Source organism: Vicia villosa, linkage group LG6 (assembly GCF_029867415.1).
Source record: "Vicia villosa cultivar HV-30 ecotype Madison, WI linkage group LG6, Vvil1.0, whole genome shotgun sequence".
Lineage (NCBI taxonomy): Eukaryota > Viridiplantae > Streptophyta > Magnoliopsida > Fabales > Fabaceae > Vicia > Vicia villosa.
The window spans coordinates 151,859,973-152,004,151 of record NC_081185.1 but is presented as its reverse complement, the minus strand read 5'-3'; the positions used below and the strand labels follow the sequence as shown (position 1 = coordinate 152,004,151).

The window sequence follows — 144,179 nt, the reverse complement described above, 5'->3', positions numbered from 1 at the left end:
TGTGGTTTAATGCCACAATATTTCTTATTTTTTACTTCTTAATAATAGCCAAAAAATACACAGAATATAATTGATGTGTTCCGACAGTTCTTGAATTGTCAATTTAATTCTTTTGATGTCAAGATAACACGAGCACGAGCTTGTGATAGTTGTTCAAGTTTCCAGGTTTACAAATGGCTGTGCTGATATGTTAGCTACTCAGGGATGCATTGACAAAAACTTCACCCTTTATAAAGAAGTTCCAGAGTTTCTTGAACCGTTTGTAGTGGCGGATTCAATGACTATTAGTAGTTTCTTTTTTGATAAGTTGTAGTTTGTGCTTCTTTTGGGCTTAGGCCCTCTCTTATACCAAAAAAAAAAGATCGAAGTGAGAAATTAATAAAGCCAAATCATTAGAAATTAATATTTTATTTTAATCATCAATGACACGACACGTATTCAAAAAGTATTGGAAGATCAATCAAATATCAAAGAGGGTAAAGCAAAGGCATCAAAAGCTGATTTTTAAAATGAAGATTAAAAATTAAAAATAATCAAATTAATAGACCAAAAGGGCATTTTAAGCCGCATAAAATTTATCCGCTTCAATTATCCCTTGAGCAGAGTTGGCAACACAAGTTCTTTTGTATCTTTTATCAGGAGAAGAAAAATTACAAATTACGTTCTACATTTACTAATATATGTATACAAATTACAAATGAGACATAAAACACAAGAATCATAAGCAGCAGTAGCATAGGTCATTTGATATGTTATTTGGACAGTGCAAGCCCTTAATAATCAAGCTTTGTGCTTCCGTATTCAATTGTAGATATTCATTTATTTATGACCGCGAGAATACCATTAGGAAACCGAACAATATGTATCCTTGTACACCGGTATACCTTGATAACGAATGTCAGCAACTCTATGACAGTGATTGTCTTCACCTGCGCAAAACTGTTCAAAATGCCAAACGCGTCCATTTGAGCACAAACATGCATAGTGCCAACTTAATCTGGCAATTTAATACATTTAAGCATCGTCTTCATTTTTATCCAAAGAAGCCGATAGATAACTCATGATGAAACCGTCTAGATCTCCCTCAAGGACAGAGTCAGCATCTGAAACCTCGTAGTTAGTTCTAAGATCTTTCACCATACGGTAAGGCTGTATCGTACATAAAATAGTTAATGTCAATGATCAGATAGTTAAAATTCATCAACAAAAATATGGAAATGTAAAAATCTCAAACCTACATGAAGCACATAACTACGTATCTGACTACCCCAAGTTATGTCAGTGAGAGATTGTGTATGCTGTGAATTCAACTGCGCCTGGCGTGCCATCTCCAGCTGGTTTAGTCTTGACTGAAGCACAGCCATTGCTGAAGCCTTATTCTGATGTTGCGATCTGTTTCAAATAATAACCAAACAGAACATTTAAGAAAATGAGAACCAAGCCAATGCATGAATTTGTTCACATATTTCATACCTTTCGTTCTGACAAGTTGCAGTAACTCCTGTAGGAATATGAGTTATTTTTACAGCACTTTCAGTAGTATTAACATGCTGTCCACCAGCACCACTAGCGCGGAATCGTTCAATTCGAAGATCAGATTCATTAATCTGTACGCTGGAAGATTGATCACCAAGATTTGGAATAACTGCTACAGCAGCAAATGAAGTATGTCGGCGCTTGTTACTGTCAAAAGGTGATATGCGCACCAGCCTGTGGACTCCTATTTCTGATTTGGCATATCCAAATGCAAATTCACCGTCTACTTTAATTGTAGCTCGCTGAAAAAATATACAGATTTTTGTTCAGAAACAAGCAGTTCCTATAATAGAGAATAAATTTAATCTATAGGAAAGAGCGACAGCCGACAAACCTTGATTCCTGCAACCTCACCAGGCATTTCTTCCATTGCAGTAACTTTATATCCACGTTGTTGGGCCCATGATTTATACATCTGCATGATCATAGAAGCCCAGTCCATGCTCTCAGTACCCCCGGCCCCAGCCTGAACCTACATAAAATAATAAAGCAAGCAGCGTCATGAGCAAGATATTCTTGTTTAGAGCACGCGAAAACCAAGTTCATAGACTTATATCGGGGTTATAGATATAAGGATACTTTTCAAGAAAAACACTACTGCAATGCAACATTAGCTACTTTTAAATATCTATGACTACAAATAACCTCAATGTAGCAAGATAAAGAATCGTGCTCCTCAGACAACAATGCCTCTATCTCTTTCTCTTTTGCATTTCTTCTCATATTAAGCAATGCTTTCATTGATTCCTGAAAAGGAAGACAGTTTCTGCATGAATATGAGTCGGCATATATCAGTAAAAAAGGACAGCTTATCTATCACTGCGAACATTGAAAGAGAAGAAACTACAATGAAACATGCTTTCAATATTTAGTGCTGCAATCTGTATGACAAAATGATGAATATGTCCTCTAAATTAGATTTATCTCGCAGTATGTTGAGCTCTAACAAATTATCAAACATTTCAATACAAAACTAAATAATCCACAATCATTTTAAACTTTCTTACTAGCTCTACTGTTCAGTCATATTATTTTCTACTTCACTCTACTTTGTAATTTAGTGCTGAATTATAAGATGAGTTAGATTACTATAGGCCTATTTGGATACTAATTTGAGCTTACCTACTAGCATAAACAATTGTAAGACTGTCTAGGAGAGCTCATAAAAACAGCTAATTACACGACCATAAGTTGTTTTCAGCTTATTTATATAAGTTCTCCGAGATAACTTATCTATGAAAAATAGCTCATAAAACCAACTAATTACATTACACTACCATAAGTTGTTTTTAGTTTATTTAGATAAGCTCTCCGGGATAACTTATCTATCATAAAACAGGTAATTACACGACAATAAGTTGCTTTCTGCTCATCTATATAAGCTCTCCGGGATAACTTATTTATTATAAAAACAGCTAATTACACTACCATAAGTTGTTTTCTGCTTACCTACATAAGCTCTCTGGGGTAACTTATCGATGAAAAATAACTTATATCTTATTTATATAAAATCAGTTTCCCTTTGTTTTATCTTTTGTTACGGAAATAGCTTATATGTAATCCCTTATATGAAGGGGAAAAAACTCATGCTACAATCTCTTAAACACAACACCCTTTTTTATGAAATTCAAACCCTAAGATGAAAAAATAAAATAGATAAATACATGCCTAGATGATGAATGAAGTCCCCACCAATTCCAATTCCTCATCATTCTCTTCCCGAGCAAGCTTTATCATTTCAATATGCTCAAGTAACTCTCTCTCCAACCCATTCACCTCTTTCATTTTCCCAAGCAAGGAACCATGTTCCCTGTTAATTTTACCGGCTCGAACAGGATCATCCCAAAGATCTTCCTTATTCAGCTGAACAGATAACATACTCAACCTAACCTTCAATTTCTTCCACTGCCACCACAAACACAAACACGGTCTAATCAATTTCTAAGATGATCATGAATTCAAGATTAATTGAATGAATGTTTGATTTACCTGTAATCGGCGTTTAATCAAATTGATAGATTGAGCTATAGCTGCTGCGTGACTCTTCCAATCGCCGTCGTTTTCATCGAGAATGGTCCAGTTATTGGCTAGAACTCCTTCGACGGTGAGCCCGTCGGAGGTTGAGGGTTCGGCGGCCGCGGAGGCGGGCTGAGAGGCCCAAAAGCGGGCTTGAGTGAGAGATAAACCGTTTGTGTAACTGTTTCTTGAAAGCGAAGTGGAAGAGAATAAAGAAGTGGTGTTGTGGGGATGGGAATGTGATAGGTGGCGACAACAGAACAACGTTGGTGAAGCAGTTTTGACAATATTGTACAGAAACGAGGAAAGGGATTTTCGTAGGAAATGAGACATACTAGGAAGGAAATGATTCTATGAAGAAGAACAGAGAATAACTTGAAGTGTTTGCTTCTCTCAGGTTTTTAATGGAAAGAGAAAAGTAAAAACGAACAAGAAGCATATGATACTGCAAGGGAAGTGAACAAGTTGACGTGTCCAACGGGCCTGGCCGTTGCTTGTTATGGGCCTAATTCTAATATACAAGTATTTGAGAATTTAACCGGCCACCGACTTTATACTTCACACCCCTACAATATGTGTGCTTTTATTGTTATAAACTTGTCTATTTTGTATTGTATTAGTGTATGAAATATTCGATTTCTTGTCGGAAATTCGGAGTCATCCAATTAGACCGGAAAATTTTCATAAAGTGTTAATTAGATAATCATAAGCTAAAAAGATTATGAATTCTATGCGTAAATATATTGTCGTACCCCAAATTTGTCCTACCCTTTAACTTGTAACTGGCTTAAGCTTCCCATTTCATCTGCATACCCTCATTAGGGCATTTGCACGGCTTTGCATTCATTCATTAAATAAAGCATATGAAAGCATGGGATCAAAGGTCATAAAGCAAGTTGAGGTTTCACTTAGGTCTTTGCTAAGTTATTTATCTCCTCAAGGATGGCGTCTTGCACATGATCGAGACTATGACTAGTTCAGATCTTGAAAGGCACTTGATGAGAGGAATTCTACTCACATGGAATGTTGTGACCCAGGGTTTATTTTCCTAGGCATTTGATGGTCTCGACATGCTTAAGAATGTCTTGCAAGTCAATCAAAGATGTTGATTTATTGAGGAAAAAAGACATGTGGAGATTATTTTGCAAGGTTGTTGACTACATCAAACAAAGTTGACCTTTCGACTAAATTCATGTTGATCCATATCTTTGGTTACTATTCCACTTGGATTGCTTCACTAAGTTTGCAAAGATGGAAATCTAAGAAAGTATATGTTTTGAATTTAAAATTCAAATGAGTATGAGAAAAGATGCAAGAATCATATACTACTTAAAGCACAAGAGTGAAGTCATGTATTCAAATCCATTACAAGTACAAGGAAAAGTCAAGGTTTATTTGAAAAGGTCAACATTCAAATCAAAAGTCAACACTCCACTATTCCAAGGTTCAAAGGTCAAATTACATTTCCAAAGTCCAATCCATCTTACAAAGCCCTTCCAAATTTCTATCCAATATTCATTACAAAAAGAGCCATTTTCATTACTCCCATTCAACCAAATCCATCACAAGTTCATTACAAGTTCAAGTATATTACATTACACCATTCAAACAATTCATGATTCAAATAAGTCAAGTTGTCACAATCCGAACACAAACTTCCCTCATTATCCAAATCATGTTCATTACAAAAAGACCAATTATTCATACATTTGAGTCCATGCATTACATCATAAACTCATTACAAAAATCATACAATACAAAAATCCATTACAAAATATCCAAACATCGAGTTTTGGTGCTTTTATCCTAATCTCGAATCTTCAATTCAAGTCCAATAGACCTTTGCTTCTTCATCTTCCAGCTCAGCACCAGAATTCAGCTTCATTCTCTTTCTTTCATTCTCTTCCTTTATGAACCTGTCAACAAAAAAATAAATACAATCAGTCCCTGCACATACAATTCAAAGAAAAAAGCCTAACATCTTCTTCTAACTATTTTCCTAGCAGTCCATATACCATTAACTAATTACATTCAAGCTTATCTTCATTTGACAGAACCGAACCGCACCGTATTAACCAACCTGCCCTGCATATTAACACTAGTCTAAACTCAGCTCAATCCGAGGTATCATGCGACATTACAATGACAAATTTCAGCATGCATATGAGCTCAATTAATATCACTCAATCCCAAAACTTTCCATATCCAATTATCAACACACTTCTAATTTCCAACCTGTTTCCAACCTCTAAACATCACACATTTACACATCACTAACATACCTGCCATATTCAATACAGGACATACACATTCAGGTTCAAACATTATCCTATCCAAACCATACTCAAGCTAATTTCAAACAGCACCACTTTCACCCTTTTAACCCATTCAAACTAACCTAACATCCATCAATCACTAATACAAAACAGGTTCAGAACTAAGCCTAAACAATCATACACCAAATAAGCATAGCAAATCATCATTCATCATAATCATACACATCCCATTTAATTCATGAAACAAATACCAAATACCCTACATACATCATTATGTTCAAGCCATATCAACATTTAAACTCCCCAGTGTACATACATCGCATACATGTTCATTCAATGCAAATCAGTCACAAGGATACTTCAATTTCTGAACTAGTTCAATGCACACACATACATACTGTAACAAGGAAAGATACATATAGGCTTGAGGGCATACCATCTAAAGTCACAGGTACAGGAGCAAGATCATCATCCATGTCAAAAAGGAAAAAAACTCTGTCGAGTAGAAGATGTGCCTCACTGGGCTCGAACGCAGAATCGGCTTTGTCGCTAAAACTCAAAATCTCTCGAAGACGCTGCTGCTCCGCTGGGTGCTCTTCTCCAGAATATTGCTGCCGAGTCAAAAGCAAATCAAACAACATCAGTGTCCAACCATCAAACCAGGGCAGTTTATCATCCATGTTCTTAACTAATAATTTAGTTTTGCAGTTAACAAGAAATTCAGGAAAATACTTTCAGTTACAAACCTAACTAACTTTCATTTCCCAATGTAACTAACAGTTATCAAACAAAAATAACTAACTGAAACAAAAAAAACAGAATTGCAACTAACCAAAAATCAGTCTTAATCCTCACCATTCAATTCTCCAACCAAAACTTCAATCTAACGGCCCTCAATCCTCACTCTCTAACTGATTCTCAGAATCTCAATCTATATATTCTCTTTCCCTCCACAATTCAACTTCTTCAACCATTTTTTTGCTCCTCCACCATTTCTCACTCTCTTCCCCATTCATCTTCACACGCCTCATTCACCACCGTAACAGAATCCATCAATTCTCTCTTCATCTTCAACGGCCTTCTCAGAAAATCTCCAGCTTCCCTCTTCGATCTTCAACCTTCATACATCACCAGAAAACTCCTTGAACTTCTCAAATGAATCTTCTCCTCAGCAGAAAGATCGGAAAATCTCCAAAATAGGATTCTTCTCCAACCTGCAGAATTCGCCGCTTCATCCTCACATCATCGCTGCAAACCATCAATCTTCACCATCGTTATTCAATCATCGGCCTTCATCTTTCTCCTCCACTCTGAAAATCACCGCTCTTCATCTTTCTCAACATCAACTTCAATCGCCGATCATCAACTCAGCTTCGACGCCGCCATAACCTTCGATACAACAAGAATCCTCAAGAAATGAGCAAAAGATCGAATCGGAGACGGTGAGCGGAGGAAACCGGGAAGTTCAAATCGGGGCTAAGAGTGAGAGTTACACGGAGGAAGCGAGTCCGAGAGAACTGAGAGATGAAATCAGAGACGGATGTTTGAATGGAGAGAGTAGATCGGTGAGGTCTTAGTGTGGTTCATGGCGGCGAACAGAGGCTCGCCGGAAAAGGAGGCACGGCCGCTGAGTTCGCGAGAGAAAGAGAAGGAGTCTGAGAGCGATGAAGTTGAGAGGTCACAAATAATCTAACCCTAATCCCCTTTCAATTTTTTGTTTTGATTAACTTAGCCTTTGATTTGATTAATTGAAATTAGTTGCATCAGTGGAGGTTAATCATGCTTAGTCTAAGATTTGAATCATAATTAACATAAAATCTGAATAATGAAAATTGGATCAATACACACTTGGGCTAAACGAAATCGCTACACCCTCCTGAGCCCAATCATGTTATTTCTGTTCTTGTGCTGCAAACAGTAAAGAATGACCACGGGCCCATCCACGAATTGCTATGCCTCTGGCCCGTTACACCCCAGTCAAAAATCTGAAACAAAAAAGTGTATTGGGCCATTACCAGAGGGCCTGCGCCCATACTGATAATCTCACCACCGATTTTAACATTCACCCCCTGACTCCATTATTCCATGTGTAGAATTAGTCTTTGTACATAGTTTTTTCCTACTATTTTTAGATAATAAAAACATGATAAAAATCACTTACTTTTGTTAGATTTTAGGGAGTAAAAACGACACATAAAAATCAATTTTCTTTGTTAGTTTTTTTCATAAAAGAATAAATAATCACCATTAAAATTTGTTAGATTTTTAGGTAATAAAAATGACTTAGAAAACAATAAAATCAATTTTCTCCTTAGTTTTTTTATTTAGATCACAATTTAATTGTTAGATTTTTAGGATTTGTTAACAATAAAAACTCATAAAAAATAATAGTATTTTTAGGCTAATTTTGCACTATTTTTGAATCCTTTTATTCCATGCTTTTATACTATATTCCAAGCCATTTCAATTCAAGTTTTGTACTAATATTGTATCACTTTTGACCTATAATTTTGTGATGTCTTCTGTATGCTTCTTTTAGAATCTATCCCATGTTAACATTAGGAATTAGAACAACTTAGACTAGAATTTAAGATTAGTTCCCGTTTGCATTCTTTTTCTTTTCAACCTCTTTTAAAATACTTAATAAAAGGAAGATGCGAATCACATTAAGAAAGTGATGGAGAAATGAGTGGGATTCATTCCCTAATCTATTTCTCAATCGCTTAGTGGCATAGAAACGAGTGGGATTCATTCCCTAATCTGTTTCTCGGTCACTACTTAATGGGAGAGAAACGAGTGGGATTCATTCCCTAATCTGTTTCTCAAACATTAATTAATGGGAGAGAAATGAGTGAGATTCATTCTCTAATCTGTTTCTCAAACATTACATAATGGGATGGAAGTGAGTGGGATTCATTCCCTAATCTGCTTCTCGATCATTATACATTTTATGTGATTCGAGTCGTGAAGTAAATTCCCTTAAAAAATACACAACCAAAAACACTTTAAAACATCTAACAATGATTCAGACTAAAGCAAAGTAGAGAAAGTGGTGAGTGGCCCGGTATTGGGTACTGTTCATCACTCATCTACCCTAAAAGACACAAACCAATCTCTTTCTTCTTCTTAAGGGCATCGTTATCTCCGTTCCATTGCATCCTAGGCTGTCCCCTTGTGCAAGAACGCGAGCGTTGACTCCGCCCAATTAAAAAACACAAAAACAAACAGAAAATCTTTAGCCGAGCTACGGTAACTCTGATTCCTGAAAAGGATACGTAGGCAGCGGGGTAGGGCCCGTGCGAGTACAATTCTTTCTTTTCCCTACATTCTGCATTCATTTCGCATATAGACATAGACATTAGACACACCCTTTAGATAGAAACAAACATAGGTGGATACCATCGAGTACGATGGGCGCGAGGGGTGCTAATACCTTCCCCTTGCGTAACCGACTCCCGTACCTTGATTCTCTGGTCGCAAGACCCTGTTCCTTCCTTTGTTAGGTTTTCTGATGTTCCTTTCCCTTATGGGATAAATATATTGGTGGCGACTCTGTTCATTTTTTCGCGAGCGTGCGACAGCTGGCGACTCTGCTGGGGATGTTGCTAAACCTGTTGCTGGTCCATCCATAGCGAGTCGATCCTAGCCTGCGTTTGTTTGTTTATTTACTGGGTGTTTATTTGTTTTTATGTCTATACCTTGTATATATGTTTGCATGTTTATTTTTCTGCTTGCATATCATGTTTATTTCTGTTTGCACATCATGCATATGGATTATATTCTGTGTTCCTTGGGGTCTTCTGTTCTGTTTTGCAGGTTGGGCGGGATGTTCTATGAGGTAAAAGGCCCAATACCCAGGCTATGAGTGCACTTTAGGTACCCTAGGATAGAGTGGGAGCATGGTTTGTCTCGAGGTGTACGTCTCGGGATGGATCATGTGACTACGAGCAGAGTAGTGGTTTCAAACGGAGGTATTATCGTCACCCGCATCCGCGCTGTGATGATGCTTACCTTCGGGCGGACCGTATACTGCGTTTCATGACCTACCCTGACCTAGATTCACCTGTGAGTGGGGAGGGATATACATGACAGGTACCGTTGGTGACTATTCTGTTCTGTTGGTGACTATTGGTTTTCCTGGTATTCAAAAAGGTGTCGGACCTTTGACATTTGACCTGTATCAGTTATTCAGAGGATTGTACAGTGGTTACTAAGATTATATGGACCGTGGATCCCATGCTTTTGCATTGCATAACATCATTGCTTTGTCCACTCCATTTATGAAAGATCCTAAAGTCTATTTCCAAAAAAAAAAGGAGAAAAGAAAAGAAAAGAAAATATATGTAAAAGAAAAGGAAATAGAAAAGCAAAAAAGAAAGAAAATATATTCTATACAAAAAAAGAAGCTTTAATTCCAAAAAAGAAGAATTAAAGTGTGAGAAAAGACTTTAGGATCTCTCATAAATGAAACATGCATTCATACTATCATGCATTTCATGGTTCTTTCAAAGACTTATGGGACCATTTCTATTCAGATTCCAAGATCAACAACAAATTTGACTTCTCACCGCCACAACTCCAAAATCAACTATGGAACAACTCCGTGAGGAAATGGATGAGATGAAGGAACAAATGGGTCATCTTATATTGGAGATGCGAGACTTGGTCCATAATCAGGATGCACTAAAAGAGGAGAATAGTCAGTTGAAGACTCAATTGAGCTTGGTCATGGAAGTTCTGAAGACGGTATTAAGGAAGGAAGGTGATGTTGTTCCTACTGCTGCAATAGAAGTTGTTGATCCCTTCTCTTCAGTAGGATCCCTTCCCACTCATGGAATGCCTCAGGAAGTTCCTCCTCAACTCCATGCGCCACTACCTCCATGCCAATCTGTTCTCCAAGGAGGCCAAATGTGTGGGAAAAAGCCTAAGAAACCTCAGAGAATTCTCAATCCTATCCCGATGCCTTACGCTCAGTTACTTCCCCGTTTGCTGGAGCTTCAGTTGGTTGAGCTACGAGAATTGGCTACGCCTGAAAAGCTTCCCCCCACCTTTGATGCCAATGCTCGATGTGAGTTCCATTCTGGGGCACCTGGTCATGATATTGAGAATTGTAGGGCGCTGAAGCAGCAAATTCAAGATCTCATTGATTCAAAAGTGATTTTGTTCACCCCCGAGGGTATGTTTGTTCAAGGAAATGGGGTTCCAACTGTGGTAGAAGAAAAGGTTGAGTCATACTTCTATGTCAGATCTACTTCAAATCAGAAGCATAATGCACCATCTTGGGTTCCAGGTTTCCCACCTCATCAGTCTCCATTTGTTTCACAGCCAGATCAAAAGAGGAAGACACCTGAACAGAATGGGTACTGAATCATTGCCATCAGCAGGGTCCACAAATGCCAAGGAGACCACCAAGAAGAATTGACCCAATTCCTATGACCTATAGTCAATTGCTTTCTCATTTACTCAAGGATTCTTTGGTCCAACTAAGAGAGTTTAAGCCCCCTCCAACACCGATTCCTCAAGGATATGACTTAAATGCAAAGTGTGAGTACCATTCTGGGACATCTGGACATTCAACTGAGGATTGTAATGTTTTGAAACATAAAGTCCAAGATCTCATTGACTCCAAAGCAATATCATTCACCCCAAATGATCTGCACATAAAACGAAGAGTTCATGCACAAGTGAATGTCCGTATTCCGTAAAGTATCACCAAAAAAACAATAAGCCCAGAAGGAGTCAAGTCTCCTCAACTATGGCAATCATCATTTCATTTCTGCATTCTCATTTCAAGTATTTCCTGTTTTGTAGAAGGCTACTTCCTTGTTTGAACTCGTTGGTATGATAATAATGAAAGCACCACAAATTCTCGAGCAACTTTGTCAGAATCTTCTTTCCAAGGGGTAATCAAGAATGTTTTGTAGAAGCACCTCTCATTCTCAAGGTTCTTGTACTCAGTTGTATCCGTGGAGGTTGGTGTTTCAGTTGGTGTTTTGGTCTTTCCTTACAACATATAGCATCTCTAAGTTTGATGACCACGCAAGGTTCCTCCATGTTTGATGGCAAATACTTCTTCAATGAATATGCTTGGGGCTCCCGCACGAGGGATAAGCAAGACGTACTCTTATCTTGAGCATTGCGCCATTTGCATTGCTCGAATCCCTAAAAGCATTACGAATTCCTATGTGACTTCGTCAGAATCTTCTTCCGTGTGGTAATCAAGAGTGTTCTTCATAATGCTTCTCATCCTCAAGGTTCTACTTCATATCTCAGTTGCCTTTTCTCATGATTTTCTTCTCAGTGGCCCTTGCTTGTTAACAGAGAGAAAAATATAAGAAACAAATTGATGGCCTTATGCCCAGTTGCTTCCTCGTTTGTCAGAATTTCAGTTGGTTAAGATTCGTGTTTTGGGTCTTCTTCACCACAAATAGATCTCCTCAATCTGATGACGATACAAGGCTATTCCATTTTATGAAGGCGAATACTTCTTCAACATCTATGCTTGGGGCTCCCGCACGAGGGATAAGCAAGACGCACTCTTATCTTGAGCATTGCATCATTCGCATTGCTCGAATCCCTAAAGCAAGGCAAAAGTTTACAACTCTTGGGTGACTTTGTTGGAGTTCTCTTTTGAAGTAATCTGAAGTGTTTGGAAGGAACTGCAGAAAGTATTCAAGCTCAACAAGTCCAGACGGAGTCAAGTCTCCTCAACAACGACACCCATTTAGTTTCTTACTGCATTCTCATTGTAATTTTTCATTTGTGTGTTTAAGCATCAATAGCATGTAAAAACTTGTTAATTTCTGAATGAAAATCATAATACATTGTTTATGTTTGTCTTGAAGTAACCCATTCGTTTTCACTCATAAAATGTTTTGGCATTACGATACCAACTTTACTAATTGCTTGCTTATGCAAAAAGCTGAGGGAGAATGATGAAAGATAAAAATGAAAAATCTCTAATCATGTGTTTTTGAATAAAAACCCTACTGAGGATGTACAGGCATTGTTTCAAATCCCCAAACACCGGAGATATAAGGGAGATAGACCCTCGTTAACCCCTTTGAGCCTTGGAGAAGGAGTTTCTTTTCTAATCATAAAAACCCTTATTTTAACCTTGGGGCAGGGTAGTGTTCATTTAACTTGACCGAGTGTTCAGAACTCACCAAAAAGGTATGAATCTAAGGATACAACAAGGGTTATCCTTCAAAGGGATGAGGAATGTCAAAACCGCAATGATTATCCTTATTCCATCAAGAGGTCAAAAGAGGACGATGCCACAATGGTTATCCCTCATCAATCAGAGAATGAGGCAGTCACAATATTTCAAACAAATCGAGAGCAACGCAAGATCACACGACTTGTTCAAAAAAGTGAATAAAAAAAAAAAGAAAGCCCGCTAAGTCAAAAACTTGAAATAAGTGACTTAGGCAAAAGTTAGGGCATCCCGCTGGACTCCAAAATAAAATTCAAGAGAATTTGTCCAGGCAAAAGTTAGGGAAAGAAGAAGCGGAAAACAAGAATTACAAAATAAAAATCTTTATCAAAAGAACAAAGTCGTGTGATCAGACACCAAAAATGCAAGATGAAGTGACTGCCATGTCCGAAAAACCTCATTGATTCCTCAACCATCCCAAATTCCTTATGAGGAATGAACACTCACGTCGAGTTAATGGAACCTAGGAATGGAGAACATCACGAAGGGGGTGGGTACCAAATAATTTCGAGCCTAAAAATCCTTTGTTTTTTTTTTAAAAAAAAAAAACCGTGAACCTGGCCAAGTTACAACCCTCAAAAGTCCTAATTGAAGTAGGGTTATTTTGAAAGCACACTCCAATGAGATAGCGTTTAACTGACTCCCAATGAAGCGAGACTCATATCCATGTTGGTATCGTATGTTTGCTCTATCTTTCACATGCAAAAAAATCGAGGTTGTGTCAACTAGTTATTCAATCACAAGAGGTCGCAACCTCATTTCAATAAAAAGTTTCTTTAAACTTCAAGACTAACGTACACTTTGCATTAGAATTATCATTCCTAGAATTAACATTCTTTTGCATACAAACATCTGCTTAAACATCAAAGAAGTTTCAGGATGAGAATCAGTGAGCAACTTGATCATGTCAAAGCACAAGAGACTTGAGAACTCCGTGGAGTAAAAAGCTAATCGTTTCAGAGACTGATTATCAAGGGGCAAGTTATCCAAAGAACCCCGTTGGGCATGAACAGTTAATGCTCCGTTGAGCGTGGTAAAGTTGTTTCCATGTTTGTTTAAACTTCAAAACAATGAAGGCCTAAGGGTTCTAGTAGGATGTACCCAATCAGGGGCAATTGAGTCGAGGTTTGACCTCTCAAATTCAGCATACCAGGGGCAATTGAATCGAAGTTTGACCTCTCAAATTCAGTATATCTGGGGCAATCATGTCGATAAATCTCTTCAAGCTTTGATCAATCTGGGGCAATCATGTCAAGGAATCTCTCTCAAATTCAACCAATCTGGGGAAGTTACGTCGAGATTTGACAAATCTCTCCAAGGATCCACTGGGGCAATTTCCTTCATGGGTTATGAAACTTGGGGCACGATCTTTTGAGTTTTATTGTCCTCTCCCTAATCATAGGAGTTTATTTCTCCAAGAACCTTGGTCTCTCCCCAAGCATGGAGTTTATTTCTCCCGAGAGTTTGGTCCGCTCCCCAAGCATAGGAGTTTATTTCTCCTAAGAGTCGTCCTACTTCCCTAACCAAGGCTCATTACCTGGATTTCTCATCCCCAACATGGTGAATCGAGGGAATCTCCTCAAGCTGAAAATCCTCCAAGCAGTGGCACATGGTGAGGAGTCAGAAATTATTCTTCAAGTCAAAGAAGGTGCATTTTACAAATCAAAGTCCAATATCTGTTGGCACCTCCACATGGTCCTTAACACTAGGGGGATTCTCCCTGGTGTTTACCTCATCAATGCCTTTATTTGGCACTCTGCATATAGTATTCACTGCATATAGCATTGCATCCTCAAAAGCGTAGCATATCCATCAAAATGGAGCATTGCGCCATAGAAAAGTTCAAACATGCATACAAAGCATAAGCCAGATAATACAAATCCGCACCCAGTCAAGACAATAATACATCCCCACACAAAGGGTTGTCTTTACAAATTCTGATTGATATCTGCTATTACATTTCAAATCTCTTCCAACCACGGTGCCGAGGCGAGGTATCTTCAATCTCTGATGAGTGTCTGACACAATGTCTTCTTTTCTCCTGATGTTGAGTCGATGTTGAGTCATAGATCTTAAGAGATCTTATTCTTTCAGTCCTGAAGATCATGCTTAGGTCTTCTCCTGATGTTGAGTCGATGTTGAGTCATAGATCGTAAGAGATCTTATTCTTTCAGTCCTGAAGATCATGCTTAGGTCTTCTCCTGATGTTGAGTCGATGTTGAGTCATAGATCTTAAGAGATCTTATTCTTTCAGTCCTGAAGATCATGCTTAGGTCTTCTCCTGATGTTGAGTCGATGTTGAGTCATAGATCGTAAGAGATCTTATTCTTTCAGTCCTGAAGATCATGCTTAGGTCTTCTCCTGATGTTGAGTCGATGTTGAGTCATAGATCGTAAGAGATCTTATTCTTTCAGTCCTGAAGATCATGCTTAGGTCTTCTCCTGGTGTCGAGTCGATGTTGAGTCATAGATCGTAAGAGATCTTATTCTTTCAGTCCTGAAGATCATGCTTAGGTCTTCTCCTGATGTTGAGTCGATGTTGAGTCATAGATCGTAAGAGATCTTATTCTTTCAGTCCTGAAGGTCATGCTTAGGTCTTCTCCTGGTGTCGAGTCGATGTTGAGTCATAGATCTTAAGAGATCTTATTCTTTCAGTCCTGAAGATCATGCTTAGATCCTCTCCTGATGTCGAGTCGATGTTGAGTCATAGATCGTACGAGATCTTTTTCCTTTCGGTCATTGTTTCATACAACCATTCTCTTTGAAAACCCCGTGTCGGCACCGCTACCACGTTACAAGCTATCTCCATCCAAATCCATTGTTCACTGTAAATATATCCAACAGAAAAAATAAATTTCTCTTTTCCCAGCAGATACAAAAACAAAAAATGAGGACAACAATCACACCATCTTCTCTTTAGGACAAATTTTTGGTACTTTGATATTTAATCTCCTTCTACCTCGAATGTTCGAAAGGCTAGCACCAATCTCACCTTCAGGTTTAAGACGATTAAATAGGGGCAGCTGTCGTACCCCAAATTTGTCCTACCCTTTAACTTGTAACTGGCTTAAGCTTCCCATTTCATCTGCATACCCTCATTAGGGCATTTGCACGGCTTTGCATTCATTCATTAAATAAAGCATATGAAAGCATGGGATCAAAGGTCATAAAGCAAGTTGAGGTTTCACTTAGGTCTTTGCTAAGTTATTTATCTCCTCAAGGATGGCGTCTTGCACATGATCGAGACTATGACTAGTTCAGATCTTGAAAGGCACTTGATGAGAGGAATTCTACTCACATGGAATGTTGTGACCCAGGGTTTATTTCCCTAGGCATTTGATGGTCTCGACATGCTTAAGAATGTCTTGCAAGTCAATCAAAGATGTTGATTTATTGAGGAAAAAAGACATGTGGAGATTATTTTGCAAGGTTGTTGACTACATCAAACAAAGTTGACCTTTCGACTAAATTCATGTTGATCCATATCTTTGGTTACTATTCCACTTGGATTGCTTCACTAAGTTTGCAAAGATGGAAATCTAAGAAAGTATATGTTTTGAATTTAAAATTCAAATGAGTATGAGAAAAGATGCAAGAATCATATACTACTTAAAGCACAAGAGTGAAGTCATGTATTCAAATCCATTACAAGTACAAGGAAAAGTCAAGGTTTATTTGAAAAGGTCAACATTCAAATCAAAAGTCAACACTCCACTATTCCAAGGTTCAAAGGTCAAATTACATTTCCAAAGTCCAATCCATCTTACAAAGCCCTTCCAAATTTCTATCCAATATTCATTACAAAAAGAGCCATTTTCATTACTCCCATTCAACCAAATCCATCACAAGTTCATTACAAGTTCAAGTATATTACATTACACCATTCAAACAATTCATGATTCAAATAAGTCAAGTTGTCACAATCCGAACACAAACTTCCCTCATTATCCAAATCATGTTCATTACAAAAAGACCAATTATTCATACATTTGAGTCCATGCATTACATCATAAACTCATTACAAAAATCATACAATACAAAAATCCATTACAAAATATCCAAACATCGAGTTTTGGTGCTTTTATCCTAATCTCGAATCTTCAATTCAAGTCCAATAGACCTTTGCTTCTTCATCTTCCAGCTCAGCACCAGAATTCAGCTTCATTCTCTTTCTTTCATTCTCTTCCTTTATGAACCTGTCAACAAAAAAATAAATACAATCAGTCCCTGCACATACAATTCAAAGAAAAAAGCCTAACATCTTCTTCTAACTATTTTCCTAGCAGTCCATATACCATTAACTAATTACATTCAAGCTTATCTTCATTTGACAGAACCGAACCGCACCGTATTAACCAACCTGCCCTGCATATTAACACTAGTCTAAACTCAGCTCAATCCGAGGTATCATGCGACATTACAATGACAAATTTCAGCATGCATATGAGCTCAATTAATATCACTCAATCCCAAAACTTTCCATATCCAATTATCAACACACTTCTAATTTCCAACCTGTTTCCAACCTCTAAACATCACACATTTACACATCACTAACATACCTGCCATATTCAATACAGGACATACACATTCAGGTTCAAACATTATCCTATCCAAACCATACTCAAGCTAATTTCAAACAGCACCACTTTCACCCTTTTAACCCATTCAAACTAACCTAACATCCATCAATCACTAATACAAAACAGGTTCAGAACTAAGCCTAAACAATCATACACCAAATAAGCATAGCAAATCATCATTCATCATAATCATACACATCCCATTTAATTCATGAAACAAATACCAAATACCCTACATACATCATTATGTTCAAGCCATATCAACATTTAAACTCCCCAGTGTACATACATCGCATACATGTTCATTCAATGCAAATCAGTCACAAGGATACTTCAATTTCTGAACTAGTTCAATGCACACACATACATACTGTAACAAGGAAAGATACATATAGGCTTGAGGGCATACCATCTAAAGTCACAGGTACAGGAGCAAGATCATCATCCATGTCAAAAAGGAAAAAAACTCTGTCGAGTAGAAGATGTGCCTCACTGGGCTCGAACGCAGAATCGGCTTTGTCGCTAAAACTCAAAATCTCTCGAAGACGCTGCTGCTCCGCTGGGTGCTCTTCTCCAGAATATTGCTGCCGAGTCAAAAGCAAATCAAACAACATCAGTGTCCAACCATCAAACCAGGGCAGTTTATCATCCATGTTCTTAACTAATAATTTAGTTTTGCAGTTAACAAGAAATTCAGGAAAATACTTTCAGTTACAAACCTAACTAACTTTCATTTCCCAATGTAACTAACAGTTATCAAACAAAAATAACTAACTGAAACAAAAAAAACAGAATTGCAACTAACCAAAAATCAGTCTTAATCCTCACCATTCAATTCTCCAACCAAAACTTCAATCTAACGGCCCTCAATCCTCACTCTCTAACTGATTCTCAGAATCTCAATCTATATATTCTCTTTCCCTCCACAATTCAACTTCTTCAACCATTTTTTTGCTCCTCCACCATTTCTCACTCTCTTCCCCATTCATCTTCACACGCCTCATTCACCACCGTAACAGAATCCATCAATTCTCTCTTCATCTTCAACGGCCTTCTCAGAAAATCTCCAGCTTCCCTCTTCGATCTTCAACCTTCATACATCACCAGAAAACTCCTTGAACTTCTCAAATGAATCTTCTCCTCAGCAGAAAGATCGGAAAATCTCCAAAATAGGATTCTTCTCCAACCTGCAGAATTCGCCGCTTCATCCTCACATCATCGCTGCAAACCATCAATCTTCACCATCGTTATTCAATCATCGGCCTTCATCTTTCTCCTCCACTCTGAAAATCACCGCTCTTCATCTTTCTCAACATCAACTTCAATCGCCGATCATCAACTCAGCTTCGACGCCGCCATAACCTTCGATACAACAAGAATCCTCAAGAAATGAGCAAAAGATCGAATCGGAGACGGTGAGCGGAGGAAACCGGGAAGTTCAAATCGGGGCTAAGAGTGAGAGTTACACGGAGGAAGCGAGTCCGAGAGAACTGAGAGATGAAATCAGAGACGGATGTTTGAATGGAGAGAGTAGATCGGTGAGGTCTTAGTGTGGTTCATGGCGGCGAACAGAGGCTCGCCGGAAAAGGAGGCACGGCCGCTGAGTTCGCGAGAGAAAGAGAAGGAGTCTGAGAGCGATGAAGTTGAGAGGTCACAAATAATCTAACCCTAATCCCCTTTCAATTTTTTGTTTTGATTAACTTAGCCTTTGATTTGATTAATTGAAATTAGTTGCATCAGTGGAGGTTAATCATGCTTAGTCTAAGATTTGAATCATAATTAACATAAAATCTGAATAATGAAAATTGGATCAATACACACTTGGGCTAAACGAAATCGCTACACCCTCCTGAGCCCAATCATGTTATTTCTGTTCTTGTGCTGCAAACAGTAAAGAATGACCACGGGCCCATCCACGAATTGCTATGCCTCTGGCCCGTTACACCCCAGTCAAAAATCTGAAACAAAAAAGTGTATTGGGCCATTACCAGAGGGCCTGCGCCCATACTGATAATCTCACCACCGATTTTAACATTCACCCCCTGACTCCATTATTCCATGTGTAGAATTAGTCTTTGTACATAGTTTTTTCCTACTATTTTTAGATAATAAAAACATGATAAAAATCACTTACTTTTGTTAGATTTTAGGGAGTAAAAACGACACATAAAAATCAATTTTCTTTGTTAGTTTTTTTCATAAAAGAATAAATAATCACCATTAAAATTTGTTAGATTTTTAGGTAATAAAAATGACTTAGAAAACAATAAAATCAATTTTCTCCTTAGTTTTTTTATTTAGATCACAATTTAATTGTTAGATTTTTAGGATTTGTTAACAATAAAAACTCATAAAAAATAATAGTATTTTTAGGCTAATTTTGCACTATTTTTGAATCCTTTTATTCCATGCTTTTATACTATATTCCAAGCCATTTCAATTCAAGTTTTGTACTAATATTGTATCACTTTTGACCTATAATTTTGTGATGTCTTCTGTATGCTTCTTTTAGAATCTATCCCATGTTAACATTAGGAATTAGAACAACTTAGACTAGAATTTAAGATTAGTTCCCGTTTGCATTCTTTTTCTTTTCAACCTCTTTTAAAATACTTAATAAAAGGAAGATGCGAATCACATTAAGAAAGTGATGGAGAAATGAGTGGGATTCATTCCCTAATCTATTTCTCAATCGCTTAGTGGCATAGAAACGAGTGGGATTCATTCCCTAATCTGTTTCTCGGTCACTACTTAATGGGAGAGAAACGAGTGGGATTCATTCCCTAATCTGTTTCTCAAACATTAATTAATGGGAGAGAAATGAGTGAGATTCATTCTCTAATCTGTTTCTCAAACATTACATAATGGGATGGAAGTGAGTGGGATTCATTCCCTAATCTGCTTCTCGATCATTATACATTTTATGTGATTCGAGTCGTGAAGTAAATTCCCTTAAAAAATACACAACCAAAAACACTTTAAAACATCTAACAATGATTCAGACTAAAGCAAAGTAGAGAAAGTGGTGAGTGGCCCGGTATTGGGTACTGTTCATCACTCATCTACCCTAAAAGACACAAACCAATCTCTTTCTTCTTCTTAAGGGCATCGTTATCTCCGTTCCATTGCATCCTAGGCTGTCCCCTTGTGCAAGAACGCGAGCGTTGACTCCGCCCAATTAAAAAACACAAAAACAAACAGAAAATCTTTAGCCGAGCTACGGTAACTCTGATTCCTGAAAAGGATACGTAGGCATCGGGGTAGGGCCCGTGCGAGTACAATTCTTTCTTTTCCCTACATTCTGCATTCATTTCGCATATAGACATAGACATTAGACACACCCTTTAGATAGAAACAAACATAGGTGGATACCATCGAGTACGATGGGCGCGAGGGGTGCTAATACCTTCCCCTTGCGTAACCGACTCCCGTACCTTGATTCTCTGGTCGCAAGACCCTGTTCCTTCCTTTGTTAGGTTTTCTGATGTTCCTTTCCCTTATGGGATAAATATATTGGTGGCGACTCTGTTCATTTTTTCGCGAGCGTGCGACATATATTAGGAAGGTCGGTTCAGAAAAAATCAAGTTGCTAGAAAAACTCGCCAAGATGATGAGGCTCTCCCTTATAAAGTCGAAAAGACAGGAAACAAAAGCATCAACGGGAGTGCCCCTTGATGTTTACTTGCTTTACTATTATTTGTTTACATTGCTGTTATTTTTTATTAGGTAAATATTATATCTCTTATGTTTGTAAAGATTTTTTTTTAGGATGCACTCTTTTCTCTGATGCTTCATGAGATGGAAAGAATTTTTAATAAGGCTCCTCACGCTATTATTTTTTGAATGTTTGTATTGGTGTTCTCTATTTTCTCTTTATAGGAAATCTAAGGACACTGAAGAATCATTGCTACTGTTCAAGGTGATAAAAATGTTGACAATGGATCCTTGCCGCTCATGGAGGCGATAAAAATGCTAGATCCCTACAAGGCATCCTTGTCGCCCATAGAGGCAATCGGAATACTGAATTTCTATGAAAGATCCTCGTTGCCCATAGAGGCGATTAAAATGTTGGATCGTAGGGTCCTTGTCGCTTTCATAACCGATGAAAATGTTGGATCCATACGAGGGACCCTTGTCGTCCTTACTCAAATTACTGGATCCATACGAGGGATCCTTGCCGCTTTTTATAAATTTCAAAATGATGGATCCCTGCGAATGATCCTTGCCTCCTTTTATAGGCGATTAAAATGTTTAATCCCTAAAAGGGATCCTTGTCGCCCTTTGAAACCATCATTATGCTAAATCTCTATGAGGGATCCTGGCTACCCTTCAAGGTGACCAGTATGTTGTATCCTTATGAAGGACCTTGCCCCTTTCGGAGGCGATATAACATACCACTTCCTTATAAGTGACCATTGTCGTCCCTTTTTCGACCAAAGGCCTTAGGTCCTCAAGGAGGAACCATGATCAAACCCCTTTTTAGCTTAAGGCACACCAAAATCAACATAAGGGATCCAAGTTTTCTTAAGGGGGTAATAGCAACAAACGTCCCAGATAAGACCCAAACGTAATCATATATAAGCAACTAAGAGCTAACAATGAAGGTAGTTAATGCAAAAAGCGCCCAAAGGATGCCACAATTTAAATTTCTACAAAAAGCCCTCGTAGGTGCAGGAACGCAACAAAATCCACAGAGGGAGAAATAAAACAAGAACAAAAAATCCACCCACTGACCATCTTCTAGGGTTACTCCATTCACGTGTTCTTCCCCAAGACAGGGAGTCATTGATTTACTAACCCCTATGGCAATGTTGCCATTGGTACAATATTAAGCGCTCGTTGTTAGGAGGGAAATTTTGTGTTTCGACTTAGATACCTTCTCATCATCCACCACCTAGCCATCATATATGACTATAAAAACATATAGTTTACTCAGATCCAGTTGGGTATATAAGAAGGACATTTGTTGCTTCGCACTGTCAAAATAAGTACCACAGGTCGCCAACAATTCATCCTTGGGCTCTGACACATTGTTTTCCAATTCCTTTTTTGAATGAAGGGCTTCTTCTAGAGAAAGGGAAATAAAATCCAATAAATTGAATAACACACTACTACAAATAACACTTTTTATGATGAAGCTTTCACCTCGAACATGCTAAACACCGAGAGTACAACTCTTAAGTGCACAATTTTTTTTTTTAAAGAAAACAAACAACATTTCCATCGGATTTCTAAAAAACCGAGGTAGCATAGCTATAATTGAGCATCATGTTTTATCCATAAAAAATAATAAACCTCTTATCTCGTTTTTTTTGGAAAATCGAGGGAATATAGCTTCGAGGGATCTCGCTTTGAATCCTTATTCGTTCATTTAAAGTTTTTTTCAACGATATCTCACTCAGCGTCTTTCCTTATCCCGTGTTTTTCTTTGTTAATTAATAATTCTCAAAATCGTTGTTATATAAATAAATAAGAATAGGCAATAATAGAAAAGGAAATATTTCATTGATAATTAAAAAAATAGGACAACCGATAACTATTCCACATATTCAAACTTCTGACTCCATTCAACTTCAACATTATCCCCATTAGCTATCTCTAACCGAGAGAAAATTTCAAAAATAACTCTTCCATATGGTATGAGGAAAGTCATTTCCTCCCGAGAGATGATTATCATTTCCTTTAAGAAGTTAAAAATGGTAAGAGGGAGATTAACTCTGACTCTGTGGGTAAGGAAGTACAAGAGATGTTTGTCATCTCAAGTAATAATTTTCAGTAGTTTCTATCTTGGACGGAGATTTGGAAATAGAAATTGAAACCCAACTTTTGCAATTGGGAGTAGAGTAGCATGACCGGTGGGCTTATCTCTGTTGGCATAAATTAGGTGAAGACGGGGTTGAATAGACATGGTTAAATCTATAATGTTCAACACAAATATCTTCCTCTTCACAGTTTATTGTCTGATTAATAACTGATGGAGTAATGGTGATAGGAGGGCCATTGACATAGGACTGGATTACCTCATCATCATTATCAGTTGGCACAATGGAGGCATTTAACCATAACTCTTTAACGAGATTAATGTAGATGGACCATGAAGAATGTCAAAGTAACCATTCAACTTTTGTTTGGAAATAGTTTTTATTAGATCAAAACTTTTGTCTTTTAAATCATCCAAATCAACAAACTTTTCATTGATAATGAACAAAAGATTTTCATCCATTTTTGAAGAAAAGAAAAGACTTTAAAACTAGATTTGAAGACACAAATAGTTGGAAATGAGAGGTTAAAAATAGATATATTATTTAAATAGCTCAAAAGCTTTCTTGAAAATCCAAAAGATACGTTACATTTTGAATATGGATTATCATTGCTATACTAGTGGTAAGATTCCAATGTGCGTCATGTTTTAAAAATAAAATCACATCTTACCTCAAATTTTCTTAAGATTGAGAGAAAAAAATTTGAGAAATATTTCTTTTATTATATTATTTATTTGTAAACTAAGTGATATATCACGTCGATCTTCTTAATAATTGTTGAATGCAGTATAGGGCAAGCAACAAACAAGATTTCGAAATATTGATCCGGGATTTATCGTCCTCAGAGATGGAGAGATGCCATTCAACAGTTTCTACGGTTTCGAGCTTGGGTTTGAATGAGCAAAAAGTAAACAAAGATATAGACAGGAAAAGAATAAACACATTCTTAGAAGAAAAATAACTTATCAGGAATGTAAATATATTCACTCTTCACAAACATACATTTACCAACCCATTATACTCAACCTACGATACTCATCTATGTTATCACGTATCTCTCACATAAGTGTTCATCTCTGGAGCACAAACGAGATCATCTCACAACTAAGGTTATCTCTAATGCGAAGTCACGAGAACATCCGTGTTCTCGCGTCGGCAATCTCTCACGCGCCACTCAAACACGAAAGCATTACGTACAGATACCCACAGTGAATGCTAGCTCTAAATCTATTTCTAGAGTTCAGAACCAACATATTATCATCCTAGATAAGGATTCAAAAAGTTTATCTCTAAAGCACCCCAAATCCCCAGCATAGAGCAAAAATCCAGGATAACATCAACACAGATTCGTAAAGCAAGTTAAATATAACATTATAATCGGTAAATATACATAAGATTCAAGTAAATATACAAACAAACCCAACCAAAGAGAAATACACAAAGAAGAAGAGAAATGAACCGAAAATCTCCCGGTTTGCCAGCTCCGTTCGACGCTCAATCCACCCCCGATCATCCTTATGCAACCTCCGAAGTTGTTTTCTAAGCTAATTTTGATCTAAAAATGAAAATGATGGAGTTGGGACTCAAAAATACCCAACCCATAACCTAAAAATGTGATTTTTGCCCCTTTTAACGAGCTGCTGTCTTAGCAGGTCCGCTTAGCGGACCCCCTCCGCTCAGCGGACTCAAAATTGTATCCAGACTCTGATTTGCTCCGCTGCAGCTCCGCTCAGCGGACCCCCTCCGCTCAGCGGACTGACAGCAAAAGTGAAATCTTGTTTTCGCCATAAGTTGAGAACCGTAACTCTGAATTGCGCCCGGTTCGAAGCGTTGGAAAGCTTATTCAATGCTCTATCCAATAATGAATGAATGGAAACCAAAATGATGATTTTGGTCATCCTTATTTTGATCCTTATTCTTTGATGAATTGGTAGAATTTGCATTCTTGAAGCTTAGCCTTTGGTCTTTATTACTCAATGCTCCAAAGATGCATGAATACCTATAAAATGAATGGAAAACTATTATTTGGTATAAAAATGAATCAAAAACACAAGTATGAACATATTTACACAAAATTTAGGATTTTATTACAAAAATCATAAGAATAGAATCGATAAGTGCCACAAATATATACTCAAAATATCGACATTTTGGCACTTATCAAACTCTCCCCAACTTGAAACTTTGTTTGTCCTCAAACAATGTCAAATAAATCAAAGAATCAAAAGTAATAAACCAAATAATTGTGAATCAACAAGTTTTGAAAACCAAAAACAAATGTATGGTTTAATACAAAAACGTATAAACAAAGTAAATACTTACCACTATCCTACAACGACAACATGTAAACGAAACGAATCCTAAGCACAAAAAGCATACAAAACATTCTAACACAATACATGCTCACATCATGAATCACACCTAGCAAAAATTCATTAATGGATGAAGAACACACAAAGGTGAAGGACTTTTAGCACTCATCCAACAATCTTGCAAACAAAAGATTAAATTATGCATTCATCCAAAAATCACATTGAAGATACAAAAGCAAGAATCACAAGGACTTTTCAAGGTTGTAATGTGGCTTGGTTAACAAACAAGGGATATGTCCTAAGGCTAATCGAAACAAAAACTTGCCTAAACCTAAGGGAGTGATCAATCCACCAAAGATTCAAACAACAAAACCTCGACTAAACTTCTTCCATAACCACAAGTTTCTCAAACCAATCACAATACTTATTAGCACAATTATTCACTTCTCTTTTCTTTTTCTTTTTTCAAAACTTTTTTGCTTTTTTCTTTTCTTTTCACTTTTTTTTTCTTTTTCTTTCTTTTCAACCTCATAGCAACAACCAAATAAGTACACAACCATTTCTCTCCCCAACTTGAATTCAACCACACCATTATATGAATACTCCCTACTTTCTAAGGCAAGGTAAAAATTCATACCAAAAATCATGGTTGAGGGTTCAAGAAAACAAAGATTCAATCATCCATGCAAAAATGAGAACTAAACACTTAAAGATAAGCATTTAGCAAAAACAACGTGGACATTGACAAAAAGGCTCAAAAGGGTTAACAAATGATCACACACTCACAAGGTGAATTGACTATTTGGTTTTGGTGGTTGTGCTCAAAATGAAACAAAATGCCTTGATCCTTTTCATGCTTTCATAAAATCAACATAAACAAAAGATTAAGCATAATAAAATCCAGTTAAAACAAAGATTTTGGCCTCCAGCATATGTGAATAATGGAAAGCTTCCTCACATTTATGGTTTGGGAACTAAAGTGATTCAATCAATAAGCAAGTAATGCAAAAGAATGAATGGCATGGTAATTGTACAAATCAAAAGTTTCCTAAACATGTCATGCTATAGAAAGCGATAAATGAGTACCTTGAATGATACAACTTCAAAAACAATGTCCTACCATACATCCGCAAGTTGAAACACTCAAGCTTTGGAAAATCACCTCAAAAATCTTCGAATCACCGAACAAAATTTGAGTACAAACAACCACAAAAGAATTAGAAAAATAAAACTAGTATCTATTACTAAATAGCCTTGGTGAAAGTGGGAAAAATGAGTGAACCAAGTGGAACTGAGCTCGCTTAGCGGGCACATCAGAACTCAGAAAAATCAGAATTGCACCAGTTGTTCCAATCACACACCACTTCACCTAAATTCCTCTTAAACATAAAAATAAACAAAACTTTACAACCGTTGGGGTGCCTCCCAACAAGCGCTTGTTTTACGTCGTTAGCTCGACGCCTTTATTGTTTCGGTGTTTGGAAAGTAGCCTCCTCTCGTTATGCCATGGTAACGTCTCACCGCACAAGCCTAAAGAAAGTGTCCTAACCAACCACTCAACAAACGTTACGGGTACAAATATATACAACAATTACACGAACATAAAAGAAAACACAAGTATACAATTATGTAAACAAACCAACACATATGTACAAGTATGGAACACAAACAACTATTATCATACAAAAAGAGAAAATTGGTGAATGTTGGATTCACAAGTTGAAAAGTGAAGATTTGTTATTAAATAGCTCATTCGAGATCAACATGTTTCACCAACATTCACCAATAAAAGTATACTTATATGTAACATATACAAGTAAACTTATATGGTGAACATAAACAAGTAAACATGTACAAGTAAATATATACAAGTGAAACTATACAATATATACGATATATACAAAGCTCAAAACCACGAAAACTATTGCGATGCAATTCACAACCATCCCCGGCAACGGCGCCATTTTGTTGAATGCAGTATAGGGCAAGCAACAAACAAGATTTGGAAATATTGATCCGGGATTTATCGTCCTCAGAGATGGAGAGATGCCATTCAACAGTTTCTACGGTTTCGAGCTTGGGTTTGAATGAGCAAAAAGTAAACAAAGATATAGACAGGAAAAGAATAAACACATTCTTAGAAGAGAAATAACTTATCAGGAATGTAAATATATTCACTCTTCACAAACATACATTTACCAACCCATTATACTCAACCTACGATACTCATCTATGTTATCACGTATCTCTCACATAAGTGTTCATCTCTGGAGCACAAACGAGATCATCTCACAACTAAGGTTATCTCTAATGCGAAGTCACGAGAACATCCGTGTTCTCGCGTCGGCAATCTCTCACGCGCCACTCAAACACGAAAGCATTACGTACAGATACCCACAGTGAATGCTAGCTCTAAATCTATCTCTAGAGTTCAGAACCAACAGATTATCATCCTAGATAAGGATTCAAGAAGTTTATCTCTAAAGCACCCCAAATCCCCAGCATAGAGCAAAAATCCAGGATAACATCAACACAAATTCGTAAAGCAAGTTAAATATAACATTATAATCGGTAAATATACATAAGATTCAAGTAAATATACAAACAAACCCAACCAAAGAGAAATACACAAAGAAGAAGAGAAATGAACCGAAAATCTCCCGGTTTGTCAGCTCCGTTTGACGCTCAATCCACCCCCGATCATCCTTATGCAACCTCCGAAGTTGTTTTCTAAGCTAATTTTGATCTAAGAATGAAAATGATGGAGTTGGGACTCAAAAATACCCAACCCATAACCTAAAAATGTGATTTTTGCCCCTTTTAACGAGCTGCTGTCTTAGCAGGTCCGCTTAGCGGACCCCCTCCGCTCAGCGGACTCAAAATTGCATCCAGACTCTGATTTGCTCCGCTGGAGCTCCGCTCAGCGGACCCCCTCCGCTCAGCGGACTGACAGCAAAAGTGAAATCTTGTTTTCGCCATAAGTTGAGAACCGTAACTCTGAATTGCGCCCGATTCGAAGCGTTGGAAAGCTTATTCAATGCTCTATCCAATAATGAATGAATGGAAACCAAAATGATGATTTTGGTCATCCTTATTTTGATCCTTATTCTTTGATGAATTGGTAGAATTTGCATTCTTGAAGCTTAGCCTTTGGTCTTTATTACTCAATGCTCCAAAGATGCATGAATACCTATAAAATGAATGGAAAACTATTAATTGGTATAAAAATGAATCAAAAACACAAGTATGCACATATTTACACAAAATTTAGGATTTTATTACAATAATCATAAGAATAGAATCGATAAGTGCCACAAATATATACTCAAAATATCGACATTTTGGCACTTATCAATAATCGAGGTATAAAATAATCAGATTTTATTATAAAAGCACTCCTTAAATAAATTTTACCCTAATCCTAACTCGTACACATCATTCTTTGGGATGGATTAAAAGATAATGAAATCTTGGAACTTAAGAAGCTTGATAAAGTTCTCTATGTTGGATTGCAAATGTAGAAAACGATTTTTCAATGGTTGGAAGAGATGTCTCCTTTAGAAGTTGGATACATTTAATCCATATAACATTTTCCAATGTTTTGAACAGATAACTCCTTACAACAAAGATTTGTTCTTCAAGAATCTGAATTTGTTGTAATAATATGATTTAATATTCTATGTAAACAACGTAATGTAAAAATAAGAAGCCTTCGCACCTTAGTTTATAACAAAACTGAGGGGATAATTTAGCGTTATAATTGAGGATATTGATCATCGTCTTTAAACAAATCTTTGTCGTCCATTTCATGACTATCAATGTTCAAGACACTATCATCAGTGATTCGTATGAAACATAAAAACTTCCATTATAAAAGCATTATGAATATCAAAAATTGATAATGAAACATCATGAAGTGGTTGGAACTATCTGCATCTTCCCCCCGAGGTTTGCAAGAGTATTTGTAATGAAAAGTTCTCTATGATGGATTGCAAGACCAGAAAATTATCTGGAATTAAGGTTTGTATTCTTAAATATTTATTTGAGCAGGAAATCATTTCTTTATCTAACCTTTTTTTTTTGTTTATATTATAAACAAATGCAAGAAAAAGCAATAGAAAATATATTGGCATCCATCATTTGATCTTGCTGAAAATATCAAGGATTTGAAGATCCAACATATGATCTTCATGGACAAATTAATTTTTATTTTATTATTCTATGTAAACAATGTAATATTATGGGTAAACATTGTAGTTTCTAAACAAACTATTTTATTAATTTTATGTGTAAACAATGTAACGAGTTTTAATTGAAAAAAAACAATCTAACTTACCGATCGGTTTTATTGATAAAACAAGATATATGAGGCACTATTTTTATAAATAATAAAAGTGCAATCAAACCCGTATGCAAATAAATTTATCCCTCAGTGTTTTAAAAATCGAGGTGTTAAGTCGTTACTTTTCATGACGTCCTTCGTTATTCGCTTCTGTAGTCGAGGTTAAATTCATTTTACGTTCAAGGTGAAATGTGTATTTTGTAGTAGTGGCAATGAAGCCATAATCACTCCATAAAGAAGGTTGAGGCGGTAGAGCCTTCGGGGATCTCTAAGCGGAGGTGGGCGAAACAACTCTGCCCTAACATTTTGTGAAGAACCCCTTTCATGCTTTTGAGCCTTAGCATTAGGTGAGTCAATATGTTGTTCCTTAGCTTGCCTTTTCATGCTTTTGACAACAAATTCATCATTATGACTCTAGAGGCTATCATTTTCCCCATGCGCGACCTGTATTTTGTCTTAACTCTTCTTTTTGCCCCTCTAGAGTAATCTTCGTCATATAACCCACGCAACAATACATCGGATTCTCAAACCACTTAGGGATACCCACAAAAAACACCACTGTATTTGAAGTTTACTCTAGTATTCATTAAGATAGTCACCTCCCTCTAACCACAGTTTAATCATTATGCGAGAATCTATAACCTCACACTTTCCAAACAGACGAACTATCATCGCCTCTCTAGAAGAAAGGTACTTCTCATCATATCTCATAATCGCTACGGGCTTATCCGTCAAGGTCAGTGGAAAAGAGGGGCATCATCTGCCCCCACCACGACGGGAGAACCTTCTCACCCCTCACTCAGGTGAACTTGTATTTCCGATTCTTATAATGGTTGGAATGAGGTTTGAATAAATCCTTTCTCACTAGGACACCTAGGGTTAGATCACCACAATTCAAGTGCCTAATAATGTAATATGAGAAGAATAACCCAACAGTAGATGAAACTTCCATCCCTTTGCACACCATCTTAAAAGCCCTAACAAAGCCTCAAATGTTAGGGACTGGTTAAGAAGGCACAATATTAAGAACCCTAATGATCTCTATTGCAAAAGGGGAGATGAAAGTAGAAATAGGGGAGAAAGTCGGGAGGGACAACCATGGTAACCTTCTTCGGAGATGAATAAGCCTCTAGAACGACAATTTCTTCATCTCTTGAAAAAGAGAGACACCCATATCTACTTTAAAGGATTGGATCCTCTCCTTAGTAATATAAAAGGTCCAAGTATCTCTGACTCCCTTATATACGACAAAAGAGACAATCATTGTCTCTCTGTTCCTAGGAAAATAGAAGAATAAAAAGAAATCACTACCACCATCACAATCGCGAGAAGAACTACTAACGCCCTTAAATCTCATAACTCTGCACACCTAGACTCTATTGTAAGTCTTTTTACCTAATCACAATTATAATGAAGGGGATAAAGTAGAAAGAGTGCATATCTGACAAGGTTGCGAACGAGGAGGAACAAGCTCGAGGAAAACTATGCAGATTGAAAATTAGAGAAAGCTTGCAAGAATCGTGTGAGCAAAATGGGTAAAAAAAGTGAACGAATGAATAATGAGACCTTTATATGGAAGTTGAAGCCAAAAGTGCTTAAAAACCTTTTGGGTTCCTCCATAATCCTTGAAAATAGCTCAACATGTTTCTAACACGTGTAAAGATTATTCAGCGTCTAAAAAAATAAGCCATTATTGTTTGTATTAAATGAGATTGAGCATGTGTATTTGAGTGATTAATGTTTGACATCCCCAACTGACACTCTGGCTACCCAAGAGACATCTTGCAAGGAGGTAATGACTCATCCTTAACTAAGGGATTCGCCTTCAGCTGAGGGAGTCACCTCTAACCAAAGGAGTCACCTTCAATTAAAGGACTCATCCCAATAGAGAGACCCATCTCTAACTGAGGGACACACCTCCAACCAAAGGATTCACCTGTAGCCATAAAAGTCCAACTAAGGGGACAAAAGTTTAAAACACTTCGCCATTTACAAAGCCATTGTGTTTGAGGGAATGTGTAGTGATATATTTTTAAGAGCCCCAAATAAGGGCGTTATATGTCTTTCGTTGGGTACTTGCCCACGAAGCGTCGCCCAGGGCGCGTCCATTAAGTGGCAAGGGGGCTCACCCTGAAGAGAAACATGGATAATACCATTTATCCACTCCCTAACTGTGCGTACGAAGTCATGTTCATAACTTCCTAAGAAATAGGGAGTCAACATCATCCTAGTCAAAAGAAGCAATTATCTATTCTTAGGAATTTTCTGAATTTTATACCCAGAGCCTCTATAAATCTGCCACCCATAACGCGAGAAGGGACAGATCATAATACACACGAAATATGCAAAAGCTACAGAGCTTTTCACCTCATGTGAGCTTACCCTCTCTTCACCGTAAACACCACCAAATAGGGGCTCTCGCCGCTGCATGCAAACCCTAAATCACTAGAAAAATACTAAGGTCTCTAGTCATCCATACTTGCACAAGAATACTACACAATATACACATTTTGACAAGTACATATTCTTTTTTCAAAATATCTTTCTCACCCCAAAATATTTTCGTAGAGGACGATGGCGTCAAGCTTCTATGTCTCATGTTATGCCATTAATGGTGAAAATAAAGTTTATAAGGAAGATGTCTATATAATGACATACATAGATATAGACATGCTCATGATGTACCTGTTGTTTATAGGTCTAGGACATCAAGAAAATGCATGTATAAATTCATTGATGAAGAAATCATTTTTCTCATCTATACAAGTTAGGCACAAATCTACCTGCCTTGAGGGTCTCATCTCAATTCATAAGTGGTACTCCCTCCGGCGGCCTGAATTTTAAATAAATATTCTCTTTTTAGGTTAATTGAGTAATAAATGTATTTGATCTACATAAAAGATCAGATAATTCATTATTCAATGAACCTAAAAAAAGATCAGATTGAATATTTGAGGAATAAGAAATATTACTAATATAAAATAAAAATATTTTAAAAACAAGGAGCATGTGAATATTAAAATATATGGCAAAATTGATTTGACATCTCTACAATAAACATATCAGATATATTATAATTGAAATCATACTATTCTATTGTTTTTAAAATCGTGTGATGAGATCGAACGGTCAAAAATACGGTGATGACGAGGGTATGTGGAATCCAATCCCACAATAAACCGGGCGAAGCAGTCACCAGTTCCACAAGTCCCACACATCAATACTCCCACAACTTGCAACAAAAACAAACAGAGCCTTATTATCACACAAACGCAAACACAACAAACTTCTTTTTCTCTCTCCTCTGGGGTTAGGTTAGGTCATTCAACACTCAATACATCAAATTTTGTCTCACACTTCGATACTTTTCTCCCCTTTTCAATTTCAATTCGATCGTCAAAAACAATGTTTCTGGTCGATTGGTTTTACGGCGTTCTAGCATCGCTTGGATTGTGGCAGAAAGAGGCTAAGATCTTGTTCTTAGGTCTCGATAACGCCGGTAAAACCACCTTGCTTCACATGCTCAAAGACGAGGTTCGTTTTCGATTTTGATTTCATCGTTTTGATTTTGATTTTTTGTTATTTTCGTAATTGTAAATCAATTTCGTCATTTGAATTGTTCTTTACGAATTAATTAATGTTTTTAATACCTCAACAGTGATGGATCTGTGATTAGTTGAATATTTTGTTATCATAGGGATTCGTGATTTTTTTCTACATTTATTAGTGTTTGCTGAGTTTTCTAGGATCAAAAGGATGTATTATACATGTCTCTGAATTAACAATTGATTATGTGGCGAAAATAATGGATTTTGAGTGAATTGATTATGTAAAATTGATTTTGGCTCTAAGTGATTGAAGGGAAAGTGATTTATGTTTGGATAAATTTGTGCAAAAGTGAATTGAACTGTAAATTTCAGTGTAAAAATCATGTTTAGATTAAAAAACTAGGAATCAATTTTAGAAAGTATAATCTAACTCGATAGCAACCAAACATGTCAAAATCAATTCTACGCTTCCAGAATCAATCATTCTAGAATCAGTTCTGGATGCTCCAAACGTGGAACCAAACATACACTTAGATACTCAAACTGACATTATTTATTTGCTCATTGCTTAAAATTATTTGACCACTTTTTCCAAAATATTGTTGTTTGATTTCTTCGTTTCTTGTTGATATAAACTTGCTATTCAAATTCAATTACTTTGCTTATTTACATTATTACATTGCTCTGCTATTTGCTTGTTTTTTTTTCACTTTCTATTCTTTTCTGCTATTTGATTGTTAGGTAGAGTCTTTTGTTGAGTATATAGATCATTGAAATTACAGTGGCGTTTGGGTTGTGGCTATATTTTTATCCGTTTCTTGGTGTGATGTTTCTTTTATTATGAGAATTGGTTTTGCAGAGATTAGTCCAGCATCAGCCAACACAGTATCCAACATCAGAAGAGTTGAGTATTGGGAAGATCAAGTTTAAGGCTTTTGATTTGGGAGGTCATCAGATTGCTCGAAGAGTCTGGAAAGATTACTATGCTCAGGTCTCTTTTATCTTTACCTTAAGTCTCTTGTGATTGGTGTAATCAGAGGCGGATACTATCTTAATTATGAAAAATTGATGCCAATATGCCCTCCCTAGATATATCAAGTATTGTACTTAAATCGAATTATTTTATTCTTTGATTACATGGCTAGACATGCTAATCTGTGTTAGTCATTCAATAATTTCAGTCAAATATGGAGCTGCATTAAAGGGTTGGTTTAGAAATTAGAAAGTACGAACTAGCTATAACTGTTACTGAGACTAAGCCTTATTCTCATTCTCTGTATTTAATAGGCAACACATTGAGTATGTTACTAAAAATGAAAAAGCTTCTCTTGTTGCTCAATGTTATAAGAGACTGATATCTACAAATTTGTATGACTGATGCTAAAACTGAAGTATTACGCCTTCCTATCTTATCCAAAAAAAACTAATTAATGTGATTTTTTGTGAGCCTAAATCTTAATGATTTGGTGATAGCACTTTTTCACTTTAGAGGTTATTTTTATATATAGTGTAGTATCTTTTATCAGACATATCTTCTTCTGAATTAACTTTTGATATGATAACTACTAACTTGTTCAGTGTTTTAACTTTTAACTGAGCAACAAATTTTCTTGCGAAAGGTATATTTTACTTGATTAGCTCTTGTTATTTGTTTATATTTATGATCATGAATAAGTTATTATGCAGGTAGATGCAGTGGTCTACTTGGTGGATGCTTATGACAAGGAAAGATTTGCCGAGTCAAAAAAGGAGCTGGATGCTCTCCTCTCTGATGAATCATTGGCAAATGTCCCTTTCCTTGTCCTTGGAAACAAAATAGATATTCCATATGCTGCCTCAGAAGAAGAGTTACGTTACCATTTGGGCCTGAGCAACTTCACAACTGGCAAGGGTAAGGTAAATTTGTCAGACTCAAATGTCCGTCCCATGGAGGTATTCATGTGCAGTATTGTGAAGAAGATGGGTTATGGTGAAGGTTTCAAATGGGTTTCTCAATACATCAAATAGTCCTTTAGTAAGAGATGGCTTGGTATCTCATATATCTTTTAAGTTTGTTTCTGTACTTATGAATTGGAGGTGTTGTTGGTATGAAATTGCTGTTCAAGAAATTGCAGTATATTTCGATTTTCATTTTATAAAAGTGACTGGGAACCTACAGTAAATTTCTGTTAATTTTTGGTTAATTATTTTTCATAGAGGCTCAAATCTTACCCTAGCTAAGCTCATTTTTCTACATCTTTATCTGTGAAAAGAACACACTATATTTCTTTATTTCGTCGCTGAACTATTGATTTAAGATTCGAGACAAATTACCGAATCAATGCATAACTTTTTGGTTATTGCATCATAATATTCTAGAATTTTAGTTTTCTACTAATTTACTTTTATAGTGTGGCTAATCTAGAAATGTTATGATCCAATAAAATGCAAGGGTAAAATGTTATGAAAAAGTTAATTCAAGTTCAATCTAGTTTGGTGACCACATGATATGTTCCATAAGTTGCTTTATTTAATAATTCAAAGATTTCATTGTGGAGTTATGAAATAAACAATTAAATTTATTAAAATGCTTTATAGTTTAATTTTGATGTATTTTTTCTTAAAGAGATTGACATACATTAATCATATGATGATACAAATTAAAATATATAAATATATGTTGTTTGGGTATGGAGCAGAATGAGTTTGTATCTGCACTTATACTTATTTTAACGTGTACTAAGGTATTTGTACTTGCAGTCATATTTATTTTAACGTGTCCACTCTTGTATATATTTTACGGTTTTTATTTTTCATATCCGTTGCATATTTGGGTACAATTTTTATCCCTAGTAGTGCCCAAAATTTAAAGATGCAATGGAAAGTGAAAATTTAACACTTTTGTCTAGATGCAATGGAAAGTGAAAATTTAACACTTTTGTCTTGATGCAAACTCTAACCTCTTGTGCAAATACTTACAATTGTAATTAATTATAATAAACTCTTATGCAAATACTGAGTCTATTTGGTAAGAGAAATTTTTGAACTTATGGCTTATAACTTATAAGTTCAAATGACAATTTAGACCCGTTTAGTTACGGTCTTGTCATCACGAGCTTATAGTTTATTTTGTTAGCTTATAGTTTATAACTTATCATTTTTCTTCCTTTTTTATCTTTATTATTTTAACAAAAATTCACTTTTATCTTTTATAATTTATTTTAATTTAAAATAAAATAATTATGTATTAAATAACTTTTGTGCCATTTTATATTTATAAGTTAGTTGAACTGCTAATTTTATCAAACACTTCAATTAGCTTATCAGCTATCAGTCATCAGCCATAAGCTATAAGATATCAGTCATCAACTATAAGCTATAAGTTATCAGTCATAAGCTATCAAACTGCTATTTTTACCAAATAGATCATTTGAATAAAAGTGATTGTAATATTGGTGGTAGTTTAATGTTTTCTCGATTCTTGTCCAATTCAAACTAGTTAATGGGTGATTAAACGGATCTTATGTAAGTTCAACTTATTTTTCTAGATCTTTATATGTGAAGATCACACTATTTTCGCTGCTGAACTTATTGATTGGAGATTTGAGGCTGAACTTATTGATTGGAGATTTGAGACATATTTGAATCAATGAAGAACTAATCATAAAATAGCAATGTTTAAACATTGCAAATCTTCATATAGCAGTACTTCTATACTCACAAACATTGTTGTCAGAATCGTGATCAGAATCGTGAAATCCATGGATTTTGAGATTTTGTTCACCCTAAACGATCTGAATCGTGAGTAGAATCCTAATTCAAAGCAAAATCCCAATAAAATCGCAGCAAAATCCCAATAAAATCGCAGCAAAATCTGCGATCTCATGGATTCCACAGTTCTTTTTTTGTGTGGGTAATTTTAGAATGGGTTAAGATGACCCGTTTCAGTTTTGCGACCCTGTTTTAACCCTTTTTATTTAAAAAGGGGAAAACCTTAATTTATTAATATTTATTTGACGTTAGGCTTCTACATCAACCGTGGATGGCGCATTACTGATCTAATTTAGCAAATAGGCTTTAAGTATTTTGTTTTATATTTAAGGTTTGAGACGCGGTTGTTTTATGTTTGTTTTATGATTTTAAACTTTTGAGTACTTTTATATTTAAGATTTGAGATTTGGTTGTTTTATGGTTAAGCTTTGAATCCATCGATTTTGGTTGCGATTTTCGATTATGCGATTTTGATTTCCCCTTTCGATTCAACAAAACGATTTGAGTAGAATCTAGCGATTTTGGTTGTGATTTACGATTTTTCGATCTTACTATCCTCTTTCGATTCAAAGTAAACTCTCAATTCTGACAATCTTGCTCACAAAGTTTTCTCATGCATTACAAATACACCTTTTGCCATATCTCAATTAAATGAATAACTTTAATTACAAATGATAAAATTACTGATTTTTTTATAATACAATTAATTATTTATTATTTTGTCTACCTTATATCCATCTTTGTAATAAACTACTCATAGTATTTTTGTTTTGAGTTTTAAAATGGATAACTAAATACTATCAACTGATTTTTGTAAAAACACCAATTAAAAAGAAGTAAGGTAATGATTTGAAGAGAATCAAATCAACACAAAAATTCCAACCTCTTTAATTTTTATCCCTCCGTGTCACTTGACTGCATGTCTAATTACACTTACATTGCACTTTTTGTATCATAATATTTCTAGAACTGTAATTTTCTATTAATTTACTTTAGTGAGGTTAGTCTAGAAATGATATGATCCAATAAATGCAAGAGTCCATGAAAAGTAAATTAAGGGGGTGAGAGAAGAAACAATTAATTTGTCAAGTTCAAACTCATATTGAGAATGTATTGGGCCATATTTATACAAAACTTTGTTAGCTTTGATTTTAAACGGGGTCTTCGCAAGTGGATACTGTAATTAATCCTATTAGATTAATCAGTTGCAAGGTCACATGCCAATATTTTCTTTTTATAAAAATTGTCAAGTTCAATATAGTGTGTGGCAACCATGTGATATGATCCAATAAATTACTTTATTTAATGACTTTTAATCATGATTCACTTATATTTTAGGTGAATTATATAGATGATATTCCATTATAAGGAAGCAAACCTTAAGGCGAGCACTAGCGAAAAAAGAATTTCTGATTAAGTAACTTTTTGGTGAATGAAGGGTTTGAGCGCTAAGCAAAGATGAGAGGTGCGCTTAGCGAGCTAGGGTGACTAGGGCTAGTTGTAGAGTGAGGGGACATTTCTTAACATATAAGAAATTAGGCACAGTATGCGAGGATGAGTAGTGCGCCTAACGAGCCTACCTTTCTTAAACTTATAAATAGGAGGTTCAACTTTAGTTCTAAGTAAGTTTCGATGGATTCAAGGGAGTACAAAAAAGGATTAGGTTCACCTAGGTCTTAAGAAAAGAATAGGAGTTGGAGATTAAAGACAGAAGCGCTGCTAGGGTGACCCTGGAAAATAACCCTCCAAGCTTGTCTTCTCGAATTATATGTATATCTACAATGAGTAAGTGTTGCTAGAAATCTCTATATTGGGAACATATGTAGTCATTATTTACTCATGTTTGATTAGTCATGGCGTTTTATGTAATTCTAATTCAGCATTAATATTGACGACTCTTATTATTAATGCTTATTTTAGACTAACTATCTAAAATTGGTTAATGGTGCTTATCGTTACTTGATCAAAGTCTCCATCTATTAGATGATAATGCCTAAACATTGAGTTAGGTTTAATATCTGTATAATATTGATAGTTGGTAATAAATATCTTTATATCGATATTGAAACGTAATGTTGTTGTAATTAATAGTGCGAGACATCATCTATTAGGTAATACAACTAATCTCATGATGTTGAATAAAAAATGAGATACGGTGAAAGCAACATGCAGTAATATTAATAGCTGAGTAGAAAAACATATTACTGACTAATGAAGTATGTTGAGTATAATGATGATGAAATCTACCACTAAAAAATTTTCCCATTATTAACACCAAAATTTCCATTTTATTTCCTATCATTTATTTTTCCACAACAAGACAAGTATGTTTTGAGAATTTCTTTAGAAAATTTTCATCAAGAAGTTTATTGAAAAATTATTTGGAACATATCCGACCAAGGAGAAAATGTTTTTCAAGATTAAATCTCATATCAAACGATTTAGAGAGATGCAGAAAGGAGGAGATCAAAAAGCATTGATTCCATATCTATCAAATGAGGCTAAATCTCTCCTCAAATGTTTATGAGGTTTTAAGGTAAAACACAGAAGGGTGAGAAAAACACAATAAATAGAGGGTTTGAATTGAGTTTTCAAAAGCTTTTTCTTTTAGAAATCCTATTCAATCAAACAATCAAGATAGATAAGATAATAAAGGAGGAAGATTGACACTTTCGATTTATACAAGTTCACATTAAACAAGGTTAATCTTATCCCCCGCCAAGGTGATTTTGTCTTAAAAAATGACTTAATACACTAATATTGAAAGGTTATAAATAACCTCTAAGAGTCTAGAAAGACACCTTAGCCGTCTCAAGTATATAGACTAACAACCTAGTCCCTTGAGAAAAACAAATCTCAAAAGATTTACAATAGAAAGTGTTTACAATAGTGTTTCTAGATAAGCAAATGAAACAAATTTTAAGAACAAAATATTACACACAAATAATGAGCAACAACTCTTTGATTTTGAGATACTTCTTTGAAATGAATATTTCTCTTTGTGAGAATTTTGCACAGTAGCTCTCAAGTTCTCTTCTCTTTTTCTTTCACGTTGATATATAATCAATGTTTTTGTAGTTTAACCATTTTCTTCAATAAAGTAGTGCTTCTATATATAGCCCCAAAAAGTAGACCGTTGAGAAGAAAAAAACGTCACTTTCAATCCAGTTTCCCTAACGGCTTCTATGAGATCGTGGGAGACAAGGAGCACATAATTCGTACAAAAGTTTGCACCATGGTGGTGAGGGTATTGTACTATTGTACCATTTATCTTCTTGTGAGAGTTTATGATCTTTCCTTCTTAGTGATATACTTCTGATATGAAGTAGTAAGAGTATATAATAGATCATTTTACGTGAGTATTCCAAGAGTATCATAGTCTTAAAAGTCAGAACCTTGTCTTAAGAGTTGAACGCAAAAGCTTATCTGAACAACAAATCTTGATTTCTGAGTTGGAAGCAAAAGCTTATATGAGTTGGAAATCTTGACGTTTGATCTGTAAAAGTAACATATCTTAGAAACACATGGAGATCCTTTTCTAGTGAACATTCAACATTCTTCAAAACTGCTGATGTTTATGTAGAAACAAATGTAATATTTCTTCTGAGGCGTGCCATTGCCAATGGTGATTCTGATGATCTTTCCAAATAACTATCCATAATCAAATAAAATATTATATCTACACACTTAAGAAATTATTGGAGTACATAATTGTTACATATAAAATATATGTTTTGTTATCATCAAAACTAGAGAGTTTGGGATTCCTGTTTATATCAAGTAAAGTCAGTGTTGAAATCGTTTAATGAAGATTTAGAATTGACTGTATGAAGAGTCACGAAAAGCATGATGTCAATCACAATGTCCCAAATATCATGTCTCGGGCTGTTTACTTGGAGCGCAATATAAATTGAAGTATATTTCGTCCTTTTAATATTTGTTTCCTTTTTGTGTTCTATTAGAGATATACATTTGATAGCATGTAATTGTATTTGGAAAATATTTATTCTAAAGCTTTTCTAGCAAGATTTTATTTGGTGTTCTAAGTTGTTTAAGATTTGTATCAATCAAGGATCTTAATCTTCATAATAAATAAGAATGAAGTTGTTATTTTCAAGAGATTAAGATTTATTCAAGATTTGATCAATCAAGAATTTACAATCAACATTATTGGAGATTGATCTTGTGCTTTTGAGGTTCCAGTCGAATTGATTACAAAATTCTACAAGGCTTTGAAGACAGACTTTTGTTGCTATATAAGAAGGAAATATCCTTTCTGAAGATTGATAACTTTAGAGAAAATATTTACTTCATAGGAGAGTTTTAGTTGAGTCTTGTTTTATAGTTTGTATACTCTATTCCTGAGCATTAATTCTAAATTAGAATAATAGAGTTTTTGAGTTGTATTGTAGTTTTACCTTCCATCTCTGTAATTGAATAAACACTTGGGAGAGTGACCTAGTGAAAGTGAGAGGTGTCTCAGATTCAGGGGAGCCCTGATCGAATCGTCACAGGCAATATTAAGAAAGCGCTACTGGACGAAGCGAGTTCAGATAAGATCAATTGTACTTATGACTATTAGGAGTGAGTTTCTTTATATAGGGAGTCCTGAATAGAAATTCATGGATAATATTAGAAAAAGATACATTGGACTAATAGAGTTCAAATCAGACCAATTTGTACTTTTGTGTTAACGCTCTCCAAACGAAGATGATTTTGCACCTAACTGGGTTACCAATTCATGTGTTATTTATATATTTCTTTTATTCTGTCTGCTGCATAATTATCTTGTCTTACACATTATTTTCAACAACGTGTTTGAAATCTTGTCATCCAAATAACAAAATTTCATCAATCTTTGAAAGTGTTCAAGTTATTCGTATTTGAAGTCGAACTTCAACTTGGAAAGAAAATAAAGGCCGTCAAGTTTAACTGTGGTGATGAATATTACGGTCAATACGTGGACCGAACAAACAACGTTCAGGGCCTTGCGTGCTTTTTCTAAATGAGTGTGGAATTGTTCCACAATACATAGTGCCGAGAAAGCCTAACATGAATGGAGTTGCAAAAAGATAAAATCAAACTCTTAAGGATATGGTAAGGAATACAATTAGCCATTCTTCTCTTCTAGAGTTATTTTGGAGAGAGTCATTAAAGTCCACAGTTTATATCCTTAATAGAGTACCTAGTAAAGTAATAGTTAAGACCCTCTTATGAGCTATGGATTAGAAAAAACCCAACATCAGGAAGTTGCACATTTGGGGATCTCCAACTAAAGCGAAACCTTTAGCCTTTAGGCCTCATAAAGGTAAATTGGACGCAAAGACAATTAGATACTATTTTGGTAGGTACGTCAAACAATCTTACGAGTACAAGTTTTATAACCTTATCACTAGAACAATTTTTGAAATGGTAAATACTAAATTCCTTAAGGATGTAGAGTTTGGAGGGCGAAAGAAGCACAATGAGTATTATCTTTGATGAAGATACTGTTAGAACAAGATTTGTTCTGATCAATTATCTTAGTTTTGATGATAACAATAATATGAATTTTGCTTAAGATTATATGATACTCTAATCCAATGCAATTTCCTTTTCAGGGAATATATAAAGAGTATGCATAATTCAGCGCTCAGAAGCTTTGTCTCAAAGGGTTCAGCATGCAACATCAGAACATGGTCTGGCAAGACATCAGAAGATGGTCGAAGCAGAATCAGAACATGGGTCTATGGAAGCATCAGAAGAACAAGAGAACAGAAGCACTGAAGTTCTGATGGTATCACGCTCAGAAGCACTTCAAGGTCAGAAGATCAGAAGATGCTTTGCACCAAGCTGTTTGACTCTGATGATATTCAAACGTTGTATTCTCAAACATCAGATCAGAAGGAAGTACAAGTGGCAAGCTACGCTGACTGACAAAAGGAACGTTAAAAGCTATTATAGGCTACGTCAGTAGACACAGCGTGAACAAGGCTCGAGGTAGTTGACAAAAGCGTATAACATTAAATGCGATGCTGTACGGAACACGCAAAGCATTAAATGCACTCAACGGTCATCTTCTCCAACGCCTATAAATATGAAGTTCTGATGAGAAGCAAGGTTAACGATTCTGAACAAAAACAACCTACATTAACTTGCTGAAACTCTGTTCTACTCAAAGCTCAGAATCTTCATCTTCATCAAAGCTCACTACATTGCTGTTGTAATATCTTAGTGAGATTAAGCTTAAACGTTAAGAGAAATATCACAGTTTGTGATTATAGCTTTTAAGAAGCAATTGTAATACTCTTAGAATTGATTACATTAAGTTGTAAGGAACTAGAGTGATCGTGTGGATCAGAATACTCTAGGAAGTCTTAGAGGTTATCTAAGCAGGTTGTAACTAGAGTGATCGTGTGGATCAGTATACTCTAGAAAGTCTTAGAGGGTATCTAAGCAGTTGTTCCTGGAGTGATCAGTGTGTGATCAGAAGACTCTGGAAGACTTAGTTGCTGACTAAGTGGAGAACCATTGTAATCCGTGCGATTAGTGGATTAAATCCTCAGTTGAGATAAATCATCTCTGCGGGGGTGGACTGGAGTAGTTTAGTTAACAACGAACCAGGATAAAAATAACTGTGCAATTTATTTTTATCTGTCAAGTTTTTAAAGCTACACTTATTCAAACCCCCCCCCCCTTTCTAAGTGTTTTTCTATCCTTCAATTGGCATCAGAGCGCCGGTTCTAAGGTGCAAGCACTTAACCGTGTTTAGAAAAGATTCAGGAAGAGAAAAACGCTTCAGTAAAAGATGGTTGATGAAATTAAAAAGTCTACACCTGCATCTACATCTGGCTCTGCTGAGCAACACAACGGTAACAATGGTTATACTAGACCGCCGGTATTTGATGGTGAAAACTTTGAATACTGGAAAGATAAACTGGAAAGTTACTTTCTTGGTCTAGATGGTGATCTATGGGATCTTCTGATGGATGGTTACAAACATCCAGTAAATGCCAGTGGCATAAAGCTGACAAGGCAAGAAATGAATGATGATCAGAAAAAGCTTTTCAGGAATCATCATAAATGCAGAACTGTTTTGCTGAATGCTATCTCTCATGCTGAGTATGAGAAGATATCTAACAGGGAAACGGCCTATGACATATATGAGTCCTTGAAAATGACTCATGAAGAAAATGCTCAAGTCAAGGAGACTAAAGCTCTCGCTTTAATCCAGAAGTATGAAGCCTTCAAGATGGAGGATGATGAAGACATTGAAAATATGTTTTCAAGATTTCAAACTCTTACTGCTGGATTGAGAGTTCTTGACAAGGGATACACCAAGGCTGATCACGTAAAGAAGATCATCAGAAGCTTACCCAGAAGATGGGGTCCTATGGTGACTGCATTCAAGATTACAAAGAATCTGAATGAAGTTTCTCTGGAAGAGCTTATCAGTGCCTTGAGGAGTCATGAAATAGAGCTGGACGCAAATGAGCCTCAAAAGAAAGGTAAGTCTATTGCATTAAGATCCAATATCAAGAAATGCACTAACGCTTTTCAGGCTAGAGAAGAAGATCCTGAAGAATCAGAATCTGAAGAAGAAGATGAACTGTCCTTGATCTCCAGAAGGCTAAATCAACTCTGGAAGAACAAGCAATGGAAGTTCAGAGGCGTCAGAAGTTCAAAGAAATTTGAACGTGGAGAATCTTCTGATGACAGAAGATTTGACAAGAAGAAGGTCATGTGCTATGAATGCAATCAGCCTGGACACTTCAAGAATGAATGTCCAAAACTTCAGAAGGAAAATCCCAAAAAGAAGTTTCATAAGAAGAAAGGTCTTATGGCAACCTGGGATGAGTCAGAAGATGATTCAGACTCTGAAGATGAGCAGGCTAACTGTGCGATGACGGATCAGAATCTACATCAGAATCAGATTCTGAAGAGGTATTTTCTGAACTTACTAGAGATGAGTTAGTTTCCGGTCTAACTGAACTTCTGGAACTCAAGTCTCAGATTAGTCTCAAATACAAAAAGCTGAAAAAGCTATTTGAATTTGAAACAAAGAAGCTTGAGTTGGAGAATTCTGAATTAAAAGAAAAACTTTTAAAATTATCCAATAATGTTGGATCTCCTTCTGATTCAGAAAAATCCACTCCTAGTCTAAACCATATTCTGAAAGAATATGATTTAAGTTTCAGGAAGTTCTTATCTAGAAGTATTGGCAGAAGTCAGCTAGCTTCTATGATATATGCTGTGTCTGGAAACAAAAGAGTCGGCATTGGTTTTGAGGGTGAAACCCCATACAAACTTGAACCTGTTGATGAAATGAAATTTACATACAAGCCATTGTATGATCAGTTCAAGTATGGCCACTCCCATGATATTAGGCACACTTCACATGCTCAAAGTTTTCACATTACACACACCAAAAAGCATGTGACACAACCTAGGAAATATCATGAAACTCACATTAAAAATTATCATGCTGTTCCTCCTATTGCTTATAATGTCAAACCCAAGTTCAATCAGAACTTGAGAAAATCTAACAAGAAAGGACCCAAGAAGATGTGGGTACCTAAGGATAAGATTATTCCTATTGCAGATATCCTTGACTGCAAAAAGGACAAAGCACAACATGTCATGGTACCTGGACTCTGGATGCTCACGACACATGACAGGAAGAAAGTCTATGTTCCAAGACCTGGTGCTTAAGTCTGGAGGAGAAGTCAAGTTTGGAGGAGATCAGAAGGGCAAGATAATTGGCTCTGGAACTATAAAGTCTGGTAACTCTCCTTCCATTTCTAATGTACTTCTTGTAGAAGGATTAACACATAACCTCTTATCTATCAGTCAATTGAATGACAATGGTTATGATATAATCTTTAATCAAGAGTCTTGCAAGGCTGTAAATCAGAAGGATGGCTCAATCCTATTTACAGGCAAGAGGAAGAACAACATTTATAAGACAGATCTGCAAGATCTTATGAGTCAGAAGGTGACTTGTCTTATGTCTGTTTCTGAAGAGCAGTGGGTCTGGCACAGAAGATTAGGTCATGCTAGTTTGAGAAAGATTTCTCAGATTAACAAACTGAATCTTGTCAGAGGACTCCCTAATCTGAAATTCAAATCAGATGCTCTTTGTGAAGCATGTCAGAAGGGCAAGTTCTCCAAACCTGCATTCAAATCCAAGAATGTTGTTTCTACCTCAAGGCCATTAGAACTCTTGCACATTGATCTGTTTGGCCCAGTCAAAACAGCATCTGTCAGAGGGAAGAAATATGGATTAGTCATCGTAGATGATTATAGCCGCTGGACATGGGTAAAATTCTTGAAACACAAGGATGAGTCTCATTCAGTGTTCTTTGATTTCTGCATTCAGATTCAATCTGAAAAAGAGTGTAAAATCATAAAGGTCAGAAGTGATCATGGTGGTGAATTTGAGAACAGATCCTTTGAAGAATTCTTCAAAGAAAATGGTATTGCCCATGATTTCTCTTGTCCTAGAACTCCACAGCAAAATGGAGTTGTAGAACGAAAGAATAGGACTCTGCAAGAAATGGCCAGAACCATGATCAATGAAACCAATATGGCTAAGCATTTCTGGGCAGAAGCAATAAACAGTGCATGCTATATTCAGAATAGAATATCTATCAGACCTATTCTAAATAAGACTCCTTATGAATTGTGGAAGAATAGAAAGCCCAACATTTCATATTTCCATCCTTTTGGATGTGTATGCTTTATTCTGAACACTAAAGATCATCTTGGTAAGTTTGATTCCAAAGCACAAAAATGTTTCCTTCTTGGATATTCTGAACGCTCAAAAGGCTACAGAGTATACAATACTGAAACATTGGTTGTAGAAGAATCAATCAATATCAGGTTTGATGATAAGCTTGGTTCTGAAAAACCAAAGCAGTTTGATAATTTTGCAGATTGTGATATTGACATATCAGAAGTTGTTGAGCCAAGAAGCAACGCATCAGAAGCAGAGCTTCTCAGAAGCAAAGAATCTGAAGATCAAGTATCAGCTTCTCTGGAGAATCTAAGCATTTCTGAAGAACCACCTGTCAGAAGATCATCCAGACTCATCTCTGATCATTCAGAAGATGTCATTCTTGGAAAGAAGGATGATCCAATCAGAACAAGAGCATTCCTTAAGAACAATGCAGACTGTCAATTAGGTCTTGTATCTTTGATCGAGCCAACTTCTGTTGATCATGCTCTAGAAGATCCAGACTGGATAATTGCTATGCAAGAAGAACTGAATCAGTTTACAAGGAATGATGTTTGGGATCTTGTTCCTAGACCAGATGGATTCAATATAATCGGTGCAAAATGGGTCTTCAGAAACAAGCCCAGAATGAGAAGATGAGAAGTTCTTATATATGGGTATCTTCTAATATGAAATTTTCTTTTTAAGAAGTTCTGATTGAAATCAATTAGAAATTGTGACTCAGTTATTACTAACGTTTCATTGTCTAAGTTGATTCAGAATCTCTTTAAAAGCAAAACAGCTGTAACTGGCTATCCAGATGGTAAACACGTGTTCACTATTCCTGGACAAGCGTGCGTGCAGTTGAGGGGACGTCTACTTAGGTAACTGTGCAAATCACGTCTTTTGTCATTATTATCTCTCCTCACGTCACGTAACATTAAATGCTTTTCATCATTTACTCTCTTTCAGTTTTCTTTTTATAGTCTTCAAACGTTTCTTTTCCCTCTTATATTTCACTCACTTTGCATTCAGTTTCTTTTTCGTTCTCTCTCTTTACATTCATATCATAAACCCTAGTAGTTTCCAATATCTGCAACTTCATCATGAATCCATCGTCAAGCTCTGGGAATCAAGATAATGATCGGAAACAAAAGAGAAAGGCAACTGCTGATCCAGAAACCAATCCAAAAAGAGTAAGGATCACCTCCCTTGACGGTACCCCTCAATCACCTCCCTCTTCACAGACCTCCACCACCTCTTCCTCCTCATTCATCCTCTCGGAACCACCGTCTTCACCATCTGATATCTCCTCTCCTTCAACCCATCCATCAGATATTTCTTCATCTCTCTCACACCCTTTTCCCACCAGAACACCTAATCCCTATAGTGTTGTTCTTCCCGACTCCAGGTTCACTGTCAACCCTCCAACCCCTACCACTCAATCATATCTGGAGCTTTTACATTCTGATGTAAATGGCTGGTTGGAGATTCTGGGTGCTGCTCACCTTAACCATTTGGATGAGTATGCTACAAGCAACCTTTGGGATACCTTTCGTCAGGATTTTCTGGTTAGGGCTACAGACACTCAGAGAAGGATCATGTCTGAAGCTCCTGGTATTCGTGGTCTTCGGTTGGAAGTTGGTGAAAGCAGCTGTCACCATCTCATCAGGAACAGAAGTGTTCTTGAGAAGAAGATACCTGCAGATGAGTTGGAAGAAGAAAATCTCTGCAGAGACATCGTGGTGTGGAGACCATGGTTTCCTGTGCTGACTGGAGATTTTCAGTGGCTGTTCAACTGGTTCAGAATGAACCCTTCTGAAAAAGCACCTCACATGGTCTTTCCAGTAGTGGTTTATCCTGCTGAAGTTGCTGGTCCTACTCCTCCAACAAACCTAGCAGCTATTCTTCAAGCGTTGGAAGATGGAACTTCTGAGCTGCCTGAACCAGAATATGCTAAGGCTACTTCTGAGTCAGACTCAGATGAGGAAATGGAAGATGCACAAGCTGAAGATTTTCCAGAAGATCACCCTGCTGAGATTGCTGTCCCTTTTGGCAGAAATTCAGGTGCCTCTTCTTCTGGTGAAACCACAGCTCTGATGGAGACCTTGGAAGCTCTTCATCAGAATCAAGCTAGGCTGGCTTCTCGTTTGGACGCGCAAGAAGTAGCCAATGCTGAGTTTCGCTCTTTCATGGCAAGGCAAGCTACAAGCACTGACGGGATTCATGATGTTCTGGCGCGGATTTTGCGTAGGCTAGGATCTTAGTCCTTTGATCTGAGTAGTTGTCTTTCCTTGTTGCATCTGTTTTCCTGCATCCCTCTTTTGTAATCTTTCTTTTGATTATCAATGAAAAGTTTCTTTGTTTTTTTTTTTTTACATTCCAGTGATTTTATTTGTCGTTTTATTCATCTGAATCTTTTGATATATTCTTTTTGATGTTATGACAAAAAGGGGGAGAAGATAAATGATAAATGATTTGATTAATCTATCAGTTGCTGGGTAAAGCTCCCACACATTTACTAACAAGAACTGCAAGTTCTATATGGTTTAAGTGTTTTGCAGGTATAAAGAAGTGAAGAGAATCTTCAAAGCAAACACAAGAAGCAAAAGAAGTGTTATTCTGTAAAAAGAATAAGCTCATGGAAACTGAAGCAAGCTGAGTGCTGTCAAGCTTCAGAAATCAGAAGCAAGAAAGAAGAATGAATCAGAAGCACTGATAATAGAATTTGATCCATATTTGTCTATTTGCTCTGACAAAATTCTATTTGCTCTGATACATTATTTCAGCCTATATGGCTCTGATACATATCATGTGTTCTAATATACATTTTATGTTCTGACTCGTTCATGCTGACTTTTGTCGTTTAGTTTTTGTTCTGTAACATTTCAGGATGTAGAGATGCTCTGATGATGCTCTGGTACATTCAACAATGTTCTGATACAAATCTAGCATGAAGTGATGTTGGTAGAAATTCAAAGCTCTGAAGCTATCCGAGGGAAGCAGAAATCAGAAGCTGTGAATGTTCTAAAGATCCAGAAAACTCAAGTTCTGAAGCTGTCCTAAATGGAAGCAGAAATCAGAAGCTGTGAATGTTCAGAAGATCAAAGAAATTCAAGTTCTGAAGCTGTCCTAGATGGAAGCAGAAATCAGAAGCTGTGAATGTTCAGAAGATCAAAGAAATTCAAGTTCTGAAGCTGTCCAAGATGGAAGCAGGAATCAGAAGCTGTGAGTGTTCTAGGGATCTAAAGAAATTCTAGTTCTGAAGCTGTCCAATGGAAGCAGAAGTCAGAAGCTATGAATTCTCTAAAGACAGAAGCTTATGTGATCGTCTCTACCGAAATAATCAGGGAAGTCTTTTATTAAAGTTCTTCGAGTATTTATTTCAGGGGGAGATTATTTATCTCAGGGGGAGATTGTTAATCTCAGGGGGAGACATATTCATATGCTTATGCTATAGCTGTGTAATTTGTCTTTTGCCGTCTGTTCTTTCTGATCGCAAATTCATATCATTTATATATGTTTTTGTCATCATCAAAAAGGGGGAGATTGTTAGAACAAGATTTGTTCTGATCAATTATCTTAGTTTTGATGATAACAATAATATGAATTTTGCTTAAGATTATATGGTACTCTAATCCAATGCAATTTCCTTTTCAGGGAATATATAAAGAGTATGCATAATTCAGCGCTCAGAAGCTTTGTCTCAAAGGGTTCAGCATGCAACATCAGAACATGGTCTGGCAAGACATCAGAAGATGGTCGAAGCAGAATCAGAACATGGGTCTATGGAAGCATCAGAAGAACAAGAGAACAGAAGCACTGAAGTTCTGATGGTATCACGCTCAGAAGCACTTCAAGGTCAGAAGATCAGAAGATGCTTTGCACCAAGCTGTTTGACTCTGATGATATTCAAACGTTGTATTCTCAAACATCAGATCAGAAGGAAGTACAAGTGGCAAGCTACGCTGACTGACAAAAGGAACGTTAAAAGCTATTATAGGCTACGTCAGTAGACACAGCGTGAACAAGGCTCGAGGTAGTTGACAAAAGCGTATAACATTAAATGCGATGCTGTACGGAACACGCAAAGCATTAAATGCACTCAACGGTCATCTTCTCCAACGCCTATAAATATGAAGTTCTGATGAGAAGCAAGGTTAACGATTCTGAACAAAAACAACCTACATTAACTTGCTGAAACTCTGTTCTACTCAAAGCTCAGAATCTTCATCTTCATCAAAGCTCACTACATTGCTGTTGTAATATCTTAGTGAGATTAAGCTTAAACGTTAAGAGAAATATCACAGTTTGTGATTATAGCTTTTAAGAAGCAATTGTAATACTCTTAGAATTGATTACATTAAGTTGTAAGGAACTAGAGTGATCGTGTGGATCAGAATACTCTAGGAAGTCTTAGAGGTTATCTAAGCAGGTTGTAACTAGAGTGATCGTGTGGATCAGTATACTCTAGAAAGTCTTAGAGGGTATCTAAGCAGTTGTTCCTGGAGTGATCAGTGTGTGATCAGAAGACTCTGGAAGACTTAGTTGCTGACTAAGTGGAGAACCATTGTAATCCGTGCGATTAGTGGATTAAATCCTCAGTTGAGGTAAATCATCTCTGCGGGGGTGGACTGGAGTAGTTTAGTTAACAACGAACCAGGATAAAAATAACTGTGCAATTTATTTTTATCTGTCAAGTTTTTAAAGCTACACTTATTCAAACCCCCCCCTTTCTAAGTGTTTTTCTATCCTTCAGATACTACTACTAACAATGTTAATTTTTTGTACCTATCTTTGTTTAAAAAACAAACCCTAAAATAAACAATATGTTACTCTTAACATCCCTCAATAACAAGACAATGTCGAGTTTCTTCCTTAAGAACAACCTATAGTTCAAATTCAATAACCTTAAGTTCCACTATTAAAAAGTTCCATTAGAGTTTAACCTCATATGGGGATGTAGCTCAGATGGTAGAGCGCTCGCTTAGCATGCGAGAGGTACGGGGATCGATACCCCGCATCTCCAATTTTGTATGTTTTGATTTAATATTTTCCTTTTTGTGTTGGTAAAACTTCATACACCTTAATTATTCGAAAACTTTATTTTCCCTCGTCACTCATTCAAAACAAAATGACATCTCATATTTCCTTTTGGCTAAAGAAAATACTTCTTTTTGACAAGAGAAAAATAATAATTACTTGTTAATGTTACTTTAATTTCCAAGCAATATTTTGCAGAAAAACAGTTTGGCTATCAACATCCAACTTTCATTTTTGCTTATCAATCTTGCTTCTTTTTCAATATATATTTTTCTGCTTTTTTGTTTGGTTATATTAAAATATTTGACAGGTATAATGTTTACTTGTATTGAAAACCGGTAGATATATAACCAGATATTGTCTTTATGTATGAAAAAATAAACAAAATCTGAGCAGATTGTCGCGCCTTCATCTGGTTTGGAGGGTTTTCAATATTTTTGATCAATGTTTGGATTTTACTGCAATGAAGTTGAATGTCAACTTTTTATTGTGGCAAACTTCCTTAGTAGAGGTGAGAAGATTGTCCCACAAATTGCAGCTTGGTGCAGAAGATTTTTTTTGTTGAGATTAACGCAAATGAAGTGGAAAGTGAAGATTCAACACTCTTATCGTGAAGCAACTGGTTGTAGTTTAGCATGTTGCAAATAACAGCTCTATTATTCTGGCTAGAAAATTATCAAGTTAACATGTATAATTATGAGAGGGCTAAGGTGTACATCATGTTAGAAGAAATATGCAGTAAACAAAGGAATCTTGTGAATGAATATAACACTATGGACCAGCTTTGATCCCACTATTTTTCTTTTGACCATAGATTCATTCTTAAGCAACCCAGAACTAAACAATTTGCTTCCAGATTCAGCTGCACAAAATTGCTCAAAATCTCATACACGACTCATCCTGCACGTATAAGAATTTCACTTTTTGTTGGATGACCGGAAACCTCCAAACCCCATCAAGGCAGCAACGTCAGGATCGATTTCTGGTTCTTCAACTGCCTCCATCTTCTGAATCCAAAATTGAACATTAGTTAGTTGCTGCTTTGTGAAAAAAGGAATCTAGGCTTATTAAAATATAATTAAAAATAATTTTTAGAAATATAGATGAGTTCATTAACAGTTAACTAAAGACATATTAATCAAACAAAAACAGAGAATACAAAGTTAGAAATGGGAGGAGAGAAAAAGGATTTTTCCAAGATTTTGCATCCGTAGTAATTGAAAATACGAAACTTTAATCTGCACAGTTCTGACCTTTTCTTTTTTCTTTTCCCGACGCAGTCGCTTTCTTTCTTCCTCTTCTTGTTGCTGTTTTAAAATCCTTTCATCAAAATCTACAAAAAAAGTAAAATTCAATTTCCACATTAAGGTGACGGAACAATAAGTATAGACTGGGTGCTATCAAAAAACTTGAAAATTCAGCATGAATACTTATAAATTTTACATATTACTCTCCTAGAAGTAGTCAAAATATTATATACTATTTAAAATGTTACCAAATTGTTCTATGACTTCCAAACTTTAGTTAAGGATCCACAACCAACCTTAATTGAAAGGTCGGTTGAACTTCTACAATTTCAGGCTAAAAAGGAAACACAACAATATATAGATTTTACAATTATAATATTTGATTTAACAAATAGCCAACTCCCTTATAATCATAGATTTTACCTTGCTCTGTAAAGCTTCCGATGTCTTTACGTTTCTTAAGAGATTCAAACCGTTCCTGAACCTGTGTTCATCATTAAAATTTACAACTGTCATGCAGAAGCACATATTAAACTACAGAAACCAAATGAAATGCAACGGTACACATGCATGCGAAGAAAAATATATATTTCATGCAATGTCAAAGGGGCATGGTCGTTAGAATTCATAGACTAGAAGAGTAACTTAAGCTGAATGATACGGACTCAAGGTCCAACCTAATGAAAAAGTTTACGAGACGAAGGTCAGATAAGATTATGAGGTGCAACTTACCTGAGAGAGACACGACTCACTACCTAGAGGCTATAGTAGAGGGGTGGGAGCAGAAGGTGAATTGCAAGAAAGAGAGTATATGATGGATGAGAAGAGAGGAGGTGAATTGTTTAGGCATGGTTTTACATTAATACAATTCCTTCTTGCTATTTTAAAAACCTAGGACCTGATATCACTTTAATATAGAGGCCAGAATTTGTCGATATCAATGCAGTATTTTTCTTTTTTAATTTCATATTCTGGTATCTATCACTGTACCTGTTTGAGAGAAGAACGTTCAGCTCGCATAGACATGCCCAACGCTCTTTGATCTGCGGGATAATGCAAGAATAACCATGAGCAAAGTGAAGGCAATTAAAGCAACATATATACTGAAAAATCAAAGGAAACATGCCAAAAGAATAATCTACATACGTTTCTTTCCATTGATATGATCCAAGTAGTTTGCAGAGTCCTTCACCACACACTCACAAACTGAGCAGAAATATCCAGCCTGCAATATAGATTATTAAACCCAAAGGTACTATACATACAAGACACATGATGAAACACACACCAACAAGTCCATAGGAATTTAGAAAACATTGCACTCAATGACAGATGAGCCCATATTTTTAACCAGCAAAGTTTAAAAGTCAGTTGAAAAACTCATAACACTTAACCACCTATAAGTCCTAACACCTACCCAACAAAAGAAACAAAGGTTAACAAGAGTAGTAAGCTGACAAATTAGTCTGTCTCTGTAGGACACTCAAATAGGTTCCTGAGAGTATGAATATTTCAAAAAAAGTCTTTTGACACTGTCAAATTTCACTCATATTAATCCTTCAATATTAATGTTTGGAACAGCATTGATAGTAGGTTATAGTAAGTGGTTATATATGCGGAGCAACTTGACATTTTAATAGAGTTGGGGACCCTTTTGAAATATCCAGTGTCACGACCAATTTGAGAGTATTCTCCAGACACAAGGACTAATTCTCCCATTTACTCGATTAAAATAACAGGGTATCAACATGAGAAAAGAATAATATTTTCCAATTTCAAACTACGCAAAAACAAAATGAAATAAAAGGTACCTGTTGGCTTAGTGGTGCAACCGGCGTTACCACCTGCAAAATAAGCACACTTATAAGTACAGCAAAAAGACATAACAAAATCTTGAACCAGCTGACGCCTCCCCATAATCTAAAAGTCCACAACACAAAACCCTTACAAATATTTTCGACTAAATCAAAAGAAAAAACATTTTTTGAAATGTGGGCATTGAACTGTGTCCGCAGAGCATACCTGAGTCTTTCCCAAGCGGGATTCAAGGTTTACTTCAAAATCCCTATGTTTCAAGGGCTTCCTCTGCACCGGAGGTCCTTTACCTGTTCCAACAAAATCATGTAAGCTAATACTCAATACATCACGATGATACTTCAACTTTTAAAACAACCTTAACCCTAACAAAATCATTCAATTATATTCAATCACAAAAACTAACAGCAGAAAGATTATATAATGTAAAAAAAAAATTACCTTTAGGTTTTGCTCTACCCTCTTCCTCCTGTTAAACATTGAATACACAAAATCACAATCACCCAACAAAAACTATTCAAAAAATCAAAATCAGTATCGGAGGAACGGAATAAACTTACCTGTCTCTCACGCTCCCGAGCTCGTTCGAGATACTCTTCACGATCGAATTTTCTTCTGAATGTATTGTCAACCCCAGCGACCTAATTCAAGTAAATCAGATTAAGAATTTGACGAATAAATTTTTTTAATTGAAAAAAAATAAAATTGAACTTTTAATCTACGAAATGATTGTGGATTTGAATTCTGCACTTACATTGTTGCTGGTGTTAGACATCTTTGTTCAAAAATTGAATAAGAATTGAGATTATAGAGAGACTTTGAATTGAATGATGGGTGAATGTGTTTGTTGATGATTGATTTGAAACAAAGGGGGAAAAGAAAAAATCTGAATCGGGAATTTGTGAGTGAAACCCTAGTTAAAATTTTTTTTGAGATAAAAGGAAGCAAGAGCAACTCTCTGAGTGGTTTGTATGAAATAATCAAAAAATCAACGAAATGGAAAACAAATCGGGTGTTTGGTCTAGTGGTATGATTCTCGCTTCGGGTGCGAGAGGTCGTGAGTTCGATTCTCGCAACACCCCATTCTCTTTTTTTTTACATATTTCAGCAATTGTTAAAGATTTCTCGTTATTTTTTCGAAATAACATTAATTAGATGAACTGTAATCGTAACTAGTCTTATCTTCATATAAACATTATACAGGTAGAATATAATTATAAAAGAATTACATTTTGTATCATATCAACTAAACAATTTGTCCCGTTTACAATTCTTATAATAACTGTTTTTTAGTTTTATTTAGATATATTAATGATAAATATTTTTTAATAAGAACAATTTAGGTAGTTTTATTTAGATATATTAATGATAAATATTTTTTAATAAGAACAATTTAGGTTGTGTTTTTATGAATGTATCAATTACAAATATATGTTTTATGTATTATTTTAATATTTATTATTGGTAACTATTTATGTCTTTTACCTTTTATATTTTTTAATATTTTAACATTTATGTCTTATATATGTTTCGAAATAGAGTTGTTGATTGTGCGAATTGACATTTGATTTTCGTATTTTTCACGATAGAATATTCATTTTTCGATTCACTAATTTGAAGCTTCTTAACCTAACAAATCGGATTTCCAGATATCTAACTACATATCCTCTATTTTCTCCGATTTTCAACTTCCTAAATCTCTAACCTTCATCTCGCTGACTTAGCTCCAACTAGAGGTTGCAAAGGCTCAATATGAAAGACTCAAAGTGTCTCTTCAGTCACCTAACTCAAAGGTTTTTGATTTAACCTTTTTGTCATTAACCAATTCATCCAACATCATACCCCAATAATATTTAGTTGGTATTTTGGCCTGCCTTTGAATTCTGGATGACTGAAGGTATATTTATACATGCAACACTACATCGTCCCCATAAGTAAGTCGAAATGGCGTATAGTTGGTCAACTCTTTAGGGGAGTTTTGACATGCCCAAAGTAGGGGTGCTCGCGGTGCGGTTTGGGCGGTTTGACGAAAAAAATCATCCGAACCGCAAGAGAAAAAATAGTGTGGTTTGGTTTGGTTCGGTTGACTTTTAAAAAAAATCCGAACCAAACTAATGCGGTTTGGTTCGGTTCGGTTGGTTCGGTTTTTTACAAATATTTTATTGAGCCATACATACGCATATAGATGATAACATAATTTTGTATTTATACATTCATACACTATCAAATAACAACAAAACTCGTCATATTTTGACAACAAATTTTCATTTAATATGTAAAAATTAAATTAGACAAAAGTGGAATATTAAACATAAAATAATAGCATAAAACAATATAAAAATTATTATAACGAGACAAAAAAATAGAAGAGACGAAAGATTAGTGAAAGTGAAAAAGAAAAAAAGTGTTGAGAGATTAGAGAAGAAGATATGCGATAAAAACGAAACTGAAATACGGAACATTTACATAAAAATGAGAAGGTGGAAAAGAAAGAATATAAGAGAGTAGAGATTATAGAAGAAGAGGGAAGATGTATGTGGCAAAGAAGGTGCGATAATGTTATTAGAGATTTTAGAAGATCGGGACTGAAATTATATGGGTGAGGATGAGAAAATTGTTCGTAATCATAATGCTAATGTATAATAAGTTTAAGTTTGGGTTGGATGTGAGTTAGTAAAATTTAGGTTGTAACATAGTGCGGTTTGATTCGGTTTACAAAATACAAACCGCAAACCGAACCGAACCGTGCGGTTTTGTAAAAACTGACTCAAACTAATCCGAACCAAATGCGGTTTTTTGCGGTTTCGGTTTGGTTTGGTTTGGTTTGCGGTTTTCTATTGAGTTGGTTTGGTTTTGATCACCCCTAGCCCAAAGCACTTGGTCTAAGGTTTTATGCCAATTTTTTGGCTTTTGACCTATCTGATTTTTTTATCAAATCAATTATAACCTGGTTGGCCGCTTCGAATTAGCCAATGGCTTAAGCATAATAGGGTGTTGAAGTCAATAATTTAAACCATGTTTCTGAGGCAAAGTCTACCACTTTTCTACCTGTAAACACTAAGCCTTAATCTTTTGTGATAGGCCATAAATTTATTATTGAGTGTAACTCACTTGCAGGCACATGCTGGATACCTGAATGCTGGATACCTGAATGTTGGATACCTGAATGCCTTTGGCATTCTTGCCAATCCTTCACAAAATCTATGCAATCTTTTAGCATAGTTGGCCAGTACACATCGAGTCGAAACAACAACCATTTCATTTTTTGGCCTGCCTGATGAGAGCCACATGATACTCTATGTACTTTAGAAATTGCTAGATATGTTTCTCTTTCGCCAACACACTTAAGAAGAATTCCCTTAGGGTTTTTCTTAAATAATTCATTTCCCATAATCACATAACTCAAGACTCTCAAGGTTTTGTATAACTCTAAACTCATCCCCCTAAGCTTTAACATTGATGATGTCTTTGGGTAACAGTCACTCGCAATCAGATTATTCTTGACCTCGACAAACTGTTCCAGTCCCTCTTTAGAGACTTTATAGCCTTAAGCAATTTGTGCTAATTCGTTCGCTTCCTAGTTTCTAATCCCTCGAGTTTTGTTTGTCAAACATATTCTGATAGGGGAGAAACGAAGTTAGGTTTGTGAAGGTCGACATTAAGGCCGTTCTGGGCCAAAATTTGTTCGAGTCAGTAATATTATTATGTCCCCCCAAGTTATTTTGTGGACATTTCTAAGTATTTGGTCAGTATCTTGGTTTTTATTTACTATTGTTGGCCTAAGATTATTCTGACCTATGTATTCTTCGTCCTCCCTATTTGGGGTAGTTTTTGGAGGTCAAAATCCAAAATGTTTCCCTTGGTTAACAGGGGCCATCCCATTGTCAGATGTTTTGACTTTCATAACATTTGAGATTTAAGGGGTTGGTCGCGCCTGAATTTGTGGAGCGCAAAATAAAATCGGCTATTCAACCCATCTTATTGGCTAGCAACTCATAACTTTGGTTAGTATGTGCAATCAACGGGTTGAATGTAGTACTCATTTGTCTGGTTAAAAGTATTAACCATTTCATGGTTACTTTCATCCTTCTGTTTCCTCTTGGCCATCAGGGATGTCATTGTTGTAGCGGTAAAGCGGCAAGTAAAAGTTTTGGAAATATTATTCAGAGAATTTATCGTGTCCACAGAGAATGGCCGTTAGAATGCCATTCAATGATTTCTATGCTTTCGAGCTTGGGTTAAAATGGATTAAATGCACAAAGATATGAACATGAAAAATTAAATCCATTCTTTAGAAAGAAATAACTCATTAAGCATGCGAACATACTCACTCCTCACAAACTTAAACCTATCGACCAATTATACTCAATCTACAACACTCGTCAATGTCATCATGTATCTCTTTCATCAGTGTCCATCTATGCAACAACTACGAGACATATCACAACTCAGATTATGTCTAACCCAAATTGCGAGAACAACCGTATTCTCGCATCGGTGATCTCTCGTGCGAAACTTGAATACGAAAGGATTAAGCTTCAATACAAAAGTGATTGTTAGCTCCAAATCTATCTCTAGATTTCAGAAACTAACAGATATTCATCCTAGATAAGTATTTGAGCAGTATATGTCTATAGCAATCCAAACCCCAAACACAAAGCAAATATCTAAGATAACAATCGACAAAGATTTGTAAAGTAGATTAAATATAACACAATGGGCGATAAATACACATGAGGTCAAAGTAAATACATATACAAAACCAAACAAATCGAGAACACACAAAGAGAAAGAGAAATGAACCGGAAATCTCACGGATTGTCGGCTCCGATCGATGATCAATCCACCTCGGATCATCCGTATGCAAGCTTCATATATAGTTATTTTCAAGCTCTCTCTACCAAAAAATGGTTGGTGATGGATTGGGAATAAGAAAACCCCAAAACATACCCTAAAAATATGTTTTTCCCTATTTATTCACTTTCCAAACCGCCCAGATCACACTTAGCGTGCTACACCAGAAAATCAACTTTTTATTTTAACCATAACTTGAGAATCGTAACTCCGATTTGCATCCAGTTTGAAGTGTTGGAAAACTTATTCAATGCTTTATCTAAAAATGAGTAATTATCAATGAAATATATGATTTCCTCTTCTTTGATTTGAGCCTTATCCGTCGATGAATTGCTCAAAATCGCGCGCTTGAAGCAGTGTCTTCGACACTTTATTGCTCATGCTCCAAATACGCATCAATACCTACAAAATGAATATAAAACTAGAAAACGCTACATAAATGAATAAAAAACGCAAAGAATACGTAATATGTATAAATATAACAAAAATGTACGTATTCACGCCGAAGTTGAGGAAAAAGAGACGATAATTGTCGCAAAACTATATACAAAAATAACTATAATTTGGCACTTTTCAGTCGTATTCCATGATGGAGTCACCTAAGCGATATAATTCATCCCTCTTGGTGGTGGCACTGTTTGATCTATATTGTAAGGTGGCATGGCATCCATTGTGTTATCTGCGTAAGTCGACACGCTATTTTGAAGGTTTGCCATAATTGGTAATGACATGCCATAAGGGTATTCTTTGTTACCCGTCTGCATTGAAAAACCCCAAGAAAATGGTAACCCGGGTTCTCCCAAAATAGGTCTTGTAACCATGGAGTTAAAAGGGAGACTCCCTGGTTGTTGTGGGGGTATCACCCCCTGTGATGGCGTCGACAATATTGCCGTTGTCAACGCTGCAGGTGCAATTGTTCTAACAGAAGTTAAAAGGACCGCATCTCCAGTCGATGATCCGATCGGGGGTTCCACTATATTTTGAGGTTAGTTTTGTGGGTTAGAAGCAGGGTTATCCATGATTGGATTTGTCATTTTAGGCAGAGATTTTCCACTTCTTAAATGCATGCATACACAAATACTGAGAACATTTTATGAATGAAGAACAATTTACAAAGGGAATATGCAATGATAAAAAGATTTTTTTGAAAGTTTAGCACAAAATGGCCCCACTGGACGTGCCAATTTATTTACCGTAAATTTTAGTAAACAAGCGCTAATCTTTAAAAAGAGTTACTTGCAGGATCGACTGATTTTATTTGATTGTTCTAATTGAAAGTGAAAGGAAATTATTAAATGTTGATGATTTATCGGTATAATTAAATAAAGTCTATGGTGGACACTCAACAATATTATCTCACCCAATGCATTTAAATTTAAAAGTTAACGGAAGAGATTAAATTGTCTAACTGAATTGTTTTTAAGGGACTAAAATGTAGTGATTATTAGATAATTGAGCAAAGTAAAACATTAAATTAAGTTTAGTAAGCAAAGATGTATTAACCCATATCGTTTCCAGCATCACATTCTCTAAAATATAATTTTATTCCCATTCTCTAATGATTTGAAACCAACATTTTATTTGGAACCGAAAAGAAGAAAATACACGAGAGAAACAAATCCAACAGAAAAGAAAGAAAACACATTGCAGAAATAGTAACATTTATAATACGAACGATCCATTGGAGCATTCATTCATACACATCATTCACACTCCTCTAACCGTTTTTTCATTTTCATTTGGAAACAAAACTAACCTAACAATGTGGAGTTCTACAATGATATTGGTTATTGCATCACTGATTCTGCAATTTCTAATCTCAACCGCTTCAGCCAACGACGTCGTTGTCCTCACAGATGACACCTTCGAGAAAGAGGTTGGCAATGATCGTGCTGTTCTCGTCAAGTTTTATGCTCCTTGGTAAAACATTTCATCTCATAGTCATAACACATTTTTCATTATTGAATCAAATCGCATACGATTTTGTATTGATGCTAAGGTCTGATTCAAATGCGAATTGTGTTCTTTTTTTATGTTAGGTGTGGACATTGTAAGAAGCTTGCGCCGGAGTATGAAAAACTGGCAGCAAGTTTTAAGAAAATCAATACCATTTTGATTGGGAAGGTTAGTTAATTAATGTCTCTGATGAGATTTACCTAAATGTTCCGCTTAGGTTTATATGTAGGACCGACGTTTCTGAGGTGTGTGATGGGTCTGACATGTGTCAGTGTTTGAAATTAATATTATTGTAATACGTGTGATTATGTTTAATTTATTTATATTTTAAAATTGACGTGTCTGTGTTGTGTACGATGTTCGAGTGTGTCTGTGTGTTGGTGTTTCATGTATATTCTTATCGACCATGATTAATATTTTTGTAGGTTGATTGTGATGAGCAAAAAATCATTTGCACTAAGTTTAAAGTTTATGGTTACCCATCAATTCTGTGGTTTCCCAAGGGATCACTAACACCAAAGAAGTTAGCACTTTGTTCATTTTCTTTCCTTTCTAATATTTCTTTTTACAATAGAAAATGTGACAAAATTTCATGTTCTTAACAATAATGTATTCTGTAGGTTTGAAGGCGCGCGTACCGCCGAAGCTCTTGCTGGTTTTGTAAACATGGAAGCAGGTATTTATGTGAATAGTTTCTTTTCTACTCATTGAATTACACATTTGAGTGAATGTTCTGAATACTTAGCAGTATAACCTAACCATCTCATGTTGTTTTTCAATTTTATTCATGTCTTACAGAACGTTGCTATTACAGTATATGTTGCCTTGGTAGTTAATCGTCTATCATGTTCTTCATAGTATTTTGAATGTTTTTAAACTTCATTCCGTCGATATTTTTTTAGCATAGTATTGTTAATGTAGGTACCAACGTGAAGATAATTTCTCTTCCATCTAGTGTGGTAGTTCTCTCCCCTGATAACTTTGATAAGATTGTCTTAGATGAAACAAAAGATGTTCTAGTGGAGTTCTATGCACCATGGTATGTATAGAATAATGCGATCTTCCGAAACTTTATGATATGGTGTTTATTTCTTCATTTTCAATATTATATTCTTGACAAATTCATTATTGTTTAGGTGTGGTCATTGCAAGGCTCTTGCTTATGTAAGGATATTCTCTTGTCTAAGACTTCTACATAATTTGGTAATTTTTACTTGCTTATGATTATGTCAAGGTTGATCCTAATACTGGTTTTACTATTTATTTAGACTTATGAAAAGGTTGCCGCGGTATTCAGGTTGGAGGAAGAAGTAGTTATAGCTAATATCGACGCTGACGAATACAAGGATTTGGCTGAGAAGTGAGTGTTGTAACATATTTTCATTTGTCTTCTGATTAAGCCATGTTAAAACTAAAAAATCAAAATAATACAGGTATGGTGTTACTTCCTATCCCACATTGAAGTTCTTCCCAAAGAACAATAAAACTGGCGAAGATTATGCTGGTGGTCATGAATTGGACGATTTCGTAGCGTTCTTTAATGAGAAATGTGGCACGAACCGTGATGAACAGGGTCAACTTACTTCTAAAGTTAGTTTAAAAAACATGTTTAGTATCAAAAGATATTAGAATCATATACTTGATAGCTAAATGGATTAAGCATTCTTGCTTTAGGCTGGTATAGTAGCATCTCTAGATGACTTGGTGAAGGAGTTTGTGATAGCCGACGACGATGAAAAGAAGATTCTCTTTTCCCAACTTGAAGAGGAAGTTAATATGCTTAAGGGTTCTGCTGCAAGGTTTGAATGATATCATCAGATATCCTTTTTTGTTCTGGTTTGGTAAAGTATTATAATTTGAATTGTTTATTTTGTTTTGTTTTGTTTCAGACATGGCAAGCTCTACTTAAAACTTATGAAGAGCAATATGGAAAAGGGTGAAGATTACGTGAAGAACGAGATTCAACGTCTCGAGGGCATGCTTCGGAAGGTAATTTATTAATGACAGTAAAGTTTTTTAAAACATGAAGTATTTCAAAACTTTTAAGGCTATTATTTTGTATGGTAATTTGCATAACTTGTCTGAGCACATTTGAAAATTTTCTTATGATGCAGTCAATAAGTGCACCAAAGGCAGATGAATTTACACTCAAGAAGAATATCTTATCTACCTTTATTTGATCTTATGGTGATAGAATAGTCATTGCTTTTATCATGAGTGTATAGGTGTTATCACCCAAGTTTTGTTTATGATGTGGCCTCTAAATATGTAGTTTTTTACACACATTTTTTCATTATTTATGTACCAAACTGTAAAATTTAAAGCAAGTGATGGACTTTCATTTGAGAAATGGTATAATAAGTCTTATATTAGAATGACTTCAGGTTTAGGATAAAGTTTGGACATTATTAATTGTAGTCATTTCTTGCATTTTTCTATCATTGAGCTGTTTTTGTTTCATAAATACTTTCAAGTTCATTATTAATTGTAGTCATTTCTTGCATATTCTTACATTATCACCAATGATTTCATTGAGCTGTTTTTGTTTCAAGAAGTCCAATTTGGAATGTTTAATTGCCTCTATTCCTTTGATTGTGACTTTTATTGGTGAGGCTACAATTACAATCTCCCATGTACAAAAAGCTATATATTTTCAACATTTATGTATATGAAGAACTAACTATATTTTCAAAGGTTTAAACACTATGTAGATGATTGTAAAAGAAAAACTTGTTGCAAGAAGCAAAGGCAACACATACAATGACGCACACATGGCTCAGAATGAGAGTGATTCAAACTATAACCCCATTCTTATAATGACAACAATAAATAATGAACTTGAAAGTATTTATGACTAGTAATGGACATGTTGTTCAAATCACATGACAACTCATCAAAAACGGGTTGTCAGTTTTGAGGATTCAATATAAATGCATATAAGACTTGTTGATAAAAGAAAAACTCCACCTCAAGGAGTTGTTGATATTCTAATCAAATGCAAACAAGAAAATCAAGCACTCATCATAGGAAAGTTGTATGTTTCAAGCATGGAGAGTAAATTGTTTAACGAGTCAATTTCTTGAGAAAGGGTTTGTCATGCACCTTAAAAACAGTCGGATGGAGGTCTTTGATGCACATTAGAAGACAATTTGGAGAGACTATTCCTCATTAGTGACAACATCCTTCACTTTCCACTCCTTTCTAGTTTTAATCCTTACATGATTAGTCCTAAGTTGAGGAGACTGTTTGGGATACCTATACAGTCTTTAGCAGAATGATTTTAAGTGACCATACTTTTCACAGTAAATACACTTCTAAGGCTGGAGCTTGGCTCTGGTATGAGTTTCCTGAGATCTGGCAGGACGTTGTAATATTTGGTCAGACATTATGCTTTTATCCTTCACTTCAGCAGGTATAAATCTCATCACATGGGTTTTCTTTTTATTTTTTAAAGATTGATAATTAATCCTTATACCACTAGCTCTTCTACCTCGTTCTACATCTTGAAGAATTACATCCAACACATCAGACTCATTGTTCAACATCCTTATGGACTTGGTCATATTTTCAAGCTTTGATGTTAACAAGGTCACTTCATCCTGGAGATCATAGATATCAGCTAAGCATTCTTCTTTTTCAGTCTACAGTTGAGCTATGATTTCCTTTTGTTTTTCTTCTTGTTGACGAGACTCTTCACTTTTGTTGCACAATTCTTTGTAAGAGGCAGTCATTTCATCATAAGACATTTCTTCAACACAGAACTCTTCATCAGAATCCCACCTTACAGTTAAGGCAGTTACAAGTTTAGCAGATTCATTCTCAGTTTCACTTTCAGATGTATCATCATCTGACCAAGAAATAGACAACTCCTTATGTTGTCTCTCGAGATATGTAGGACACTGTGCTCTAATGTGCCCAAAGCCTTCACGTTAATGACACTGAATTTCTTTGCTTTGATTGGGCTTCTCTTCAGTTCTAGTTTTTCTCTGAAAGTCATAGTTATTTCTAGTGTCAAGTGAGATGTTATTGGCATTAGGTCTTAAATTCCTGCCAATTCTCTTCAATACTTTGTTGAATTGCCTCCTAAATAATATAATGACATTTGACATTCCTTCATCAGTGTCCATGTCACATTGTCCCTCTTCATCTTCAGTGTTGGATAAAAATTATATGCCCTTGTTCTTCTTTTCAGATTTGTCACTAATAGCCGATTCAAATGTTTGAATTGACCCAACAAGTTCATTCACTCTCATGCTGCTGATGTCTTGAGCTTCTTCAATGGATGTTACCTTCATGTCAAATCTCTTAGGTAGAGATATGGGAATTTTTCTGACCAGTTTTTCTTCTGACATCTTCTCTCCCAAGGCACTAGATTAATTTTCTATTTCAAGAATATTCATGTGAAAGGCATGAATTCTCTCATCATCTTTCATCTTTAGATTCTCAAGTTTGGTAGTGAGAAGCTGAAGTCTAGACATCTTCGCTTTAGATGTGCCTTCATGAGTGGTTCTGAGAATTTCCCAAGCATATTTGACCACAGTATAAGTGTTTATTAACCTGAATATTTTCTTGTTAACTCCATTGAATGGGGTATTCAAAGCTTTGGAGTTTTCAAGAGCAAGTTCATCTTCTTCCTTAGACCAGTCCTCTTTTGCCTTTTCAGATGTGTTCTCATCTTTGTCCTTCACCACAGGGTGTTCTCAACCTTTGATAGTAGCTTTCCATGTTTTGCTATCCATAGATTTTAGAAAAGCCATCATATGTGCCTTCTAGTAGTCATAGTTGATTCCATCCAAAACATGTGGTCTGTTAGTATTTCCTTATTCCTTTTCCATAGTATCAGAAAATATCTTCCCTAGAGCTCACCCAAAACTGAACGGGATTCCTGCTCTGATGCCTATTGAAAATCTAGTACATAAATACCAGATGTCGAACCAGATGTCACGACACTGATATTATATCGGTCACAACAACACTAATAATTATGCAGATAGAATAAGTTGCTGAAAGTAAATAACACAAGTAATTGTTAAACCAATTTGGTGCAACATCACCTACTCTGGGGGCATCCAAGACAGGAAGGAAATCTACTAAAACATTATTAGTTTGAAGCCTAAATAAACAACCTCTGGTTTACAATCTTCTCACCTAATCACATCCGTGCTATTTCTATGTAAGACACTCTTAGATATGAGACCCATATCACTTCCCTTCAATCACACAACAGTGACAACAATAATGACAATAAAAAATAGAAGACACGCTTCCAAGACACACAATCCACTCTTGCTTGAAATCTTATGAGTAATTGACAAATTACAACGTAAACTCAGTCCAACTCTAATGTCAAGATCATAATAGAGTGGCTCACAATGAACAAACTAAAGCCCTAATTTCTCAATCGCACGACTTAGTTACCATATTAGGTTTAGGTTGTTCTTTTAAATAGACTCCCATGAGCATGAGCTTCGGTTTCTTCATTCAAATATCCAAAGTAGCAGCTGCAAACCTTCTGCATAATCTTCTCCTTAAAATAAGGAACAAACATCACATGTTTCCTAAAATGTCTCAACATCCTATTTTAGAAAACAAGTATACAGCGGGAAAGAAACACTTGTTCCAAACTAAATCCTTCTTGTAATACAAAAATATGAGAGATAAAATATCAAAGAATCTCTCATTAAAATAAATCAAACCTTCCAAAAAGTAAAACCTAAACCTGCATTGATGTATAGTATAACATGTCACGACATCATGCGTAACATTTGTCTGCAGTGATGTCTGACCAGCATGTCAAGACATCTTGCTGTGATACATGTTTTACCAAAATTAATGCTAACCATAAAATCACAGAACTAACAGTATAAGCTATCAAATATGTAAAATCTATCTATTTCATAACCTAAAACTCAACTTCTACACATTTATACATAAATTTAATAAAGTTTGCATGCTTGTTGTTGCTTGAAGTTGGATGTTTGATCTTGCTTGAATGTGATATGAGGAAGTTTGAGAAAATGGAATTTGAGAGAGTTTGAGAAAATGGGGTTTGAGAGAGTTTTAGGAAGTGAAGAAGGTGAAGGGCTTCTGACGCGTTTTTGAACAAAGAGCGTCCGAGAATGGATCTATGTAAGGTTTACGAAGATGTATCTCCAGAATAATTGTGAGTTAGGACCTAATTCATACTTGCACTGAATTTTTGTGTCCAAAAAAGTATCTACAGCACGTAAGATATAAGTAAATGTATTTCCATATCATTTTTTTCATTGATTTAGAGTCTGATTCAGAAATGTATTAAATTTTGATGTGTGTGAAACTTAAGAGGATTATTGTATTTTCATGATGTCTACAAGTAAAACATAAGGTGCATTAAGCTACTCCCTAAATAAATAAATGTCACATTTTTTCCCTTGCCAATTACTATCCAGCTAGGTTTAGGCAGTTTTAATATTAGTCTTGTTGTACCTAGATGTGATCATTCATCATTGGAAGAAGAAAACGAAAGTACATTTGAAAAAGACAAATAAGCAAATAAGCAACAGTGATGTGATAAAGACTACGCAGAGCTGAAAGAAGAAAATAATGTTAGAAACCACATGGCGTGTTGTTAATGTCAACTGCACATAATTATCTCATATGAGACTCATTAACATCGTGGATGAAACAACAAGACACATTCTGTTACATAATAATACAACAGAGGAGCCATGTGCTCAGCATTTCCCTTTGGTCTACCCATCTTGTCATTTTCAATTGGTCTCACCCTCCCATCCAAACCACATCAACCAAAAAACTCCAAATAGACGCCATAAGTTGTTTTTCTGACCATTCAATATCAGATATTCATTTAAAGTCAGAACAAAACTCTGTATGAATTGACATAACACAAGAATTGTTAGCACTCGGCGTAATTTGAACATGAAACTGAGTAGATGTTATTATGTTATGTTCTACTGCTGAGTTTTTTTTCAGAATTTCAATTAATGGTATTAACAACTTTACTTCATAATCATTACATACTACAATTTATAATTTTAAAAAATGGAATCTACCAATGGTTAGCTAAAGAACCAACAAATCAGAAACCAATTCATCAATCAAAGATTCTAGTATGTCCTCTTCAACCTCTAACCCTTCTTCAAATGCTTCAATTTCAAAGTCAAGCCATTTCCCATATCCATTACTCATGTCATTGCTCAAAAGTTCATCTGCCATAACATCTTCCATGTTCCTAAAACTCAACATCTCTTTGTACAATTCTTCTGCCAACATGTTCTTCCTCTGAGTCGTCGATGTCATCCATCTAGGCCTTGATTTGCAAGTTCCAACAAAAGCTTTTTCACATCTCAACTCTAAGCATTCACTCACATAGTCGAATAAAACCTTCCTTTCAAGCTTAGAGTACTCTTCCTCTCCACAATATGTTGTTGTTCCGGTACTATGATTCTCCAACAGATCGAAGAGATTTGGCATTATGACAGTGCTAGTTCGACCCATGATGAATTCTTCTGCCAGAAACTCTGCATTGCTGAGTATGTTATGTACATAATCAAGTTCCATAATGCCTGATCTTTTAAAATCTACCATGTTCGGTATTCTGATTATTTGTGTGACAGACATGTTGCGCACGGTAGATACGGAAGAGCTTTGCTCTGACGAAGTCACTTCATTTTCAAATGATTCAGACCCGTTGTTTATCTGGGAAATATTAGATACTTCTTCATCTTGCATGGAAGAATAAACCGTGCTGCCTGAAAACAGGAGAAACTGATTGGCAAAATACGATTTTTATTTTTACTTATGCTACGAAAAAGCAACAAATTTCTCAGAATTTTGTTTACACCAAACATTGATGAACAATCTAATGTGTTAGCAAGTTTGTAAGTGTAACACACATGTAACAACATAAAGGATATTAAACAACTGATATTTGAAAAATAAATAAAAGACTAATGAGATTTTGCTTTGAGCTCTAAGCAAATAAGGCTCATCGGAAGGGAAAGATGAACATTACCGTATGTACTGTCTTCACTATCCATGTAACTTTCACTGACAGAAGGAGCTTGAAAGTTTGTATCCGCGTTGGAATGTTGACAACCTAGATCATTTCCACTTTCATTGTTGCTGCTATACCTAGGATCTTCCCTTAATTCCAATGTCTGTACAAGTGATTGAGTACGAAGCAAGCAAAATGCTAAATCAATAAGTACTACTTGAGATGAAGACCGATACAGATGAAGCTGAAAATGTTTATGAAAATATATACCTGCAGTTGCTGATTCATGTTAAGCGCTGGCTCATCACTTGAATAAAATCGATAGCTATGCATTCTATTAAGTTCATCACTGAACATTTCATCCTGTTCCTTAGCTGTGGTGTTTACCATACTGGATGTTTTATCTTGCAAACTAGATTTCAAACCAGTAGAAGGCTCTTCCGAGGCTAGGGTACATTGAGGCAAGTTAAGTCTCGATGTTAACTCTTGCAGCTTTTGCTCCAACAGAACACTCAATGCATCACTATCTATCATATGTGTCGGAGATAGTGATAATTTTTTGGGATGAAGATTATCACTATGCCCAAGAGAGTCGACACCAAATCTAGTTCTGGTTTCCGTCACTTGGTCAGAAGAGGATAGTGTCTCCACCGTGTTTTTCCTCAAGGGAGAAGTAAATGTAAATGAAATAACATCACTGCTTTCATTCATGTTAAATGCATTCTGAGCAACACTTCCATCAGTTGTAAAATTGCATTTTATGGACTTGCTTTCGCAATCATTTCTTGCATGATCAGGACTTCTTGCCTCGTGAACACTTCTGCTGTTATACTTTTTCTTTTGGGAAACACTTTGTGATTTGGACGGGGGAAACTCCTTTCGGTTATCAGTTGCCCTAGAGCTTGACCTTTTAGGCGGAAGATTGACATTTGTAGCACCCTTGTTTGTTGCCTTTCTGATTCCAGTAGAACTTTCAGAAGAAGAACCTCGTGTTGTTGGCTTGTTTGAATCTATTTTCGAGGCTGATTTACCTTTAGAAATCATGCTGTTTTGCTTTTGATCATTCTGTACCAGCACATTGCTATTACGTTTTGCATTTGTTTTCTGCGGCAACGCTCGGTTTACAATTGATTTCTGGTTCCTTGTGGGCTGGTTTGACTTTATATCATTCTGTTCTTTCTGCCTCATATATTTCCTATTTCCATTTGAAACCAATGTATCTCGGCTTTGAGCATTGGTTTTTGATGCCATTGCAAGAGAACCTGATTTTCCTTTACTTGTTAAATGACACGAACTTCGTTTTTCAGAATCTCTTGAACCCTTGAATGCCGATGTAGACTTGTACAGATTAGAGCTCCTCTCACTAGGTTTGTAATTTGAAGGGTTGGTATTGTTCTGATCCGCTAGCTTTCCGGGTGCATATTGTGCAGCTTCCAATCTCTCTTTCAAATCAAGAATTCTTATGGGAACAGATGAAGACCCGGATGATAGCATTCGATTCCTCGTATATGGCTGAGGGCTTCCATCAATTATTTTGGCAGCCGCCTCCATTATGTGAGCTGCATTCTTCGACGGCAGAAAACCATTACTCTTGATGGGAGACAATAATCTATTGTGAGTAACGGGAATGGGTTTAGCCGACTTTGGAGGCAACATTTCAGTTTGAAATCTCTTCATTGGCCGGTTTTCCATTTTACGTGCCTTTGATTCCATGGCATCCCAAGAAGACTTCTCCAGCTTAAGTGGTGTGTTTAAGTAGTCGGCGCGACGGAAGTCATCTGTGAAACGAAGATCACCCGCATTATAACGAGAACCTCCATGAGAGTTGGAGCTGTAAAATGAAGCGCCGGAAAGCTCACCGACTTCTGAAGTCGGCAACGAATCCAAACCCATGAGTCTTGCTACTAACCCAGGGGCTTTACTACCACACCCTTCATCACTACAACCTGATACGGCGCAGTTAAAATCACTACTTGCAATATCACTCGGACTTGCTCCATTCTCATCCCCCTTTATCTAAAAAAAATATAATCACCAAACCGAAAAATAAATCAAACAAAAACTATATGAAAATTCCAACAACAAAAAAATACAGCAAAAAGTGGGGAAAAAATTCACACCCTATAGAACTGCGAGTCTGGCAAATTCTCTAGATTTTCCTTTCCATGCTTTGAAACCTCTGCAGTAGATGTAACAGAAACCTTTAGAATAGGCATATCAAACTCAGGCATTTGAAGAACAATATTAAGGGTCTGTTTGGATAAAAGCCTAAGTAAATACCTATCATTAAGTGTATCTTTGGTTTTGCGGCGAAAAAAATTGATTATGATTTCTGAATAAAAGTGAGTTAAAGGAAAAGTGATTTATGTTTGGATAAATTCTTACAAAAAATAAATTTCATAGTAAAAATCACGTTTAGGCTCAAGCTACAAATTCTAGCTTCAAATATAATCAATTATGGAATGCAGAATCAATTCTACTCGAGACTCAAGTTAAACAATTTGTTATAAACTATAAAGTATAAACTATAAATTATTTTCATAAGCTATTCTAGAGAGGTGATAGAAAGAAGAAGAAAACTGAAAAGGGCTTATGGATAAACTCAAATTAGTCAATCCAAACAATTCCTAAATAGATGAACATGACAAGAAAGCAATAACAACAAAAAGGAACATGAAAGAGAAACATGACATGAATGACATTACCAGGTAAGGTTGGATTGTTCCAAACAAGCTTCTTCCGAGATTTGGCATTCCAATCAAACAAACTAAGGAAACTTCCCTTGGAACGTTTTTTCTCCATCTCAAAATCCCTCCTTTCCTATCACAATAAAACAAAAAAAACATCACTTTACAACACTAAGAGTGAAAAAAAAAAAACATTTTTTCACAACCAAATTCTCCCAACTCAAAAACCCAAATCTCAAATCTACAAATCAATTTCAACAAAACTAACACAATACAGAATATTCAACAGAGAGATTCAAGATCTTACCCGAAACGAGAAAACCCTTAACTCAGAAGCCCAAGAGTCTTACTTGTTGACGAGGATAACCCTTTGCGACATTTTTATGAATCAGACCAAAGAAACACCCATTATCCAATGTACAGAATTTAAGGATATTATTATTATAATTGTTCCGTAAATCGAAACAAGAGTAAAAATTTATGGGAAATTTGAAAAGGGTTAGAAAGACAAATACATAAGCCTTTGTTTTTGTGCTCATTTACTCTCTCCACGAAAATGGTCAAAGCGAAGAGATCTGGAGAGAGAGAGAGAGAGAGAGAGAGAGAGAGGTGACGGTGTCACTTGCGTCTTGTGAAGTGAGTGAGTGAGAATTCAAGTGTTTGATTTTTTGGGCTCAAATATCAAACCAAATAAATGAATATCAACGGTGCACCCTACGGTTTTTTTCATAATTCTTATACTAATTAAATTTAAATAAATAAAATCAATAATTTAATTTAATTTTTTATATATTGATTACAAAAAATATATTTTACAATTTAATATCATAGTCTCGGAATGTTAGATTTATAACTTTGTTTATAATGGCGTGGTTAAACAATAAAAGAAGTTATGAAAACAAAATTATAAGAGGTTAAAGGTAGTGGTATTGTCAATGTAAATTTTTTTACACACTCAGTATATCACAATTTTTAAAAATAAATATTTTATATTTGATTTAAGGAAAAAAGTCAAATGTTTATAAAAATTAACGGTTTAGATTTTACTGACAGTGTAAAACTGCTTTACACTGTCAGTGCATTTCTATTAAATCCAAATTATAATTTCAAAGCCATATAAAATTCAATTATTAAGTTATTATAAGTTTAACAATTTGATTATTTAAACTTTTAATTCATCTATAGTTTAAATAATTTTAAAATAAATAACATTATTAGCAAAATATTGATTGTATATTTCAATATAACTTTATAATAATTAAAGTATATATAATTTTGAAGTTATTTAAAATTATAAATAAATTAATAAAGTTTAAATAATTGAATTTTTAAACAGATAATACTTTAAGTTCTTATCATTAATATTTCATTTTAAAATATTCACTTAAAATATACTCCCTCCGTTTTTTATTATAAGTCATTTTAGACATTTCACACAGATTAAGAAAAATAATAATTGTTGTATGAAAATGAGAAATTATGAAGGTTTTTACAAAATTATTCTTCATTAATGACATATGGAAGATAAATTTATATAATTGAAAGGAGAGAGAATAATAAATATTTAAGGATATAATAGGAAAAATAGCATTAATTATTCATTGAAATTGTAAAACGACTTATATTTAAATACAATTTTTTTTCAAAACGACTTATAATAAAAACGGAGGAGTATAACATAAAAATTGTATAGTGATATATAATTAAATTGCACAAAATTAAGAGTTAAATCAAATACATTCATACTGTATTAAGTAATTTTTTAATCAAAGTAGTGATTTCCCTATATAAAAACAAATATTCTTGTGTGGCTATAGCCACACACCACGCTCCCATCTAAATCCGTCCATAGTTTAAACTATCTCAAATTACAAACTCTCTCAGTTTTGATATAAGAAATTTGTCTATAATTTATCTAATGTTTTGTTTTGATTAAAAAAAGAAAAAATTGAAGGAAAGAAAATAAGAGGAGTGATTGTTTTTTTTTTTTTTTGAATTAAAAGGAATTTTATTAATTCAAAAACAGGTAATACAAGCGACCCTCAAAAGGTCCAGCAAATCCAACAAAACAAATCTAGACTAAGAAACTAAGTCATAAGCCTATCAATATACTTTCGAAGATGATTGTCTTTCCAACCTCTGTATATAATACTATCAATAATCTTATTAATAGCATTAAATCTATCTTGAGTATCAAAAATGGTGGCATTACGAAGTTGCCAGATGCCGTAAACCGCCTCAGTGAAAACAAGTTTCAGCATCTTAGCCTTCCAACCCTTCTTCTTCGTACTATAATAATCCAATTCTTTTCAAACTCCCAACTTTGAGGAACATGGTTGAACTCAGCCCAACTCAGAATGTGGCACCAAATCTCTCGAGTGATCTTGCAATGGAAGAAAATATGATGCAGTGTCTCAGGTTCTTAATCACACAGACTACACATTGAGTCCTGTATAAAGCCAAATCTACAAAGTCTGTCCTTTGTTGGAAGAAGAGTGATTGTTGAATGAATGAAAGTAATAAAAAAATAAATGGAAAGTGAAGTGATTTTTAAAATGAAGGGAAAGATAAGTATGTATTTATTATATATTATAAATACTTTTATATAAAAATTGTTAATATTTTAAATAATACATGTACCAATAATATATATATATATATATATATATATATATATATATATATATATATATATATATATATATATATATATATATATATATATATATATATATATATATATGATTATTATAATATATAATGTAAGTAAGTTTTTTTTTTTAATAAATAATTTGAATCTAGCGGATTTCGAAACTGAGACTTTAAGAGGAGCACAGGTGAGGATACAAGCGTTTTACCGCTAGATCACACTTAATGTAAATAATGATTGAAGCTTATAAAAATTAAATGAAATTATAATAAAAATGACTTGAAAAGAATTTAAAAAAAAAATTAATCACGTGTGTAAATTATCTAAAGTAATGGTAGTTTTGTCTTTTCAATATATCCTATTTTTGTCAATTTTCTTCGCATTTGTGAATGAAAAGTGTTTGAATTGTGGGACCTACTTGACCTATTTTTCCTTCCTCTCTAATAGAGGTTCCAAATTGTGGATGATACAAATATCATAAAACTCTTTAGCTCCTCCCAAGATTCCTCTTCCACATACTCTAGCCATGGTTTAAATATGGTTGAGCTTCTCCGCGTTGTGTTGTCACTCCTTGAACATCCTCAGCAATATTAGTTATTGGTTCATTACCTATTGTGAGGTTTGTAATCCTGAGTTAAAACAATTTCTTAGTTAGTGTGGTTACAATGAATGAAAAGAAAAACATTATATGCATGGTGGTGCTATGGAAAATATACATGAATGTTTTTAGGATAGCCACAATGATAAATATTACAGTGCCTTAAAGCGGTTAGAGTGGAGGGATTTTGACTCTTTAACATGGAGTATCATCTGCAATCCACAATATCAAATATATGATAGAGTACAAAACTATTTTTATAAGTGAACTTAATTATATATTTAAACTACCTTTATAATTAAACTTAATTTATATATTTTAAGAACAGTATAATGATGATGCAACTGTAATGTGAACATGGTGTACTAAAATGGTCCATTGAAATAAAAAAATTATTTTCCAAAATTAAATATTAAATGAAAAATGAAATACATTTGAAAAATTTCACAACAAGTAAAATGTATTAACATAGAATTATAACTTAAAATGGATAAAAGCAATACACATACTCGCATCTAATTGTCTCCGATGAACGACTTAATTTAGGTACTCGGGCTGCAATTGGTCTCAATATATCAAGTGATTTTGAAACAAAGAAATATAATTTTGGCAGGCAAATCGTAAAGTTATTTTGAAAATTATATATATATATATATATATATATATATATATATTGATCGTACCTGATCAGAAGAATCGTCACGGGCTGCTCGGAACTGGGTCTTCGAGGAGTGAGAAGGGGGGTGTACCTGCAAGGTACTCCGATGTCAAAGTAAGAAAACGAGCAAAGGAGTACAAGTACAAGCTAAGAGTTAGAAAGAAGTGAATACCTGACCCTCTAGTGAAAGAGGGTATTTATAGCCCCCAGCGCTATGCCATGATCTCGCCATTTGGGTTGGATGCCCATGCCCAATTAGGAGACTGCCAGGTTTCCTGGACGGAAATATCGGAGGTGCGTGAGTGCCCTCTGTCCTGGTTAACCGCTCCGAAGTCTAAGGGAGACGCGGTCTTTTAGGGACCACGTGGGCTCCGCATTATTCGGGGGGTTGGATGTGAAAAGAGCCCTACGAGGAGCAGGGTCCTCGGGGGAGAGGGAGCTCGCGGAGAGCAGGGTCCTCAGCAGAGAGGATGCTCGCGGGGAGCGTCCTTGCCGGGCGTCAGACAGTCCACGAGAAGCATTATGTCGAGCATAGTGGGGACGAGCATTCCATTCCCAATTATGGGGCACAGAGGGATTTGGGCCTCTAAGGCTAAGTGGGCCGAAAATAGATTGAGCCTAATCTTGGCCCAGTCTAGAATATATATATATATATATATATATATATATATATATATATATATATATATATATATATATATATATATATATATATATATATATATATATATATATATATATATATATATATATACACACACTCACACACTAGCATCTTGGTTCAAACATATGATTCATACATGACCTAAAAATAGAAAAATGTATGAGAACTTAAATGAATACTTCAAAGAAACCGCAATCTTTAGTAATACCTTTTTTAATTGAAGATTTTATAGGAGTACTATCTAGTCTTTTAACTGTATGGGATACCATTTGATAAGTGTTAAATTATAGTTATTTTTGTATATAGTTTGTGGCACTTATCGCCTCTTTTTTCTCAACTTGTGCGTGAATTCACACGTTTTAGTTAGATTTGTACATATTGTGTATAATTTGTGTTTTTGATTCATTTATGTACCGTTTGACCATTTATCATTTATTTTATAGGTATTGATGCATGTTTGAAGCATTGAGTAATAAGAGCCAAAGACAAAGCTTCATGCGTGAAAATTTTAAAGAAAATAAGAGTTGCAGACGAGGCTAAGCGCTCAAAGAGTGGGCTTAGCGTGCCCTGGAGCTAAAAAATCAATTTATGGAAAGAGATTTTGGGGCTAAGCGCCAAAATCTAGGGCTAAGCGTGTTGTGGGCTAAGCCCCAAGTTTGGGGCTAAGCCCGGTCTGCGTTTCTCAGGTTTTTTATAAATAGATCAAATCAAATTTCTAGGGCATGGTTTTGGGGATTTTTTTTCCAACTCAATCCATTTCATTCCTTAGTAGATTAGCTTAGAAAACAACAATGGGTCTTACATTTGGTTGATCGGAGGTAGATTCTTCATCAATCGAAGCTGACAACCCGCGAGATGTTCGTTTTATCTCTCTTTCTCTTTGTGTATTTCTCTTGTGTTGGGTTTGTTTGTATATTTTCTCTGAACATATGTATATTTATCACTCATGATATTGTATAAAACTTGCTCATGTTGTTGTATAAATCATTATTGTTGTCTTCCTTGATCTTTTTGTATTTATGTTTGGATTTGTGTTGCTATAGAGATATACCTCACAAATTCTGATTAGGGATAAACTTCTGTTAGATTATAGAGATATATTTAGAGCTGACAATCACTCGTGTATCGAAGATTAATGCCTCCGTGTTTTTGTTGCGTGCGAGAGATCGCCGACGCGGGAATGTGGATGTTCTCTCAACTTTGCGTTAGAGATAACCTTAGTTGTGATTTGTCTCGTAGGTGTTTCAGAAATGAACACTGATGTGAGAGATACATGATGATATGAGTATTATCTGTTAAGTGCAATTGATCTATAGGTTTAAGTTTGTGACGAGTAGTGTATATTCATGCCTGATAAGTTATTCTCTCCGAATAATATATTTACTTTCCCGTTTATACGTTTTATTTTTATTTCATTTTAACCCAAGCTTAGAAACGTATAGACTATTGAACGACATTTGATCCCTCACATTGATCCCTATGGATACGATAAAACCCAGTATACTTTCAATCTTTTGCTTTTCGCTTTACTGCAGTCAACAAAATGGCACCGTTGCAGGAGATTGGTGTTTTGATATTGAATTGCATCGCAATAGTTTCTATAGTTTTGAACTTTGTATATATCGTATATATTGTATATGTTCACTTGTATATGTTTACTTGTATATGTTTACATATGAGTATACGTTGTTTGGTGAATGTTGGCTAAACAAGTTAAAATTGGAACAGTTCTTAAATTCAAATCTTCATTTCTCAACTTGCGTATCCAACAATCACCTATTTTATATTTTAGTATGTTTATAGTTGTGTTTGTTTTCATACTTGTATATATGTGTTAATTAATGTTTGTGTATATATTTGTATATTTGCGTTTCTTTTATGTTCGTACAAGAGTTGTATATATTTGTAACTGTAATGTTTGTTAAGTGTTTAGTTAGGAAACTTTCTTTAGGTTTGCGCGGCAAGAAATCACCATGGCATGACGAGAGGAAGTTACTATCCGGGTACAATAAAGACGCCGAGCTAACAACATTAAACAAATACTTATTGGGAGGTACCCCAATGGTTTTTCATTTTATACAGTTTCACATTCATTAGTGTAGCTAATAAAATGCAAGAGTGAGTTGGAAGATTGAGCTGTGAAATAATTTGGAAAAAACCATGTTGCAGGCAGCCCCCTTAGCGTGCTCTGTGCGCGCTTAGCACGGTTAGCTGCACATAGAAAAATTCCTCTTCTTCTTTTCCACTATTGGTCCATTATTTTACTTATGTTGTATTTGTTAGCATTCTTTTTAGTAATTTTAATAATGATTGTTTGTTGTTTAGACTCCAATTTTGGTCCGTTAAATTGAAGATTTTTGAGGTGATTTTCCAAGTTTAAGTGTTTCAACTTGAGGATGTATGGTAATGATGTTTTTGAAGCTGTATCATTTAAGGTACTCGTTTATATCTCTTTCTATAGCATAACATGCTTAGGAAATTTTTGTTTTTACAATTTCCATGTCATTGATTCTTTTGCATTACTTGTTTTTGATTAAATCACTTTACTTCCTACCCCAAAATATGAGGAAGTTTTCCATTGTTTATATATGCCGGAGGCCACAGTCTTTGTTTTAACTTGATTTTATTATATTTAATCTTTTATTTGTGTTGATTGTATGAAAGCATGAAAATGATCAAGATATTTGTTTCATTTTGAGCATAACCACCATAGTCAAATAGTCAATTCACCATGTAAGTGATTTGTTAACCCCTTTGAGCTTTTTGTCAATATCCATGTTTCATTAGAACTTGATGCTTGTATATGAGTATTTAGTGCTCCTTTTTTGCATGGATTTTGATATTTGTTTTCTTGAACCCTCAACCATGATTTTTGGTTTGAATTTTTACATTGCCTTAGAAAGTAGGGAATACTCACACTTTGATGTCGGTTGAATTCAAGTTAGAGAAAAAAATGTTGCTTGCTCATGGGTTTGTTTCTATGAGGTTGAGAAAAAATAAAAGAAAAAATGTGAAAAAGAAAAGAATAGAAAAATAAAGAAAAAAGAGAAAAGTTTTGAAAAAGAAGAAAAAAAGTATCAAATAATTGTGCAAATAAGTAATATGATTGGTGTGACAACTTGGGAAAGTAGAAGAAGTTTGATTATGATTTTATTGTTTGAAACATTTTGGATTGATCACTCCCTTAGGTTTAGGCAAGTTTTTGTCTCGATTAGCTTTAGAAATTGCCCCTTGTTTGTTTATCAAGCCATATTATAACCTTGAAAAGTCCTTGTGATTCTTGCTTTTGTATTTTCAATATGATTTTTGGATGAATGCATAATTTAGTCTTTTATTTGCAAGATTGTTGGATGAGTGTCAAAGTCCATCACTTTTGTGTGTTTTTCATCCCTCGATGAATTTTTGATTCATGATTGAGCATGTATTATTTTAGATTGTTTGGTATGATTTTTGTACTTAGGATTCCTTTCGCTTACATGTTGTCGTTGTAGGATTTTGGTAAGTATTACTTTGTGCATTTTTGTGTAAACCATATATTTGTTTTTGTTTTTCGAAACTTGTTGATTCATGATTTTTGGTAATGACTTTTGTTTCTTTAGTTTTGTTTACCATTGTTTAAGGGTAAATAATGTTTCAAGTTGGGGAGAGTTTGATAAGTGTCAAATTGTAGTTATTTTTTAATATAGTTTGTAGCACTGATCGCCTCTTTTTCCTCAACTTGTGCGTGAATTCACGCGTTTTAGTTAGATTTGTACATATTGTGTATAATTTGTGTCTTTGATTCATTTATGTACCGTTTGACCATTTTTCAATAATTTTTTTTTTTAAAAATACTTTTCAATAATTTTATAGGTATTGATGCATGGTTGAAACATTGAGTAATAAAGGCTAAAGGAAAAGCTTTAAGCGTGAACAATTTGAAGAAAATAAGAGTTGCAGATGGGGCTAAGCACACACATAGCGGGCTTAGCATACCCTGGAGCTGAAAAATCAATTTCTGGACAGTTATTTAGGGCTAAGCGCGCTGCAGGCTAAGCCCGGTCTACGTTTTTCGATTTTTTTTATAAATATATCAAATCAGATTTTTAGGACATGGTTTTGGAGATTTTTGCTCCAAACTCCATCCATTTCATTCCTAGGTAGATTAGCTTAGAAAACAACACTGAATTTTGCATTTGGATGATCAGAGGTAGATTCTTCATAAATTGGAGCTGACAACTCGTGAGATGTTCGATTTATCTCTCTTCCTCTTTGTGTATTTCTCCTGTATTGGATTTGTTTGTATATTTTCTCTGAACATATGTATATTTATCACTCATGGTGTTGTATAAAACTTTCTTTATAAATCATTATTGTTATCTTCCTTGATCTTTTTGTATTTATGTTTGGATTTGTGTTGCTATAGAGATATACCTCACAAATTCTTATTAGGGATGGACTTCTGTTTATTTTTGGATTATAGAGATAAATTGACAGTTGACAATCACTTGTATATTGAAGCTTAATGCTTCCGTGTTTTTGTTGCTTGTGAAAGATCGCCGACGCTAAGATACAAATGTTCTCGCAACTTTGCGTTAGAGATAACATTGGTTGTGATTTGTCTCGTAGATGATTCAGAAATGGACAGTGATGTGAGAGATATATGATGATAATGACGAGTATTATAGGTTGAGTGCAATTGATTTATAGGTTTAAGTTTGTGACGAGTAGTGTATATTCATGCTTGATAAGTTATTCTCTCTGAAGAATGTATTTATTTTCCTATTTATACCTTTTATTTTTATTTCTTTTTAACCCAAGCTTAGAAACATAGAGACTATTGAGTGATATTTGATCCCTCAAACTAATCCCTGTGGATACAATAAAACTCGGAATACTTCCAATCTTTTGCTTGCTGCTTTACCGCAATCATCAGCATTTAAAGAAAATAGTAATTGGAATACATAAGTACTCCTCATCATGGACTTCGAATGCAACACCGTGAGACACATCATGTAATCTTGAGGCTAAAAATCCAACATAAACTGAAGTAAGAAAGGACTATGGTGTGAACTGTGAAGTTGTTAGTGTTGCAATGCAGTTGGAACACTCTGTTTAATTATAATAATACACCATGAAGTGATACTCGTTTGTCATAATTCATGTTTTTCATATATATATATATATATATATATATATATATATATATATATATATATATATATATATATATATATATATATATATAAGCGAAAAATGAATGCATAAAATTTCATTACTACAATATACAATTTTTGTTGATTCAAACTCACTAACCTACATAACCCACATAATCAAATACCTGGTCAAATTTTTTTGCATTGAAAGTTATAAAATAGCTTTAATGATGCAGAATTGTGGTTCTTACTTGTAACGGAGCTACAAAATTATGCAATGTTCTTGACTCATTTTTCACCAGCTTCAGTCTTCCTTTTCTTCTGAAGCTACATTCTTCTTATTTAATGGAACACATTTTTAGACTTGATTAGATTCAAAATAAAAATAGATGCATGTCACATATTGATTTAAATTCCATAGTTACTTACGGTATATGAAAGATGAGCACGAGAAATACAAACGGTTGTGAGGACGGGTGGATATCTAGACACGAAGGTGCCACGAAGGAGGTTTCGAACAAAGTAGAAGTAGAGAAAAAAGTGTGAACAGAGGGAGGATGAGAATGAAGTGTAAGCAGAGCAAGGTCGAGAACAAGGGAAGGTTGCAAACTGAGGGAGGCATAGAGATAAAGAGATAGGGTTTTGTGAAGGGAGCGGAGAAAAAAGTGGAATCTGAGTTATTCTCCCTTTCAAAAATTTCTTTAAAAAATTAATAATTGAAGGATTAGTGGAATAAAATATAGTGATGGTAAGAAAAGTGGAAATTAATTCTTCAATTTTAGGGGGTCTTCTAACCCATTGAAATTAAACTAACAGCTACACAACATTTTCTTTATTTTACAAATTTGAAGGGGTTTGATAAAACCTCCCTAAACTAACCCTGCAATTAAGCGTATTTTTTGTAGTGACAATTAGTGACAATTAGGTTAACCAAAGACCTTGAAAGATATCTGAGAATCTTTACTTGGAGTGAGGATCTTAACAATCGGAAAATTTTCATTATTGCTTGGAGCATAATTTGTTTTCTCTATTATAGAAGATGGCTTTGATATTAGATCTCTCTCAAAGCTAAATGATGCTTGAAACTTTGCTGAGAATTGATGCATTTAAATAACCATTGGGTTGTGTGTCTTATGAGTAGAGTGTTGAGAGGTAATAATTTTATTGGTTATCATATTTTCTATTTTATTATAAGTAGTCTTAAATCCAAATTCAAAACTTAATTAAGATTATTAGTTGACTGATTTACAATGGTAACAAAATATACTTTTAACTTCATGGTTAGAGTGGTAGTCCATTGATTTATTTATTCAGCATCCCTCAACATCTTCACTAGAATCTTCATTCCATTGTGAATGATTACATTATTAACTCTCAATGACACATACATATTGAATTGCATGTAGTCTTATAGCTTGATAAATTAGAATTTAATACTAATTAACATTATCTTTCTTTCTCGTGCGATTTCACTCATGATTGTTAGTTACTCTGTAACTTGACTTGACATTTTTTGAAATTCTTTCTCACATGCATGTATTGACGATCTAGGAAATTTGTTATTCTTTTAAACTACTATTTAAATAAGTCAACCATATAAGTCTTGTGGAGTCTATTCATTCCATTTTTTTAAGCTCATTAAAAGTCTAAAAATACAAAAATAATGAAATGCTACAATCTTAGAGGATGAATGAGCTTTATTTTGAAATTATCAGTAAATAAGTGCGGGGGTGCTAAATTTGTAAATTTATTCTAAATATATGAAAATATATTGTATGTAAAATTTGGATAAAAAAGATATAAAGAAAATAAAATAATAAAGAAAAAATATAGTAGGAGAAAATATGTGAAAGTGAAGGAATGATAATTGACAAATGTCTTAGAAACAAATTGTCTCTCACACAATTAGGTATCAAGGACAGATTGGTAAGATTTGGCATGATAACTGACAGAAAATATAATCTGTGCAATGAGGCAGATGAAACTCTTGGTCATCTATTATTTGAATGCAGGTGTTCAAAGGCTAAGGAATGGTCTGCAGAGCTAGATTGGGTTTTAAGGTTAAGCACGAGGAAAGGTTGGAAATCCAATCTGCTGAAGCTCACAGTAATAGAAACGGTTTATGGTATATTGAATTATAGGAATGAAATGATTTTTGGAAAGAATACTCACATAATTACTAGTATAAGTATTAATGAAGGGATTATAGAAATTATAATGTATAGAGGTTGGGGATCCAAAAAGCTGAGAAAACACATAGTTTTTTTTGATGGTGTAGGTTTTGTTAGTCGGTTGAGAAGGTTGGATCGTTGATCACCTTTGTACTTGAACAGTTTTTTGAATTAATAAAATATCCTTGATTAAAAAAAAAGTCTCTCACACTTAATTTATAATTTATTTCCATTACTCTTTTATCTTATTTAATTTTATAGTTTAGTTCTTCTTATGATCATTTCACCTTGACCCTTGCAAAGTTTCAACCTTAATAAATATCTTCTCACTTATATGTGCATATGTTTCAAGTATGAATGTTAGAGGTTTGTCAAGGCTATGGTATTGCAAATTTTTATTATGTGTTTTGAGTGTAAGCATAACTTAAATATTTGAGTGATTGAGAGCACTTTATTTATATCTTGTAAGTATTCTATCACTTTTGATGTATTCTTTAATTGATTATTCTCTTATTCACTTTAAATTTCATATGATATTACTCAATATTTCCGAACTCATTGAAGTTTATGATGTAAACCTCTTTGCAACTTTACAATCTTAAGTTTTTGTGGAATTGAATTATGATTTTTTTACACACTTTTATAACATTCTACTTAATTGTTTTGAGTAATTCTCATGCATAATACTTGTATTTTACCTTGTTTGCAAACTTAGGATCTTAATTGAACCTAGTGAATTTACTAGGTAATTTTTCGAAATTAATCTCATATTTACCCTATCTAACAATACTTGTCATATCTTGAGTTGTATTTATCTAATTAGAACATGTGACTATCCATTAGAGAGCTAAGAAACATGACTACAACTCTTATCTGGCACCCAAATCTCAATTTAGACATATTGGTAGTAAAACATGTCAATATCTAAAGGAGTACACTTGAGTGCAGGTTGAGTCACTTATTTGTAATAGAATAAGCATCTCATAATCTTAATTTTATAAAACCTTAGGTTATAAACAAGACAATTGTAGAAGACGAAATCCTACCTTAAATTTTTTAAGTTTATTTTCATTATAGTAAGTGTATAATGCAAGGCTTAAAACCCTAGATCGATTTGTTTATTACAACTTGATTTTTAAAATATTAAGGTTTTGTTTTTAATATTTATTCTATTTTTTCTTTCAAATCCGTTGTATTGGAAATTCAATCCTGATTATTGATTAATAATTAACATTCAAGTTTGTTTTTAATTTAGGGTCATGCTAACTTGTGCCCTAAGGGCACATGTTAAGTATACTATAATTAGAAAAAATTAAATGCAACTAAATGTAATAAAGTCATATTTAAAGTTTCAACATATTGAAATGCATGTGTTTTAAGGAAATATTTCTATAAATAATTTATTAACCTGTGCCCTTGGGGCACATGTTAGCTTTTCCCTTCAATTTAAGCAGTATTTAATTTTAATTCAAATAGGGTTTGTTAGAATCTATAATGTTAGTAGTAGGTTTTAAATGATTATGTTTTCTTTACTAGTGCTAAGCAAGAATCACAAGCGGTATGTAATGGTTGTTCAATTTAAATTTGTATAAGGCTAATCATATTGGTTGATCGATTAGGTTTACACTCAATCATTAATAGAATCAACAACTAATTATCTTTAAAAAATTTGATATATCCCACAACAATCGCCAAAGTCAAGAAATTAGTTGTCCTAATTCAGTTGTTTTTCTTTTTTCAATCATACAAATTTTATCTTAAATCTTAATGTCAAACCATCGATATTTATTCCATAGCGTGTGAACTAGAAAATGAAACGTTTTACAAAAGAAGGAACACACATTTTAAGAAAGGTCACATCAAGCTCCGACCAGAACAATAACATCAATAATCCAAAATACTATGAGATTAATCACAATAGAGCATTCTCCCACTATTTCCAATAAAATGTAATTACTATTAAAGATGCATTTATTGTCATTTTGTTACCGGAAAAGGTCACAAATTATGTCCATATATATTCTAGTTTAAGGATTCATCATGAGAAAATATTAATCATAAATCACAAGTATTTATATAAAATGAAACATTACTAATTCAAAAAGGGGTAAATAATTCTACATAAAGAAAGACATGAAAGTTTAGCGACATTAAAATAAACATAATTAATTAGTTCTGATAAATTTGTGTGTGGAGAATCAATCATATCTCTAAACAATGGATAAAGATATAAAAGATTATAATGATGAATATCAAATCCCATTCATGCATTTTTTGCACATATACAAATCCATTTAAAACTTGTTTACCATCTTGATGCATTTGATTTTGAACCATCGAAATCCTTTCTTCACAGAACGTTTGAATTTATCTTCTGCTGCATAAAACTTGTAATTAGCCACTCTTCTCTTTCTCTTTCTTTCTGGATCATTCCACCATGATGGCCTTTTTTTCTTTGCCATAGGACGTTCTCGCGACGTCTCATGGTTATTATTAGAGTATAAAGATGGAGAGTTAATGTTCCTCCCAACCCACAAATCGTTGTTTTTCATGCTTCTCGCATTAATATCATGTAGGTTGTTACCGGTTGATCGAGCCAACCGGTATTGGAACCCCTCCATCCCTCAACCCTATATTTTTGTTGTTGTGACAATATTTATTTTTCTTGATAAATTGTTTCTCTTTCCCTCTCTTTCCTTTTATCTCTCTAAGAGAGAGGTAGAAAGAAAGAGAGTTTAAAATTTAATGGTTTAAAATGTTAAGCATCTTTTATACGTGGTTTTTTGAGAGAAAGGATAAAATAGTGGTTAAAGGGAGACATCTTCCTTAACCTCGAATAAGAGTAGAATTGAAAGACACAACTCATAATAATCAACGTGTTGCTTTTTATTTTTTTGTCAATATATTTACCCGTAGTATTCGTCACCAATAAATAAATAGCTCTCAATTTAAACTACCATGTGACTAAATGTAGCATGTATGATATAGTTTTACATATTTTTAGATTTTTGAAGAAATATTAACATTTTTTGAGATATTTTCTCAATGCTAATTATAAATACGAAGACACGTACTATTTTAGCGATACAAATGAATTTTAATTTTTTTAAAGTAATATTCATGTATATACTATTTTTTTTAATGACAAAGTATTTTATTTAAGTAATAACCCAATAAAGTGTAAAATATGTGATTTCGGATAGCATAAGATATGTCTAACGCAAACTACTTATAAAAAACATAAACCGATAGAGCCAACAAAAGATTCAGCAATAAAAAAACACCCGACAGACAAGACAAAGAAAAAATCCACACAACAAAAAGCTCCACCCTTAAAAGGTACAAGGTAGATCTCCAACCATTAGGACCACCATCAATGTATCAAATACCTCCAAAAGAAGAAAATAAGACAAGACCTACTCCGACCTCTAAAATAAACGACAAACTCTCGAACCATTATTGATTAAGATATATGATATTGTTCTAATTATAGTTAGAGAAAGAACATGAATTCACCACTTATCTACCATGATATTATTTCCAAGGCAAGAAAATGCTCTTTTCTTCAATTACTTTCATGTTTGTTGATGAACCAGACAAGACGATGTCGTTATGAACACTAAAAATAGTCCAGATAGCCATATGCCAAATCATAGCAAAACCAACCTTAACCTCACCATACCTCATATAGAGAGAGAGAAAAAATTCATTAATGCTAAGATCCCTAGCGATAACCACTAGCTACCCCAACCACTGGAAAACCTACACCGCGTAGATAAAACTAAATCACAAGTGACAAACAAATGGGAAACTGATTCTAGCTCACCCCCTCATACATAACAAGTGACACATGTTAGGCCTAGAAAACTCCATTGTTTGGAGAACCTTATTATAATCTTTCTTTTCTTTGGGCTTTTGCCCTCCATATTACCAAAAAAAAATAATTAATATTTGTATACGTGAAAAAAATCTATTATTAATCTATATATTTTTATATATAAAAAAATGATATTTATGATCCAAATATTTTTTATTAAAAAATGGAATACGGGAAAAAATCTATTATTGATCTAATTTTTTTTTTCTTTTTTAACCTTCTATTTAAAATAAATATATTATGTAAACAAATGTGTGTAACAGACTTGAACTCGTGCGTATGCACGAGTTTGTTACTAGTTTTTCAAGAAAATGCAACCGAAAATTGTATTCAAGAAAATGCAACCGAAAATTGTATTCAAGACAGATATCAATTATGCTCTGATAACATGTTAAGAAACATGACATCCATGAAAGGAAGAAGAGAAAAGTATCTTTCTTCTAATAAGATGGTTACAACTTTATATACTACTACCACACTACCTCACTATAACTTATATTTAACTAACCTATATCTCCATTAATATCCATATCAGAACTCAGAAAATCAAAGAAAGTGCTAAGCTCATCTCCATCAAAATAACCAAATGAAACATCATAATCTGGCTCAGGAATGACGACATATGTTGAATCACCATAATTGTTTTGTGGTATTTCTCTAGTGTCTGCCACTGGATCAACATTGATTTGAACATTTTGCATTCCATCATTAACATTTGAACTAGAGATAAATGGTTCAACATAACCTTGCAGATCTTGTGTTGATTTTATACATGCTTCTAAACTTATGGAGTTCAATGTACCCTCATCAATTGCTTTTAAATTTTCAATGTTTTTGTATGCATCTTTCTTCACAATTTCTATCAAATTCTGTAAAAAAAAAAAAGAACAAACATATTCACTTCTTTCCTTCAAACATATTTCACAATATATTTTGAATTTAAAGTAAATTTGGTATCTTTATTGAAGATAAAGGACCCTCATTGACTATTGAGTTAGATCTGACATCATATAGTACAACTTGAAGTGGTTTATCTTTTGGAATTATATTGGTTTTAGTAAAAGTCATATCTGGCAACTTATCATCATTAACAAAACGCAACTCTAAGGATCTGGCTCCAGATTTTCCACCTTCATTAATCTTTTCTCTGCATCAACAATAAACATTATAATACGTGATGTATGTTGATAGTTTTGATATGAAAAACAAACCTTGAAAATTCCATGAGGAGGGAATCGTGATCTTTCATCCTTAGAGCGTTATTCATTTTTTTAAGGCCACTGCAAACAATAATGGAGATGATTAAAATTTTAAGTAATTATTACAAACCAAACAAACACCAAAACATAAGAATATAATATACCTGTTTGATGTTTGTTTTGTAACACCAAGATTCCGTTTCGACACATGATTAGGAATCTTACGATATTGGTTTTCTGATACCATCGCAAAAATTATGTAATTTGTTCTTTCTAGATCTTAGAATGATATTCTCTCTCTCAAGTAGAGTGATAAGATTTTTTATTTTTTTTAAAAAGAAGAGTGATAAGGAGTGATGTGAATAAGTTGAGAAATAGGTGGCTATATTTATATAATTTTTCAACGTACATATGTGATAAAGTGCACAAATAGCACATATTTTCGACAAAATTTCCAAAAAAGTACATATTTGATAAAAAAAAATTTAACTTCTTAAAACTTAAAGTATTTCTACTTATCACTAATAATACGAGGATTTTATTTTGTCAGTTTTGGTATTATACACTAGTGTAGGGTAATGCCAAAAAAATTGAAAATTGAAGATTTACTTGGTTTCTAAACGTGCTTACGGTACTATTTTATTTATTAGAATATACAAAATCAATTAAGATGAATTGATGGAGAATTAGGTTTAATTGAAGAAGATGAAGTTTAGAGAATGTAGAGAGAGTAATTGTGAGTGAGAATTTCAATTGGTATTTTTTTAATAAGGGTTATATATAGGGTTAATACCTATTTACTCCCTTGTCATATAGAGCCTCTATGAAAAATCCCTGTAAAAAAAGTCACATGGATCACCTTAACTTTTGAAAAAAATCTGCATTTCACCCTTAGTCCGGCCACACCACTTAAAATGCTGATGTGGCGTGGTTTTTTATTATTTTTAATTCAGAAGTAATGCCAAATGTGTTTATTCCCTATTGAAATGTCCAATTTGCCCTTGTACATTCTCAGTAAGCAGAACCACTGCTTGCCGAATCGTCACTTGCAACACAATTGAACCATTTATTCACCCAGTTACAACATCATCAATTCACCACACCAAAACAACCTCCACCACTTTGTTGCTCGTTAAAACCGAACTCACCTCTGTCTTCTTCAACAAACTCAACACCGCTTGAAACTGGACTCACTCTTACCATTAGAACACAAAGTCCCTAATACAGAACTAAAAATTCATAGGTTACTGAAATTTTGAGCAAAGGAGACACGGAGATAAAAGAGCAAGTGAAGTAGAGAAAGAGTTACCTGAGTGCCTCTGACATCGTCGTGGTTTTGGTTAGCCTCTTGAAACGGACCCAACAACTTCACAACACCTTTATCTCGCTTGCTTTGCAGATTGTTGTTTTTTGTTTTTATTTGAGAGGCAGACGAGAAAGCAGAAGAAGAACATGGGATCAGATCGAGAGATGAGATCGACAGCGAGAAATACTGAGGCGGAATCTGAAATAGAAGGGATGAGGCGAAGGGAAGTCGGCGTCGCGAAGATTGATTTGAAGAAGGTGATGTCGTTCACCATTTTGTGTTGAACGAAGAAGAGATGATTTCAAACGCAAAAACCCTAATCCCCTTTTGAGTTTTATTTCAAATTTATTTTATGTTTATTAATTTATTAAATATGATATTAACTGAGATTTAAGTCTGCTTGTGTTTGAATTAACATGAGAATTTGTTGGTTTAGTTTAATTGGATCAAAATCTGAAACTAATTTGATTGATTTCAAGAATTTGATGAACACGATGGTGAATATAGTTGTTAGCTGGAGATTTATGTTTAACATATGTGATTGTTATATGTTATAACTTGAAAGATGATTCAAAGGTGTATTGCCTCTGTTACCGAATGTTTGAAAAAGTAATGCATACATGCATATATTATGTCTTTGTAGCCAAAAATTTATGTTATGGTTCCCAAAATTGAAGATGTGATAGATTGATAATTGAAAATTGATTATTGAATTAAAAGTAAAATTGATAGATGAAAACCTAATTATAATTGATGTTCTTAGTACAAAAGAAGCATTAGGGAAAAGATAGAACAAGATTACTCTACAAGAGAGTACCAAAGAGAGAGGAGAGACTTCATCAATTTTCTTCCCTACCATTAATGATCATCATTTCCTATTTATGCATAATCCAAACTTCCTTGATTATAAGATTACTAGCCACAAGTCCATTTGCTTCAACCAATTATATTATGCGAAGTGTATTTCCTCATATGCCATTTTCAATCATAACATTACTCCTCCCATTAAAATCAACCATGTCCTCAAGGTTGTGATATAAACAAGCCTTCATAAAGTTAATTGCAAATTCTAAGGTGGCATCTAAAATCAAGTTTACCTTGCCAAAAAATAATTAAAATATCCCCAGATCCCACTGTTTGAATTGTGTAGACTTAAACAAAGCACCACTAGAATTCCATTATTGTCCCATTTGCAGATGTGTCTTTCTTTCCTTAGGTCGTTATTGGGTTGTTAGAGTCATTTCTTTTTTTTGGTTGGGTAGTTATGTCGTGTCAAGGGGGAGAAGTCCTTGTTGTTCTCTCTTCTGTGTCCTTGTGTGTCGTGTCGTGTTGAGGGGGAGTTGTTCTCTCTTTCTAGTGTGTGTTGGTAACTTTTGAGGGGGAGCTGATCTGAAAGTTCTATATTATGCTAACCCCTAGTGCTTGGTTTTCCGCTGCTGTATTTCTGATGACAGGTTTATCGGTTGTTTTAGCCAAAATGTGCCAAATGGGGAGATTGTAATTTCTCTAAGGTTGACATGCATTTTGTTAAAACAAACTTAGCAGGATCATGCTGAAGAGATTGCAGTTTTCAGATTTCAACATGTCGAACAAGATGTCTCAACATGCGTGGTTTGACATCTTGACTGCAGGAGCTGATATTTCAAGTGGATCGCATTTTTAATTGCTACAGTATCTTATGTTCAGCTACAAAATATTCTGGAATAATCAATTAGCTGATGTGTTATCCAAGATTGATTCAAATCAAGATATTTCCACACTTTCTATAATTGGAGATACTTTAGGAAAGTGTGGATTTAAGACCTAGTTTTTTTGGAGAACAAGTAGCAGATGTTGGGCAGTCTCTTTGCTGCGTTTTTGAAGCCCAGTACCGTCGAGATTTATTCTATAAACATAAGGGATGTATTTGTATTTTTAGGGTTCTAGGAATCCTTATTTGATTGTAAGTTCCGTTGTTCATTCACAAACCTGTAGGTGTTGAATATTTGATCTCTGAAGCTTTTAAGCAAGGAGAGTATGTGTCAATTCTCATAAGTTGTGATGTATTGAGAATTGTGCGTCTTGGAAGAGTGTCTTCTGTGTTTAGTTTATTGTGCAGTTTGTCACATGGGTTATGTGATTAAAGGGATTTGAGGAGGGCCTCATACCTAGGCAAGTCTTAGGTAGAAGCCATAGGAAGGGTAGTGATTAAGTGAGGAGTGTAAACGGGGAGTTTGACTTCGAATTGATACTATCGAATGTTGGTTTCATCTCTGACTTGGTAGCCCCCAGAGTAGAAAGGTTGTTTTCTGAACTGGGTCAACATATCGTTGTGTTCTTTACTTTCTGCACTATTTTATCTGCTGTCATATACTTGTTCATAACTGATAAAGTGCTCAGATATTGTGTCGTGATCTCTCATTCGACATCTTATATCTGATACCAGAATTTCAATCATCATTCTTAATTATTCAACTCAATTAATTATTTAATATTGATATTCTTAATTATGTTACATTTATTTCTATAAGCGATATTACGTATTATTTAAAAAAATTAAATAAATTTTCTTTCTTAAAGATAAATTTTTAAAACTGTATCAATCATCAACAAATTTAATATTATATTTAATATTTTTTTAAACTGTATCAATCATCAATGATTTTAATTATATATTTAATATTCACAATAGAAACTTATCTCAAATCCATTTCATTATTTCATACCGATTTGAAAGTATTTTTAAAGAAAATAGTAAATAAATAATAATTATGTATTTTGTCTAAAATTTATCTCAAATACTTTATATAATTGATTTTTTTTTTGACATTATGTCTAAAATCCATCTCAAAGTCTATATACACAAATGAGATTTCGTCTAAAAATTCGTCTCAGTATTTTATATGGATTTGAGATAGAATTTTTAAAAAATAATAAAATAATTAATAATTTTGTATTTTCACTAAAATCTATCTTAAAGTCTCTATAATTAAAATTTATCTCAAACCCGTCTCAATATATCACATGAATTTAAAATAAAATTTCTAAAATATAGTAAAATAAACAACAACTATATAATTAGTCTCAAATCTATCTCAAAATCTCTACATGATTGAAATCCATTTAAAATCCTTCTCAAATATATAATATCGTTGTCACTATTGTTGTGAATATATATTTATAATTTATTAATATTTTATTAAATTTAATTACAATTTAAATGATTTATAAATTATTTCTTTTAAATTTATTTATAATTTTAATATATCTTAACGGCTATCCTAAAAAATTTAGTTTATTTCCGCCACTGCCTTTGGTTAGCAAATATAAGAAGCATGGCATGGTCAAAATATTGTGCAACACTCATAGGAGGTACAATGTTGTAAGAACTAAAAATGGAAGTAAAACAATTGCCAACTCAAGAAAATGACTTTCATGGCTTACAAATGAATGAAAATGACTTAATGACTTCAAGTGGCTTGGATCAAAATAACATGGGGCTAAGAATAATGCGCCTTCAATTCTTTTTGTTATTTGGCACCTAAAGAAATTTCAGAAAATAAAAATATAACAACAAAATAAAAATGATTTAAATTTTAATAAAAATTTAAATTAAAATCTAAATTAAATTTCAATTAAAATTATAAATCTGGTTAATAAAATAAACAAAATATATCTATTAAATATAAAACCAAACAAGATGCAAACATAGATACATTTTTTTTTCTTAAATGAAATAGAAAATATAAATGAACAAATAATGCTATACATATTTTAATGATTTTTTCCGAATTAACAAAATAAAATAATGAGAATAAAATGAATATACAAAATGACAATTTTTTTTTATCGTCTTTCTCTATGCATCAGATTAAGAAACTAAATGGGCAAAAATAGGGTATTACACTATTTTGTAGGATTCACAATTAACTTTTGAAAAAAATAGCATAGATTATCGGTGTTCAATCTAGCATAGTGAAAAATTCCACTTTAAACTCCACCTCAATTAGAGAAATTCTTGCATGGAAACAAGTATAAATTCATATTTTTAGGAACAACTAATAAAAAAAGAGAAAAGTTTTAATTTATTAAAATTTTATTTATTTTTAATTAGATTCATGAGGTGGTTGTGATTATGAAGAGAACAAATATTTTGTTTATTTTTAATTAATTAAAATTGTATGATTGATTATGTGTAAAAGATGAGACAAGGGCATCAAAAACATAAAATTCAACGAGATTCATATGCTCTAAAGTTGCATTACATTCTTTTTGTCATTGTAGGATAAAATCAAGCATGCCGCGTTCCCTCCACTACCGACCAAATGCTCTATTACAGAACTTGTGACTTTTGTAAATTAGTACACTCAATGTGGGATCATCTTGTAGTTGTCTTGCCTATTAGATTTTTTTAATCATATTTTCCATTTGTCTTATTTACATGAATTAGTGACTTTAATTTACCTAAGAGATGGATTAAGGATTAAAATACGTTATTTAGATGAGAGAGTGCCTGTTAACACAACACTTTTTTTTTTGTTACTTCAATATAATGAGTGTTTCAATGTTTTTGCCTCCACTCGACTTTAAACAAATAAAAAAATATTATATGATATGTGTTTGTTTGTTCAATATTACATAAACATAAACTTTTTAACATGAAATACAAACCATAAACATTGTAAATTGAATTATATGTACAAAACTATTTTACAGACAACATTCTATGCATTATGTTAGCACTAATTAAACTATGAACAGCCTCCTGTAATTGAAATAAAACAACATAAGCTTCAGAAAACACTAACTCAAAACATATCATAAGACAAATGTTAATATAAAACAACACGAGTCTAGTAATTAAAATAAAACAAATCTTCATTCCTCCAGGCTATGAAGTACGGACACCCCAAATTTAACCCCGACACTGACACAACGACATCAGTAATAATTTGAAAAAATGAATAAATTAAAGTAATTATAAATATCGGTGCAAGTGTCTGATACCGACACGGACACTGACACGTCTTTTTTCAGACGTGTCGGTGCTACATAGCCTCTACGCTAGCTGCTGCAACTCTTGTTTTCCCTGATATTCTCCATTTGACAACAGCACGAATCTTACACCACACTGCTTTTGGTTTCCCACTGTTTGATGTAATATTCTTATTAGGATTCTGGAAATCAACTAAAGGGCTCCACTCATCTCCATCAAAATTATAAAATACAACATCATTATCTAGCTCCCAAGTTGTAAAAAGAGGAGAAACATTTGTGAGATTCTCTGTTAAATGACCATAATTGTTTTCTGGTATTTCTCCTATGTCTTCCACCAGATCAATATTCATTTCAACATTTTGTACTCCATCATTAACATTTGCTGCAGAGATATCAATATGTTGCAGATCTTCTTCTTGTGTTGATTTTATACATGCTTCTAAGCTTATGGAGTTCAATATACCCTCATCAATTGCTTTTAAATTTTCAATGTTTTTGTATGCATCTTTCTTCACAATATTTACCAAATTCTGTATAAAAAAAAAAGAAAAATATATAATAAATTAAAACATATACTAAACTATCCTTAACTCAATTGTAATAAAAGATACGTTACATATTAATATCTAACCTTCTGAATGGGTGTGAGTGTGAGATCATCTGGTAAATAAAACTTTTGTTCACCAAATGTGACAGCAACAAGTTCATAGATCACATTGAACAGCAGCAGTACCGGTTGTCCAATCATCTCATAGCTGTAAAGCATGTAATCATCTACAACACAGGACCGGGCATGTTCTATAATATCAGACCAGGACTTGTTCTGAATTTTTTCAAATTTCTACATCTCAACAGAAAAACATTCAATTAGTACTTCCATTATACGCGAAGATCTCACTATTTTTCTCTCATCTCATGGAGTTGATTCACTTTAAAAAGTAATTTCAAACAATTACTTACCTCACGTAGTGAAGATTCATTGGTTATGAGTAACCTCAACAGATCCTTAACATTATGAATTTCGTTGTTACGGAGTCGCTTGTGGAACGGTCCATTTTTAGCTATTTTCTTCAAACGCCACACATCATCCTTCAACTTCAAGTATGGAGGATAGTGTTTCTTGTAAGCTTCAATGACCAAACACAAAGACATTTTAAAAACACAGCAACAAAAAACAAAACAGAAGTGAACAACATTTAATAAAACTCACATTCTCCTCTGCCATCTTTGACCCTAATTAAAGCCTGACTTCTACCTTCCTTAATAATCTCTCCATTTTTCATAGCTTTTGCTCCCAAACTGAACTTTTTGTCTCTCACCCATCCAGAATTATCAGTGAACATGATTTTATAAATAGAAGCAACTCCATTTTTAAGAGTAACAAACCTATCTCCAACCAACAATGGCTCTTTATTCTCTCTTTCACGCAAGATATTATCCTTGAATTCAGCTTCAGTCCAATCTTCATCATCACAAGATTTAAACTCACTCTTGATAGGACAGATCTGTATCTTTATTGAAGAGAAAGGACCATCGTTGACTATTGACTTAGATCTAACATCAAATAATGCAACTTGAAGCGGTTCATCTTTTTGAATTATATTGGTTTTAGTAAAAGTTGTATCTGGCAACTTATCATCATTATCAAAACGCAACTCTAAGGATCTGGCTCCAGATTTTCCACCTTCATTAATCTTTTCTCTGCATAAAAAATAAACATTAAATAATGTACGAAAGTTATAATACGTGATGACTGATGACAAACACCAAAGTATATATATTAATATACCTATTTGTTGCTTGTTTTGTAACACCAAGATTCCGTTTCGGCACATGACTAGGAATCTTACGAGATTGCTTTTTTGATACCATCGCAAAATTATGTAATTTACTTTTCCAGATCTCAGAAAGATAATCTCTCAAGTAAGAGTGATAAGAATTTTTTTTTTTGAAAAGAAGAGTGATAAGAAGTGATGCGAATAAGTTGAGAAAAGTGGCTATATTTATAAAAATTTCAACACACATATGTGATCAAGTGTACAAATAGGACACGGCTAGTTTGTGTGATGAAGTTAGATCATATTTTCGACAAAATTTCCAAGAAAGTACATATTTGATAAAAAAAAAATTAACTGCTTATACCTTAAAGTATTTCTGCTAATCAGTATTTAATAATACAAGGATTTTATTTTAGTAATATTAGATTATTAGTATTGTACACTTGTACTTATCAGTATTTAATTATACAAGGATTTTATTTTAGTACTATTTTATTATTAGTATTGTACACTAGTGTTGTAAGGTCTGCCAAAAATTGAAAATTTTCTAAACGCGCTTTTATATACGTAGTGAGGATGAACTATTGGAAAAGTTTTTTTTTTGGATAAGCAAAATATATTGATATAGAGTAATAAAGGCCACTTTTAGTAAAGGATACGCAGATCCTCCATCCAACGTATATAAAACATATTAACACTTTATTGCTTGTCACGATTAACAAACACTTTTAGTATGTTTTATTTGGTTTTGGAAGATGCAAAAATAATTTTAGAAAGGGAGAATTGATTTTGTAGTGATTTTGAAAATGTTTGATTTTTTTTTTTTTAAGTATAATTTGTATTTTAAGTTAAAATTGATTCTACTTTAAGGTATAATTTGTATCTTTTGAGCTTAAATGTGATTTTTTCACTGAAATTTATTGTTCGACTCACAATTACATAAAAATATTTGAGCATAAATCAATCCTACTAAACTCAATTTTATTAAAATCAATTTTGTCTACCGTCAATCCAAACACACACTTTGAATTCTTTGTTTTCACTTACCACACGTTTGGAGGAAAATCACGACAAATATTCGTAACGAGTCTTATTCTCTCTTAGGGTCGTTCACAAGGCCCAAACATCAAGGTCCAGTCGCAAGCAAAGTGAGAAAAGGTGCGACAAATAGGTGCGACATTGCTCAAGCATAGAATACTCAATTGCGATTTCTTGCCAATTTCCCATTGTTGGATATAATTAGAAAGTGATTTGCAAAGCGATGGATTAAGGGGAAGCAGTTCTAACATCTTCAACTATATAAAGCACTGCACGCGCCAAACACAAATATTATATTCACTCTCACTATCAAACTACTTCTCATTCATTCACTGACTTGGGTATTAAAGTGCTAACCTTGCTGGTCCGCTCTATTCTACCACATCAGAAGCACACCCCACTGCATCTGAATCCCATTTCACCCAATCAGTAATTATTTCGGTTTTTGAATGGAACCGTGACGTTGTCTGTAAGAATTCGTCATCTAATTCCCTCGAAATTCCACGAGAAACCACTCCTCTTCACTACAATTAGGGAAACATTCGATCTATGTTCCGTTTGAATATTAAACTCGTGAAATCATGGCAACATGGAAAGCTACTTGATCATCTACTCAATGTAACGTCGTATAGACGAACGCTGCAACAATCAATGGTCCTAATGTCGCAAGGGAGACTCCACTTACTCCTACACTCGAGGATGATCATGTCTGAGTGACTTTTGCTTCCACTCGTCCACCATAAAATCCAGTCCCCCAAACAATCAACCAAGGCATATTCCATGTCCTTTCGATTTTATAGTCTTTTTTAACAACCACACCAAGGCCAAACATGAAAGAAACCTCCATAGCAATTGCTAATTCCCAGAATAGAGATGCTTCAACACCTCAAACAACTGCAAATCCAATCTAGGTATGCAAAGGGCTAACAATATGCTTAATAATGTATATAACCTAGTGCAACAACAAAGTTCACACTTTTTGGTTGAAAGAGTTTTTCAATCGGAAATTTTTTACAATATGCTCTTCCCTGGGAGCTTTTAGTACGCAAGGCAACTTCACATGACAATTAGGGATTTAAGCTATAATCGATCCTTATTAACACAATCTCTCCATGTAGACTTGTCCTAGAACCTTAGATTGCACCCGACGTCAAGAGCATTATACCCTTCCATGTGAGTACGAGGGAAGTTGAGGTCATCATACTCTACCAGAGATCTGTCGTCCCCATCGCTCTCATTCACGCTACTCCTAAACAAATGAAAGGCACGACGTCGAGGCTTAGGTTTTTTGAAGGAAGAAGAACCTATTCTCGAAATGAATCCTCAATAGTAAGATCCTGAAATCTTTCAAGAAATATCCCAAGTTGGACAACTATGATTTCTCGAAGATCGAGACAAACATATCGAGTATGTATAAACCACAATTGATTACCACCACGCCCAAGGGAAAAATGCAAATTATTTGTGTTAATCCTCAAAAGAGATGTGATGGTGTGGTTCAAGGTCCTCCACGATAAAATCATATACCCCTGGAAGGAACTTTGTGACTTTTTTACAGCTCATTCATTACTCGAAAGTGGCAGCCCACTATGATATATGTACTCAATGGGATTCAACAAGAGAATAAGACATTATGAGACTAGAAGAAAGTGGTAGAAGAAAGTGGAACACACGATTGATTAAAGTGATGGATATTTAAAACAGGATTGAGACTAGAGTGCATGTTTTGTAAGAAGTTAGGGCTAGAATGATTTTGTAGCTTAAACAATCTCTTAACTATGGTCAATCCCTACATCAATTATGAAGAAGAACTCCTGGACAAAGATGTAAAGAAAGGTAAAGGAAGAGGAAACCCTAAAAACAACCAAGGACCATACAAAGACAACAACCATTGTTGGGACGACAGAGACATGAGACCTCGGGCCAGGTTCTGATCCTATATTCCCTTGAACACCTTCAAGGGAGAAAATTCTACAATAATGAGCAAATACCGACTTCAAGGAAGCATGAATAACTAACCCTTATTCGGAAAGGATACATGGCCACAACATTGACGAATACGTCCATTTGAAGGTCATAATCGAATAAATGATATAGAATGGAAGGCTCACTCGATAAACTTGGAAGGGAGGTTGAAAAGATGGCCGAGAAAGAAATAAATATTACAAGAAGAGAGACAAGCCTCCAAGGAAAAAACAATGTCCTCTTCGGGAAAAGGATCTCCTTTGAAATCCTAAATGGAAGTAAATTGACCCAAAAGGAAGAAGGATAGCAGCGGTGATGAAGAATAGAACTGAAGGGGGAAATACCAGTACATCATGTCCATTACTAAAGGCTTTCATAGGCCAATAAATTCGTCCAAGACCTCCGTTAAAATTAGAATTATTGAGTTAAAGACTATCAGAAGAAAATGAGAGAAAACTTTTGAGGGGGAAGTCAGAGAGACCTATCTGCGATAGCGAAAAAGCATGGTGGAATCCCGAATGAAATTTTCCCCTTGGTAATAATGAAAACTATGACTAAATTTGATGTATCTAGAATCCACATTTACGGAGGGGGAGTGTAACACCCCAAATCTATCCGGTAAATTATAAGCGAAAATCAGAGTATTTTAAAAACTTTCAACATACAATGGGATGTCACATTTCAACTTAAAACAACAAACAACTTGTAATTCATTTAACGATGATACATAGCATTAGGAAACATAACTTTATTCAATTGGATCCAACTTCAACTTATAAATTAGAATCAACTTAGAAACATCTTTCATTCAACTTAAAGTAAACTTCAACTTAGAATACAACAACTTAAATAATAACGACTATCCCCCCGAGTGCTACGTATCAGAGCCAAACCCTCTTGACTTGTCATAGAGCAACATAAATACTTCATAAAATTACTTCGAACATCCACAACTATTCTTGAGTACCTGCCTATTTCCCATGGTAGGGGAAATATCAGCATAAGGGGTGAGATATCTTACAATATAAAGGAATGCATGATAAATAATATAGGAGATATAGATCATACATAATTTCACCACTTCATACAATAACTACGACTTATATCACAACACAACCATCAACAAAGCATAACAATAATTTCAACTTCGCAACGATAACATCAACACGGTATGCCAACTTTTTCATCATCACAACCACTCAAGGATTTTATTTTAGTACTATTAGTATAATACTAGTATTGTACACAATTGTTGTAAGGTATGCCAAAAAATTGAAAATTGAAGATATACGTAGTTACTAAACGTGTCTTTTTATAACAATACGGTCCTGCTGACACGTGTAGTCCCTAGTGAAGATGAACTATTGGAAAAGTAATACTACAGAAATGACATGCAGATCCATATATAAAACACGTTAACACTTTTTAGCGTGTCACGGTTAACACTTTTAGTATATTTGATTAGGTTTTGGAAGATGAAAAATATAGAATTGATTGTGGAGTTATTTAAAAAATGTTTGGTTTTTTAAAATAGAATTTCACAGGTTTGAATTGGCTTTTAAAAGATTCAGAATTAATTTTAGAGGTGTATAATTGATTCTGAATAATTTTGAAGTGTTTATTTTATCAAAAGTAGAATTGATTCTGCCTCTGGAATTGATTATACTTGAAGCTAGAATTTGTAGCTTCAATCTCCAGAATTGATTTTGAGTAATTTTCACAATGAAATTTATTGTTCAACTAACTTTTATATGAATGTATCCAAACATAAATCAATTCGACTAAACTCAATTAGGTTAAAATTAATTCTACCAAACTCAATTAAGTTAGAATCAATTTTGTTTACCGTCAATTCAAACACACTTTTTGTATTTTAAGTTAGAATTGCTTCTACTTAAAGTTAGAATTTGTATTTTTTAGTTTAAATATGATTTTTACATTGAAATTTATTTTTCAACACACTTTACATAAATGTATCTGAACATAAATCAATTATGCTAAACTCAAATTTATTAAAACAATTCTGTCAAAATTAATTTTGTCCACTGTCAATCTAATTACACACTTTGAATTCTTTGTTTTTCACTTACCACGCGTCTGGAGGAAAATCACGAGAAATATTCGTAACGAGTCTTATTCTCTTTGGATCCTTCACAAGGTCCAGTCGCAAGCAAAGATAGAAAAGGTGCGAGAAACAGGTGCGACATTGCTCAAGCACGAAATACTTAATTGAGATTTCTTGTCAACTTTCCATCGTTGGATCTAATCATAAAGTGATTCACAAAGCGATAGATTGAGGGGAAGCAATTCTAACATCTTAAACTATATAAAGCACTACACACGCCAAATATAGATATTATATTCACTCTCACTATCAAACTACTTCTCATTCATTCATTCACTGACTTGGGTATTAAAGTGTTAACCTTGCAGGTCGATCCTATTCTGCCGCATTAGAAACACACTCCACTGCATGTAGATTCCATTTCACCCAGTCATTATTTCACTTTTTGAATGGAACAATGACGTTTTCTCTAAGAACTTGTCATATAATTCCCTCGAAATTCCACGAGAAACCACTCATCTTCACTGCAATTCGAAAAACATTTGATCTATGTTCCATTTGAATATTAAACTCGTGAAACCATGGCAACATGAAAAACTACTTGATCATCTACTCAACGTAACTTCGTACAAGCGAACGCTACAATAATCAATGCCACTGATGTCGCAAGGGAGACTACACTTCCTTCTACACTCGAGCATGATCATGTCTGAGAGTGACTTTTGCTTCCACTCCCCCACTATAAAATCCAGTCCCTCAAACAATCGACAAGGGCATATTCCACGTCCTTTCAATTTTATAATCTTTTTAACAACCATACTAAGACCAAACATCGAAGCAACCTCCATTGCAATCGTTAATTCCAAGAATAGAGATGCTTCAAAATCTCTAACAACTGCAAGCCAATCTAGGTATGCAATGGGCTAACAATCTGCTTAATAATGTATATAACCTAGTGCAGTAACAAAGTTCACACTTTTTGGTTGAGAGAGTATTTTGAATCAGAAAATATTTGCAATATTCTCTTCCCTGGGAGATTTTAGTACGCAAGGCAACTGCACATGACAATTAGGGAGTTGAGCTATAACTAATCCTTATTAACACAATCTCTCCAAGCAGAGTTGCTCCTGGAACCCTAGATTATATTCGGTGTCAAGAGCATTATACCCCACCATACAAGTACAAGGGAAGTTGAGGTCACCATACTCTACTAGAGATCAGCCGTTTCCACTACTCTCCTTCACGTTACTCCCAAAGAGATGAAAGGCCCGACGTTGAGGCTTAGGTTTCTCGAAGGAAGAGGAACCTATTCTCAAAATGAATCCTTAATAGTAGGATCTTGAAATCTTTCTAGAAATCTCCGAAGTTGGACACCTATGATGGCTCAAAGATCGAGACAAGCATATCGAGTATGTAAAAACCACACTTGATTACCACCACACCCAAGGGGCGTAAAATGAAAATTATTTGTATCCTTAAAAGAGATGCAATGGTGTGGTTCAAGGTCCTCCTCCATAAGAGAATATACCCATGGAAGGAACTCTGCAACTTTTTTATAGCTCAATTCATTACTCGAAAGTGGCAACCCACTATGATATATGTACTCAATGGGATTCAACAAGAGAATAAGACATTATGAGACTTTAATGACCAGTTTACCAATGTAGTGGTAGAAGAAAGTGGAACACTAGTTGATTAAAGTGATGGATATTTAAAACGGGATTGAGACTAGACTGCATGTTCCATGAGAAGCTAGGGCTAGAAGGATCATGTAGCTTAAGTAATCTCTTAACTATGGTCAACCCCTACATCAATTATGAAGAAGAACTCCTGGACAAAGAGGTAAAGAAAGGTAAAGGAAGAGGAAACCCTAGAAACGACCAAGGACCATACAAAGACAACAACCATTATCGGGACGATAGAGACATGAGACCTCAGGCCAGGTTCTGATCCTATATTCCTTTGAACACCTTCAAGGGAGAAAATTTTACAAGAATGAGCAATTAATATCGACTTCAAGGAAGCATGAATAAGTAAGCCTTATCCGGAAAGGATACATGGCCACAACATTGACAAATACGTCCATTTGAAGGTCATAATCGAATAAATGATTAAGAATGGAAGGCTTACCCGATACACTTAGAAGAGAGGTTGAAAAGATGATCGGGAAAGAAAGAAATATTACAAGAAGAGAAACAAGACTCCAAGGAAAAAAACAATGTCCTCTTCGGGAAAATAATCTCCTAAGAAAGCCAAAAAGGAAGTAAATTTAGCCAAAAGGAAGAAGGATAGCAGCGGTGAAAAAGAAGATAACCTAAGGGGGAAATACCAGTACATCATGTCCATTACTAAAGGCTTTCATAGGCCAATAAATTCGTCCAAGACTGCCGTTAAAATTAGAATTGTTGAGTTAAAGACAATCAGAAGAAAATGATAGAAAAATTTTGAGGGGGGAAATCAGAGACACCTATTCGCGATAGCGAAAAAACATTGTGGATTCCTGAATGAAAATTTCCCCTTGGTAATAATGAAAACTATGACCAAATTTGACATATCTAGATTCCACATTTACGGAGGGGGAGATTGTGTAACATCATGTATGCAAAAAATTTCTAGAAGCTCATGCTAAAAGGGGAAAAGTTGTCACCGTATGTGGGATCCGACCTGCGAGCCTTTAACGACACTATTACTCGTCCCTATGGATGCATTTAACTAATAGCCACCCTTGGAGAAGGAAGGAACACTAGTATGATCAATCTAAAATTTTTGGTAGTCCCCTTAAAGAGCGTCACAACTACATCTTAGTCAGACCCTTTGCGATGCACTCGACGTGGCGGCTTCTCCAGTACACCTAAAGATGAAATATCATAACATCTATAAAAAATTGATAATAATATATGGAGTAAGTAGTACATAAAAAGCCTTGTAGTGTGACAGATGCGGGAAAGGTGAGTAGAACACAAAGAGGTCAACATGGCCTCACTCAACAAATAACTAGGAGAGTCAGGAATCGGCCAACAAAGGAAGGGACCAATGTTTCCACCATGAATGTTATAAATCATTATAACTTGATAATTATAGGAGACATATGCGTGTGAACGTTGAATTCGATCATGATACAACACACCAAAGTTTAAACTTGGGGACATAAAAGAGGAGTAAACCCTTGCGTAACCACGGTCCTTAAAGACGTATACTTAAACTTTCTAGCACGACTTCGATGATAACCAATTCCCAAATAAGAGAACTCAAGATTGAAGGTAACAGACGTAACAGGTAGAAACTATGATAAACAAATAAAGAAAGAGTGGTGAAATAAAGGAAATAACGACAAATATCCATTCATTCAACAAAAAATGTCACATTGGGCAAGAACACCCCATCAATAAAGAGAAACACTGCGAGCATGACTCAACATTAACTGGTGTATTATCCATTATATCTTTCTTAGGACGAATATGTTCACTTGATATTTGCACATCATGATGGAAAAACTCCACTTACCTCAGTGCATTTTCGAAAGCAACTTGTAGAAATGAGTAAATATTTTCTACCAACCTTGCATACTCCTAGTATAAGTCAAGGTTTTTAAGACGCATATTTTGAAGGCCATCTTGAACCTTCTTTCAACCTCCTTGAGCTTCATTCAATAATGTATCGAATTCCTTTAGCGTATTTCACAAGGAATCGAACGCTCAAGTTACCTTGGCAAGAGCACCCTTAATTGTGGATACTTCCCTATGAGCAGATGTTATGACAACCTCACTATTATTTATCTCTATAGAAATAACTACCCATTTTCATCAATTAAACACGGAAACCCGAAAGACTATATCTTGTTCCTTATCTTAGCCAACAAACTATTTGTCTTTTTGAGCTCCTCCAAAACTGGTTTTGCTCAATAGTAAGAGAACAAGACGATTTGTGAGCTCCTATTTCTCTCTTCAAAAAATTTTACAAAATGGTTTTCATATTTTACGAAAATTTCAAATTTACTTCATAATTTTCAAAAAATTGCAAATAAACCCCTATAATTTTTTAATTTTACAAATTAGTCACTTTAAAATTTCAAAATTTGTAAATTGGTCCCTATTTTTCATATTTTAAATTTTTTCCAATTTTTTTAAAATATATGAAAATGATCCCAAAAATTTAACAACGAATCATTTTAATATTTTATTGAAACAAAATAATTTAAAAATAAATGAATTTCAATTGAATAATTTGATTTGTTTAGAATTTAAAAATCTTTAAAAATTCCCAATTACCTCGTCCAAACATACTCTAAAATTTTAAATGAATATGTGATATGTCTCTCGCAAAATATTTTATTCAAAAGAAAGACTCCAGTAAAAAATATGTCATCATATTGACCCTCCAAACTGATAATTGTTGTTAGAGACTAACTTTATTTATTTCCTTAGCAATTTAACACTCATTAGGTGCCTATGTGAACCGTTATTTTCTTTATTTATATTGTAATGCTTATATAAAGCATCATCATTATTCTTTTTGTTTGCGAGTTTAGAGGTAAAAGAAGATGAATGCTTTAAAAAATGATTTTTTTTTAAAATATAGAAAAATATTTGACATTTTTTGAAAAAATAATTTTATATAGAATGATAAAATAATGTTTATCATTACTATATTTTTAATTTTTAGAATACTATAACAACATAAAAGATATTTGAAAAATTTATGCAAGTCCTCCAAAACTCTCATTCAATATAAATTTCAAGTTCCCTAAATTAGAGATTTTTCGTATTATGAATAAAAATTAACCTACCAAAACTTTCTCAACCAAAATGTTTCTATTTTTTCAGTCAATTTTTTATTTTTTTTAAACGCTTCATTCCCTTTTCTTCCAAACTCCAAACAAAATTTTAAAGAATTAGAAAGGGAGATCACCAAAATTCAACGAAGAACCCTTATAAATTAGAAAATTTCTTTACCCACCTCCCTATGGGGGGTCACCCCCAGCGAAAACCCAAAACTGCCCCTGCTTCGGAAATGAACTTCCGAAGTTTTTTTTTTTTTGAATTTTTTTTGACTTTGGAAATGCATCTCCGAAAACACCACTTTTTTGGTGTTTTCGGAGATGCATCTCCGAAGTCATAAAAAATTCAAAACCGTGAATATTTTCGGAAGTTCATTTCCGAAAATATTTCTGCATATACAAATTTCCCTCTTTCACTATTTCATCATTTTTCTCCAAAACTTCTCAAAACCCTCTCTAAAACCCAATCAATCTCCATCAATTTTTCGCCCTAAAATCAAGTTTCAAACCGTTGATCACGTTAAATGGAGCATAGAAAGCTACAATTTCAGGTAAACATCTCTCATTTCATCCCCTATTTCACTACATTGATTCAACAAATTTATGCTGAAAACTGATATGGTTCGAAAGTTCATTTCCGAAATATATCACCTAATAAATTTCGGAAATGAACTTCCGAAATATGCCCTGGCAGTTAAAAAAAAACAGTTTTGGCCAATTTTGCTAATTTTTGCATTTGTTGGTTATGGTGCATCCGGACAACATTGTGCAAGACGATGGAGTATTAAATCCGGAAATTGTCAACGTTAATAACGATCCGGTTATTGACGCTACTCCCATGATCAATGCGGTCGATGTTAGGCAACATTTTACAAATGATCGGAGTTTCGGTAGTCGAGAACAATTGATTGATTGGGTTCGGAAGGAAGCTAACAAACATGGATTTGGAATTGTTATTTTAAGGTCGGACAACGGAAATAGTAGGCGGAAAGCTTTCGTTGTTTTGAATTGCGAACGGGGTGGTAGATATGTACAATCAAACCGGGTGCTAAAACACGAGGACACGGGATCGAGAAAGTGCGGGTGTCCGTTTAAGTTGCGTGCCACTCGGAGTAGGGGTGTTCATGGGTCGGTTTGAGTTGAATTTAGCCAAAACCATAACCCAACCCGTATATGGTACACTGGTTTGGGTGAGGAAAAATAACCACCCACAATATCATTGGGTTGGTTTGGGTAAAACCACAAATTTGTGGGTTGGATTGGGTTGGGTAATGGGTTACCCAATATTATTTTTTCTTATATAATTATTAATGATATGTTACATTTTTTATTAATAAATAGTTTAACATATTACTGCTATTTTTTTAAACATCAAATGTCAAAATGTATAATGAAATTTATTATAAACATATATTTGTAAGAACCAAAGTTACATTACAGTAAAACCTATAATTACATAAAATACTTACAATTTATTAGAATTAGCATCAAAATAATCAAAATGTGGCATCCTAAATAAGTTAAAATCATTACTTACTAATAAAAGATGTTCAAAAAGTTGAAATTGAAGCAAGCAAAATTAAAAACATCAAAGTCATCACTTGTCAAATTATAAAAAAAGAGAAAAAATATAGTCACTCAATAACCCATGGGTTTTGTGGGTTGGGTGTGGGTTTACCCATAACCCAATTATCTTGAATGGGTTTTCATTTTTGAAAACCGTTATCACCCAATAACCCGACCCAACCCACTTTTTTGGATCGGTTTGGATGGGTTTTACTGGGTTTATTGGGTTTACCCTACCCATGAACACCCCTAACTCGGAGGGTTGATGATTTGTGGCGGTTAACCGTAATTTGTGGAATGCATAATCATGCCTTGGATGTCAAGTTACACGGGCATCCAATGGCGTGTCGTTTGTCCCGCGAAGAGAGAAATGTGATATCGGACCTAACGATAGTCAAAGTGGCGCCTCGCAACATACTTGCCGATTTGAAGCGTAAGAAACCGGATAGCGTTTCAAATATCAAGCAAGTTTACAATGAACGGCACAATCTCAAGGTTTTGAATATGGGCCCTCGATCGGAAATGCAACAACTTTTGAAACTTCTAGGCGATAACAATTATGTTTCAAGCTTCCGAACCTCCGAGGACAAAGTTACCGTGCGTGATATTTTTTGGACTCATCCCGAAAGTATCAAATTGTTCAACACATTTCCAACCGTTCTAGTCATGGATTCAACGTACAAGACAAACAAGTATAGGCTTCCTCTTCTAGAGATCGTCGGTGTGACCTCGACGGACAAGACTTATTCGGTGGGGTTTGCTTTTTTGGAGTGTGAAAAAGAAGAAAAATTTACGTGGGCCTTGGGAATTTGCAAGTCTTTGTTAGTTGATCAAGAGGTTATGCCAAACGTCATTGTCACCGATCGAGACAATGCTTTGATGAATGCGATCGATACCGTCTTCCCGACATCGACCGCGTTACTTTTCCGGTATCACATAACTTGCAACGTGAGAAGCAAGTTGAAACCCGCGGTTGGGACAAAAGATAGGCCGGATCAAAACGGTAAAGTTGTCAAAGCCGGTGTTGTGGTTGAAAGAATAATATCGGCATGGAAGGAAATTTTGGATGCACACTCCGAAGAGGTGTATACCGAGAAATTGGTACACTTTAGGTCTTTGTGTGGTTCCATTAGGACATTTTGTCATTACGTCGAATCCACCATTCTTGACAAAGTTAGAGAAAAAGTCGTGTGCGCTTGGACAAATCGAGTTCGACATCTTGGTTGCACCACGACTAACCGTGTTGAATCCGCACATGCGGTCTTCAAGAGGTGGTTGGGTGATAGCAAGGGAGATTTGTGTCGGGGATGGGACACCGTGAACCAAATGCTTGAAAATCAACACAATGAAATTCAAACATCGTTCGGTCGGAGCAAGACGGTTATGGAACACCGGTATAAGGGCCAAATTCTATTCTCCCAATTGATTTACAACATATCTCGAACGGGTTTGAATTTTTTGTTTCATGAAGCTAAGCGGTCGGAGACCACGGGGCCCGATAGTTCATTATGTGGGTGCACCATTAGAAAGACATACGGCCTTCCATGTGCTTGTATACTTGCAAAAAAGAAGAAGTTGAATTCACCAATACGCATGGATGAGGTAGCCGACCATTGGAAGAAGCTTCGTTTTGATGATTTTGACCCGCCGAAAGAAAATGACTCCAAAATCACCATCTCTGAAGAGTTGGAAGTGATAATGGAGAAGTTTGCTAAAGCGGACGACACAACAAAAATGCACATAAAAGAACAATTGCGAAAGATCGCATTTCCGGAGACCACCGATTTGAAACCGCCATCTCAACCGGTTAAAACGAAAGGTGCACCGAAAAAGTCCAAAATTACACAAGATGACACGTCAACAAAACGATCTCCTTCCTACTTTGAACATGTTGATGCATCGTTCCCGGAAATTCATGAGACACCGAAGTCTAAGTGTAGTGGTAACAAAGGAGCCCGTATTTCGAAGCCACCTCGTACACCGCCGATCAAAAAATCACCAATTGTCTACATTGATGAGATGCCACTTTTTATGCACAAATATATCGATAACATCGTTGATGTTGGAGGCGACGGCAATTGTGGATATCGGGCCGTTGCGGGTTTGCTCGGTAAAGGGGAAAATAATCACACTTTAGTCCGACGGGAACTCATTGCGGAGTTGACTTCGTATCGGGACATCTACGGCCGACTATATGAAAATCAAGAAAAGTTTGCAAAAATTCATGATGCACTTGTTCCATCACTTACCGGTATCGCTCCGGTTTCGAAGTGGATGTCATTCACCGATATGGGTCATCTAATAGCAAGTGCGTATGATATGGTGTGTATCGATTTGACGAGGTTTGGACTAAGTGAGACTTTCTTTCCACTTCATAGTCGACCGCCGTTGGACGCGTCGGGCCGCATCATATGCATCGGGTATCTACGATCGCGACACTTCGTTCAAGTGTTTTTGAAACCGGGTTGTCCTATACCGGCTACTTCTTGTCAATGGACGACACATCGTTCAAATGAGGCGGAGACTTGGCCGGATCCGTTCGTTTCGAGGATGGCGGAGTTTGAAGAAATGATGAGCAAAGAGCGCGAGAAAAATAGAGAGCGGTCGAAGAACGTGTCTATTTTGGACTTAGGATCCACCGATTGGTTCGGTGAATTTTAGTTCGTTCCGGATCGTTTTTGTTTGTAACGATCATTTTTTGTATGTATTGTTGTTTATCATGTAAAATTGGACCGATTCAATACATATATAATATAAGTATGTTTTATGTTGTCATTGCCTATTTTATGCCTATTTTGTATGCTTTTGGTATTGTTTACACAAAACAGAATGCAATGCACAAAATGCAAAATTCACCTCTGTTTCTGCATAATTCGGAAATGAACTTCCGAAATATACATGTCTGGAGCCTATTTTCGGAAGTTCATTTCCGAAATGTCCCCTGAGGCAGGATAAGGTTTGTTGGGCCATCAATGCTCCAATAAGTCTATAAATACTACACACTCTTCTTCATCCTCTTCACACCATAAAACACAAATGACACAAACCTACCCCCACCTAGCATTCGTCTACTTCGAAACCGGCTACCCGATGCCGTTCCAATTTCGCTTTTCGCGCAACACGCCGTTTGCGGAATTGATACCGTCGCTCAACACGCTTTTGCGCTATCCCGAGAATCGAAAGGTTATCAAGCTCGAGTACCGCTCGCCATCGCTTAACGACGAGGGAGGCATTAAGTTCACACCTTTTGAGATCAAGAACGACGAAGATTTAGCGGTTATGTGGACAACGTTCGACCGATTTTCTTCGAAAGGCCCGATCGAGTTGGACGCCAAACTTCAAAGATCGGCGGACGACGTTATCAAAATGTTGACTCATCCCCACCTACCCGTGTTCAACAATATGTAACTTTAATTTTCAGTAATATTATCGTTGTAATCTTCACCCGATTAAATAAAGCGAATCGTTGTTGTTTCTCATTTTTCTTCTGTCCAGACATAAATTCGGAGGTTCATTTCCGAATTTCATCATGGGGGTGCGTTCGAAGATGAACTTCCGAAACACCACATTTTTTGAAAATGTAACTTTATTTCGGAGATGCATCTCCGAAACCAATATTTTATATTAAAAAAAACACGTTTTCGGAAGTTCATTTCCGAAAACATCTTTTTTTCAAAAAAAAGTACCGTTTCGGAAATGAACTTCCGAAACAAGAGGTAATGTTGTAAATTCACCAGGGATGAGCAAGAAGGTTAGGAGGTGGGTGAAGAAATTCTCATAAATTATCCTTTTAAAAGATTCTCACATTAATAGCTAGAGTTGAACTCACACGTTCTTCATATACCCAAGTCTACAAGCATTCATTGACGTTCATTCTAAAGTGTCGTTCTAAATAATCTTTCTATTAATTTTTTATTATTAGTAACTGTGACTTAGCGCGTTAAATAAATATGCAATGATTCATGTAAATCCCAATTTAATGGCACCATATACTATGTTTTAATTTTGAAGATAACTATACTGTTTTAATTTTGAAGATAAAAACTGGAAATGAATAATTTTATTATTTACATTGTCTACCAATCACGACTATCTCAAGGGTCAGATTATACTATTACTTTTAAAAAAATTGATATGACTGATAGATAAATCTTAATTGGATGACAGTATAAAAATTACTCTCTCCGTTCCTTTATAATTGTCACTTTTTAAGTTTTTCCACATACTGACATCCAAATTTTTTTTTTGAACAAACATACTGACATCCAATTAAGATTCACAAAAGTGACAATTATAAAGGAACGGAGGGAGTATTTTATAGTGTCAGTACAATATCTTTAATCTCTTTTATTTTTTAATATTTGTTATATGTGTAGAACCGTCCAAATCAACCTCTAAACTATCCATATTCAAACCATACTACATATGTGCATGGCGTAACATTGTCGGGCTATATTGGCTGCATATGGAAATTAGGTTGTATATTTTGGTCTACGCTACACAAAAAGCATTGGAATTTGGAACCCCTCTTTATTCTTGAGGGTTAAGAAAAGAAATGATTTTGTGGCCAGAGCATGTGAAAAATCTAGAGTTACAATTTGTCGCTTGTTGAATTTTTTATGACTGACCGACCGAATTCCTCAGGTCAATTATAGCTTGTTATTTATTGGGAGAATGCTATTATGCTCTTTTAGTTGGTATGAATTTCAAAAGAAAATTTGGCATGTATGAAAAAATCACACAACAAATTACAACTGATTTTTTTATCACAGATGTATAATTAGGCGGCGAAACGGACTTGGTCCATTGAATATGTGGGTGAGTTTTTATTTATCTTTTTTTTTCAAAAACTAAATTAATTGCAGAGAGTTTGAGGATGTCGAACACATTCATAAAAACGTTTGAATACGTTGAAGACAATCGTTGAAACGCTTGAGTTTAGGGTTTCTTTTCTGAACGAAGATTTAAAGAATGATGAATTCTTTTAAGAGGGCTTGAAGGATTTGATTTGAGGAATTGATATTGATAATTTATTATCATGTTTATTAAGTAAATTAAAATTATTATTAGTAAATAAAAATATTAACTTTAATGAAATGTTATTATTATTATTATTATTAATTAACGTGATATGGAAATAAAATTGGTCAACCTGAAACTAACATGTCATTACTCCTGTGTCATGTCACTCCTGTATCATGTCATTACAAATTAGTCCCAAATTAAAAAAGAGACTAAAATTAAAAAATACTTTAAAAAAGAATTAAATTTTCGAATTTTATAATGAGGTGATCAAAGGTGAAAAAAAAATGGGAGTACTAAAGTTGTAATTAAATTTTTTTTACTCTTTTCTTGTAGTGTAAAAATTATGTTGTTGTGGCCCATTAGTTGACAATTTAGCAAGAAATCTTCTTTTTTTTTCCTGACGTGACCTATTTAGGTGGCTTTTGATAATTTTTATTTATTTTTTGTACTTCTTTTATCATAAAATTTGACCTTATTATAGTAATAATTCTTTCCTATTTAGGACTTATGTGACATACATTGGTCGTAAAAAAATAATATTTTAATAGATAATTGGAGTGAGGTATCAGATGATTTAAAATGAAGTATATGAACATAACTATAGTATAAATTTTTAGTTTACATGATTTGATAGTATTTTTCTTTTTGTTAAATATTAATACCTACTTATTGAAGTAACATGTAGTTAATTTTTGAGTTTCAAGAAAGTGATGATAAATGATCAATTGCTTTTAGAATATTTTATTTTTAAGGTGTATTTTAGATTTAAATTTAACTTGTTTCATCCTTGTTATTGTGCATTTTTACGCTTGTTTGTGTGTTTTCCTATATTTCAGGTAAAAAGGGACTGCCTGTGGAAAAATGGGAGCTAAGAGAGATCAAATACACAAAGACAATTGAATAAAAGAACCTCTAGTACAAAAACTCAGATACCACTACAAATTGAATAAGACCTATTCTGGAAAAGACTCCTTATGAACTGTATAAGGGAAGAAAACTCAACATTTCTTATTTCCATCCTTTTGGATGCACTTGTTTTATTCTGAACACTAAAGAGAATCTTAACAAGTTTGATTCTAAAGCACAAAAATGTATTATGTTGGGATACTCAAAATGCTTTAAGAGCTATAGAGTATACAATACAGAAACATGTATTGTGAAAGAGTCAATTCATGTTAGATTTGATGATAAGTTTGACTCAAAAAAGTCAAAGTTGTTTGAGAATTTTACAAATCTAGACTTTGGAGAAAAGGCTAAAGATTCTAAGGACAAAGATTCCAATTAAAAGGATGTAACATCAGAAGTAACTGACAAGTTTAATTTCGTGCATATATCTCTATATATATTTTATATAATTAAATTATATAATATTATAATATTACAATTAACAATTAATATAAGTTAAAAAGTAAATTCATAGCTATTGACAAGTTTAGCAATAGAAAGTAAGTAAACATGAAAGGTAGGGATGTAAAGCACATTGTGGAGAGTTAAAACATGTGAGATAACTATGCTACCAGACACTCTGAAGCAATAACTTGGGAACCATCGGGTAAGCTAACATGTACAAGTACTATGGCTTTGTGTGAGTTAAAATAGGCTAAATCATAAGAGATGTGGTATGTGGCACCAGTGTCAAAGATCCATAGATTAGGGTTCTTACCATGGTCATTGGAAGCATGAGAGTTCAGGACAAAAGGTGTTGTGGAGATAGAATTGGCTTGAGGTGCGGGTTTGGACTGTTGGAGCAAAGCCATAATGTTGTTGTATTGCTCTTGTGTAAAGCCAAAACTTGGTTGAGATTCATCAGAACCTGCATGAACAGAAGCAATAGAAGACTGATTTGATGAATTGAAAGATTGAGTTTTACCTTTACCCTTGAGGCAACAAATCTCGACTGTATGATTAGTTCTACTATAGTGAGTGCATACACGATTGTGTCCTCGAGCTCCACCTTGTGGTTTGGATTTGAAAGGTGTCTGACTAGTCTTGCCATTAAATTTCCCTAAAGAATTATGAACTTGAAAGGCAGTGACCTCTTCACTGGATGTTGCAGGAGGGGCAATAATAGAACCTGCATAGTTCAACTCCCTTTCTTGTTGAATCACAAGTGAAAAGGCCTTATCAACATTAGGGAGGGGCTACATCATCATGATTTGAGATTTTGAATGTGTAAAATTTTTCATTCAAACCCTTGAGAAACCTAATAAAGTAGTCATGCTCATGATACTTTCGAATCAATTTTATGGCACCACATGAACAAGAAATGGGGAAAGAACAAGCTGGGATAGGTCTGCAATTCTCTATTTCATCCCACATTATTTTTAACTGAGTGAAGTAGTTGGAGACATCAAGAGAACCTTGACGAAACTTGTACGAATCTTCTTGAATATCGGAAATGCGGAAAATACCACCTTGAGAAAAATGGAGCTGTAAATTCTTCCATACTCCAGCTGCACTTTCGACCCGCAATACAGATTTAGCAATGGACTCTGAAATTGCTCGATGAATCCAAGCTAAGACCATTGTGTTACAACGAATCCATGGAGCGTATAACGGATCTAAAATAGGAGGCTTCTTGAGTGTTCTGTCGATGAATTTGTCCTTATTCTTGGAAATCAATGTAATGTGCATCGATCTCGCCCAAGTATGATGATTCTTGTCATCAAGTAGATGTGAGACAAGAACCAATGAAGATATTCATTCGGATGTAAGTAATACGAATTCGATGGATTTATGGAAAAATAGGTGAAGCTCTGGTTAGCAATAAGAGAAGAATAATGACAAGAGGAACACAAAATTGTAGATTGCAAAGAATAAACCTGCAACAATCGGTCGGTGGAGAAGAGAGAGCAAACGATGGCTACCAGAGCTGTTGAAGCTCTAATACCATGTCAATATTCAAATAACCAGAAGATTTGTTCATAACAAAGATGAAGATGGAAGCAATGTCCATAGAAGAAGAAGATGATGCAGAGAGTTTGTAATAGAAAATAGTTTGAATCGTAACTGTTAATTTTCATATATTCACACTATCCAAAATGAATGGATATATACATTATCTGTACAAGAGATATGTGGCTATGGATTGATCTAAGTATTACATGTGTCATTGGTCTAGAAGCTAAATAATGGTATACATAAAATGGAGACTATACTATATATATGCTAATACATTCCATCAAACAGGTTCAGAGCAGGAGTACCCATCACTTGGAGAATAACAGAGAGAGAGAGAGAGAGAGAGAGAGAGAGAGAGAGAGAGAGAGAGAGAGAGAGAGAGAGAGAGAGAGAGAGAGAGAGAGAGAGAGAGAGAGAGAGAGAGAGAATAAGAGAGAGAGAGGGGTTAGAGACGGCGATGTAGGGTTTCAGTTTATCAACAACGGTGGTGAGACAAGGTAAGAGAGACCGTAGAGAGAACATCACTAAGCGTCACAGAGGGGAGCTTCGAGAGACCAAATGAGTTTCGTTGAGAGTGCTCGGAAAGCTGCAACAGAGTAAGTCGGAAGCATTTTTGTTGCGGCGCCGTTTGTTTACTAATTAATATTTATTATATTAGGTTGTATTTTATTTAGAATATTAACTTTAATAAATTTACACCCACTTAATTAAGCAATTAAGACTTAATAAAATAGATTTTGACTTGTAAATGTGTTTAGATTAATATTTTGATTTATAAAATTATATAATTCTTTAAATTCATTTAAATTTACACACGTTTTAAACTTAATGGGAGTAACTAAGATTAGATTGTAATAATATTTTTATTTTACATTCGTTTTTAAAAAATAGGATATAAATTATCACATGCTAATACTTAAAATGACAATTTATTTATAAAACTGTCACCGTATTTTTTATATACACCCGTTTTTAGTATATCGAGTGTAAATTACAAAAATTATGTGAAATTTTTATTTGACTTGTCACATACATTCTTTGAAAACATAATATTTAAATTAAATATTTTGAATCATATTTTATAATTTTAAATGTATTTATTAGTTTGCGAAAGTGAAAGATTATTTTATTGTAAGGCTACGATTTTAAAAATCAATTTATCTATTCAATTGTTGGGGAAGATGGATCCATCAAGAAAGATTTTAATTTTTAAAAAAAATTTAGTTTTAGTGACGTGATTTACATGTCAAAAATTAGTGACACGTAGATCTTCCACGTCCCAACATTGTGGCATTACTATCACGTCACTAAATTTCTCTGTTTTCTGCATCTTATCTGTCATGTCTGCTGTAACAGAATAGGTGATTGATGTTTGTGCAGGATGTTGCGACGTGAGTTTCATGTCACTAATTAGTGACATGAAAATCATGTCACTACTAAGTTGGCACGCACTCCCCTACGGCGTAGGCGTACACTTCGCAAAATTTTGGTTGTGAAATGATTTTCCACTTTGTAGCATGAAAATCACGTCACTGATGAGTTTTTTTTGGTAGTGGGAAATGACAATATTTTCAATCTTTGTTGCATAAGTGTTAAGTTATCTAAAAATTAAAGTTGATCCCACTCTTATTTAAGTGTATCATTTAATTGATAAATTCTTAAATAGCTTATGTTTGATTAGGTATCTAAAAATTCATTAAAAAAATTAATTATGGTCTGCATCATAACTGAATGTCAATGAATGAGTTGAAGATCAACATTAACATTGCAGTCAAGTTGAAGATAGATAATAAGTCAGTCATCCACCTAGCAAGCCATCTCATTTGCCATGGACAGGATTTGAGAAAGATACATCTCATTTGAAGATAGATAGGATTTGAGACAATGTTGCATACCTTAGAGATCAAATCAATAAAGAGAAGTTTAAATCCAGTACCAACATGATTATTCCCTATTTCAAAGAATGCTTGTATACAACATTACCAACACTTTTACTTTTGTTACTTTCACTCAATGTTCTTGTTAATTTTAGTGTGGTGGTAATTACACAAGACTCCACATGACTTTAAACAATTAAAAAAATATTAAAAAAATATTATCACATTGATATGTGTTTGTTCAATATTACATAAACATAGTAAATTTGAATGATGATAGACACTATCTATAAAACTATTTTACAGACTCTTATGTTAACACTATAATATAATGGACAGGAGGACTCTTATCATCTTGCACGTCTCTTCACTGTAATTGAAATTCAAGAACATAAACTTTAGAAAATAGCACTGATATCATAAACCTTATAAATAGGCAAATGTTCATTCTTCTTGGCAGCTGCAACTCTTGTTTTCCCTGATATTCTCCATTTGACAACAGCACGAATCTTACACCACACTGCTTTTGGTTTCTCACTGTTGGATGTAATATTCATATCAGAATTGAGGAAATCAACCAAAGTGCTACACTCAGCTTCATCAAAATTACCAAATGAAACATCATAATTGTTTCCTGGTATTTCTCTTATGTCTGGAACCGGATCAATATTGATCTCAACATTTTGCATTCCATCATTAACATTTGAACTAGAGATAAATGGTTCAACATAACCTTGCAGATCCTGTGTTGATTTTATACGTGCTTCTAAGCTTATGGAGTTCAATACAGCCTCATCAATTTCTCTTAAATTTCCAATGTTTTTGTATGCATCTTGCTTCACAATCTCTACCAATTTCTGTAAAATTAAAGAAATAAAAAAATATAAACATTTTCACTATTTTCCTTTCAAACAAAGACTAAACTATAACAAAAGATACGTTACATATTATCTAACCTTCTGGTTCGGAGTGAGTGTGAGATCATCCGGTAAATAAAACTTTTGTGCATCAAATGTCACAGCAACAAGTTCATAGATCACATTGAACAGCAGCAGTACTGGTTGTCCAATCATCTCATAGCTGTAAAGCATGGTATCATCTACAACACACGATCGGGCATGTTCTATAATATCACACCAGCACTTCTTCTGAATTTTTTCAAATTTCTACATCTCAATAGAAAAACATTCAATTAGCGTTTCAAATTATACGCGAAGATTTAACTATTTTTCCTCTCATCTCATGAAGTTGATTCACTTTAAAAAGTAATTTCAAACAATCACTTACCTCATGTAATGAAGATTCATTGGTTATGAGTAACCTCAGTAGATCCTTAACAGTATGAATTCCGTTGCTACGGAGTCGGTCGCGGAATGGTCCATTTTCAGAAATTTTCTTCAAACGCCACACATCATCGTTCAAGAATGGAGGATAATGTTTCTTGTAAGCTTCATTGACCAAACCAAAAGACATGTTAAAAACAAAAACAAAACATGACAACAACAAAAAAACATATGTGAACAATTAATAAAACTCACCTTCTCCTCTGACATCTTTGACCCTAAAAGCTTGACTTCTACCTTCCTTAATATTCTCTCCATTCTTCATAGCTTTTGCTCCTAAGCTGAACTTTTTGTTTCTTGCCCATCCAGAATTATCAGTGAACTTGATTTCAGAAATAGAAGCAACTCCATTTTCAAGAGTAACAAACCTATCTCCATCCAACAGTGGCTCTTTATTCTTTCTTTCATGCAAGATATTATTATTGAACTCAGTTTCAGTCCAATCTTCATCATCAACAGATTCAAACTTTCCCTGGATAGGAAAAATCTGTATCTTCATTGAGGACAAGGGACCCTCATTGACTATTGACTTAGATCTAACATCAAATAATGCAACTTGAAGTGGTTCATCATTGGGAATTATATTGGTTTTAGTAAAAGTCGTTTTTGGCAACTTATTATTATTAATAAAACGCAACTCTAAGGATCTGGCTCCAGATTTTCCACCTTCATTAACATTTTCTCTGCATCAAAATTCACAAACATAAAAAACATTAAAAAAATAAAAAGCAATAAAAATGATGAATACATTAAAAAATGTACTAAAATTATAATTTGTGACCTTGCTAGTTTTGTTGTGATATGAAAAACTAAATTTTTATTTTCAAATGTTAAAATTAAATTTATATTATTATTCATTTTATAATTAAATAATTTATTTCAAATTTTTATATATATATATATATATATATATATATATATATATATATATATATATATATATATATATATATATATATATATATATATATATATATATATATATATATATTATCAAAAAAAATTATCTGGGTAAACAAAGGGTTCTTGCTAGTTTTGTTCAGACATGAAAAACAAACCTTGAGCGGAGACGCTCTTGGATTTTTTCTTCCACCACATCTCTTACCTATTTTAGGAACATAAACGAATAAAATAACTTTCATCAAAAACATGAGATACTTGTATTCTTTTCTGGTCATTGAAATACTGAAAAAATCTCAAAGAATTTTATTCATAAGGGCGAAAATAGTAAGAGAATTTATATCCTTCTTACCACCCCTCGAATGAAAGATTCCATGAGGTGGGAATCATGAGCATTCATCCTTAGAGTGTTAAACACATATTGAAGGCCACTACACACAATAATGGAGAAGATTAAATTTTAAAAAAGTGGTTATAAACCAAACAAACATTAAAAAAAAAAGAAGAATATAATATACCTATTTGATGCTTGTTTTGTAACACCAAGGTTCCGTTTCGACCCAAGACTAGGAATCCTACGAAATTGATTATCAGATACCATCCCAAAAATTATGTAAGAGTGATAAGAATTTTTTTTTGAAAAGAAGAGTGATAAGAATTGATGTGAATAAGTTGAGGGAAAAGTGGGTATATTTATAATTGTTACGTTGAGTGATGAAGTTCATATCATATTTTCGATAAAAATTCCAAGAAACTACATATAGTGATATAAAAAAAATTAACCTCTTATATCTTAAAGTTTTATTTGTGAGTTTGAAGGGGAAAGGGAAGGGAAAGAGAGGGAAGAGTTTTGTAAAATAAGAAGGATTATGTAGAAAAAATAGAAAGATTTTGGTCAGGAGGATTTTAGATGGTTTGCATTTCTGTATAACACCAAAAATTCTCTAATTTGAGGAATTTAAAAATTGTATTGAATGGCGATTTTAAAAGGTTTAAAAAAATTGTTAAAATATAATTTTTGTTTTAATAGTATTTCAAAACTAAAAATACATTAATAATAAATATTATTTTATCATTTTTAACAAAGTATTTTTTTCAAAAAATGATTAAAAAAACTATATTTAAAAAAAAATTTCGAAGTCCTCTTTTTTACTCCTAACTAGTAACTAACCCGTGCGTGTGCACGGGTTCTGGTATGTGACGCGCATTTGTTTCAGATATACATTTTTTAATAGAAAAATATCTGATACCCGTTAAAAAATAATAATTGAATGTATAGAAATATGTCTGGTACCCATGAAAAAAATAATAATTGAATGTATAGAAAAGTGTTTGGTACCCGTGAAAAAATAATAATTAAATGTATAGAAAAATGTCTGGTACCCGTGAACAAATAATAATTGAATGTATAAAAAATGTCTAGTATCCGTGAAAAAATAAAAATTAAATGTATAAAAAAATGTCTGGTACCCGTAAAAAAAATAATAATTGAATGCATAGAAAAATGTCTGGTACCTTAAAAAATAATAATTAAATGTATAAAAAAATGTCTAGTACCCGTAAAAACATTTAGATCAAGATATTTTCTCTTTTCATATAATGTCATGCCTTAGAATTTATAAACTAAAATCAACATATTTTCTATTTATTATCAAAATGGTTTTATATGAATAATATATAGTTCAACATGAATAAGATATGAATGTTCTCCTGTTAAAATCATTTATTTTATTTTTTAATACATTAAAAAATTATTTTTAGATTTTTTTAGTATTAGTGATATAAAAACTAACTAAAAAAAGAAATCATAAATACTGAGATTCACTATTAATAAAATCATAGATTTTAATTAAACATTATATTTTTGTTCCTAGCATGACTTTTATATTTTCAAATACTTTTAAAAATGGTCAATAAATTTCAAATTTTTTCAAAATTTTTTTTCATAGAGGAATATTTCCATCCAAATCTGGAATATTGTGAAATGGTGTCTATAGCTCAATTGTGAATGCATATCAAGAAAAGGAGGTACCCACCTCTGTTTCAGTCTTCTTCTCATGTAACTTCTGAAGAGCCATGTTCAGTCACTAATGAAATGAGTTGTTTGCAAAGTGTTCGATGAAAGTTCCAATCCAATGATTTTCTTAGTTTTTCTATTTTAAATTTGTGGATGTTGATTTTTTATTCATATGGTGTCTCAGAATATCGCTGGAAAACACGTCGATAAGGTTCTTCATTTCTGGTGTGGACCGCGGATATGTCACCAGTTTGTCATGAGAAAAAGAAAAAATATAAACAGCGAGAAAACTGTATACCTTTTTAAAAACTTCTATTATTAAGAAAAACTATTAAAAACTAATTGTGAAAAACAGAAAAATAAAATATTTTTTTAAGATCGATAGAGTTGTAATAATAAAAACATTTGTAAAGTTTAATAAATGAGACAAATAAATATTCAAAATTAAAATTAGTTTAAAATCAGTGGAAACATAATTTTACATGGTACTGGTGTGTTACCCGTGCGTTCACGCGGATTTTGGCCTGATTACCCGTGCGTCCGCACGGGTTCTGGTGTGGGTTGGACTGGGTTTTTCAGATACATATAGTATTAAGTAAAAAAATTAAAAATATTTTTTATCCGCGTTCACATGGTACTGATGTGTTACCCGTGGATTCACACGAATTTTAATTTGGTTACACGTGTGTTTATACAATATTGATGTACTATCAGTGCGTTCGTGTGATATGGTGTGGGATGCTTTGCTTTAATGTATGTTTTTCTTAAAATAATCATACTGTAGATATGAAATATCAACCTCTATTAGTTATAATTAATTGTGACTAATTTTTGTTGAAAAGGATGTTGGCCACACAAATTAATTTATTTAAAACTCAACTGAATTTTTCTATAATCAAGAATTCAAAATTAAACTCTTAACTGCATATAATACTTAATATATTTACTAAATAAATTGCACACTGCATACACTGCGATTAACTAAATAAATATACAGTCTTACATTATAGTTATGCTGCAAATCACGTAATCCCAATCATCAACATTCTTCATTTATATATTCAATACTTTTTTAATCTTATAAAGGAATATAATTTGTAAACTTTATCTTTAATTTATAATGATAAATGACTTTACCTTCTAATATTAAAAGTGTGTAATTTTCACTCTACTAATTGCAACACTTCAACCAATAGTAATAAATAATTATTTTTAACTAATTGATACTCAAAAGCTAATAACCAAAAACATCATATAAAATAATAATATTGTATAAATAATTAAATAAAAAGCATGTATATAGTCAACATCAAAAAATTTATAACATTTCGGATACATTCTTTCAATATTGTCAACATTTTATGTAGATAAAACTTAATTACAATAAGAATCATATGACCCGTGCTATGCTACTATTATAATAGTCTCGCATTAGTATTATTAACTAAAACATGACTTAGTTTCAAAAATAAAAATTCTAACACTTATTAAAGGAATAAGGAATGTCCTCATATGCCATAGTTTCTTATCGACAACAGATAGAAAATATCTATAGCAGACTCTGTTAGCCCTTTTCCTCCACCTGGGCCAGCATGGGCAAGTAATATATTGGCAAACTATTTAAAGTGATGATAGATTCCAATGATTTTCAATTTGAAATGAAAGTAAAGAATTCAATGGAATACAATGGAATATGCAGCACAGCGAAATTCATCCATCCCCCTCTCAAATGCAGCCCCTCTCAAATGAACCCGTACAAAAACTGATACCAAGTTAAAACCTAATACCACTTTGTGACTGCTATTTTGCTGTTGATTTTCCCCGCTGCATCTTCAATCAAGGCACCCTGTTAGGACATTCATTTCAAAAGTAAAAAAGTTAGTTATTTACATACACATAGATGATGCATAATTTCATATTTCATTATTAGTTATTTCCCCGCTGCACCTTTAATCAAGGCATACTATTGAACTTTTTTTCATCAAAACCTCCTTTGAAACCGCCACAAAGATGATGCATAACCTCATATTCCACGTTAGAGATATACCTGCGGAACTCTTCATTTGAAATGTTACACTTATCCTTAGACAGAGCCACAAAAAGGGTGAATATTGTCTCCAAGGTAACCACTTGCACTCAAATAGTGATCCACTTCCCACCACTCACTAAATTCCTGCATGTATCACATAACTAACTCATCACCAAAACCATTACTAACCCCCACAAAACAATAGTATGTGTCAGTTAAAATGCAAAGTTTTAAATCACAACTGCAATAACAATACGGTATGGAGGAGTAGCCAAAATCATCACCATGGATATAATCTCCTAAGGTTTGTTTTCCAGTTCATTCTTCTTGGCCTGCCATACAACCAATCAAGTCACACACAAATTACCAACCAGTATAAAGGTTCTCACATAGTCACAATATCACTTTATACATAGAAGAGCATACATTTTTGTCAAATGCCAAGGGCCAGTCTTGCTGCCAAATGCCTGAGGAGCAATATACAATTCTTTTATATTTTGATATATAAAAACAAAAATAGACCAACAAAATTAAAACATAATTCCAAAGGTATTAAATGAAGTTTTGATTTGGGAATTTATTTACAGATTCTTACTAACTCACCCTTCAAATTATCTCACTTTTATCCATTATGTCGGTGTTGAACTTTCCTTGCGAGTTGATCCGTTATTGTACATTTTGCTACAAAAAAGTATAGGAATCACTGTCACACGGAAACATAATCATATATAGGAATCACCTCCTGAAATTAAAATGTTCATACACCACTTCTAGTATAGAGCCACACTAAACTAAAGGGATGTATGAGGAACACTTATGTTTTAGTGTCGGCGTCGACATCATGATACCTTCAAATTTTGATGTGCAGTAACAGAGTACCTGAAAGTGTTGTATTAAAGCCATTATTTAGAATTTAAATATAAGGGCTCAAGGACTACCTTTAAACTTGAAACATTCAACATAAACATAAGTTCCTACCTCATCTGGTGCCGATTTCCTAAAAAATTTAAAAAGTTAAACAATTTACTGCAGCTATACGTATTAGACAGTTCTTAAGATTTACATAGTGGTGAATTCATTGGTGTTCCAGCAACAATAAGTACTTCAGCCTCATTATCGCGCAGTTGCCGAACATATGCAGCAATACGTATTTCCGCCTCATTATCTATGATTTCCATAACATCATCGAGTTCATCGAGAGCATAAAACACAAAATAGACCATAAACCATAAGCAAATGCAAATCCATTGAGATCAAAACCATTAGAAAAACCACAACTTTAAGATGGATAGAATTAGTTGTGATTGTACAACAAAAATTGTTTTCTGCACAGTCGCAACGCGTTGGATTGCTCTCTCGAATTCCAAAACTCGGACTCTAAGCCTTATATCAATTATGCAAGTTTAGTTCAAACAGAAGGTGATATGTATCAAATTAGTCTCACCTGTCATTGGACTGGCGGCCAGTCAAAAGTTCTAACCTATCAACTCCAAAATTGTACACGTCGCATTGTTAGGTGTAAATTCATGACTTAAATTATGGATCCCCATAGTCATAAGCTGCTAGCAGCTGTCCTGATTTATCGAAGTTCACTTGTTTCCATAGCTATTTTCATAATATATCTAAGTTCCTATCACAAAAATACCAATAAAATTAGTAAACAAACTTTTGCAATAAATTGTACTTTTAGAATTAACAATAGTGAACTTACCGCAATGGTCGCGCTTCACCATATTCTGCAATTGTAATAGCTCCATAGATATTCACAGAGACAGATAGAGTGGTAAAATATTATTGACACTTAAGAAAATCCAAATATTTATTTGTGCTTACCCACAAGACCAAATAAAATGCAATATATAACAGCAAATATAGGAACGGTATTGATGCAAATAAAGCTCCAAATTTACCTAAAAGAGAGAAGCAGATTATGTTGAGATTGAAATTGATTTACACTCTGTGGCTTCTTCCCTCCGGAGTTTTGCTGAGTGTAAAGCACGGTGTCAATGACACCGATAACATCTATACAAAACAAACTGTGTTAGGGAAATACAAAGAAATAAACTGTAGAATGCTTTCAACTAAGTTTGATATGACACAAAAGACAATATGACAAAGAACATTCATTTGCCATAACAGGTTGTTATAACAGGCTGCATCACCGACTCGAACCGCCACTTCCCACAAAATTCTGCTAACCAATCCGCATAACCACAACAAAAAATTCTTGCAAAAAACAAAACCAAACAGAAACCAAAAGTTGGTTCAGCCAAACTAAAGAGTCTTTGTACCAAGATTCATAATACAACAATCTAACAATGAATATTATAGAACAACAAAACATTGGTTGGAACTTGAAACATACCATATTGGAAAAGACCTTGCGACCGAGATCTCCTGAAACCCTAAGCCCATGGAAGGGTCAGATCTGGAAAAAAAGCCAGCTTCTGTATCTCAGAGTCCTCTTCCAGATTCTATTGTTGCACAAAATATTTCAAAAAAATCAAATCCGGTTATTGTTGATAGCAAATCATCGCTTACAAATATCAAAATCTCCACCGGAAATGCGTTGCCGCCACGACAAATCTACCACCGCAAAACCGCACGTCGAAGCAAAACCACTTTCATAAACAACAAAATTAATTTTTAACCAAAACTCTTCCAGATGCTTAACCGTCCTTGAGATAAAATCTCCAAACAGTTTAAAACAATTAGACCCAGATCTAAAATATAAAAAGTGAAGCTTTTCTTACCAAACTGCCGCAAATCTCCCCCTTTTTTTGCTTGAGCCAACACCATTAAACCTGAAATAACAAAAAAAAAACTAAATCTAAATCTAAATCACCAAATCTAAGAAGAAGATCTGTTATGTAAAATCAAATATTTGTGAGTAATAACAAAGGTTGACGACGAAGAACAAATACCGTCGAAGTCCGCTTTGTCCGAAAGTAGAAACCATCACATCAAAATTGTCGAAAACAGTTTGAAGAAGAAGCAGAACGATAGGATGAATGAGGAGAGAAAAATGAGGCAAATTTTGTGATTAAGGGAATTAGGGTTTGTTGTAGAAAGAGAGATGAAGAAAGAGAAGAGAGAGATAACAAAGATGTAGAGAGAGATAGAAAAGAGAAATGAGATGGTGGAAGTCGTTTGCTGTAGCATAGAATAGAAAGAGTAGGTATTCAAAGAATTGCAAAGAACACATCCACGTGGCAAGCCATATAACCAAAGGGGCATTCTGGTCCTTTCCAGAACATCTAACTTTCTTATATTGTAGATGTCCAAACTCTCAAACAAAGTCTAAGGGTAAGTTTGGTTTAACGGATGAGAGAGAAAGAAAGGAATTTTTATAAAGGGGATGAGAAGGGAGGAGAGGTGAATAAATATATTATAATTAAATATATGTTTGGTTCGAAAATGGGGAGCGAAGGAAAAAGAATTTTTTTAATCAAATATATGTTTTAATTCACGAGATGGGGAAGAGGTTTCAAAACTAACTTATCTTTTAACCTTTAAAATATTATAACAATCATGCTAAATAAAATAAAAGTAAAGTGTTATTCACAAAAAAAAAAAAAACTCATTTATAAATAATATAGATAATCAAAGATATGTTTAATATTTCAAAGAAAAAAGAAGTCATGCAGCTTAAAATAATTTGAGTGAAGACTCATTTTGGTCCCTCACAAATATTACACGAGTCAAATTAGTCCCTCACAAAAAAATTGGCCCAACTTAATCCCTTACAAAATTTAACCGGATCATATTAGTCCTTCTGCTAATATTTTTCTCAAATCGGTTTTTTTCTAGTTTTAAACCGTGACTGGACTGTCACGTTGGATTTTATTTATTTTTCATTTTTTAAATACTAAATTGATTTTTATTTTAAATTTCATTTTTAAAAAATTATAAATTAATAATATAAAAAAGCCAAAATTGTTTCTTAAGGAGTTGAACTCAGACCCACGTGGTTAATCTTAAACAATTCTAAATTTAAAATAAAAAATACAAAATTTGTATCAATATGGTCTCGAACCTAAGTCTCTTCAGATTAAATGACAGTCAATTTAATACAATAGAAATTGATTTGTCTATTTGTAAATGATAGCCACTTTAATTTACTAACCATAGAAATTGATTTGTGTAGTTGTTATTGATAGTCACTTTACTAACCGTAGAAATTGATTTGTGTAGTTGTAAATGATAATCACTTTCCTAACAATAGAAATTGATTTGTCTTGTTGTAAATAATAGTTGCTTTACTAACAATAGAAATTGATTTTTCTAGTTATAAATGATAATCACTTTATTAACGATAGAAATTGATTTGTCTAGTTGTAAAGTGAAAATCATTTAACTTGAAGGGACTTGGATTTGAGACCTCATAGGTAAAAATTTATGTATAGAATTTGTTAATATTAGTAGAAATCATGGAAATTACTTGTTTAAAAATTACTTTATAAGAAATAATTTTGGCTTTTTTGATATTATTCATTGATAACTGTTTAAAAATGAAATTAAAAATAAAAATTAATTTAGTATTTAAAAAAAATCTACCGTGTCAGTCCAGTCACGGTTTAGAAGTATGAAAAGAACCGGTTTAGAAGTAGAAAAAACCGATTTGAGAAAAATATTAGCAGAAGGACTAATATGATCCGGTTAAATTTTGTAAGGGATTAAGTTGGGTCAATTTTTTTGTGAGGGACTAATTTGACTCGTGTAATATTTGTGAGGGACTAAAATGGGTCTTCACTCAAATAATTTTACACCGCCAACCAATCACAAACATGTATCCAATTATACCTCATTTTTATTTTAAAAAACCTTTAATGACATATGTTGACTTTTTATTGGTTGATTGTGTAAAATAACTTTACACTGATAGTGTATGAATATTATTCTCTATTTTAAATATATGAGAGTGCAAAATAATAAATAAAAATTAATAAAATAACACACATGAAAAAATAAAAACTTTAAGAATTGTTCATCTTAATAATAAAAATAATAGAGTTAGTCGGAAAGAAAAGGAGGAACTCTAATAAAAATGATTGCTAATATTTACTAAGAACGAATTAAGATTTTAATAAAAAAATAAGGGTAATTTTGTTGATGAAACCAAAAAAAAATCTTTATTATAACTCTTCTCTCTTCCCTCCAAATCTTTTGATTTGAGATAAAAAATTGTTTATGGAAATAACCTGATTACCTCCGATCTCATTCTCCCCTTATATATATATATATATATATATATATATATATATATATATATATATATATATATATATATATATAAATTGCTACTTTAAAGCTTTAAAAAATGTCTCAAAACACTCATTAGTATTTTCATTAAAATATTCATTTCCCTTCAAAAACACCTAAGAGCATACGGAGATTTTAATTATGATTAATGTTATTCATAGTTTTAAAAACCGGACCGAACCGGCCGGTCGGACCGGTCGAACCGGGAACCGGTCAGGTAACCGGTCTGGTTCAATAGTTGGATCGGAAATGTCATTGAACCGGTGCGAACCGGTCAAAACCGGTGTAAACCGAGAAAACCGAAAAAACCGGCGGTTTTTCTGAACCGGCGGCTTAAATACATTTTTTTATTTTTCTGTTATTTTTTAATTTTAGAAAATTAAAACGACGTCATTTTAATTATTTTAATGAAAAATTAAAATAAAAATTAAATGAAATAAAATAAAATAAAAATAAAAAATAAAAGAAATAACATTAAAATTAAAAAAAAAATTACATATACGGTTGGTTTTGTTATCGATGATTTTGCTATTGAAGAAGGAGATCCCAACATTGAAACAATTTTTCCTTTCTTGAAATTAAATTTAGTATACAATGAAATTATTTTGTTATAAATTATTCAATTATATTATATTGCGATTAAACTTTGTTTGCAATTATACATTGTAATTTTGTACTATTTTATTATATGTGATACCTATGTTTAAAATTTGAATTTAAATTATGAACTTGTGATATGATATTTTCAAAAAATTTAAATGCTAGTTATATTTTGTAGAGACTGAATCATCCGGTTCGACAGGTATTATACCTATATAATTTTGTTATAACGACCGGTCTATTCAACCGAGTTATCCGGTTTAACCCGGTTTAGTCATGCGGTTCGACCAGTGACCCAGTGGTTCGACCAATAAACCAGTGACCCAATACCTTCACCGGTTTGATGTCCGGTCCGGTTTTTAAAACACTTCTTACACTCAACACTTACATCAATATTTACATCAAACACTGTTCACCGTATTTATACGATGAACAGTGTTTTTTAAAATAAACTAAAGATATTTATAAAAAAAAATATTTTTAGAATTACGGACGACACTGTTCATGTACGGACGTGCATTAACCAACTTCATTACTGCATTAACCAAGTTTTTACACTGCATTAGCCTAGTTTAATGACTGCAAAAAATTATTTTTAATACCTGGATGTTGCATTAACCAACTTCATTACTGCATTAACCAAGTTTTTACACTGCATTAACCAAATTTGAGTAATGCTATTCTTACACCCATGAACAGTACTTTACAATAGTCATTAAATTTGGTTAATACAATGTAAAAATTTGGTTAATGCAATAATGAAGTTGGTTAATGCAATATCCAGCTATTAAAAATAATTTTTTGCAGTTATCAAACTTGGTTAATGCAGTGTAAAAACTTGGTTAATGTAATAATGAAGTTGGTTAATGCACGTCCGTACATAAACAGTGTCATCCTTAATTTTAAAAATAAAAATAAAAATAATTAATTTATTTTAAAAACACTGTTCACTGTTTAGTGTAAATATTAATGTAACTGTTGGGGGTAAGAATAACATTACTCTTTAATAGTAGGGAGATTTTATTTTAGGACAGTTAGTATTGTACACTAGTGGTTGTTGGGAAAAAATTGAAAATGTGAAGATATAAGCAGTTACGAAACGCGTCTTTATGTAATAAGTACGCTACTACTAACACGCGTAGAAGTAGTGAGGATGAACTATTGGAAAAGTAATAGACAGAAAAGGATACGCAGATCCATCCACTATATAAAACATGTTTACCCTTTTGTGTCTGTAATTATTATGTCTTAAACTTTATACACTTTGAATCTTTGTTTTGGAGGAAAATCAACGGAAAATATATTGTACTCATAGTCTTATTCTCTTTATACCACTTTCACAAGGCCCACACTGAATAGAAATATTAAGGCAACTTCTAATTGCAGCATTATTATTGGAACCTTCTCTGTACACCCTTCTCCTTCTTAGCTATCTATGGAAAAAATTCTATTTTTATCCATAGAATTCAAAAATACACTTCCAAACCCACCCCATGTCAATTTTTTATGGAGTGAATTCGGAGCTAGATCTCCCAAGTTACCAAATTTATATTTTTTTTTAACGAAAAATAGTATTTTTGAACATGTATATTTCAAATAACCTAATATTTAGTCTGAAGGATTTTAGATATAGATTTTTGAAATAACCAAATATTAGTCTGGAAAATTTTCGTTAATGCATTTTCGAAATAACCCAATATTTATTAAAAAAATAAAATTAAAATGTATCAATTATATTAATTAAAATATATAATTAAATATATATCATAAAATATAAGATATATATATATATATATATATATATATATATATATATATATATATATATATATATATATATATATATATATATATATATATATATATATATATATATATATATATATATATATATATATATATATATATATATATATATATATATATATATATATATATATATATATATATAAACGCAGTTAAATATATACCAAAAATTATAAGACCGAAAAATATATACTAAAAATAACAAGCAATTAAATATATACCAAAAATTATAAAATCAACTAAATAGGTATCATAAAAAGTAGAGTTAAATATGTTTTTGATCCTTATAAATATTTCAAAATTTATTTTTAGTCCTATAAAAAAACTGACATATTTTAGTTTCTACAAAATTTTTGTGCATTCTGCTTTAGTCCATGCTACTTTATAAAATTTTGAAAAATGTTTAATTACCCTTAAACTTTTAAATTTTTGAATAATTTTTTTCTTACGTGTTTAGAATACTAAAAATATTTCTTTACCAAATTACAGTATTTTTTAAAATGAGAAGAATTAAATATAAATTTTTTAAATTTCAAAAGATAATGATAAAATTAATGCAAATCTTGACTTAGAAATCAAATTTTGAGTTTTTTTTTCAAGAATTTTTTAATAACATTTTAAACATGTCTGTAAAATAATCTTCAAAAATACGTTTTGGTTTAACAACAGAGACTAAAACTACGTGCATATAAATTTTGTGGGATCAAAACATATTATTTTTTTAATAGGGACAAAAACATACTTAACCTTAAAAATAAAAAATAAGACCACATTAAGTGTATATATTTAAGTGCGTTATTTTTATATATATATATTTAAGTGCGTATTTATTTAAATTACTCGCGAAATATATGTTGGGTAGAAGGGTGTTACATCTAGACCATGCCTGGATCTCCATTTCAGGCTGTTTCCGACGTCATTTCTCGCCGAGATCTCGATGCCATCTTTTAGGATTGAGAGCATTATTTGGTGCTAGAGGAGAATCGGATGATGAAGGCATCCAGCAGTTGGCATTGTGTAGGGAGATATGTGTCATGGTTCTACACAATATCACATCTTATCATGATACTGAATGCTCCTGACGTCCACCTTGGCCAGCTCATGAGGAGATCTTGGAGAACCAGCAGGTCAAGGATGATCATTACATTGATCACTTCACAGCTAAAATACATTGTGATAAAGACAGTTTTTATTGACCGAATTTTAACTTTGGTCTCTAATTCCTTGGACGCAGATCTTGGCGACAGACATTTTTATATTCATTTAATTCTCCTAATTTTGCTTTATAAAAATCTAATTTATTTTCAATTTTTAAAAGGTGTCTTGTAGTTCTTTCAGTTTCAAAATCAACTCCTATTATTAAATAATAATCTAGTCTATCATATAATATTTTTATTTGACCTCTTATTTTTTAATTAGATCATTAAGTTGTATAATTTGTAATTTTTCGTTAACTATACTCATTTTCTAATTTTGAAATTTTTTATTTTTTATATTTTTATATTTTTATTTAAATGTCTAATTTTATTTTACTTGAATCTTAGTGCTCTGATACCAAAAATGATACCTCATTATTTATTGAAATATTTATAATTTATTTTTATTAGCTTAATAATCATCAAAATAGTCCTGAATTTCATCATTTTCTATTAAAGCTAAATCTATTATAAATTCATCATCATAAAAACTTTCAACTAATAAAATATGATCTATATCACTTTCTAGTGCATAATCTATTTTATTTTCAAAAAGTATAATTAACTTGTGCACATAATTTTCCATATTCTTTACATATTTTTGTTTTTAAATCATTTGGTAAAGTAAATTTCCAAATACATCTTAGTTTTTCATAAAAATCTTTCTCTTTATTTTCAATATAATAAGTTATACCTGTTTCCTTTATTTTTATAACTATTTCTTTTTTCATTTATAGTAAATTTAGCAATATTCATTTTGTTTAAATTTATAGTCTATTTTTTAAATATGTTGTTAAGTCCTTTACTTGGTTTGAAAGGTTATCAATATCACTTTTTTCAATTTTTTCAGGTTTATAAAATCTAAGTGGTTTTGGTATTTGATTTCTTCTTAACTCTAAAAACTTTGATTTATTCATAAAAGTTCCAAGCTCGGTTATTTCATTTTTCTTTGGATAATATATTTTTCCTATATCTTCAAAAAGACTTGGAATATCAATTCTATTATTATTTTTAAAGGTAATACTATGGAGAGAATTAGTTAGTGTATAATTAACACAATAAGTGATTGAAAATATTTTATCTCCTGACCTCATTAAGCTTCCTCTAAGAAACTTGTGTTCAAGGGTTAAAGTTTGATATAATCTTTGGGTATTTAAAGGTATTCCAATATTTAGATGTATTTAAAATTTTAGTTTACCATAAGTCAAATTTCCTTCTACAACTCCAAGTATTTTATCTACAGGGTCTGTAATTCTATCATCCTTTAATATTAACTCTACTGGATAATTTATTCCTTCTTGAAAAGTTGCTTTGATTAATACTTGTATTGCTCATATATGAATATATCCTATTTTATTTTTATGTTCATCTTTGTTTATATTATTCTTGAGTTCCATGAGTTTCTTTTTATTTAATAGTCGTATATAAGTATGTCCTTGAGCATCCGCTATGTCTGTTGTTTCATTAATTATTTTATCATAATATATAATATTATCCTTTTGGTTAAATCTCTTCATTATTCCTCCAATTTTTTCTTACCTTTTATATTTGCATCATTTGTTAAATCTAAATCTTCTTTTTGTATTTTTTGAAATAAGGTTGGATCTATTAAAATACTTCCTTCATAATTTCCATCCTCTTTAGTAATATTTAAATGTTCAATATCATTTTTTTTCCATTTTTATTATACCAAATATATAAGTTTTTTATAACACTTAATAAAAATTTAAGTAAACATAGTAATTGTACCTGATAATAATTTCTCGTAATTTTGGTCAACCGGTGCTTCCGTAGCTTTATGTGAGATAGTTGATTAATAGATATATGTATATGAGAGTAATTGAGATATTCTTGAATAAGTGGGAATATAATTTTATTGATAGTAGTTTTGATAAGAAAGCACACAAAAGATGACAAGCTAAATCCTAAAGGATTAGCATATGTTTCTAAAAAGAAACTTACACAAAGTTTTTGTTTTCTACAACTTGCTTCATACCATCGTAGAAGCACTTATTTATAGAGCTAAAGACACATTATAATATTATTTTATTTATTACAATAATTTATAGTACTATTCATCTATAGTAGTACACTAAATAATTGTACGTAAAGACTACATGGTAAATAGTTACATCTTTATCCTTTTATCAAAGGTGTCCATAAGTATTTAGTCTCATGGTACCATGTTGAGTGTCTTTTGTTGTTTCTATTCGTATGTTTTTAAGGCACTTTTTAACCCTTTTTCTATGTTTTTAGAAGAATAGCTTATGTAAATAAGTGATTTTTGTCATATGTAAATATTTGGTATTTTGATCTATTTTCTAGTGTTTCAGTTATTGGTGATAGCAAATGTTCAGAAAAATCGGGAAAAAAGTCGAAGAATCGAGGATTTTGGCAACTCTGAAGGTGTCAGTGTTCCTCTTGTTTTCGCCCGGCGAATAGCTTGGAAGCGAAGCTCCGCCCGGCGAGTGGTAGGCGAGCCAGGGGCGAAGCAGCTCATTTTTTGGCCATCTTTCTGCTCTGGAGCGTTCGGCGGAGCATCTGTCTCGCCGGGCGGAAGAAGATATTTTTTTTTGGGTTCTTTTGTGTACTTTTAAGGTCACGTGGCCTGTTTAGTGGGTTTCGCCCGGCGAAGCTGTTCTTCCGCCGGGCGAATCTGGGCTGATGTGCCATGCTATATAGTGCTAGTTAGATATTTTGAGAACCATTCCATCTTATATATCTCTCTCTTGAACCAAAATACACCATTTTTGGAGTGAGAAAACCCTAAAACTTCCATTGTTAGTAAAATTCAAGTTTTTACCCATCAATCTTGGAGACTTCCATCTTGATGTTCATAAAGCTTGATAGTTTGCTTGTTGCTCAAGTCACCATGGAAATGGGTGGCTAAACCTTCTTGGTGTCAAGATTAGAGGTAGATGATTTGCTTTTAGTTTGTATTTCTTTTGATCTTTTGTATGTGAACAAGTGATGATATATATATGGTGAAAAACCTTGTGTTTATTTATTTATGAGATTTGTATTCTATTTGAGAAAATGTTTTCAAGTCTTGACCTAGGTTTTTTATCTATCAACAAGTAAAGTTTAGAAATAGCTTTGTGAGTTGATATTTGCCTATATTAAGCCTTGAGTGTTGTCATTTTGATAGTTAGGTTGAGAGATCATTTAAGGATCAAAATGGCAAATTTCACAATATGGTTTAGACATGAAACATATTGAGAGGATTGTGATTATATGTATCATTCATGAGTTCACATATTTGATCAAGAAAATATCTTAGAAGCAAATTATCAAAAATCTAATCTTGACATTCTTTTACCATCTTTTAAAACCACATACCAAGTTTAGCACTTCTTGCATGAGATTAAAGAATTACGTTACCAGAATCAAAACCAAACCCCATGATAACTTTAACTCACGACAAAATAGACTATAGAACGGCGGTGATATCGCAATAATCCCTGTGGAAATGATAAACGAAAAGTACCACAATACTCTTTCAACAAAATGGCGCCGTTGCCGGGGATTGTTGTTTAGATATTGCAAGCATTGCAATAGTTTGTTTTGTATTGAGTCTTATAATTAATCTCTTGTTTCTAAATTTATTTTCCTTGTGTTTGTTAATTTGCTTGGTTAGTTTTTCAGATTACAGTTTATGCGAGGACGTATACCTACAGATCAACTCCTTTTTGATCCAGAGATTGAGAGGACTGCACGTAGAGAGAATAGCAAAACTCGTAGGAGGAGACAACTAGCTAGGGAAAGAAGACAACAACAAGAAGCATCTTCTTCTTCAACTCCGGTTGAAAACTTGGTTGAGGAAGAAATGGCTGCGGATCCTAATGTTCCAGCTCGAGGGCCTTGTGTTAATAGCCCTCGACTCAATGCACAATTTGCTCGTGATCAAGCCAATGGAAGAAACTCCGAGATGAAAACGGGGTTACTTCAATTACTTTATCAGAATCCTTTCACAGGGGCAGATCACGAGGATCCATTTACTCATCTAACAAAGTTCTACGAGATCGCCGGAACAATTGGTGCTCCGGAAGACCAAGAAGAACAGGTGTTCAGGAGACTCTTTCCTCATTCCTTAATTGGAAAAGCTAAGGAATGGTACCTTGATCAACCAAATAATGTCATGACAAATTGGAACGAGTTAGAAGAGAAGTTCTTGGATCGGTTCTTTCCTCACAATAGGTTCATGGAAGCGAAAACTTCTATTGCGGTGTTCTCTCAAGGTTCGAATGAATCTCTCAATGAAGCATGGGAGAGGTTCAAGTCCATGGTTAGAAAATGCAAAGGTCATGGGTTTGATGAATTGTCTCAAATCCATATCTTTAGGAATGGACTCCAACCTCAACCAAAAACTCTTTTAGATGCTACCGCGGGTGGTTCGTTGATGTCAAAAACAGCTGCTGAAGCAATTGCTATCATTGATAGGATGACTTTGAATGATCATCAAGGGCAACACAACCGTAGTGCATCGCAAAGAAAACCAGGAGTTCTTGAATTGAATACTAGTGATGCAATACTTGCTCAAAACAAGTTATTGACACAACAAGTAGAATTGCTCACTCAACAAATGTCAAAACTCCCTCAACAAATCAAAGAGATACATGGGATCCCTTCTAAAAATCAACAGGTGATGTGTTGTGAATTGTGTAGGGGTGACCATCAAACTGGTTTTTGTCCTCCACCGGGTGAAGAGGTGAATTTTGTGTCAAATCCTAATCAAGGTTATGGTGGGAGACAACAACAACAACCTTACAACAATAACCAAGGTTACCAACAAAGAGGTAATCAAGGTTATCAACAAGGATGGAGGCCGGATGCGGGTCCATCGAATCGTCAAAATCCTTATCAAGGTGGTTACAATCAACAACCTCAACAAACAAAGCTTTCAATCGAGGACACTCTTAGCCAATTCATGCAATTGCAAATTGCGAGCCAAAAGAGTACGGATGTCGCCATAAAGAACCTTGAAACTCAAGTCGGGCAATTGTCAAAGCAACTTGCCGATCAAAACAAAGGTCCTTTTCCGGCTACTACACAAGAAAATCCTCGTGAGCATTGTAAGTCAATTCTAACTCATAGCGGTAGAAATATTGATATGGGTGTAGGAGAGATAGTTGAGGAGGAAATTGTTGAAAGTGAAAAAGATAGGGTGATTGAAGTAGAAAAAAATGTTGAGGGTGATTTAGTTGAAAATGAGAAAGAGAAAGAATTAGTGGAAAAAGAAACTCTTGAGAAAGAAGTAGAAAAAGAGAGAAAAAAATTGAGTGTGAGTGAGAAGGGAAAGAAGAAGGTGGATGATTCTATACAAGTGAAGAAATTACCTTACCCTCCCGGTCCGTCAAAGAAAGAAGATGCAAAGCACTATGCTCGGTTCTTGGACATCTTTAGCAAGTTGCAAATCAATGTTCCTTTTTCCGAAGCATTAGAGAAAATGCCGATGTACTCTAAATTTATCAAAGACATCATCACTAAGAAGAGAAGATTCTTGGATCCGGAGGTAGTCACGGTGAGCTCTTGTTGTAATGCGTTAATTCAACGCACTACACCGATTAAATCAAATGATCCTGGACGGGTAACCTTGCCGGTGTCTATTGGAAATGTTCGAATAGGCAAAGGATTGGTGGATACCGGTTCTAGCATTAATTTGATCCCATTGTCTATGGTGAGAAGGTTAGGAATTAATGACTTGAAGCCGACTAGAATGACACTATCATTGCGGAAGACTTGCTTGTTAAGGTTGACAAATTTTGGTTTCCCGTTGATTTTGTCGTCATAGACATGGAAGAAGATCCTGATATACCATTGATCTTAGGAAGGCCTTTTATGAAGACAGCCCGAATGATGATAGACATTGATGATGGCTTAATGAAATTGCGATACCAAGACGAGGAATTATGTCTTAATCTCTTTGAAGCTATCAAGCATCCTAGTGATGACGATCATTGTTTTAGAATCGATGCCACAGAAAAAGCGATTATGAAAGTAGAGAATGAAATGCACTTGACTAATCCTCTTGAGAAAACTTTGATGGAAGCTCTTGAAGTGCTTACAAAAGATCAAGAGAAGGAAATTGAAGATTGCTTGAGAAATCTTGAGGCATGTGATGAGATGAATCCTTTTGAAGCTCAAATTGATGAGTTGAAAGATGAGCTTGAAGTTGAAGAACCAAAGGTGGAATTGAAAGTGTTACCTTCTCACTTGAAGTATGTGTTTCTTGAGAAGAATGCAAACAAGCCGGTTATCATTAGCAACGCCCTTTCTAAGGTTGAAGAAGAAAAATTACTTGTGGTCCTAGAAAGAAACCAAGAAGCAATGGGATGGACACTTTCCGATCTCAAAGGCATTAGTCCCTCCTTTTGTATGCATAAGATTTTGATGGAGGATGACTTTAAACCGGTAGCTCAACCACAAAGACGTTTGAATCCGGTGATGAAAGAGGTAGTGAGAAAGGAAGTAGTGAAAATGTTAGAAGTCGGGATGATTTATCCGATCTCGGATAGTGCTTGGGTGAGTCCCGTCCATGTGGTGCCTAAGAAGGGTGGAATGACGGTGATTCGAAATGAGAAGAATGAGCTAATTCCTACTCGAACCGTGACTGGATGGAGGATGTGTATCGATTATCGTAAGCTAAACAAAGCTACGAGGAAAGATCATTTTCCCTTACCGTTTATGGATCAAATGCTCGAGAGATTATCCGGTCAACAATTTTATTGTTTCTTAGACGGGTATTCGGGATACAATCAAATTGTAGTCAATCCCGAGGATCATGAGAAGACCGCTTTCACATGCCCTTTCGGTATTTTTGCTTATCGGCGAATGCCTTTCGGGTTGTGTAATGCACCGGCAACATTTCAACGGTGTATGCAAGCTATCTTTTCTGACTTAATTGAGAAGTGCATCGAAGTGTTTATGGATGACTTCTCGGTTTTTGGGGCTTCATTTGATTTATGTTTGAAAAATCTTGATACCGTGCTAAGTCGTTGTGTGGAGTCAAATTTGGTCCTCAATTGGGAGAAGTGCAACTTCATGGTTACCGAAGGAATTGTGCTCGGCCACAAGGTTTCTTCAAGAGGCCTTGAGGTGGATAAAGCAAAAATTGAAGTTATAGAGAAGTTGCCTCCTCCATTGAATGTGAAGGGTATCCGAAGTTTTCTAGGACATGCCGGGTTTTATCGAAGATTTATCAAAGATTTTTCCAAAGTGGCAAAGCCATTGAGTAATCTACTCAACAAAGGTACGGAATTTCTTTTCGATGAATCCTGTTTAAATGCTTTCCTAGAGCTTAAAGAAAAGTTGGTAACCACACCCATAATCGTCGCTCCTAATTGGTCGCTTGATTTTGAACTCATGTGTGATGCGAGTGATTATGCGGTGGGTGCCGTGTTAGGACAAAGAAAGAACAAAATTTTTCATGCTATTCACTATGCAAGCAAAGTTTTAAATGAAGCGCAAGTCAATTACGCAACTACCGAAAAAGAGTTGCTTGCTATTGTGTTTGCATTAGAGAAATTTCGTTCTTACTTGATTGGTTCCAAAATTGTGTGTTATACTGACCATGCAGCTATCAAATACTTGCTCACTAAGCCGGACTCAAAACAAAGGCTGATTAGGTGGATTCTCTTGCTTCAAGAGTTTGATCTTGAAGTAAGAGACAAAAAAGGGTCTGAAAATGTGGTAGCTGACCATTTATCTCGGTTGGTGAATACCGAGGTAACACAATTTGAAAGTGAGGTCAAAGAGGAATTTCCTGATGAGAAACTGTTTATGGTCCAAGAAGTTAGACCCTGGTTTGCTGACATGGCTAACCATAAAGCTACCGGGTGGATACCGGAAGATCTTACTTGGAACCAAAAACGGAAGTTCTTATCCGATGCTAACTTTTACGTTTGGGATGAGCCTTATCTTTTCAAATTAAGTAGTGACAATCTCTTAAGGAGGTGTGTTACTAGTGAGGAATCTCAAAGTATTTTGTGGCATTGTCACAATTCACCATATGGTGGTCACTACAATGGATTACGTACGGCAACTAAAGCCCTTCAGGCGGGTTTTTGGTGGCCTACGTTGTTTAAAGATGCCTATCGTTATGTGTCGAGTTGTGACAGTTGTCAGCGGAGTGGTGGAATTGGTCGTCGAGATGAAATGCCCCTACAAAGCTTCCTAGAGGTGGAAGTGTTTGATTGTTGGGGAATTGATTTCGTCGGTCCATTTCCATCCTCATTTGCCAATGAATACATTTTGGTCGCTGTGGACTATGTGTCTAAATGGGTGGAAGCGATTGCTTCACCAAAAGCTGACGGTAAGACCGTAATCAAATTTTTGAAAAGGAATATTTTTTCGCGTTTCGGTACGCCAAGGGTGTTGGTGAGTGATGGCGGATCGCATTTTTTCAATGCTCCACTTGAAAAAGTGTTGAAGCAATATGGAGTTAGGCACAAGGTTGCTACTCCATACCATCCGTAAACCAATGGCCAAGCTGAGGTTTCAAACCGTGAGATCAAAAGGATCCTTGAGAAAACTGTGTCAAGTTCGCGAAAAGATGAAGGATAGAAAAACACTTAGAAAGGGGGGGTTTGAATAAGTGTAGCTTTAAAAACTTGACAGATAAAAATAAATTGCACAGTTATTTTTATCCTGGTTCGTTGTTAACTAAACTACTCCAGTCCACCCCCGCAGAGATGATTTACCTCAACTGAGGATTTAATCCACTAATCGCACGGATTACAATGGTTCTCCACTTAGTCAGCAACTAAGTCTTCCAGAGTCTTCTAATCACACACTGATCACTCCAGGAACAACTGCTTAGATACCCTCTAAGACTTTCTAGAGTATTCTGATCCACACGATCACTCTAGTTACAACCTGCTTAGATAACCTCTAAGACTTCCTAGAGTATTCTGATCCACACGATCACTCTAGTTCCTTACAACTTAATGTAATCAATTCTAAGAGTATTACAATTGCTTCTTAAAAGCTATAATCACAAACTGTGATATTTCTCTTAACGTTTAAGCTTAATCTCACTAATATATTACAACAGCAATGTAGTGAGCTTTGATGAAGATGAAGATTCTGAGCTTTGAGTAGAACAGAGTTTCAGCAAGTTAATATGAGTTGTTTTGTTCAGAATCGTTAACCTTGCTTCTCATCAGAACTTCATATTTATAGGCGTTGGAGAAGATGACCGTTGAGTGCATTTAATGCTTTGCGTGTTCCGTACAGCATCGCATTTAATGTTATACGCTTTTGTCAACTACCTCGAGCCTTGTTCACGCTGTGTCTACTGACGTTGCCTTTAATAGCTTTTAACGTTCCTTTTGTCAGTCAGCGTAGCTTGCCACTTGTACTTCCTTCTGATCTGATGTTTGTGAATACAACGTTTGAATATCATCAGAGTCAAACAGCTTGGTGCAAAGCATCTTCTGATCTTCTGACCTTGAAGTGCTTCTGAGCGTGATACCATCAGAACTTCCGTGCTTCTGATCTCATGTTCTTCTGATGCTTCCATAGACCCATGTTCTGATTCTGCTTTGACCATCTTCTGATGTCTTGCCAGACCATGTTCTGATGTTGCATGCTGAACCCTTTGAGACAAAGCTTCTGAGCGCTGAATTATGCATACTCTTTATATATTTCCTAAAAAGGAAATTGCATTGGATTAGAGTACCATATTATCTTAAGCAAAATTCATATTATTGTTATCATCAAAACTAAGATAATTGATCAGAACAAATCTTGTTCTAACAAAAGATTGGTCTCACAAGCTTGACGACGCGTTGTGGGCGTATCGTACCTCCTATAAGGCTCCAATTGGTTTAACTCCATTTCAAATGGTTTATGGTAAAACTTGCCATTTACCCGTTGAGATGGAGCACAAAGCTTTTTGGGCGTTAAAGCTTTTAAATTTTGATCCTAACTTGGCCGGTGAAAAAAGAAAAGTTCAAATTCATGAGTTGGATGAATTGAGACTTAATGCCTACAATTCCAACAAAATTTATAAGGAAAAGGTCAAATTTTATCATGATAGCAAAATTCGGCAAAAAGATTTCCAAGTTGGTCAAATGGTGCTTCTCTTCAATTCCCGTTTGAGACTTTTTCCGGGAAAATTGAAGTCAAAATGGTCTGGACCGTTTTTGGTCAAGGAGGTGAAGCATT

At 34.1% G+C, this 144,179-nt stretch overlaps 7 protein-coding genes, 1 long non-coding RNA gene and 2 other non-coding genes across 12 annotated transcripts; 4 read left to right on the top strand and 6 right to left on the bottom strand.

Moving 5' to 3' along the window:
• Nucleotides 1–669: 669 nt before the first annotated feature.
• Nucleotides 670–3,975, bottom strand: LOC131610526 (peptide chain release factor PrfB2, chloroplastic). The gene is made up of 7 exons (XM_058882490.1): nt 3,526–3,975; nt 3,229–3,441; nt 2,182–2,283; nt 1,871–2,008; nt 1,474–1,778; nt 1,239–1,392; nt 670–1,149 (listed from the first exon to the last, which is right to left on the bottom strand). The coding sequence occupies exons 1-7, from the start codon at nt 3,883–3,885 to the stop codon at nt 1,015–1,017; spliced, it is 1,407 nt and encodes a 468-aa protein (XP_058738473.1). The 5' UTR covers nt 3,886–3,975; the 3' UTR covers nt 670–1,014.
• Nucleotides 3,976–33,268: 29,293 nt separating this feature from the next.
• On the top strand, nt 33,269–35,762 carry LOC131610525 (GTP-binding protein SAR1A-like). The gene is made up of 3 exons (XM_058882489.1): nt 33,269–33,576; nt 34,450–34,581; nt 35,277–35,762. The coding sequence occupies exons 1-3, from the start codon at nt 33,448–33,450 to the stop codon at nt 35,595–35,597; spliced, it is 582 nt and encodes a 193-aa protein (XP_058738472.1). The 5' UTR covers nt 33,269–33,447; the 3' UTR covers nt 35,598–35,762.
• A 16,228-nt stretch (nt 35,763–51,990) lies between these two features.
• On the top strand, nt 51,991–52,063 carry TRNAA-AGC (transfer RNA alanine (anticodon AGC)). Its single transcript has one exon. It is a non-coding gene; the product is annotated as a tRNA-Ala (tRNA).
• A 652-nt stretch (nt 52,064–52,715) lies between these two features.
• LOC131612795 (uncharacterized) lies at nt 52,716–56,054 on the bottom strand. The gene is made up of 10 exons (XM_058884542.1): nt 55,894–56,054; nt 55,700–55,780; nt 55,581–55,608; nt 55,347–55,429; nt 55,136–55,168; nt 54,471–54,549; nt 54,315–54,367; nt 53,748–53,808; nt 53,331–53,410; nt 52,716–53,084 (listed from the first exon to the last, which is right to left on the bottom strand). Exons 1-10 carry the CDS (start codon nt 55,912–55,914, stop codon nt 52,995–52,997), a joined length of 609 nt encoding a protein of 202 aa, XP_058740525.1. The 5' UTR covers nt 55,915–56,054; the 3' UTR covers nt 52,716–52,994.
• A 95-nt stretch (nt 56,055–56,149) lies between these two features.
• Nucleotides 56,150–56,221, top strand: TRNAP-CGG (transfer RNA proline (anticodon CGG)). Its single transcript has one exon. It is a non-coding gene; the product is annotated as a tRNA-Pro (tRNA).
• A 5,510-nt stretch (nt 56,222–61,731) lies between these two features.
• On the top strand, nt 61,732–64,291 carry LOC131612794 (probable protein disulfide-isomerase A6). 2 transcript variants are annotated; one of them, XM_058884541.1, is made up of 11 exons: nt 61,732–61,913; nt 62,033–62,117; nt 62,375–62,472; nt 62,570–62,625; nt 62,871–62,988; nt 63,086–63,113; nt 63,218–63,309; nt 63,383–63,539; nt 63,624–63,719; nt 63,885–63,938; nt 64,064–64,291. In XM_058884541.1, the coding sequence occupies exons 1-11, from the start codon at nt 61,756–61,758 to the stop codon at nt 64,127–64,129; spliced, it is 1,008 nt and encodes a 335-aa protein (XP_058740524.1). In that variant the 5' UTR covers nt 61,732–61,755; the 3' UTR covers nt 64,130–64,291. The 2 variants fall into 2 exon arrangements, with proteins under 2 accessions (XP_058740524.1, XP_058740523.1); XM_058884540.1 differs by having other exon boundaries at nt 63,624–63,748; nt 63,839–63,938.
• A 4,230-nt stretch (nt 64,292–68,521) lies between these two features.
• LOC131610524 (uncharacterized) lies at nt 68,522–73,289 on the bottom strand. The gene is made up of 6 exons (XM_058882488.1): nt 72,940–73,289; nt 72,651–72,765; nt 72,066–72,124; nt 70,216–71,961; nt 69,964–70,108; nt 68,522–69,700 (listed from the first exon to the last, which is right to left on the bottom strand). Exons 2-6 carry the CDS (start codon nt 72,745–72,747, stop codon nt 69,012–69,014), a joined length of 2,736 nt encoding a protein of 911 aa, XP_058738471.1. The 5' UTR covers nt 72,748–72,765; nt 72,940–73,289; the 3' UTR covers nt 68,522–69,011.
• Nucleotides 73,290–88,809: 15,520 nt separating this feature from the next.
• Nucleotides 88,810–97,898, bottom strand: LOC131612793 (calmodulin-binding protein 60 B-like). Of its 2 annotated transcripts, none has more exons than XM_058884539.1 (5): nt 97,657–97,898; nt 97,078–97,568; nt 96,828–96,994; nt 96,499–96,708; nt 88,810–89,254 (listed from the first exon to the last, which is right to left on the bottom strand). In XM_058884539.1, the coding sequence occupies exons 1-5, from the start codon at nt 97,890–97,892 to the stop codon at nt 88,889–88,891; spliced, it is 1,470 nt and encodes a 489-aa protein (XP_058740522.1). In that variant the 5' UTR covers nt 97,893–97,898; the 3' UTR covers nt 88,810–88,888. The 2 variants fall into 2 exon arrangements, with proteins under 2 accessions (XP_058740522.1, XP_058740521.1); XM_058884538.1 differs by lacking the exon at nt 88,810–89,254 and adding an exon at nt 95,516–96,397 and having other exon boundaries at nt 97,657–97,887.
• Nucleotides 97,899–118,984: 21,086 nt separating this feature from the next.
• Nucleotides 118,985–121,943, bottom strand: LOC131610523 (calmodulin-binding protein 60 B-like). The gene is made up of 7 exons (XM_058882487.1): nt 121,621–121,943; nt 121,455–121,533; nt 121,261–121,307; nt 120,398–120,885; nt 120,147–120,307; nt 119,816–120,025; nt 118,985–119,716 (listed from the first exon to the last, which is right to left on the bottom strand). Exons 1-7 carry the CDS (start codon nt 121,701–121,703, stop codon nt 119,258–119,260), a joined length of 1,527 nt encoding a protein of 508 aa, XP_058738470.1. The 5' UTR covers nt 121,704–121,943; the 3' UTR covers nt 118,985–119,257.
• Nucleotides 121,944–124,843: 2,900 nt separating this feature from the next.
• LOC131612792 (uncharacterized) lies at nt 124,844–125,850 on the bottom strand. Its single transcript, XR_009287482.1, has 4 exons — nt 125,752–125,850; nt 125,575–125,615; nt 125,067–125,480; nt 124,844–124,965 (listed from the first exon to the last, which is right to left on the bottom strand). It is a non-coding gene; the product is annotated as an uncharacterized LOC131612792 (long non-coding RNA).
• Nucleotides 125,851–144,179: the final 18,329 nt, after the last annotated feature.

Excerpts from the sequence above, each read along its gene's own strand:
- LOC131612793 (XM_058884539.1), bottom strand. The coding sequence starts at position 97,892 with ATGTGTGTTGAAATTTTTATAAATATAGCCACTTTTCTCAACTTATTC. Across the intron at positions 96,709-96,827 it reads ATGAATCTTCACTACGTGAG|AAATTTGAAAAAATTCAGAA; the intron begins GTAAGTAATTGT and ends GTTGAGATGTAG. Across the intron at positions 89,255-96,498 it reads CACTCACACCCATTCAGAAG|AATTTGATAGAAATTGTGAA; the intron begins GTTAGATATTAA and ends TTTTTTTTACAG.
- LOC131610523 (XM_058882487.1), bottom strand. The coding sequence starts at position 121,703 with ATGGTATCTGATAATCAATTTCGTAGGATTCCTAGTCTTGGGTCGAAA. Across the intron at positions 120,308-120,397 it reads CAAAGATGTCAGAGGAGAAG|CTTACAAGAAACATTATCCT; the intron begins GTGAGTTTTATT and ends TGGTCAATGAAG. Across the intron at positions 120,026-120,146 it reads ATGAATCTTCATTACATGAG|AAATTTGAAAAAATTCAGAA; the intron begins GTAAGTGATTGT and ends ATTGAGATGTAG.
- LOC131612795 (XM_058884542.1), bottom strand. The coding sequence starts at position 55,914 with ATGTCTAACACCAGCAACAAT. Across the intron at positions 55,609-55,699 it reads CTCGGGAGCGTGAGAGACAG|GAGGAAGAGGGTAGAGCAAA; the intron begins GTAAGTTTATTC and ends AATGTTTAACAG. Across the intron at positions 55,430-55,580 it reads GGGTAGAGCAAAACCTAAAG|GTAAAGGACCTCCGGTGCAG; the intron begins GTAATTTTTTTT and ends TTGTTGGAACAG.
- LOC131610525 (XM_058882489.1), top strand. The coding sequence starts at position 33,448 with ATGTTTCTGGTCGATTGGTTTTACGGCGTTCTAGCATCGCTTGGATTG. Across the intron at positions 33,577-34,449 it reads TTCACATGCTCAAAGACGAG|AGATTAGTCCAGCATCAGCC; the intron begins GTTCGTTTTCGA and ends TTGGTTTTGCAG. Across the intron at positions 34,582-35,276 it reads GGAAAGATTACTATGCTCAG|GTAGATGCAGTGGTCTACTT; the intron begins GTCTCTTTTATC and ends GTTATTATGCAG.
- LOC131610524 (XM_058882488.1), bottom strand. The coding sequence starts at position 72,747 with ATGGAGAAAAAACGTTCCAAGGGAAGTTTCCTTAGTTTGTTTGATTGG. Across the intron at positions 72,125-72,650 it reads GAACAATCCAACCTTACCTG|AGGTTTCAAAGCATGGAAAG; the intron begins GTAATGTCATTC and ends CATCTACTGCAG. Across the intron at positions 69,701-69,963 it reads TAGTGAAGACAGTACATACG|GCAGCACGGTTTATTCTTCC; the intron begins GTAATGTTCATC and ends TCCTGTTTTCAG.
- LOC131610526 (XM_058882490.1), bottom strand. The coding sequence starts at position 3,885 with ATGTCTCATTTCCTACGAAAATCCCTTTCCTCGTTTCTGTACAATATT. Across the intron at positions 2,284-3,228 it reads ATGATGAGGAATTGGAATTG|GAATCAATGAAAGCATTGCT; the intron begins GTGGGGACTTCA and ends CTTCCTTTTCAG. Across the intron at positions 1,393-1,473 it reads GCAACTTGTCAGAACGAAAG|ATCGCAACATCAGAATAAGG; the intron begins GTATGAAATATG and ends TATTTGAAACAG.
- LOC131612794 (XM_058884540.1), top strand. The coding sequence starts at position 61,756 with ATGTGGAGTTCTACAATGATATTGGTTATTGCATCACTGATTCTGCAA. Across the intron at positions 62,118-62,374 it reads ATACCATTTTGATTGGGAAG|GTTGATTGTGATGAGCAAAA; the intron begins GTTAGTTAATTA and ends ATATTTTTGTAG. Across the intron at positions 62,626-62,870 it reads TTTTGTAAACATGGAAGCAG|GTACCAACGTGAAGATAATT; the intron begins GTATTTATGTGA and ends TTGTTAATGTAG.